The sequence below is a fragment of the Haemaphysalis longicornis genome, unplaced genomic scaffold (genome assembly GCF_048455015.1).
Source record: "Haemaphysalis longicornis isolate Haplotype H1 unplaced genomic scaffold, Haemaphysalis longicornis Haplotype H1 scaffold_5, whole genome shotgun sequence".
Taxonomy (NCBI): domain Eukaryota; kingdom Metazoa; phylum Arthropoda; class Arachnida; order Ixodida; family Ixodidae; genus Haemaphysalis; species Haemaphysalis longicornis.
The window spans coordinates 35,641,852-35,786,030 of NW_027526385.1; the positions used below are offsets into that span (position 1 = coordinate 35,641,852).

At 49.2% G+C, this 144,179-nt stretch overlaps 1 protein-coding gene and 1 non-coding gene across 2 annotated transcripts; one reads left to right on the top strand and one right to left on the bottom strand.

Moving 5' to 3' along the window:
• Positions 1-49,885: 49,885 nt before the first annotated feature.
• Positions 49,886-49,958, top strand: Trnat-ggu (transfer RNA threonine (anticodon GGU)). The gene has a single exon. It is a non-coding gene; the product is annotated as a tRNA-Thr (tRNA).
• A 6,059-nt stretch (positions 49,959-56,017) lies between these two features.
• LOC144139632 (plancitoxin-1-like) lies at positions 56,018-110,117 on the bottom strand. The gene is made up of 5 exons (XM_077671929.1): positions 110,109-110,117; positions 109,557-109,653; positions 107,758-107,922; positions 71,106-71,291; positions 56,018-56,139 (listed from the first exon to the last, which is right to left on the bottom strand). Exons 1-5 carry the CDS (start codon positions 110,115-110,117, stop codon positions 56,018-56,020), a joined length of 579 nt encoding a protein of 192 aa, XP_077528055.1.
• Between the last annotated feature and the right edge of the window lie 34,062 nt (positions 110,118-144,179).

Consider the following 144,179-nt stretch of genomic DNA (forward strand, 5'->3'; position numbering starts at 1 on the left):
TATATATATATATATAGATATAGGAAATGAGGGGCTCGTTGAAAATAACACAGAAATAAGGGTTGGCAGTCGAGAAAACCTCGGAAAGCAAAGGGGAGGATGTGGTAGATCATTGAAACAGATTAAGAATTTGGAAAGAAAGAAAGAAAGTGAAGAAAAAATGCCCGCCAGGTGGGATAGATAGATATATATATATCTATATATATATATATATATATATATATTTATACATATATATATATATATACATATATATACATATATATATACATACATATATATATACATATATACATATATATACATAAAGTTACATGATTTTGCTGTCGCAAACATTTGGAACACATTTCTTATATAGGTTTGCAGAAAACTGTGAGAAGGAGCGTAAAATGTCTCGGAAATGGAGAGTATGCATACAGTCGGGCTACGCCTATGTTACAACAACAACAAACCAAAAAAAGGGGGGAGCGAAAGAGAGAAAGGGATCGTTTTAAAAAAGCAGCGTTCAAGGTTGCACCATGACGGGTGAACGTATGCCGCGTGGGCTGCAAGTTCAGACAATGCGGGAAACTGGACAACCGCGGTTTCAAAAGAAAGGGAAGAGTATACAGTAGGGTATTCAGTGGCTGGGGAGACTGGTTGGGGCGGAAGCGAAGATGGGTGTGCCCCCGCGGATGAAGAGATTAGATACGGGGCACAAAAGAGCATTTCACAGAATCTAGCAACTGAACAGGAAATAGGTAGGGTCACAAAAGGTTAAACATGAATAGATCACAAAGAGTTAAACATTCTGAAGTGGTGGTGCGAACGAGACCTCCTTCCCCAGGACAAATGGCATTGCTGAGCCGCATTAGGCTAATAAAGCTGCTGTATTAGGAGAACTTATGCGAATTCTGATGGGAAACTCAAGGGTCGGAATAATGTACATAGTTATAAAATTATGAAGCTGCCATTTTTTAATCGAGGGATAAGCACGTTAGTTTTTTGTAACTTTCATAAATCCCAAGTGTGGCTGACCCCAACCTATAAATGAGATAAGATTCCCGAACCTCGCGGTCGTGGTGCGTTTTGAAGGCAGATTCTAAAGTTGTTGCTTTAAGATGTTCAAATGCATGCCCGGGACTGTTCACATGTTTGACAGGGGCAAATAAGGGCAGCTTTTCGCATGAGAGCGGTGATTATTGAACCGTATTCGGAAGGGCGTTTCAGTTTGGCCGATATATTGTTGCCAACAAACAGTGCACTCTAGAAGATATACGACATTAGCGGAGTCACAGTTAAAGTTACCTTTTATATTTACGTAGTAGTCTGAAGCCGTGCTGGTGGCGCGCTGTGTAGTGGTCATGTGTGGGTATTGTTTACATCGGGGTTTATTGCAGGGCATGGAGCCAGTAGTTCCCGGTCTATTGATACGAGAGTTAGTAAGAAAATCACGTAATTCTTATTACACCGGTGGACAACGCATGGTGGTTCGGGGAATATGCTTTTTAAGCGGTCACTTTGCATTACGATATTGTGATGTTTTTTTAGCACGGTTGACACTCTTGGAGCGGAGGATGAGTGGGTTAAAACTAAGTTAGTTTGCGGGTTCCCGTACGGGGATTTTTTCTTACAGATTACGTTGCGGTTTAATTGGTTGGTTCGCACAATCGCGTTGCTCGCACAATAGCGGTGGGCTTGGCTGTAAGGTATTGCTGCCATGCAGTGTCTGACATGGCTACTTCAGAAGTGCAAAATCTGCCGCGTGTCTGTCGGTTTTCTATACAGTTTAGTTTAAAGCCGACCTTGGAAGGTAGTAACGGTGACGTCCAGAAAGTTTACACTGTGATCCGAATAGGAATGAGCAAGGGAAATACTAGGATGGGCTAGGTTAAATGCCTCAATGAAGGTGAGGAACTCCGCCTCACGGTGTTGCCAGATCATGAATATGTCGTCAATATACCTTTTATAGTACATTCGGCTTTAAATTTTGGGTGTCAAGAAAGTTTGATCCGACGTGAGCCATAAAGATATTGGCGTAGTTAGGTCCGATTTGGGTTCCGATGGACCTTGCGCTGACTTGCACGTAATGAACTCCGTCGAACTCAAAATTGTTAAGTTCAAGAATAAGCCTAAGGAAGGTTTGGAGAGCAGAAGAATCGATAGGTTGGTCACACGATGACTGCTCATACGCAAGGAATACAGCGCCGATGCCATCTTCATGGGGGATGTTAGTATACAGTGACGCAACATTGAGGGTGACTAGAAGGCAGTTATCAGGAATTTCAATTTTTGAGATGTCTGAGGGAAAGTCATTGGTATCCTTAATGAAGGAGGGAAAGCTGGGCGGAATGTCACAAATGAGATTATCCACATAGCGCGAGAGGTTTCCGGTAACAGTGCCAATGCCAGAAACAATGGGGAACCCTGGGTTGTTCACCTTGTGAATCTTTGGGAGAAGATAGAATTTACCAGCTACTGGGCTTAAGGGGATCACGGAACGAGCCCTGGTTTTATTTATTGTTTTATTTTTAACAAGCTCAGCAAGTTTATCTTTGACAATTTGCTTATATTCTTGAGTGGGATCATTGGGTAGTGCTTTATAGAACGTCGATACTGATAGTTGCTTATTGGCCTCGTTAACATAGTCGGTTTTGTCAAAGATTACGATTATGCCTCCCTTGTCCGCAGGTTTATTAATTATGTCGGGACGGCTTGCGAGTTCCCCTAGGGCTTTCTTTTCGTTGGTAGTCATGTTGTGGTGGAAAGAAATTTGTGTTTGGTATGCTTTTCGCACATCGCGTTGGACTGCTTTGATACATGTCGAGGCAACTATCACGCTGTGTGGGAGGGGTCCAGTGCTTATAGCTAGGTAGGGTTCTGCGGGCTTCTTCTGTCGCGGGATGATCGTAGAAGTATTCTCGTAGCCTCGTGTTTCTGACGAAGTTATCTAAGTCCTTAAAAAGTTGAAATTCATCAAAACCACCAGTAGCCGGGCAAATGTTTGGGCCCTTTGACAAGACGTTCATCTGAGCTGGGGAGAGGGTTATACTTGAAATGTTCATTACATTCCCGGTAAGGTTTTCTTTTGTGACGGTAGACGAGGGAACATTATTAGTACAGGGGTTTAACTGAACTGTTTGGGGTGCTGTAGTCGAAGCATTTAGTGCAGTCGTAGAGACATTATCGGTCGTATTGTCAGAGTGGGGGCAGTTACTAGTGCCGGAGCTCGTTACGTTCTTACGCATGTGGCCAGTGTTAGAAATCTTATCTCGGTTAAACTTTTGGTGCTTTGTTCGAGATATGGCGGAGGCCGTATTAGATTCGTAGTTGCCTAAAAGGTTCAAATCTCTTTGCTTAGTTCCTGATTAAGTAGTTCCTCTTTCTTTCGGAGAGAATGGGCCGTAGTTTCGTAGTGATTGAGGAAAATTTCAGTTAATTGTAAAGACGTTTTATCGAGTACCTGTTTCCACTTATTCATGTTGGACGGGGAGAGTTCGGTAGTAGCAGGTTTTATTCTAATCCTAAGACCCCTGGGAGCGACCGCGGCAGTCAAGTACTGTGCAAGAGTGGAAACGTGCAATTCGGAACGTATGCGCTTTTCAGTGATTTTTCTTAGCTTTAAAAACTGTCTTGAAACGGGGAAGGAGGCCGCGTTACCTGTTCTTTTTGTTTTGTAGTCAGTTGCTGCTATGCTGATTCTTTCGAAGGTTGTAAGAGCATGTGTCACGGAGGGCTGGTTTTTGGACCCGCTCGGCGGGTCCAAAAAATACTCGCCACGTGGGATCCGAGCCCACGACCTCCAGAATACTGGTCTGGTGCTATAACCACTACGCTACCGGCGGGGCTATTATTCCCCTCCACTTTCTGGGTTATTTATGTCAATGTAATTTTTTCCTGTGCTTGGGGGTGGTAGCCAGCGCCACGCCGACTTCTCGGGGTGAAGGGGACCTTCTTTTTAACCCCCGGGCCGTGACTTGAGTGTCTACGACATGTCGAGAGTGGTCGACCAGCGTTGAACCCTCTTAAAGGGACCCAGAAAAGCCTTTTGTAAAAGTTACAAAAGGCTTGTATTGTCGCATAATACCAATATACCGATGCAATGCCGTTGGAATTATTCATCTACATTTAGTATTAGCTGCGCCAGAAGCAATTAAGTGCACCTCTCCACCTTGCCGATCGATTCCTCCTCCCTCTCTGCTTCTTTCAAAGCAGCTGGAAACACTGGGAATAGCCATGGGACATCGCGACGCTCGACTTCCGTTCTCCGCTAGCTACATTCCTGCGCCCAGGGACGCGTCAATCGCTGCAGACCCGTCTTTGCCTCGGGATCACGCCGAAAGGAGGAGAAGCAGCCGGAAGCCAATGGCAGGGAAGTTGCCAGCGACCGTTGATCGGTGGAATCAGGGGGGCCTCGCTGTTGTGTCAGGCGTGATCGTCGTTTCGTCAGCCGGTGTCGGCGTTGCGTCAGCCGCGGTCTGCTCTCTGCGGCGGCGCGCTCATCGGCTGAGAAAGGCGATCTTCAAAAATTGTTTACAAATGATCTGTACAACGTATAGGGCTCACACTTGGCTCAAAAATCCCCCGTTATGTGTTCTACCACCTAAAGGCATTTGATTGCCACCTTCACAATGGTTTTCTGGGTCCCATTAAGCTTCCTATGGCACCAAGACTGGCAGAACAGGGACCCTCGCTATGCACGTAGCGAATCAGAATAGAAAATGAGGGGCTCGTTGAAAATAAGACAGAAATAAAGTTTGGCAGCCAAGAAAACCTCTGAAAGCAAAAGGGAGGATATGGTAGGTCATTGAAAGAGATAATCAATTTGGAAAGAAAAAAACTGGAAAAAAATGCCCGCCAGGTTCGGATCCCACCTGGCGGGCATTTTCTCTCCACTTTCTTTCCAAATTCTTTATCTGTTTCAATGACCTGCCATATCCTCCCCTTGGTGTTCTGAGGTTTTCTTGACTGTCAAACTTGATTTCTGTCTTACATATATGTATATATAAATCTACATGTATATATATATCTATTTATATATATATATATTTATATATATATTCTTTTTGTCTTTCCAAATTCTTTATCTGTTTCAATGAACTACCACAACCTCCCCTTTGCTTTCCGTGGTTTTCTTGGCTGCCAACCCTTATTTCTGTGTTATTTCTAAGAGCCCCTCATTTCCTATTCTTATTCGCTACATGCATAGCGAGGGCCTTTGTTCTGGCAGTCTTGGTGCCATAGGGAGCGTAAGAGGGTTTAAAGGAGCCCTGAAGACAAAATACAAGTTGGGTTTATTAGAAAAACTGCTTAGTTCCGATAACAATGATACCAATATCATCGCAATCTTCGAACAAATAACGGAGATATTAAAGAAAGCGTGTGAAGCAGTCGCGACCCCCTAGCCAATTTCCCGCAACTTTTCTATGACGTCACGGAACCTTGTTTGTGTGATTGGCGGCCGACTAACTGACCTGTCGCGACGACACATGACTGGACGTCTGTAATGGGGCCTCTAGTTCCATTTGACCACATCACTTGAATGCTAACGTGCAGTTAACGCACTGAAAATTATGTTTTATTGTTAGCCCGTATGACGTCATTCTTGCTCATAACACGTCACTGTGGCGGAAAATTTGAAAGTTTTTAAATACTTCTTGCTTTTTTTTCGTTAAAAATCATCTTTTGGGGCTGTAATGGAGCTGAGTGAGATACTGAATTCTAGTTCTTTCAAATTACATAAAGTTGTATTTTCTCTTCATGGCACCTTTAACGCTGGTTGACCACTTTCGACATGTCGTAGACACTCGACTCAGGATGCAGGGATTAAAAAGAAGGTCCCCTTCACCCCGAGCAGTCAGAGTAGCGCTGGCTACCACCCCCAAGCATAGGAAAAAATTGCATTGACACAAATACCCAAGAAAGCGGTGGGGAAAATCTCTCCTCGGGTAGCGTAGTGGTTATCGCACCAGACCGGTATTCTGGAGGTCGTGGGTTCGGATCCCACCTGGCGGGCATTTTTTCTCCGCTTTCTTTCTTTCTTTCCAAATTCTTTATCTGTTTCAATGACCTACCACAACCTCCCCTTTGCTTTCCGAGGTTTTCTTGTCTGCCAACCCTTATTTCTGTGTTATTTCTACGAGCCCCTCATTTCCTATTTTGATTCGCTACATGCATAGCGAAGGCGTCTGTTCTGGCAGTCTTGGTGCCAGAGGGAGCTTAAGAGGGTTTAACGCTGGTTGACCACTCTCGACACGTCGTAGACAATCGAGTCACGACGCAGGGATTAAAAAGAAGGTCCCCTTCACCCCGAGAAGTCAAAGTGGCGCTGGCTACCACCCCCAAGCACAGGAAAAAATTACATTGACATCAATACCCAAGAAAGCGGGGGGGGGGGGGAAATCGCCCCGCCGGCAGCGTAGTGGTTACCGCAATGAGACCGGTATTCTGGAGGTCGTGGGTTCAGATCCCACCTGGCGGGGATTTTTTCTCCGCTTTCTTTCTCTCTTTCCAAATTCTTTATCTGTTTCAATGACCTACCACAACCTCCCCTTTGCTTTTCGAGGTTTTCTTGGCTGCCAACCCTTATTTCTGTGTTACTTCTACGAGCTTCTCATTTCGTATTCTGATTCGCTACATGCATAGCGAGGGCCTCTGTTTTGGCAGTCTTGGTGCCATAGGGAGCTTAAGAGGGTTTAACGGTGGTTGACCACTCTCGACATGTCGTAGACACTGGAGTCACGACGCCGTGAATTAAAAGAAGGTTTCCTTCACCCCAAAAAGTCAGAGTGGCGCTGGCTACCACATCCAAGCACAAGAAACAATTACATTGACATAAATACCCAAGAAAGCGGGGGCGAAAATCGCCCCGCCGGTAGCGTAGTGGTCATCGCACCAGAGCGGTAAACTGGATGTCGTGGGTTGGGATCCCACCTGGCGGGCATTTTTTCTCCGCTTTCTTTCTTTCTTTCCAAATTTTTTATCTGTTTCAATGACCTACCACAACCTCCCCTTTGCTTTCCGAGGTTTTCTTGTCTGCCAACCCTTATTTCTGTGTTATTTCTACGAGCCCCTCATTTCCTATTTTGATTCGCTACATGCATAGCGAAGGCGTCTGTTCTGGCAATCTTGGTGCCACAGGGAGCTTAAGGGGGTTTAACGGTGGTTGACCACTCTCGACATGTCGTAGACACTCGAGTCACGACGCGGTGAATAAAAAGAAGGTCCTCTTCACCCCGAGAAGTCAGAGTGGCGCTGGCTACCACCCTCAAGCACAGGAAAAAATTACATTGACATAAATACCCAAGAAAGCGGGGGCGAAAATTGCCCCGCCGGTAGCTTAGTGGTTTTCGCTCCAGAACGGTATTCTGGAGGTCGTAGGTACGGATCCCACCTGGCGGGCATTTTTTCTCCGCTTTCTTTCTTTCTTTCCAAATTCTTTATCTGTTTCAATGACCTACCACAACCTCCCCTTTGCTTCCCGAAGTTTTCTTGTCTGCCAACCCTTATTTATGTGTTATTTCTACGAGCCCCTCATTTCCTACTTTGATTCGCTACATGCATAGCGAAGGCGTCTGTTCTGGCAGTCTTGGTGCCACAGGGAGCTTAAGAGGGTTTAACGCTGGTTGACCACTCTCGAGATGTCGTAGACAATCGAGTCACGACGCAGGGATTAAAAAGAAGGTCCCCTTCACCCCGAGAATTTAGAGTGGCGCTGGCTACCACCCCCAAGCACAGGAAAAAGTTACATTGACATTAATACCCAAGAAAGCGGGGGGGGGGGGGAAATCGCCCCACCGGTAGCGTAGTGGTTACCACGACGAGACCGGTATTCTGGAGGTCGAGGGTTCAGATCCCACCTGGCGGAGATTTTTTCTCCGCTTTCTTTCTCTCTTTCCAAATTCTTTATCTGTTTCAATGACCTACCACAACCTCCCCTTTGCTTTCCGAGGTTTTCTTGGCTGCCAACCCTTATTTCTGTGTTTTTTCTACGAGCTTCTCATTTCATATTCTGATTCGCTACATGCTTAGCGAGGGCCTCTGTTCTGGCAGTCTTGGTGCCACAAGGAGTTTAAGGGGGTTTAACGGTGGTTGACCACTCTCGACATGTCGTAGACACTCGAGTCACGACGCGGTGATTAAAAAGAAGGTCCCCTTCACCCCGAGAAGTCAGAGTGGCGCTGGCTACCACCCTCAATCACAGGAAAAAATTACATTTACATAAATACCCAAAAAATCGGGGGCGAAAATCGCCCCGCTGGTAGCGTAGTGGTTTTCGCACCAGACCGGTATTCTGGAGGTCGTGGGTTGGGATCCCACCTGGCGGGCATTTTTTCTCCGCTTTCTTTCTTTCTTTCCAAATTCTTTATCTGTTTCAATGACCTACCACAACCTTCCGTTTCCTTTCCGAGGTTTTCTTGGCTGCCAGCCCTTATTTCTGTGTTATTTCTACGAGGCCCTCATTTCCTATTCTGATTCGCTACATGCATAGCGAGGGCCTCTGTTTTGGCAGTCTTGGTGCCATAGGGAGCTTAAGAGGGTTTAACGGTGGTTGACCACTCTCGACATGTCGTAGACACTGGAGTCACGACGCCGTGATTAAAAAGAAGGTTTCCTTCACCGCGAAAAGTCAGAGTGGCGCTGGCTACCACCCCCAAGCACAAGAAACAATTACATTGACATAAATACCCAATAAAGCGGGGGCGAAAATCGCCCCGCCGGTAGAGTAGTGGTCATCGCACCAGAGCGGTAAACTGGAAGTCGTGGGTTGGGATCCCACCTGGCGGGCATTTTTTCTCCGCTTTCTTTCTTTCTTTCCAAATTCTTTATCTGTATCAATGACCTACCACAACCTACCGTTTCCTTTCCGAGGTTTTCTTGGCTGCCAGCCCTTATTTCTGTGTTATTTCTACGAGGCCCTCATTTCCTATTCTGATTCGCTATATATATATATATATATATATATATAGATATATATTTATATATATATATGTGTGTGTGTGTGTGAAGGCGTGAAGAATTGCAAAGCGAAAGCTCAAAGCAAGGTCAGTGGCCAATTTACTACCAAACCAGGGATGACGAACACCGACTGTAAGTGTAGGAAAAAGCAGGGAGCTCACTCAGGTGGAGAATAAACATGGTGTCCTGAGAATAGGTCTTGTTCATTCCAAGTGGCAAAGCCGACGGAATATCAGGACCCGAGGCGACCCAGCTTCCGGACTTGCTCTCTCTCACGGCGATCCAGCCGTGAGGTCTGAAGGACTCCCGCGGCGTTGACGACGTGTCCCAAAAACTTGAGTTCCTCGTAAGTGAAGCCGCACTTTTCTGGCGTCAGCGTTAACCCCGAAGAGCGAATAGCCTCGAGTACAAACTCCAACCTTGCAAGGTGTTCATCGAAAGTTCGGGCGAATACCACAATGTCGTCAAGGTATACGAGGCAGCTGTGCTACTTGAGGCCAGGTAGCACAGTGTCCATGATTCTTTGGAACATTGCGGGCGCCGTGCACAGACCAAATGGCATCACCTTGAACTCGTATAGACCGTATAAATTTATAAATGCCGTATTTTTTCAGTCTCTCTCGTCCACTTCAATTTGCCAGTAGCCGGTCTTCAGATCCATCGATGAGAAGTATTTCGCGTGACAGAGGTGGTAGAGGGCGTGGTCGATTCGTGGCAGGGGGCACACATCTTTTTAGAAGCAAATTATCTCTTGCTCTCGGTGCCTTCGTCCGTTGACCGTCGACCGTCCATCTACCGGCCCAGGGAGACACCGGCAACAATGCCGCTCCAGGAGCCCTTTAAGGGGAAGCGTGCTCGTCTCGTTCCGACCCAGGAAGATAGATGCAACACTGTTGCTCCAGCATCTCATGGTCGGGGCTATGTTCCTCCCTTGTTGTGGAGCCGTCCCCACCCCCACTGCGCATCCTCGGGTCCTCTCGGGCCGGCCAGAAAGACACCGGTAACACTGTCGCTCCAGGATGCATTAAAGGGTAAGACACCACCGGGCCTACAGCAAGCCAAGCATGCGCAGTGGGGTTGTGAACGGCGCAACAACGACAAGGGAGGGACATAGTGCCATCGCATCTAATAAAATTACACCATCTTGCCGTAGGGGAACCCTGAGTAGTATGCGAAACAGCCATGGGATCAACGCAATTTCCCATTTCGTAGTTCCGGTAAGTGAAAAGTGTGGTAGTTACCATGGAAACCAAACTGTATATATAATGGTAGCTACGTACCTCAACCTAACGGAAACGACGAACTCAAAACTAATGGGCACTTGAATCGACCGCATGGCTGCTTTGCATACTACTTAGGGTTCCCGTACGGGAAGATGGGGCACTTTTTTTGGTGATTTTGTTCAGTCTTCAGTAGTCGACGCAGAACCTTAAAGTGCCGTCTTTTTTCTTGACTAGTACGACCGGCGCAGCCCACGGACTTTTCGATGGCTGTATTATGTCGTCGCTCGTCATGTCGTCTACTTGAGTCCGGATGGCTTCGCGCTCGTGTGAAGAGACGCGGTACGGTGACTGTCGGGTAGGTCGGGCTCCATCTTCGGTTATTATCCGGTGCTTCGCCTTAGGTGTCTGACGTAACTTAGAGTTCAACGAAAAACACTCGCTGTAGCGATGAATCAAAGCCAATAACTTGTTCTTTTCTTCTTGCAATAGCGCCAGATTCACGTCGAAAGGATGTGGAAGCTTGAAGGTTTCTTCGGGTGCGCGTTCGAAGTCTTCGACTGCGATCACGTCACTTGGTTGTTGCTTTTCTTCGAGCAACGCAATTGCAGCTCCCTTGTTTAAATGCTGGTACTCCACGGTGAAATTGGTGACGAAAACTTGAGATTGGCGTTGCTTAAAGCGCGCAGTGCCTCTTGCGGCGGAGACACCGTAGCCGAGGAGCAACCTTTGGTCACTCTCTACGATAGCGTCGACGTCAGGAAGAGCATATTCATAGTAGACGGTGATCATACAGCTTGCGCGGGGTGGCAGGGTGACATGACCATCGGCAATCCTTTCAGCAGCATGGTGTTGGGGGTTCGGTTCCCGCGTCATGGATTTTGGCAGGAAAAAAATTTAAGGACTTGGCCTGTATATCAATTATTGCACCGTTGTTTTAAAAAAAGTCAATTCCGTGAATTACGTCGCGGGAGAAGTTAGGCAAGATAACGAACGCGGCAGGGTACGTCGTGCAGTCTACGGTGACGCGGGATGTGCACGTTCCACTTGGCGTCACGAGGTGGCCTCCTGCTGTGCGTATGTGCGGACCGCCCCATCCGGTCATAACTTCCTTCACCTTAGACGCAAATGGTCCGCTCATTACTGAGTAGTCGGCTCTTGTGTCTACGAGGGCGACGACATCAATGCCGTCGATGGACACCTTGACGTCGGATTGCACCTTCTGCGAGTTCTGGGTGCGTCGGGATGCCGGATCTCGGTTTGTGCGTGTTGACGGTCCGGCCCTGTGCGTCGTCGTCAACTTCTCAGCGGCAGTCTCGGCCATGTCGGGTACGCGTCGCCGTCGGCGTGTTCGGGAGTCTCTTCACGGTTAGGTCGGGTCGTCTGGATGAAGGCATGCCGTGAATCAGTGTCTTCGGCCCGTCCTTGCGTCCTTGGAGGGTTTCCAGTTTTCGCTGTAGAACAACTTCACCTCCAGAAGTTGCTGCTTTTAGTTTCCCCCGCGTGGGCTGGGGGTGTTAATTCTAGATCGCGGGGGAGACGGCACGCGCTGTAACTTGGAAGAAGAGAAGAAAAAAGCACGGGGGTTTGTGCGCGCGCTCGTGCTTAATCGGAAGAAATAAAAGTTCAAAGTGTTCTGAACAGTAGCGCGGTGTCGGGTCTTCTCGAAATAATATTTCTGGTGCCGTGAAACCCGGGAGAAGACCAGCATGGTGTTCTGACCAATGGACAAGCTCCGCCGTCAGCGAGGCGCTCTCTGTGGAGCCGTCACGAGGCTGGTCAAGGCAGCCACCGAGCTCTACGAAAGCCCCTCGCCATCTCCGCACGACCTGCAAGAGGCCATTGACCAGCTGGCAAGTAATGAACGCTCACTAAAATAACTGGGTGACAAGATTGGGGAAGCACTCGAAGGCGATGAGTTCGACCGGGATATTGCCGACGTGATAGAATATCAAGAAAACGTATGTCGTGCGACCAGTCGGCGGCGCTTGGCCTTGAATGAGCTGCGGGCGCCCATAAAAGCTTCCGGCGGAGGAACTGCAGGGGAACCACCACCAGTTCAACCGCAGAGCGTTGAAGTCGAAGGCGTCCGCCCTGCAGCCTATCCGTCTCGCCGCACGCCGGCTTTTGTGGATTGACATCGCGGGCTGTCGTGCTGACGCTGCACATCCCCCACTTTTCTGGCGAGCCACACGAATGGTAGGGCTTTTGGCACCATTTTGAGGCGACCATTCATAACCACCCGGACCTACCCGACATAGGGAAATTTAAGTATTTAAGGTCTTACCTCAGCGGAGACGCAAAACGCGGCGTTGAATGGATTCGCCTAAACGACGCAAATTACCGTCAGGCGGTGAAGATCCTCACCGAACGGTTTGAACGCACGGAACGTCTCGTGGACGACCACGTAGATAGCCTACTCACCATCGCACAGATTGAATCGTCGACGCAATTGGCACGCCTCCGAGACCTGTAGGAGCAGGTACAATTCAGGACTGGCTGTCTAGAGAGCCTTGGCGTTCCAGCTTCCGAGTATGCGGTGATCCTGAACCGAGTCCTCAAGCGCTCGCTGCCAGAAGACATGGCAGTTCAACATCGCCAGCGCATGAAGGAGGCAGCCAGCGACGCCAACGCCGAGCTAACGCCGCGAGAGTAGCAAGTCAAGGCCATCATGGCGTTTTTAAAGGTGGAGGTGGAGACCAGGGAGGAGAGTCGGGCTTTGAACAACATTCTGAGTCGAAACGGTCGCCAGATCGACAGCCGGCGAGAAATGTATCTCCTCTTTTGCCGTCAGCCTTGGCATTGGCGGCTGGGTTTGAATCCAGTTCAACGGATCCGCCGCTGTGAGGACGACTGATGTGTTTTCTGTGTGATAGTCAGAGCCGCAAGGCAAAAGAATGCCGATCTGTCTTGACGGTCGAAGAGAAGCGACGGCGCCTTTCAAAGAACCGCGGCTGTTTTAGATGCGCGAGACAAGGGCACATGGCACGAAGCTGCAGCTCTAGCACGACACTCAAGTGCGATACTTGTTCGGGACCTCACATAACCGTCCTTTGTGACATTTGGGAGTGACACCTGCACGACTGCTGCTCGCCGTGATGGAGACACCTATCGTAAGCAACTTCCACAACGAGATCGTAAAGTGACGACAGCTCCTGCCAGAAGCACGTGCTCCTCGTCGGTGCTGCTCCAAACTGCCACAGTGTGGGCATCCGGTGACTGTGGTCGGCTGGTGTTGGTCCGGCTACTCTTCGATAATGGGAGCCAGCGAACCTTCGTCAGCAGTGACATGTGTCGTAAGCTGGCCCTGCCTGCTTCTGGAGTGGAGGACTTGGCCGTGTTTACTTTTGGCAGCTCGAACCGTCCGCGCTCGTACCAGTGGTGGTAGGTGGCGATCACCTTACGAAGCCGCTATAAATAGTGTCCAGTTACCCTCGATGCTCTTGAAGTGCCAGAGGTCTGCTCGGTAAAGGGTGCACCCGTGGAAACCAAAGCGGTAAAGCTGCTTCGCGACCGCACGTTACTCGTTGCCGCGAACTTGAAATAGGACAGACACAAACCGACTATATAACTACTGGTGACTCGTTAGCGGGCGCATTGGGCGCATCAAAGACTGCCTTTGCGCCATTCAGACAGTGTTTGGCTGGGTTCTCCAGGGTCGTTATTCAACTACCCACAACCCCCTGTGACTAGCAGCAGCACAAATGCTTTCTTTTTGGGTTGCGTTGATGGACCGGACGAACGTTACCAAATTATTGATCCCTCAGAAATGTGGAGGTTGGATGCCATAGGTATAACAGACGTGCCTGAGAAGTCTAAAGCTGAAGACCACGATGCGTTCGTGATGTTTCGGAGTGGGCTCTACAAGGAAGATAGTCGATATGTCGTGCCAGTTATGATCGAAACGCCAGGTGTTATGCCCAGCACTAACCGAGCTGCCGCGGAGAGCAGACCTCGGAGGCAGCAACAACGCTTTGAGCATCAGCCCAATTTTTAGAAGAGTGCGACGCAGTCATCAGCGAATACTTCAAGGAAGGTCACGCTGAGCGAGTGGTGCAACGGGATGTCCCCGGGGAAATAGTTTACTTCCTCATCACGCAGTTGTCAAACAGGATGCAGTAACGACTGAAGTTCGTGTGGTATTTGATGCTTCATCGAACGAGAAAGGCGAGCCATCCCTTAACTACATTCTGGACAAAGCAGTTAAGCTTGGTACCCAGCTGCTGCAGTTACTTTTGCAGTTCAGGTGCTAGCTTGTCGTAATGACTGCTTATATCCGAAAGGCCTTTCTACAGATATCAATTCGTCGATAGTATCGTGACGCTCTGCAGTTTCTGTGGATTGATCGGCTGCCAAGCAGCGAGCATCCCAGTCCAAACATAGTTGAATGGCGAATGACAAGGGTGCCGTTTGAGGCCTCGTCTAGCCTGTTTCTTTTGGCAGCTACCTTGCAGCATCATCTCGAAACGTGGAATGACCTGTATCCAGAAATAGCAGCTCGCCTTCAGCGATCTTTCTACGTCACCGACCTTGTCATCGGCACATCGTCGGAAAAGTAAGCCTTAGAGCTTTACGAGGCAGCTATCATCATTATCAGCGATGCCATCAAGGAACTTCGGAAGGGGTGCTCGAACTTCGGCGTACTGAATTACCGTTTCGTTGCGGACTCTCTTTCTATTCAGAACGTTGGAGAAAGCAAGCCAACTTCGAAGATTCTGGGGTGTACTGGGATCACATAACGGACGAAATAATACTGACAACTCATGTTGCGTCTTGCTACGTTTCGAAACAGCCTTACACCAAGCGAACTGTGCTACAAGCCTTTGCACGGCTCTTCGATCCTATAGGCTTGATAAGCCCTTTTCACGTCCGAGCTAGACTGGTCGTTCAACGTCTGTGGCCATACGACTGTGCATGGGACGATCCGTTACCACCAGACGTTGGAGAGCTGTGGAAAGCGTGGGTAACAGAGCTGCCCAATCTGTCTGCTCTGCGACTTCACAGGTGCGTTAGCTACCCAGAATCTCAGGGCTGTGCAAAATACGAGTTGCATTTTTTTGCTGACGGAAGCCCTCTAGCCTATGAAGTGGCTGTTTATGTCCGCCAACAACTCTCGGACGAAAGCTGTAGCACAAAGCGTCTTATGAGTAAAAGCCGTGTCGCGCCACTGAAGGCTGTTTTCGTTCCCCGACTGGAGCTACTAGCATGTATTCTCGCTTCGAGGTAGTGGACCTACATACGACAAGTTAAAGAGTTCGCAGATTGTCTTGCTTCATTCTGCACCGATTCAGCGATAGCGCTGTACTTTATTTTGGGGGACTCAAGTCGCTGGAAGACCTTCGTAAGAAATCGAGTAACGGACATTCAACAATTAACAAGAGGGTGTCCCTGGCAGCACTGCATGAGTGCTCACAATCCCGCTGACTTGCTTACACGTGGAGAGTCGGCTCTGGCTCTAACGTGAAAGATTTGGTGGACGGGACCACCGTGGTTAAGAATTCCTGAAGAGGACGGGCCTAATACAACTGTACCATTGGTGCCAACGAGCCACTTTTCCCCAGAACTTGCATACGTGTGCCCAGCTGGGGTCGCTCGAGGGCCGAAACTTCAGTCTGCCGGCCTGTTGACCTCGATCACTATAGTCCCCTCTCCAGGCTTCTGGGAGCTACAGCGTGGGTTATGAGGTTCCACCGTGATGCCACCCCAAGCAAGCCGTCAGTTTCTCGCCCGCCCCAAGCAACGTAAATAACGAGGCAGAACTGTACTGGTTGCGACTGTACTGAATGCGACTCGTTTCCTTCCGAGGTCGCTGCACGTCGTGGAGGCCAGCCACTTCCGTCGAACTCCAGGGTGCTCACTCTACAACCCGATATCGACGAGGACAGTCTACTTCGAGTGGGCTGTCGTCTACATGAACTAGTTAGCCTGGAGGAGCTGAAACATCCAGTCTTGTTACCTGATGATCCCCGATTCACCCAACTGTTGATCAATGCAACGCATGTTCGCCTTCTACACGCTAGGGGTTCAGACTACACTGGTCGACCTGCGTTCACGATTCTGGATTTTGAAGGGACGTCGCACTGTCCGAAATGTACTGACGTCTTGTCTACCGTGCCGCCGTAGGCGCCTTCCTGCCAGAGTCAGCACCTATGGCACCATTGCCAAGGGATCGCCTAGCAGAGACTTCACCCTTCGACGTCGTAGGCGTGGACTTCTGTGGGGCCCTCTGCTCATGCACTAGCCCCCATTCATCTACGAAGTGCATCACTGTGTTTTCTTGTGCAGTTACGCGTGCGGTGCACGTAGACCTAACCTCATATTTAAGCACACGAACCTTCCTTCTCGCATTCCGGCGCTTTACATCGAGACGCGGAATACCATCGACTGTGTATTCGGACAACGCCAGGACCTTCTAGTGCTGCGCCAGACAGCTTCGAGTGTTGTGTACACGAGAGATACAAGTTCATGCTAGCTCCAAGTGAATTGAGTGGAAATTTATTGCTGAGCGTGCGCCTTGGTGGGGCGGTTTTTGGGAACGCGTCATCCGTACCAAAAAAGACTCGCTTAAACTTTGTCCGGGACGCAGCTGTCTTGATTATGAAGAGTTGCTTACTGTGCTGTTGGAGTTTGAGGCGGCTGTAAACTGCCGTCCACTCATTCCAGTTAGCGATGACAATACCAAACTTAAGGTGCTCACACCTTCTAATTTCCTAATCGGAAAGCACGGGGTCAGTCTACGCTTGAAAACAGAGTGCATCATGCCAACGTCCACTGCACGCGATCTGCGCCGACGTGCTAAGAACAGAGAGGAAACAGTACGTCGACTATGGAGCAGGTGGAAGAAAGAATATCTGCTTCTTCTGCGATCAATGCACCACGGAACGTCAACGCTCCCGTCAAGACTCCACGTAGGGGAACTGGTCGTGGTTCAGGATAACAACGGGGCTTCACTGAGCTGGAAGATCGGCCGTGTGCTCCAGTCATTTCCGGGAATAGATGGCGTCCAGCGCTACCACGAGATTCTTCTACCTATCGACAGCGAATCCGATGCGCCGTTTAGCGGCCCTGCCTTTTGGAGTCAGCCGTGGCTGTGGGAGGATGTTGATTCTTGATCGCGGGGGAGACCGCGTGCGTGGTCACTTGGAAGAAGAGAAGAAAAAAAAAGGGGGGGGGGGTTTGTGCGCGCGCTTGTGCCTAATCAGAATAAATAAAAGATTAAGGTGTTCGGAACGGTAGCGCGGCGTCGGGTCTTTTCGACCTAACAGGAGGACCTTCCACGGGCAAAGTCAGCATTGCTACGGCGGTTCGGTGATTGGTACAGGTAGGGCGACGCCGAGCGGTTGAAACGGGCTGAACCACGGCTTGTTTGAGAGTGATACTCATCGACCTCACGTGGTCGTTGGCCAGGGAGAGGGCGAGGTGCGTCGACGGAGAATCCTCGCAAACCTAGCCTCTTGTAAGGGCAGTGGCGGTAGATGTGGTCGGCCTCTCTCAGTGGTAACACAGCGGGTGGTTATCGGCCGTTCGCCACACCTCGGTCTTCATTGGCGCCTGGTTTCGGGTTGCAGGGGGTCGGGTGGGCGACATTGGGCGGCGGTATGGCGGGGCCTCTTGGCGACGTGTTGGAAAAGGGTAGGGCAACGAACAGCCGCGGAGTAGGTCATAGCCTCTGGCTCGCGGGGTGCTTCGACCGGCATAGAAGTTGCCAAAGACTGCTGTACGTCTTCCCGGATCACGTCAGTCATGGAAGCGACTTGATGTTGTGGCGTCAGTGTCGGGAAAAGTTTTCGCAGCTCCTCCCTCACCACTGCACAGATGGTCTCGCGTAGTGAGATGGAGCTAATAGCGCCGGCACCAATCGTATCCGAAACCAGTGCATTGATTGGGCGCTCGTACTGCGTAGTTCGTATTTCAAGCGTCTTCTGCATCGCAGCCGCCTCAGACGCAAATTCGAACACAATCGTCGAGGGGTTGCGGACAAGGCATGCGAAGAACTCTTGCTTAACCCCTCGCATCAGCAACCTTATTTTCTTTTGTTCAGTCATTTCTTGCTCCGCACGGTGAAAACGTCCCTTCATCTCCTCAGCGAACACGATCACGCTTTTATTGGGTTGCCGCGTGCGTGTCTGCGGCGGCTGCTCGGCCCGTTTCATTCGAGAGCTCGTTCTTGAATAACTCCCAGATTGTCATCGAACATTCGTGGTTCTGGAACCAAATCGGTGCGGAGTCTTCAAGGTAGAAAAACACTTGCCTGAGTGTTTTGTCGTCATCCCATCGGTTAAACGTTCCGACCCTCTCAAGATGCTCCAGCCATTCCTCAGGATCTTCCGTAGGTGACCCAGGGAATGATGGTGATTCCCGTGGTTGCTGCAGAACTACGGGGGTACTCGATGCGTTGGTCATCGTGGATGCGTTGTTCATGGCACCGGTTGTGACGTCTTCCGCCTTCAATTTATCTGGCAGTAGTCCGAACTCGGGCGGGAGGCCTTGCAGTCGGCGGCTGGCTCTAGTTGGACTGGCTTGGTGGCTTCCAGAGGTCGTTGGTAGCATAAAGGGTGCGTACCCCACACCTCCACCAGATGTCACGTAGCCAAGGACGAAGCAGCTGTCTTGAAGAAAAAACAAGTTTATTGGAACGAACATGTGCTCCCCTAACAACTCAAGGAATGCTTAGGCGGCGAAGCAGCAGTCAACAAAGTGACGTGCGTAGATTGGTGTGGGCAATTAGAATGCCGCGACATCTGCTCAGTGGGAATTTATCACTCGGCGCGAGGGTTTCTGGAATAGTTGAATTGTATCCGGAACACTGTAGATCAACGACGATTATTCTAGGCTGTTCACATTCTTTCGGAACGCTCTCCCTATCAGAACAGATAACACATGCGGCACAGAAAGAAAAAAATTACGCCCAACTCCCCTCGCGGGAACCCTGGTATTATGCGACGCTAAAGGGGGTTCATTGTGCGTTTCCGTTGGGTCGATTACTCGAATGATATAAACAATCGTCGGGTAATGCGAGAGAGAGAGAGAAAGCACGTGTAGCGCGGACGACCGTCGACTGACAGACCGGCCGGAGCGCTGCACTCCGCTGATATGCGTAGCGCGCCCGAAGGAGAGGAGACCGCTAGAGAGAGGGCGCTGCACATGGGCAGAGCGCGGTTGCGCTGCGCGCAGCGCCGGCCACCGGCGGAATGAGAATGCGGTGCGCCACGCGCACACAGATGTTGGGCGAGGGTGTTCGCTATCGGAGAGAGGAGAGGGGTGAGCAGAGGAGAGACCCAGCTCTGCGGACGCGCACGACGACGACCCAGGAAGGACAGGGCCGCCGGCCGTGCCCTTACAAGAGGCTAGGGTTGGCGAGGATGCTCCTCTCCGCGTCGCATCCAAAAACAGAACGCGCGCCTCTCTTGGCACAAAGGCAACTGGATGACACAGTCCGGCGCAGCCAGGCCGCAAAAGCAAAACGCAACTAAACAACCCCAATGCATGGTTCGTGGCAATATGCGTTTGGTGCGATGACAACTACGCTAGCGGCGTTTTTTTAGTGTTTTCAAAACACACGTCAAGTCAAGAATAGATTGAAAACCGTCTGCCATGCTTTGGCAGATGGCAAAACTTAAAATAAACATAAAAATACACAGCACTTCCAAAACTGGCAGCCATTCGGGGTTAGGGGCTTGTAGCTTGTGGATCTCGTACAGCATGGTTATACGTTGTGCAAAGTACTTGCTCACAATGAGCGCTTCAGGATAAGCATGGCGTACAGCCATCGTCGACCTCCAAACGGCATGCAGGCCTAAGGCCATGATAAAATCGTACGGCACACTGTTATCACTTTGTACAGACAGAAACCGTATACCATCTGGTGAAACGGGCAGGCCTCTCTTTAACGTCCTTTGCAAGACATACCAGAAAAAAATGGTGTCCCAGCACTCCGTGTACACATGCTAAACTGTTTCTAGCTTTCCACATATTGTGCAATTTGTTGACCAGGGAACAAACAAACCTTTTTCTTCCATCCATGTTTTATTAGGGAGGGTGTTGGTGTGTAACCTAACGAAAAATGTTTCCACAGGCGCAGGGACAGCCGTTTTTTTTACACGAGATAAAACATCCTGACCAAGAACAGAGCTGTATAACGATCGATACAGGGGTAACGGGAACTACGCTACTGGCGTGGCTGTTTCCCCAGCACTTTCTCGGCTATTTATGTTAGGGTATTTTTTGTTTCCTGCCCCTGGGGGTGGTGGCGAGCGCCACTCGGACTACTCGGGGTGAAGGGGACTTTCTATTTAACCCCCGGGCCGTGAATCGAGTGTCTACGACATGTCGTCAGTGGTCGGCCAGCGTTGAACCCTCTTAAGCTCCTTTTGACACCAAGAGTGCCAGAACAGAGGCCCTCGCTAAGCATGTAGCGAATCAGAAAATGGGAAATGAGGGGCTCCGTGAAATATTACAGAAAATAAGGGTTGGCGGTCAAGAAAACATCGGAAAGCTAAGGGGAGGTTGTGGTGGGTCACAGAAAGAGATGAAGAATTTTTTGACTCGAAAAGAAAGTGGTGAAAAAATGCCCGCCGGGTGGGATTCGAACGCACGACCTCCAGAATACCGGTCTGGTGCGATAACCACTACGCTACCGGCGGGGCTGTTTCTCCAGCACTTTCTCGGGTATTTATGTTAAGGTAGTTTTTTGTTTTCTGCACTTGGGGGTGGTAGCCAGCGCCCCTCGGACTACTCGGGTTGAAGGGGACCTTCTTTTTAACCCCCGGGCCGTGACTCGAGTGTCTACGACATGTCGAGAGTGGTCGACCAGCGTTGAACCCTCTTAAGCTCCTTTTGGCCCCAAGACTGCCAGAACAGAGGCCCTCGCTAAGCATGTAGCGAATCACAAAATGGGAAATGAGGGGCTCCGTGAAATAATACAGAAAATAAGGGTTGGCAGTCAAGAAAACCTCGGAAAGCTAAGAGGAGGTTGTGGTGGGTCACAGAAAGAGATGAAGAATTTTTTCAGTATAAAAGAAAGTGGTGAAAAAATGCCCGCCGGGTGGGATCCGAACCAACGACCTCCAGAATACCGGTCTGGTGTGATAACCACTACGCTACCGGCGGGACTGTTTCCCCAGCACTTTCTCGGGTATTTATGTTAAGGTATTTTTTTTGGTTCCAGCACTTGGGGGTGGTAGCCAGCGCCACTCGGACTATACGGGGAGAAGGGGACCTTCTTTTCGAACACCAGCGCGTGACTCGAACGTCTACAGCCTGTCATGCGCGGGTAACTGGCGGGAAACCCTCTTATGCTACCTTGGCATCACGCCGGCATTCTACAACGCCAAAGAAGGCATAGGGGAATGGTTAGACTATTTTTTTACCGTTAGTGAAGTTATATATATTTATTAATTTAATTAGAAAGAAAGCAAGAAATAAAGAAAGAAAAACACGCGCCCAGAGTGGGGACCGAACCCACGCCTTTCGATTAGATCTCGAATTCCTACGAATTCGGCTATCTGGGCGACTGTGTTCTCCTTAACTTTCTGGGGCATTTATATTTACTACAACTGTATCTGACGCTCGAGGGTGGTAACGAGCGCCACTCAGGCTATACAGGGAGAAGGGGAACTTCCTTTTGAACCGCGGGGCGTGACTCGAACGTCTACAGCCTGTCATGCGCAGGTAACTGGCGGGAAACCCTCTTATGCTACCTTGGCATCAAGGCTCCCAGAACCGAGGCCCTCGCTAAGCTTTCGCAGGATAATATGATTTGGAAATGAGGGGCTCGTTAGAAAATACATAAAGAAATGCCGGCAGTGTACAACGCCAAAGAAGGCAGAGGGGAATGTATCAGAAACTGCAGGCCAGGCCCTCCATTTTTTATATTCGGGCGGCCGACATCACGGCCTCTCGGGCGGAGTCGGCCATTTTGCGCCTGGCTGAAGAATTCTGGGTCCCCCCTTCGGCTTTGTGCTCAATTCCTTTGTTTCGCCCTGCCAGCTCCGAGGACAATGCGAACTGCCGCATTCCAGCCCTGTCGTCGGAGGGTGACGTCAAGATCGCTGGCTTGGACGCGCGCTTGCGATCGTGGCGAATGGACGAGGGCCCCAGGAGGGGGAAAAGAGGAACAATGGGAAGACGTCAGAGCAGGACTTCAGCGGCCGGCGAAAGTTATTTAAGGGAGCGCACGTATTCGCTTGGGGCAGTCGGCTGGAGATTCATGAACGTGCTACGCGGGGAAGGGTCCGGGGTTGACGCGCTTAGTAGAAGTACATCGGTAGGCTCGCGACTGATCGGTCCACGCCTCGGCTCAGCGCTCGATTTCGCCCGTCGCCGCGAGTCCCATGGCCGACTAGCTTCTGCACCCCGGAGCCCCAAAACACGTGAGCGGCCGCCCGTCGAGGTCGGCTCCACCTCGTCGTCAGTTTCCGTCGGTGAACCGGCGTGTTCTCTTTGCCTCGTAGAGACTTTCTTTTACAACGCCCCTCCCGCCGTAATTTGTTTGTTGCCTCGGATTGAGATAACTGCCTCCTCCGGGTTTGTGTCTTGTCTGTAGTAGTGTGTTTCGAGGGTAATGATGATGGAGGGCATCTTGCTCGCCGTGTACAGCTTGCAGAGCTGCTAGATTTCTTTTATAGCAAGTGCTGTGTTGAGGTGTAACAAATGTTTGCCTCTAGAGTGGTATGCGGGTTGTGTACCTGTAGTATTTTTTTGGTATTTGCGGTGTCGAGGTTTAAACATGTGTTTGCCTCTAGAGTGTTTCGCGTGTCGAGTGCGGCTGTATAAGTTCGAGGTCGAAGGTTAAGGCGTAGGCCATGGTGGGTCGAGTGTCGTCATAGTGGCCACCCTGGAAATTTGGGTTTCTTTTCTTGTGTCACCACGTAGTTAGCGCTAGCCTCCCAGCGCGCGCGTGCCCTTAGTGTACGGCCTATAAGTGCCTGCGCGCACGAGGCCGATTTCAGTGTGAAGGTTTTTTTTTCTCTGCTTGTATCGGGCGTTGCCCTGTAGTCTTTTTGTTTTTGCAGTAAACCTATATAGTTCAAAACGTAGTCGAGCATCTCCGTTGTGAATTTCTTAACCCTGCAATCTAGGCACACGTGAAAACTCAGGGGCCGGCCACCCTGCTAAAATCCAAATAACTGTTGTCTCGCGTTTCTTCTTTGGTATTTGCAAGCGGACGCAATTGTCCGGAGGGGAGGAGTTTGTGACAGAATGGTTAGACTATTTTCTGACCGTTAGTGGTTTTATATATATGTGTATATTTATATATATATATATATATATATATATATATATATATATTATAATTTAAGTAGAAAAAAAGAAAGAAAAACACGCGCCCAGAGTGGGGACCGAACTTACGCCTTTCTATTAGATCTCGAATGACTTACCAATTCAGGTATCTGGGTTACTGTGTTCTCCTTACTTTCTAGGGTATATATATTTACTACAATTGTATCTGACGCTTGAGGGTGGTAGCCTGCGCCACTCAGACTATACGGGGAGAAGGGGTCCTTCTTTTCGAACCCCGGGGCGTGATTCGAACGTCTACAGCCTGTCATGAGCGGTTAACTGGCGGGAAACCCACTTATGCTACCTTGGCATCAAGGCTGCTAGAACCGAGGCCCTCGGTAAGCTTTCGCAGGATAATATGATTTGGAAATGAGGGGCTCGTTAGAAAATACAGAAAGAAATGCCGGCATTTCGTTCTGTACAAATATATATATATATATATATATATATTGCTCCTCGCCGTGACATTATCATTCTCATTAACATTACCCAATCCTCTTCCCTCGTGCATCATCATCATCGCTCTCGGTATGGTGTTCGGAACCCGCTGGATCGCCGAATAAACGTCCCGGTTCACCCGTTGCTCACGGGCCTTACAAGTGGTGGAGGTTGACCTCGGTCCCATCCTCAACGCCTTCCAAGCGCACCCCTGGAGCTCCGTTCCGGTCGGCGTTTGCCTTCAACACAGATGCAGCGTGAGGCCGGAAGCAGCCACGCTGGCGCCTCCACTCCTGCGCCTCTTGCATTTGCCGTCACCTGCCGCGAGCGCGACCCCCCGCATTTCGCAGGGCTCCGCGGTGAAGGCGTCGATGACTGGTTGGATGAGTATGCTCGGGTCAATGCTTCCAACCGTTGGGATGAATACTATACGACCATGCACCCTGGCCACCAGCCCTTCCCGGGTGACCGCCCCGTCTGCTATTATTGCATGATTCGCGGGCACATATCTCGTTTCTGTCACCGACGTTAGCAAGATGAACGGCATGGGTACGCACCGTTCGAACGCGACATTGGCTTTTCTTACGGGTCCCGACGTGGCACATACGGTTCGCCGCCGCGTCGCCCATCGCCGCCCCCAACCTCGTTCGGCCCGCCTCGGCCCGAGCGTCCATCACGGCGACGCTCACCCTCACCATATCGCCGCTCTCTGTCACCTCTTCGACCCGCGACTCGCTCCAATGACAACCAATCAGAAAACTAGCGCCTGCAGTTTCTGGAGGGAGAACTGCACTCGTCAAAAAGCCAAAAACACCTCCATTAGGACCATCAAATACATTGTCTGTGGAAGTTGAAGGTTTTTGTGTTGATGCACTTGTTGATACCGGAGGAAGTATATCAGTGATTAATGAAAAGTTGTGTTCGCGCCTCCGAAAAGTGACTACGCCGTATACTGGACCTTCGTTGTGCGGTGCTAATCGGGAGGTGCTCGAGCCATCCGGATACTGTACAATACGTGTTCTGATAGAGGGAATTCGGCACCATATTCAGTGCGCAGTGTTACCTAGCTTCTCCCATGAACTCATTCTGGGATGGGACTTTCTATCATGGGCATCCGCGGTCAACTCCTGCCGACACCCCGACATCGAGATCACGGCTACGGACTATACGGATGTTCCTGGCGTCAAGCAGCAGTGCTTCGTGGCAAGTGCCGATTGCGTCCTCAAACCTGGTACTGAGACCACAGTTTCCGTTCGCGGTGGCAACTGTCGTGATGGGGACGTGGTCATCTTTCGCTGTGCTCGGTTCCTCCCGACAGGCATCGTGATGGCCATCTGTCTTGTGCGCTTCTTCCGTGGGTCGGCCACACTCGTTGCCGCGAACGTTCCTTCTGAACCGATTCTCCTTCGTCAAGGCACCACTGTGGCTACCGCTGCTCACTCCGAAGCTGTCTGTGTTGTTCTCCTCTCCCCTATTTCCTCCGGCCCAAGTTTGCCCTCTAAACCGTTGAACCCGGCTCTATCTGCCGCAATCAGTTCTGATCTCTCCCCCACGCAAACTGGCACTTTACTAGACCTCCTGAACAAACACAAATCCTTATTTGATTCTAATTGTAATACGCTTGGCCAAACTTCCGTCGCAACGCACCGAATCGAAACAGATGGATCCCGTATTGTTTGCCGCCGTCCTTACCGTCTGTCTTCTTCCGAACGAAAAGTCATGAGTGAGCATGTCGCCGATATGCTTCAACGCAAAATTATCCGCCCATCAAACAGCCCGTGGTCGTCCCCCGTGGTCATCGTTAAGAAAAAAGACGGATCCGTTCGATTTTGTATCGATTACCGTGCACTCAATAGAATTACCCGAAAGGATGTATATCCGATGCCTCGCATCGATGATGCCCTGGACTGCCTACAAGGAGCGGAATAATTTTCCAGCCTTGACCTCCGCTCAGGTTATTGGCAAATTCCAATGAACGAGGCCGATAAAGAAAAGACAGCATTTGCCACCCCTGATGTAATATATGAATTTAATGTAATGCCTTTCGGACTATGTAACGCTGCTGCGACTTTCGAGAGAATGATCGACAACGTTCTTCGGAGCCTTAAATGGAGAACATGCCTGTGTTATTTGGACGACATCGTTATTTTTTCTTCAAGTTTCACTGAGCACTTGAAACGGCTAGATGAGGTTCTTACATGCCTCGCGAATGCGGGTATTCAGTTGAACACCAAGAAGTGCCGTTTCGCCACAAGAAGCATAAAGGTTCTAGGCCACGAAGTCAGCAATGAGGGGATTAAGCCCGACACAGACAAGATTGCTGCTGTCATCAATTTCCCACGGTCACAACAGCAAAAAGCCCTACGCAGCTTTCTTGGCCTAGAGTCTTACTTACACCGTTTCGTCAGCAACTTTGCTGCAGTTGCTTCGCCCCTCAACAAGCTGCTTCACTCCGGAACACCCTTTGTATGGTCAGACGACTGTGAGGAAGCTTTCCGACAACTCAAGCACGCGCTCACCTCAGGGCCGGTACTACGCCATTTTGATGAGTCTCGCCCTGTTATTCTGCACACGAATGCAGTGGCCACAGAATCGGTGCTGTGCTGCTGCAGCCTGGTGATCAACGCCGAGAAAGGGTTGTTTCTAACGCAAGTCGTACCCTAAGCACCGCCGAGAAAAACTACACAATCACCGAGCAAAATTGTCTCGCTGTGGTTTGGGCCGTTCAAAAATTTTGACCTTACCTTTACGGCCGCCACTTCACAGTAGTGACCGACCACCACGCTCTGTGCTGGTTGCAGACGCTGAAAAATTTATCAGGACGGCTCCGACGATGGGTTATTCGACTCCAAGAATATGACTACTGTCACATACAGGTCCGGAAAAAAGCACCAGGATGTGGATGCACTTTCTCGTTGCCCTCTGGGGTCGAACAAGACTTTCGCGTCATTACCCCTCAACACGGTCCTTCTCATCGCACCTGTCAATCGTGTAGAAGTTGAGGACCTCTCGGGCCTGCCTTCTGTTCAAAGGGCCGAAACATATTGACGTAGAATGATCGACCAGCTTACCGGATCATCACCTCCTCCAAACAGTAGGTCCCATCGACAGCTTCAACAATTGAAGTTTTTGGACGGCATCTTGTACCGTTCCACTCATCTCTCTTCTGGCCACCGATGGGTTCTCTTTTCGCCACGCTCCATCCGCGCGCAGATACTGGAAGCGCTGCACGACGATGCCACAGCCGGCCACCTAGGCTTCAGCAAAACCTACGAGCGAGTGCGCAGTCGTTTCTTTTGGCCCGGCCTGTCCACCTGCGTTGCCCGTTACATCGCCTCGTGCCCATCTTGTCAGCAGCGCAAGAGATCCACATCCCCGCCTGCCGGACTGTTGCATCCGCTTCCGTGTCCGTCTATGCCTTTCCAAACGGTTGGTATAGATCTCTACGGGCCTCTTCCTTGTACGGCTGCAGGATATCGGTGGATTGTGACAGCAGTTGACACCTAACACATTATGCGGAAACCGCGCCAATTTCCCTGGCTGCGCAGCAGAGGTCGCAGACTTCTTTCTGCGCGCAATACTCTTGCGCCATGGGGCTCCTCGTGTTCTTTTGAGTGATCGCGGCAGGGTTTTTCTGTCCAGTGTTGTTGAAGATGTACTTCGTGCTTCGAACACAGTCCACAGAATCACTTCCTCCTACCACCCGCAAACGAACGGCCTCACTGAAAGATTTCACCAGACACTCTCGGATATGCTTTCTATGTACATTCGACCTGATCACACCAACTGGGACACAATTCTTCCATTTGTTACGTTTGCTTATAATACTGCAGTTCAACGGACCACCGGCTACACTCCATATTTCCTCGTATTCGGCCGCGACAAATCGTTCATTCGGGACACCACATTTTTATCGGCTCCCGTGTCGACCTCAAGCCCCTCATCAGAACAGTTCCCCTCCCGTGTAAACTATTGCCGTCGAGTGGCTCGTCTGCAGACTGAAGCCAGCCAGCACGACCGCAAGGACCGCTACGACGCCAGCCACCGTACTGTTCGGTTCTGCCCTGGTGACGAGGTCTTACTTTGGACGCCCAGTCGAAGACCAGGAATATGTGAAAAATTCTTTCACCGTTTCACAGGCGCGTACACGGTTCTTGAAGAAACATCCCCTGTCAACTATCGTGTCACGCCTAGTCAAGCTCCCTTGGACCGTCGATACCGTGGCACAGAAATCGTGCACGTGTCACGGATGAAACCTTTTGTGCGCCGTACTTCATGAACATTGGCGGTCAGGCGCCCGCCTTCACTCGGAGGGGAAATTATTGTGAGCGCGTATGTCGGGCCACCACGGCCTGGACACTCTTAGGGACTGTTCATACACTCTAGGCAATCTCCCGCATTCCCTCCTAGCCGTGACAATGTCATTCCCATTAACATTACCCAATCCTCTTCCCTCGTGCATCATCATCATCGCTCTCGGTACGGTGTTCGGAACCCGCTGGATCGCCCAATAAACGTCCCGGTTCACCCGTTGCTCACGGGCATTACAATATATATATATATATATAAATATATATATATATATATATATATATATATATATATATATATATATATATATATATATATATATATATATATATATATATATATATATATATATATATATATATATATATATATATATATATAAATATATATATATATATATATATATATCATCCGTTTCTTTGACCCACCAACCCTAAGTGCAGGAAACAAAAATACCTTGACATAAATACCCAAGAAAGTGATAGGGAAACAGCCCCGCTGGTAGCGTAGTGGTTATCGCACCAGACCGGTATTCTGGACGTCTTGGGTTCGGATACCACTTGGCGGGCATTTTTTCGCCACTTTTTTTCTGAATAAAAGAATTATTCATCTGTTTGTTTGACCCACCACATCCTCTTCTTTGCTGTCCGAGGTTTTCTTGAGTGCCCACCCTTATTTTCTTTCTTATTTCACCGAGCTCTTCATTTCGCTTTTTCTAATTCGGTATATATATATATATATATATATATATATCAAGGTTGCAGTCGTCATTGCCAGTGCTATTCGGCTTTTTTCGAAATATTTAATAGGGCCGAATGACGTGTGCTTGTCACGTTTCTTATATATATATATATATATATATATATATATATATATATATAGAAATAAGGGTTGGCAGTCGAGAAAACCTCGGAAAGCAAAGGGGAGGATGTGGTAGATCATTGAAACAGATTAAGAATTTGGAAAGAAAGAAAGAAAGTGAAGAAAAAATGCCCGCCAGGTGGGATCCGAACCCACGACCTCCAGAATACCGGTCTGGTGCGATATATGTATATATGTATATATGTATATATATACATATGTATATATGTATATATTTATATATATATATAAATATGTATATGTATATATGTATATATTTTATATATATATATATATATATATATATATATATATATATATATATATATATATATATATATATATATATATATATATATATATATATGTTTTGAGGCAAAAAGAAAGTGGTGAAAAAATGCCCGCCGGGTGGGCATTTTTTCACCACTTTCTTTTTGACTCAAAAAATTCTTCATCTCTTTCTAGGACCTACCACAACCTCCCCTTTGCTTTGCGAGATTTTCTTGACTGCCAACCCTTATTTTCTGTCTGATTTCACAGAGCCCCTCATTTCCTGTTTTCTGATTATATATATATATATATATATATATATATATATATATATATATATATATATATATATATATATACAGGGTGTCCCAGCTAACATGCACCAAGATTTAAAAAAAGAGAAATTGTGTAACTCAAAGAAAACCTAGTGCATAATGTTTGCAGTACTGTGAAGAAGCGGAGAGTAATTTTTTCGTTATGGAGACTTAATTAATTGTAAATAATTATCGAACTCGAGAAATACTGTCCTAATCACCAAAGTGTCAAAGAGGCACTTGTAGGTAATTACGAGGGGCATCTAATTGCGCTATTTTCAGCGACGAACTAATTGCGTAATCATTTATTCTGACTGATAAAGGAAACCCGCGAAATATGAAAAATACCACGTGACGACGCTTACGCGCGCATTGTAAAGCAGCGTCCCCAAACAAAACTGATTGAAAGCAACTGCTTCGCGTGTTACCCGCACGAAGAGACAGCGCATCACCTTGATAATAGCATGCATGGAAGGAGCAGCAGCAGCAAGATTAGCGCGACGCGTGTGCAGATAAGGAACAAACTCGGTCGCGATTTCTTCTTTCTTTCTTTTGTCTGTTTCATTCTGGCTAACTCAGAGGCAGCCTGTTTGAGGGCGTTGCTTTACGGTGCGCGCGGACACGCCGTCACGTGGTATTTTTCATATTTCGCGGGTTTCCTTTATCAGTCAGAATAAATGTCTACGCAATTAGTTCATCGATGAAAATCCGACAGTTAGATGCCCCTCGTGGTTACCTACAAGTGCCTCATTCACACTTTAGTGATTAGGACAGTATTTCTCGAGTTAGATAAATAATTACAATTAGTTAATTAAGTCTCATTAAAGAAAAAATACTGTCCGCTTCTTCACAGTACTGCAAACATTATGCACCTGGTTTCTTTCGAGTTACGCCTTTACTCTTTTTTTAAATCTTGGTGCATGATAGCTGGGACACCCTGTATATATATATATATATATATAAATATATATATAGTGAGCTGAGTTTGTGTCTTGCTTTCTGCTAGAAGATATTTTCCCCAATCAGTAACAATCATCATCACCAGTAGCTTGGGGCTACCGCATCATCTGTCGTACATACTCATCATCACCGGCACAACCTCTTCTTCGGCTAATCATCATCGGCAGAAATGTTGAGTCGCCATCTTGGGTGTTCCCCGCCTGACGCCTAGGAATAAAGGAGCTGCGAAAGCAACGGTCCTGTCTCCTTCTATCTACGGCCTCACATGTGGTGAGGTGCAACTCGATCCCGAGCTGTCTCTCTCTTTCGACACCCCTGGAGTTCATTTCCGGTAGCCGCTTGCCCAATGTTCGTGTCGCAAGACACTCCGAGTGGCGCAGTCTCCGCACCTCTGCAATGCATCGTCGCTACTCCCCAGCGCGACCGCCCGACTTCGCTGGTCTTCGGGGCGAAGACGTGGAGGACTGGCTGGACAGCTACACACGCGCCAGCCATTTCAATAGGTGGGATGATCGCCTCAAATTATTCGACGTTGGCTTCTCTCTGAAGCAGATTGCCGAGACGTGGTATTTAAACCACAAACACGAATTTAACAACTGGGCTAGCTTCACCACGGAGGGGCGAAAGATTTTTGGCTCCCCTAAAGCCCGTAGTGACAACGCGAGGAGGAAACTGGAGGTGCGCGTGCAGCAAGCGAATGAGACGTACACCTCATACATCGAGGATGTTCTAGCGCTGTGTCGCCGCGTCGACAAAGATATGCCGGAGTCTGACCGTGTTCGTCACATTCCCAAAGGGATCGGCGAGTTCGCTTTCAACGCACTTGTTCTGCAGAACATTTCCACCGTAGGAGACGTAACATCCACCTGTCAGCGTATCGACGAACTTTAATTGATTCCTTCCGAAGGTACACGGCGTCTACCCCTTATCTCGGGAACGAAGACCTTAGTGCGATGCTTCGAGCTATAGTTCGCGAAGAAGTGTACGGCAACGTCTCTCTTTTTGCGCACAGTGTTCGCCAAGCCGCTACGGCTCCTGGCCTTCACGAGAGGGTTAAAGAGGAGCTTGCGGCTATGCCTGTGCTAGTGCTGCCTGTCCATCGAGTTGTTGTCCCATCAACACCGTCCTACTCAGATGTCGCTGGCCGGACCCCTCTGCCGTTGTTACCGATCATGACTCACCCTTCGTCTGGCTTTGTTTCGGGGATGCCTCACGCACCAAGCTCAAAGACCTACTTTCCACCAAGTCAGGATGCCTTCGCCAACCGGCCCGTGTGCTACTATTGTGGCATTCGAGTTCCCATCTCCCGCTTTTGTCGACGCCGCCAACGAGATGAACGACGTGGCTATGCTGCCTATGAGCGCGATAGCATACCCCCGAATTACTGCGGCTACCTGCGACGTGCGTACCCGTCGCCTCCACGCCGCTCCCCCCCTCCGCCTCTGTCTGACGACGTTCCTGGCACCTCCCATGCGCCACGACCCCGCTCGCCTTCACCAGGTCACCGTTCAGTTTCCCCTCTGCGTCCTGCGGGTTACGCCACCGACCACCACCAGAAAAACTAGTTATTGCAGTTTTGGAAGGGAACACTGCACCTCCTGCGAAGCTTACAAGTCCTCCAGAGCGTCCGTAGAACTTGCTGTCTGTTTTGGTTAAAGGTGTTTTTGTCGATGCCCTAATTGACACTGCTACGAGTGTTTCAGTGATAAGTGCAGAATTGTGTACTCGTCTATGCAAGGTACGAACACCCTACACGGGACCTTTTTTACATGGAGCGAATAGCAGTGTGATTAAGCCATCCGGACCATGCACAGAGCGGATTGTTGTGGGTTCTCTTTGGCATCATGTTCAGTGTGCGGTGCTATCCCCTGTCCTCATCATCTTATTTTGGGTTGGGAATTTCTGTCATCCGCATCCGCCGTCATTTGATGTGATCGCCATGAACTTCAACTCACTCATACAGAGCAGCTCAGCGGCATTTCTGAAGTACCACAGCTACACCTCACAGCGAGTGCAGATTGTGTTTTAAACCCTCGCCGCGAGACGCTGTTTTCTGTCTGCTCAAACCAAATTAGTGGCGGAGACGTGCTTATTGTTCCCTTTCCCGGTTTTCTGCCCAAAGGTGTCGTCATCCCGGCATGCTTCGTCCGCTTCGCACATAGATCAGCAAAGCTTCTGGCTACAAACACCACTTCCGAAGCCATATTGCTCCCCGCAGGCACTGCTATCGCTTCTGTTATGCCTGACGATACGCTCTCATTAGTTCTCCTGTGCTCCGTCTCTTCCGTTCCGACGCCTGAAAAATCTGAGCCAAGTATTTCAACACTCAAGGCTAGCATCAGCAAAGATCTCTCAGAAAGCGAAACTACACAGCTACTTCAGCTCCTGGAAAAAAAGGGACACAATTGACTGCCCTTCTAGCAAGCTGGGGCAGACGTCTGTGACAGCGCATCGGATCGAAACGGATGGGACCCACATCTTCCCCCGTCGCCCGTACCGCATGTCATCGTCCGAACGAAAAGTCATGGATGAAAATGTAGCGGGCATGCTGGAACGAAACATCATTCGGGCATCTTCCAGCCCGGGGTATTCCCCCGTGGTTTTGTTCCGCAAGAAGGATGGTTCCGTGCGGTTTTGCGTGGACTATCGAGCTTTGAATAAGATCAACAAGACGGATGTTTATCCAAGGCCGCGTATAGATGACGCGCTCGACTGTCTACAGGGGGCGGAACTTTTCTCCAGCGTAGACCGGCGATCTGGTTATTGGCAGATACCCATGCACAGGCCTGACAAAGAAAAGACAGCGTTTGATACTCCAGACGGCTTAAACAAGTTTAACGTGATGCCGTTTGGTTTATGCAACACCCCAGCCACATTTGACCGCATGACAGCCACATTTGACCGCATGGCCTTAAATAAGAGACGTGCTTTTGTTACCTGGATGACATTGTTATTTTCTCGTCGAATTTTTCTGAACATCTCCGGCGTCTGGACGAAGTTCTGACTAACCTAGCCAAAGCCGGCCTGACTCTGAACACCAAGAAGTGCCACTTCGCCCGCCAATCCATCAGTTCTCCGTCACATTGTCAGAAAAGATGGTGACGGCCTGACCCAGACAAAATTTCTGCTGTGGCCAATTTCCCACGAAATCAAGAGCAAAAATCTATTCGCAGTTTTCTTGGTTTGGCATCATATTTCCGCCGTTTCGTTCGCAATTTCACCACCCTGGCTTCACCCCTCAATCAGCTGCTGCATTCCGGTAACCCCTTTGTCTGGAGTGACGACTGCGTGAAGGCGTTTTAAAACCTAAAGCAAGCACTTACTTCCAGGCCGGCACTTTGCCATTTCGATGAGACGCAGCCCGTCCTTCTCATACTGATGCTGGCGGGCACAGAATTGGCGCTGTCTTGCTACAGCGCGATGCTCACTCGCGTGAACGAGCGGTTGTCTTGTCAAGCCGCTCTCTGACGTCCGCAGAAAAAAATTCCCCATCACAGAGCAAGAATGTCTGGCTGTTGTGTGGTCTGTACAAAAGTTCCGGCCATAACTTTACGGCCGATATTTCACAGTCGTTACAGATCACCATGCCGTGTGTTGGCGGTCTTTGGAAAATCTGTCAGGACGACTTGGGAGGTGAATTCCCGCTTGCAAGAATATGACTTCACGGCTATGTATAAGTCTGGTCGCAAGCAACTCGACGCGGACGCGCTTTCCCAGTGTCCACTGGTGAAGTCTCCAGATGAAGTTGCCCCACATTCTAATGTGCCACCTTTGCTCATTGCCCCAATCGATATTCCTATCAACGATACCCCGGCTTGGTTGCCCTTCAACACGCAGATAGTTCTTGTCCAACAATAATCGATCTGCTCACCGGCTCCACACGACCACCGAATAGCTGCCTACGTCGTCAGCTGCGCCAGTTCCAGCTTTTGGATGGCGCACTGTATCGCAGCAACCAACACACCGATGGAGCTAGATGGGTTCCGGTTGTCCCCGTTCCCTCCGTCCACGCATTTTGGAAGCGTGCACGATGACCCGACTGCAGGCCACCTCTGATCCCAGAGGACCTACCACCGTGTGCGAGCGCGCTTCTTTTGGCCAGGGCTTTCTACGAATGTCGCCAAATACGTCGCCTCTTGTGTGCCTTGTCAGAACCGGAAACGCTCCAGGTCATCCCCTGCCAGTCTACTACAGCCCCTTCCGTGTCCAGCAAGCCCGTTTGAAGTGGTCGGTATCGACCTTGCCTCCGACAGCGGCCGGTCATCGCTGGATAGTTACGGTCGTGGATCAACTGACTCGCTACGCCGAAACTACTCCACTTCCTTCAGCTAGCGCCACCGAGATCGCACACTCCTTCTTAAACTACATTTTGCTACGCCATGGAGCACCCCGCATTTTGCTAAGCGATCGAGGCAAGCCATTTCTGTCTCAAATTCTCGCCGACTTGCTTGGAGCTTCCAACACCTGTCACAAGATGACGTCCCGCTATCATCCCCAAACAAAAGGCCTCACAGAACCCTTCCATCGAACTCTCTCCGATATGATCTCTATGTATATTGTCGCGAAGACAAGAACGATGCAGTTGTCTTGAATGAGAAACACGTTTATTGGAGCGAACTTGTGCTCCCCTAACAACTCAAAAGAATACAGAGGCGGCGGAGCAGCGGTCAACAAAGTGACTTGCACAAGCGATTGTCGTCGAATCGAATGCTCCGGCGTCCGCACTGCAGGCATTTTATCTTTCGGCGCACGTGGTTCTCGAAACGTCGATTCACATCGAGAACATAGTAGATCCAAGAAGATTGTTCTGGGCTGTTCACGTTAGATCGGAATGCTCTCCCTATCACGACAGATAACACATGCGGCACAGAAAGAAAGAATGGAACACGCGCTTCCCTTGGCGCAGAGATAACACAGACTGGCGCAGCCGGGCGGTAAAAGCAAAACACAAATAAACAAACCCAATGTATGGTTCGCGGCATTACCCCCCTCTAAGAGTGCATCGACCCGATGGTAACACAAGCGACAGTCCGAAAATAAAAATAAAATTCGTTATCGTCCGTAGAAAGGTTTTAAGCGAACCACGTGAACGACTTCGGGCCGCGTGCGTCGTCGTGATGTTCCGGAATCACCATCGTGGATCACCTCGTAGGTAAGTTGGCCGACACGTCGTAGAATCTGGTAGGGTCCGAAATACCGTCGCAGGAGCTTCTCACTGAGTCCGCGTCGTCGGATGGGAGTCCAAACCCAAACACGATCCCCTGGTTGGTACTCGGCGTCTCGGCGTCGGAGGTTGTAGCGGCCCGCATCCACCAGCTGCTGGTCCGTTATACGAACTCGAGCGAGCTGGCGGGCCTCCTCCGCACGTTGAAGATATCCGTGGACGTCGGCGTTGAGGTCGTCGTCTTCTACGTGCGGAAGCATGGCGTCGAGCATCGTAGTTGGCCTTCTACCGTAGACAAGCTCGAACGGCGTCAGCTGCGTCGTCTCCTGGATAGCCGTGTTGTACGCAAACGTGACATACGGGAGCACTTCGTCCCAAGTCTTATGTTCAACGTCAACGTACATTGACAGCATATCTGCGATTGTATTGTTCAGACGTTCTGTTAGTCGGTTCGTTTGGGGGTGGTACGCCGTCGGTCTTCGGTGATCCGTGTTGCTGTAGCGTAATACTCCTTGCATCAGCTCCGCAGTAAATGCCGTTCCGCGGTCGGTGATTAGGACTTCCGGGGCTCCATGTCGCAGCACAACTTGGCTTATAAAGAACTTTGCCACTTCTTGTGCAGTCCCCCTCGGAAGAGCGGCGGTCTCTGCGTAGCGCGTCATGTAGTCTGTCGCTACGACAATCCACTTGTTCTGTGATCGTGACGTAGGGAACGGGCCTAAAAGGTCCATTCCAATCTGTTGAAATGGTCTCGATGGGACGGCGATCGGTTGCAGAAGTCCGGCGGGTCTTGTCAGCGGCGTTTTTCGTCGCTGGCAGTCACGGCAGCTCCGGACGTAGTGGGTGACGTCAGAGGTAAGGCCGGGCCAGTAGTACCTCGCCTTGATTTTTCCAATAGTGCGCGCTGTGCCGAGATGTCCGGAAGACGGGTCGTAGTGGCACGCTTCCAAAATTTCGTCACGAAGGTCCGCGAGGATGACGAGAAGGTAATTCGCTCTTGTTCCGGGGCTGAAATTCTTCTTCACGAGGACGGAGTTTCTCAGGCTGAATGCTGGTAAGCTGCGTTTGAAGGTCCTAGAAACGGCAACGTTGCATCCCTCGAGGTACTCGATTATGACGCGTAAGTCGGGGTCGGCACGCTGCTGGGCGGCTAGGTCGCTCTCCGTCACGATCCCGAAGAACGCGCTGTCTTCGTCAGCGTCTTGTGGTGGTGGGTCGACGGGGGCGCGGGACAGGCAGTCGGCGTCGGAGTGTTTCCTGCCGGATTTATAAACGACTGTAACGTCGAACTCCTGCAGGCGCAAGCTCCACCGCCTAAGACGGCCAGAGGGGTCCTTCAAATTGGCGAGCCAACACAGCGCATGGTGGTCTGTTACAACCTTGAATGGCCGTCCATACACGTATGGGCGAAATTTTGAAATCGCCCATATAATAGCCAGGCACTCTTTCTCAAAGGCAGAATAGTTTTCCTCCTCCTTCGACAGACCACGGCTGGCATAGGCGATTACCCTTTCGCAGCCGCTTTGGTTTTGGACAAGGACGGCACCCAAGCCTATATCACTGGCGTCCGTGTGCATTTCCGTTTCGGTATTTTCGTCGAAATGAGCGAGCACGGGCGGTCTTTGCAGGTGTTTTTGCAGCTCGCAGAATGCTTTTTCTTGGTCGTTTTCCCAGCTGAAAGGGGTGCTATCTTTCGTCAAGCGCGTGAGTGGCTCTGCAATGCGTGCGAAGTTTGCGACGAAGCGCCGGTAGTATGCGCACAGCCCGAGAAATCTTCGCACGCCCTTCTTGTCTTTCGGCCTTGGGAAGTTCGCAATGGCTGAAGTTTTTGCCGGGTCAGGTAGGACTCCCGCGGCGTTGATGACGTGGCCCAAGAACTTGAGTTCCCCGTATGCGAAACGGCACTTTTCAGGCTTCAGCGTCAACCCCGACGTACGAATGGCCTCGAGTACAGACTCAAACCTTGCAAGGTGTTCGTCGAAAGTCCGGGCGAATACCACTACGTCGTCGAGGTATACGAGGCAGGTGTGCCACTTAAGGCCAGCTAGCACAGTGTCCATGACTCTTTGAAACGTCGCTGGTGCTGTGCACAGCCCAAACGGCATCACCTTGAACTCGTATAGGCCTTCTGGGGTTATAAATGCAGTCTTCTCTCGGTCTCTCCCGTCCACTTCAATTTGCCAGTAGCCGGTCTTCAGGTCCATCGATGAGAAGTACTTCGCGTGGCAGAGGTGGTCGAGGGCGTCGTCGATTCGGGGGAGGGGGTACACGTCCTTTTTCGTGATTTTGTTCAGTCGCCGGTAGTCAACACAAAACCTTAATGTGCCGTCTTTTTTCTTTACGAGTACGACGGGCGCAGCCCAGGGGCTTTTCGAGGGCTGTATAATGTCGTCGCTGAGCATGTCGTCGACTTGAGTCCGGATGGCTTCCCGTTCGTGTGAAGAGACGCGGTACGGCGACTGTCGGGTGGGTCGGGCTCCATCTTCGGTTATTATTCGGTGCTTCGCTAGAGGGGTCTGACGTAGTTTTGCGCTCGACGAAAAACATTCGCTATAGCGACGCAGCAAAGCCAATAACTTGTTCCGTTGTTCTTGCGGTAGCGCCGGATTCACGTCGAAAGGCTGCGGGAGCTTGAAGGTTTCTACGGGTGTGCGTTCAAAGTCGGCGACCGCGATCACGTCACTTGCTTCTTGCGCTTCTTCGAGGAATGCAATTGCCGCGCCCTTGTTTAAATGCTGGTACTCCTCGGTGAAATTCGTAACCAAAATGTGGTATTGGTGTTCCTTGAAGCGCGCAATGCCTCTTGCGACCGACACACCACGGTTGAGAAGCACCTTTTGATCGGTGTCTACGATAGCGTCGACGTCAGGAGCAGCATCTTCACAGTAGACTGCGACCATCAAGCTTGCGCGGGGTGGCAGGGTGACATGATCATCGGCAATCCTTACAGCAGCACGTCGTTCGGGGTTCGGTTCCGGCGTCATGGAGTGATTGGGGGAAAAAGTTATTGACTTGGTCTGCAGATCGATTATTGCACCGTTGTCCATCAAAAAGTCCATTCCAAGAATTACGTCGCGGGAGCAGTTAGGCAGAATGACGAACGCCGCAGGGTACGTTGTGCCGTCTATGGTGACGCGCGATGTGCACGTTCCACTTGGCGTCACGAGGTGGCCTCCTGCTGTGCGTATGTGCGGACCGTCCCATCTGGTCATAACTTTCTTCAGTTTAGACGCAAATGGTCCGCTCAATACCGAATAGTCAGCTCCCGTGTCTACGACGGCGACTACATCAAAGCCGTCGATGGACACCTTGACGTCAGATGCAGTCTTCCTCGAGTTCCGGGTTCGTCGGGGCGTCGTATCTCTGCTTGTACGTGTTGACGGTCGGGCACTGTGCATCGTCGTTGTCGTCGTCTTCTCAACGGACGTCTCGGTCAGGTCGGGTACACGTCGCGCCGTGTAGCTGTCGTCGTGTTCAGGAGTCTCGTTAGGGCTAGGTCGGGTCGTCGGGTTGAGGGCATGTCGTGAATGATGGTCTTCAGCGAGTCGCTGCGTCGTTGGAGGGTTTTCATTTTTCCGCCGTTGTGCAACTTTACCTCCCGAAGTTGCTGCTTTTAGTTTCCCCCGCGTGGGCTGGGGGACCTTCCACGTGAGAAGTCAGCAGTGCTGCGGCGGTTCGGTGACTGATACGGGTAGGGCGACGGTGAACGGTTGAAGCGGGCTGGTCCTCGGTTGGTGTTGGAGAGGTATTCTTCGATCTCAGCAGGGCGCTGGCCGTATCGGGGGCGTGGGGCGTCGACGGAGAACCCTCGCAAACCGAGCCTCTTGTAGGGACAGCGACGGTAGATGTGGTCGGCCTCTCCGCAGTGGTAGCACAGCGGGCGATTATCGGCGTTCGCCACACGTCGGTCTTCCTTGGCGTCTGGTATTGGTCTACAAGGCGTCGGGCGGGTGGCATTGTACGGCGGTATGGCTCGGCCTCTTGACGACGGGTTGGAGCAGGGCGGGGTTGACGAACAGCCGAGGAGTAGGTCATGGCTTGTGGTTCGCGGGGTGCTTCCGATGGCGTAGAAGTTCCCAGTGCGTTTTGGACTTCTTCTCGGATTACGTCGGTCAGGGAAGCCACTTGAGGTTGCGGCGTCGTTGGAAAAAGCTTCCGAAGCTCCTCCGTGACCACTGCTCGGGTGGTCTCTCGCAATGTATCGGAGCTTCCATTTGCGGCACCGATGGTCTCCGAGAACAGCGCGTTGACAGGGCGGTCGTACTGCCTCGTTCGAATTTCTAGCGTCTTCTCCATCGCGGCCGCCTCAGACGCGAATTCCGCCACTGTCTTCGGAGGGTTACGGACCAGACAAGCAAAAAGCTCTTGCTTCACTCCTCGCATTAGAAACCTGAGCTTCTTTTCCTCGGTCATTTCAGGGTCCGCACGACGAAAAAGTCGCTTCATGTCCTCAACGAAAATCACGACTCCTTCGTTGGGGTGCTGCGTTCGAGTTTCAAGCAAAAGCGCAGCTCGCTCTTTTCTCACCACGGTAGTGAAAGTCTTAAGGAACTCCCTTTTGAATTGAGTCCAGTCGGTCAAAGAGCTCTCATGGTTCTCGAACCAAGTTCGAGCAGCATCTTCTAAGTAAAAGAAGACATGCCGGAAAGTTTCTTCGTCGTCCCACCTGTTGAATATGCGGACGCGCTCCAGCTTCTCCAACCATTCTTCGGGGTCTTCAGCGGGGGCTCCCCGGAACAATGGCGGTTCTCGGGGCTGCTGCAGGATGATTGGCGACGTTGTTTCTTGCACCATGGTGTTGGTTGCAGCGTTCCTTCTCTTGGCCCTTCTGGCAGAAGACCGAACTCGGGTAGCAATCCTTGCAGTCGGGGGCTTTCTCTGGTTGGACTGGCTTGGCGGCTTCGAGATGTCGTAGAGGGCATAAAGACTTAGTACCCAGCACCTCCACCAGATGTCGCGAAGACAAGAACGATGCAGTTGTCTTGAATGAGAAACACGTTTATTTGAGCGAACTTGTGCTCCCCTAACAACTCAAAAGAATACAGAGGCGGCGAAGCAGCGGTCAACAAAGTGACTTGCACAGGCGAGTGTCGTCGAGTCGAATGCTCCGGCGTCCGCACTGCAGGCATTTTATCTTTCGGCGCACGTGGTTCTCGAAACGTCGATTCACATCGAGAACATAGTAGATCCAAGAAGATTGTTCTGGGCTGTTCACGTTAGATCGGAATGCTCTCCCTATCACGACAGATAACACATGCGGCAAAGAAACAAAGAATGGAACACGCGCTTCCCTTGGCGCAGAGATAACACAGACCGGTGCAGCCGGGCGGTAAAAGCAAAACACAAATAAACAAACCCAATGTATGGTTCGCGGCAATATTCAACCTGATCATCGCAACTGGGACGCCATCATACCTCCTGTTACCTATGCTTACAATACCGCAATTCAGACCACAACCGGATACTCCCCTTACTACCTCGTATATGGCCATCACACTCCGCACACTCTGGATACCTGCTTCTTCGCCGCTCACGTGTCACCTTCTGCGACGTCTCCCGAACAATTTTATGCTGGCGTCCAACACTGCCGCCAACGTTCGCGCATGCACACTGAAGCGAGACAACAGGATCGAAAGCAGCGCTACGACGCTGTGCATCGCTCTCCTCAATTCTGACCCGGTGAGGAAGGCTTGGTGTGGACGCCTATTCGCGTTCCAGGCCTCTGCGAGAAGGTCTTGTACCATTTCCTTCGTCCCTACAAGGTTCTCGAGGCGACCTCTCCTGTAAACTTTCGCGTCACACCGGTTTGCCCAGGTTCCGAGCACCGCCATCGTGGCACCGACATATTTCAAGTTTCCCGGCTCAAGACCTTTAACGCGACAAACTCTGAAACGTGGCCAGGCGGCCGCTTCTTTCAACGACGGGGACAATAGTGTGAGCTGAGTTTGTGTCTTGCTTCCTGCTAGAAGATATTTGTCCCCATCAGTAACAATCATCATCACCGGTAGCTTGCGGCTACTGCATCAACTGCTGTACATACTCATCATCACCGGCACAATCTCTTCTTCGACTCATCATCATCAGCAGGGACGCTGAGTCGCCATCTTGGGTCTTCCCCGCCTGACGCCTCGGAATAAAGGAGCTGCGAAAGCAACGGTCCCGTTACCTATCTACGGCCTCACAATATATATATATATATAGAAAATAAGGGTTGGCAGTCAAGAAAACCTCGGAAAGCAAAGAGGAGGTTGTGGTGGGTCATAGAAAGAGATGAAGAATTTTTTGAGTCGAAAAGAAAGTGGTGAAAAAATGCCCGCCGGGTGGGATCTGAATACCGGTCTGGTGCGATAACCACTACGCTACCGGCGGGGCTGTTTCCCCAGCACTTTCTCGGGTATTTATGTTATTTTTGTTTCCGGCACTTGGGGGTGGTAGGTATATATATATATTATATATATATATATAGGTATAGGTATATATATATATATATATATATATATATATATATATATATATATATATATAGCGAATCAGAATAGGAAATGAGGGGCTCGTTGAAAATAACACAGAAATAAGGGTTGGCAGTCGAGAAAACCTCGGAAAGCAAAGGGGAGGATGTGGTAGATCATTGAAACAGGTTAAGAATTTGGAAAGAAAGAAAGAAAGTGAAGAAAAAATGCCCGCCAGGTGGGATCCGAACCCACGACCTCCAGAATACCGGTCTGGTGCGATAACCACTACGCTACCGGCGGGGCGATTTTCCCATTCACTTTCTGGGGTATTTATGTTAGGTATGTTTGTTTCCTGTGCTTGGGGGTGGTAGCCAGCGCCATTCGGACTAATCGGGGTGAAGGGGACCTTCTTTTCAACCCCCGGGTCGTGACTCGAGTGTCTACGACATGTCCAGAGTGGTCGACCAGCTTTGAACCCTCTTAAGCTCCCTTTGGCAACAAGACTGCCAGAACAGAGGCCCTCGCTATGCATGTAGCGAATCAGAATAGGAAATGAGGGGCTCGTTGAAAATAACACAGAAATAAGGGTTGGCAGTCGAGAAAACCTCGGAAAGCAAAGGGGAGGATGTGGTAGATCATTGAAACAGGTTAAGAATTTGGAAAGAAAGAAAGAAAGTGAAGAAAAAATGCCCGCCAGGTGGGATCCGAACCCACGACCTCCAGAATACCGGTCTGGTGCGATAACCACTACGCTACCGGCGGGGCGATTTTCCCATTCACTTTCTGGGGTATTTATGTTAGGTATGTTTGTTTCCTGTGCTTGGGGGTGGTAGCCAGCGCCATTCGGACTAATCGGGGTGAAGGGGACCTTCTTTTCAACCCCCGGGTCGTGACTCGAGTGTCTACGACATGTCCAGAGTGGTCGACCAGCTTTGAACCCTCTTAAGCTCCCTTTGGCAACAAGACTGCCAGAACAGAGGCCCTCGCTATGCATGTAGCGAATCAGAATAGGAAATGAGGGGCTCGTTGAAAATAACACAGAAATAAGGGTTGGCAGTCGAGAAAACCTCGGAAAGCAAAGGGGAGGATGTGGTAGATCATTGAAACAGGTTAAGAATTTGGAAAGAAAGAAAGAAAGTGAAGAAAAAATGCCCGCCAGGTGGGATCCGAACCCACGACCTCCAGAATACCGGTCTGGTGCGATAACCACTACGCTACCGGCGGGGCGATTTTCCCATTCACTTTCTGGGGTATTTATGTTAGGTATGTTTGTTTCCTGTGCTTGGGGGTGGTAGCCAGCGCCATTCGGACTAATCGGGGTGAAGGGGACCTTCTTTTCAACCCCCGGGTCGTGACTCGAGTGTCTACGACATGTCCAGAGTGGTCGACCAGCTTTGAACCCTCTTAAGCTCCCTTTGGCAACAAGACTGCCAGAACAGAGGCCCTCGCTATGCATGTAGCGAATCAGAATAGGAAATGAGGGGCTCGTTGAAAATAACACAGAAATAAGGGTTGGCAGTCGAGAAAACCTCGGAAAGCAAAGGGGAGGATGTGGTAGATCATTGAAACAGGTTAAGAATTTGGAAAGAAAGAAAGAAAGTGAAGAAAAAATGCCCGCCAGGTGGGATCCGAACCCACGACCTCCAGAATACCGGTCTGGTGCGATAACCACTACGCTACCGGCGGGGCGATTTTCCCATTCACTTTCTGGGGTATTTATGTTAGGTATGTTTGTTTCCTGTGCTTGGGGGTGGTAGCCAGCGCCATTCGGACTAATCGGGGTGAAGGGGACCTTCTTTTCAACCCCCGGGTCGTGACTCGAGTGTCTACGACATGTCCAGAGTGGTCGACCAGCTTTGAACCCTCTTAAGCTCCCTTTGGCAACAAGACTGCCAGAACAGAGGCCCTCGCTATGCATGTAGCGAATCAGAATAGGAAATGAGGGGCTCGTTGAAAATAACACAGAAATAAGGGTTGGCAGTCGAGAAAACCTCGGAAAGCAAAGGGGAGGATGTGGTAGATCATTGAAACAGGTTAAGAATTTGGAAAGAAAGAAAGAAAGTGAAGAAAAAATGCCCGCCAGGTGGGATCCGAACCCACGACCTCCAGAATACCGGTCTGGTGCGATAACCACTACGCTACCGGCGGGGCGATTTTCCCATTCACTTTCTGGGGTATTTATGTTAGGTATGTTTGTTTCCTGTGCTTGGGGGTGGTAGCCAGCGCCATTCGGACTAATCGGGGTGAAGGGGACCTTCTTTTCAACCCCCGGGTCGTGACTCGAGTGTCTACGACATGTCCAGAGTGGTCGACCAGCTTTGAACCCTCTTAAGCTCCCTTTGGCAACAAGACTGCCAGAACAGAGGCCCTCGCTATGCATGTAGCGAATCAGAATAGGAAATGAGGGGCTCGTTGAAAATAACACAGAAATAAGGGTTGGCAGTCGAGAAAACCTCGGAAAGCAAAGGGGAGGATGTGGTAGATCATTGAAACAGGTTAAGAATTTGGAAAGAAAGAAAGAAAGTGAAGAAAAAATGCCCGCCAGGTGGGATCCGAACCCACGACCTCCAGAATACCGGTCTGGTGCGATAACCACTACGCTACCGGCGGGGCGATTTTCCCATTCACTTTCTGGGGTATTTATGTTAGGTATGTTTGTTTCCTGTGCTTGGGGGTGGTAGCCAGCGCCATTCGGACTAATCGGGGTGAAGGGGACCTTCTTTTCAACCCCCGGGTCGTGACTCGAGTGTCTACGACATGTCCAGAGTGGTCGACCAGCTTTGAACCCTCTTAAGCTCCCTTTGGCAACAAGACTGCCAGAACAGAGGCCCTCGCTATGCATGTAGCGAATCAGAATAGGAAATGAGGGGCTCGTTGAAAATAACACAGAAATAAGGGTTGGCAGTCGAGAAAACCTCGGAAAGCAAAGGGGAGGATGTGGTAGATCATTGAAACAGGTTAAGAATTTGGAAAGAAAGAAAGAAAGTGAAGAAAAAATGCCCGCCAGGTGGGATCCGAACCCACGACCTCCAGAATACCGGTCTGGTGCGATAACCACTACGCTACCGGCGGGGCGATTTTCCCATTCACTTTCTGGGGTATTTATGTTAGGTATGTTTGTTTCCTGTGCTTGGGGGTGGTAGCCAGCGCCATTCGGACTAATCGGGGTGAAGGGGACCTTCTTTTCAACCCCCGGGTCGTGACTCGAGTGTCTACGACATGTCCAGAGTGGTCGACCAGCTTTGAACCCTCTTAAGCTCCCTTTGGCAACAAGACTGCCAGAACAGAGGCCCTCGCTATGCATGTAGCGAATCAGAATAGGAAATGAGGGGCTCGTTGAAAATAACACAGAAATAAGGGTTGGCAGTCGAGAAAACCTCGGAAAGCAAAGGGGAGGATGTGGTAGATCATTGAAACAGGTTAAGAATTTGGAAAGAAAGAAAGAAAGTGAAGAAAAAATGCCCGCCAGGTGGGATCCGAACCCACGACCTCCAGAATACCGGTCTGGTGCGATAACCACTACGCTACCGGCGGGGCGATTTTCCCATTCACTTTCTGGGGTATTTATGTTAGGTATGTTTGTTTCCTGTGCTTGGGGGTGGTAGCCAGCGCCATTCGGACTAATCGGGGTGAAGGGGACCTTCTTTTCAACCCCCGGGTCGTGACTCGAGTGTCTACGACATGTCCAGAGTGGTCGACCAGCTTTGAACCCTCTTAAGCTCCCTTTGGCAACAAGACTGCCAGAACAGAGGCCCTCGCTATGCATGTAGCGAATCAGAATAGGAAATGAGGGGCTCGTTGAAAATAACACAGAAATAAGGGTTGGCAGTCGAGAAAACCTCGGAAAGCAAAGGGGAGGATGTGGTAGATCATTGAAACAGGTTAAGAATTTGGAAAGAAAGAAAGAAAGTGAAGAAAAAATGCCCGCCAGGTGGGATCCGAACCCACGACCTCCAGAATACCGGTCTGGTGCGATAACCACTACGCTACCGGCGGGGCGATTTTCCCATTCACTTTCTGGGGTATTTATGTTAGGTATGTTTGTTTCCTGTGCTTGGGGGTGGTAGCCAGCGCCATTCGGACTAATCGGGGTGAAGGGGACCTTCTTTTCAACCCCCGGGTCGTGACTCGAGTGTCTACGACATGTCCAGAGTGGTCGACCAGCTTTGAACCCTCTTAAGCTCCCTTTGGCAACAAGACTGCCAGAACAGAGGCCCTCGCTATGCATGTAGCGAATCAGAATAGGAAATGAGGGGCTCGTTGAAAATAACACAGAAATAAGGGTTGGCAGTCGAGAAAACCTCGGAAAGCAAAGGGGAGGATGTGGTAGATCATTGAAACAGGTTAAGAATTTGGAAAGAAAGAAAGAAAGTGAAGAAAAAATGCCCGCCAGGTGGGATCCGAACCCACGACCTCCAGAATACCGGTCTGGTGCGATAACCACTACGCTACCGGCGGGGCGATTTTCCCATTCACTTTCTGGGGTATTTATGTTAGGTATGTTTGTTTCCTGTGCTTGGGGGTGGTAGCCAGCGCCATTCGGACTAATCGGGGTGAAGGGGACCTTCTTTTCAACCCCCGGGTCGTGACTCGAGTGTCTACGACATGTCCAGAGTGGTCGACCAGCTTTGAACCCTCTTAAGCTCCCTTTGGCAACAAGACTGCCAGAACAGAGGCCCTCGCTATGCATGTAGCGAATCAGAATAGGAAATGAGGGGCTCGTTGAAAATAACACAGAAATAAGGGTTGGCAGTCGAGAAAACCTCGGAAAGCAAAGGGGAGGATGTGCTAGATCATTGAAACAGGTTAAGAATTTGGAAAGAAAGAAAGAAAGTGAAGAAAAAATGCCCGCCAGGTGGGATCCGAACCCACGACCTCCAGAATACCGGTCTGGTGCGATAACCACTACGCTACCGGCGGGGCGATTTTCCCATTCACTTTCTGGGGTATTTATGTTAGGTATGTTTGTTTCCTGTGCTTGGGGGTGGTAGCCAGCGCCATTCGGACTAATCGGGGTGAAGGGGACCTTCTTTTCAACCCCCGGGTCGTGACTCGAGTGTCTACGACATGTCCAGAGTGGTCGACCAGCTTTGAACCCTCTTAAGCTCCCTTTGGCAACAAGACTGCCAGAACAGAGGCCCTCGCTATGCATGTAGCGAATCAGAATAGGAAATGAGGGGCTCGTTGAAAATAACACAGAAATAAGGGTTGGCAGTCGAGAAAACCTCGGAAAGCAAAGGGGAGGATGTGGTAGATCATTGAAACAGGTTAAGAATTTGGAAAGAAAGAAAGAAAGTGAAGAAAAAATGCCCGCCAGGTGGGATCCGAACCCACGACCTCCAGAATACCGGTCTGGTGCGATAACCACTACGCTACCGGCGGGGCGATTTTCCCATTCACTTTCTGGGGTATTTATGTTAGGTATGTTTGTTTCCTGTGCTTGGGGGTGGTAGCCAGCGCCATTCGGACTAATCGGGGTGAAGGGGACCTTCTTTTCAACCCCCGGGTCGTGACTCGAGTGTCTACGACATGTCCAGAGTGGTCGACCAGCTTTGAACCCTCTTAAGCTCCCTTTGGCAACAAGACTGCCAGAACAGAGGCCCTCGCTATGCATGTAGCGAATCAGAATAGGAAATGAGGGGCTCGTTGAAAATAACACAGAAATAAGGGTTGGCAGTCGAGAAAACCTCGGAAAGCAAAGGGGAGGATGTGGTAGATCATTGAAACAGGTTAAGAATTTGGAAAGAAAGAAAGAAAGTGAAGAAAAAATGCCCGCCAGGTGGGATCCGAACCCACGACCTCCAGAATACCGGTCTGGTGCGATAACCACTACGCTACCGGCGGGGCGATTTTCCCATTCACTTTCTGGGGTATTTATGTTAGGTATGTTTGTTTCCTGTGCTTGGGGGTGGTAGCCAGCGCCATTCGGACTAATCGGGGTGAAGGGGACCTTCTTTTCAACCCCCGGGTCGTGACTCGAGTGTCTACGACATGTCCAGAGTGGTCGACCAGCTTTGAACCCTCTTAAGCTCCCTTTGGCAACAAGACTGCCAGAACAGAGGCCCTCGCTATGCATGTAGCGAATCAGAATAGGAAATGAGGGGCTCGTTGAAAATAACACAGAAATAAGGGTTGGCAGTCGAGAAAACCTCGGAAAGCAAAGGGGAGGATGTGGTAGATCATTGAAACAGGTTAAGAATTTGGAAAGAAAGAAAGAAAGTGAAGAAAAAATGCCCGCCAGGTGGGATCCGAACCCACGACCTCCAGAATACCGGTCTGGTGCGATAACCACTACGCTACCGGCGGGGCGATTTTCCCATTCACTTTCTGGGGTATTTATGTTAGGTATGTTTGTTTCCTGTGCTTCACTTCACTTCTTCACTTTCTTTCTTTCTTTCCAAATTCTTAACCTGTTTCAATGATCTACCACATCCTCCCCTTTGCTTTCCGAGGTTTTCTCGACTGCCAACCCTTATTTCTGTGTTATTTTCAACGAGCCCCTCATTTCCTATTCTGATTCGCTACATGCATAGCGAGGGCCTCTGTTCTGGCAGTCTTGTTGCCAAAGGGAGCTTAAGAGGGTTCAAAGCTGGTCGACCACTCTGGACATGTCGTAGACACTCGAGTCACGACCCGGGGGTTGAAAAGAAGGTCCCCTTCACCCCGATTAGTCCGAATGGCGCTGGCTACCACCCCCAAGCACAGGAAACAAACATACCTAACATAAATACCCCAGAAAGTGAATGGGAAAATCGCCCCGCCGGTAGCGTAGTGGTTATCGCACCAGACCGGTATTCTGGAGGTCGTGGGTTCGGATCCCACCTGGCGGGCATTTTTTCTTCACTTTCTTTCTTTCTTTCCAAATTCTTAACCTGTTTCAATGATCTACCACATCCTCCCCTTTGCTTTCCGAGGTTTTCTCGACTGCCAACCCTTATTTCTGTGTTATTTTCAACGAGCCCCTCATTTCCTATTCTGATTCGCTACATGCATAGCGAGGGCCTCTGTTCTGGCAGTCTTGTTGCCAAAGGGAGCTTAAGAGGGTTCAAAGCTGGTCGACCACTCTGGACATGTCGTAGACACTCGAGTCACGACCCGGGGGTTGAAAAGAAGGTCCCCTTCACCCCGATTAGTCCGAATGGCGCTGGCTACCACCCCCAAGCACAGGAAACAAACATACCTAACATAAATACCCCAGAAAGTGAATGGGAAAATCGCCCCGCCGGTAGCGTAGTGGTTATCGCACCAGACCGGTATTCTGGAGGTCGTGGGTTCGGATCCCACCTGGCGGGCATTTTTTCTTCACTTTCTTTCTTTCCAAATTCTTAACCTGTTTCAATGATCTACCACATCCTCCCCTTTGCTTTCCGAGGTTTTCTCGACTGCCAACCCTTATTTCTGTGTTATTTTCAACGAGCCCCTCATTTCCTATTCTGATTCGCTACATGCATAGCGAGGGCCTCTGTTCTGGCAGTCTTGTTGCCAAAGGGAGCTTAAGAGGGTTCAAAGCTGGTCGACCACTCTGGACATGTCGTAGACACTCGAGTCACGACCCGGGGGTTGAAAAGAAGGTCCCCTTCACCCCGATTAGTCCGAATGGCGCTGGCTACCACCCCCAAGCACAGGAAACAAACATACCTAACATAAATACCCCAGAAAGTGAATGGGAAAATCGCCCCGCCGGTAGCGTAGTGGTTATCGCACCAGACTGGTATTCTGGAGGTCGTGGGTTCGGATCCCACCTGGCGGGCATTTTTTCTTCACTTTCTTTCTTTCTTTCCAAATTCTTAACCTGTTTCAATGATCTACCACATCCTCCCCTTTGCTTTCCGAGGTTTTCTCGACTGCCAACCCTTATTTCTGTGTTATATATATATATATATATATATATATATATATTATATATAGGTATATATATATATATATTATATATAGGTATATATATATATGTATATATATATATATATATATATATATATATATATATATATATATATAAATCTTATGGAAACTACGACTGCATTCTAGGACGTCATGTTTATTCTCCCTCAGAAAACCTGCTTATTCTTTCTTCTCTTCCAATGGCCCACCATCCTCTTCACTTTCCTGGTACCTTGGATACTAACCGCACTTGCTTTTTGTTGGAAAATCTTCGCTCCTTTAAACTCGGTCAAACTGCAAGCTTGCCCCCCACCAAACTGCTTCAGTGGGTCCATGGCTGTGGCTGGAGGGTCTACCCATGAACAGCTGAAAAGCCCGTTGTAAGTCTTCTGTCGGTGATTGTTTATTACAGCTTAGTTCCACTCTTTTTTTCTGCTTTGTGTCACGACTGCGCATTCTTGTGTTATCCAGAAAGTCAGGATGGCTCCCGGAATGTTTATTTCCTGCACTACCAAGTGGCGAGTCATGCTGTCCTTGCTTTCAGTCAGATTCTAGTAGGGTGGTACTGTTGCTCCTGTTATCCCGGTTGTTACAGTGTTCGACAACAGGCGCTGGACTATCGTCGTCCATCTGCTCTCATGATGGTGCTTCGATGCTTCTTCAGTTGGCCGGTCCTCGCGCTCAGTGCCGTCGGACAGAGCTAAAACCATGGCTTATTCTTCACCGGGGAGATTCAGAAACGCTGACAGAGAAGTTGCTCGCCGTATCGGTTGTTGTGATAACCACAAAGTGGTACGACCTGTCCTCCGTTAGTTTACTCTTGGGAATGGGCGTGAGAGTTAACACATCTGGCCTCTTCTGCGGTAACATTTGGATGCCTGCAGGGACACCGCCCTGTTGTTGGCGGCACTGCTCCTTATGTTGGAGATGGCGTTGAGCTGCGCGCAAATTTGCGTTATGACATTCCCGGTAGAGCTCTTCGTCGCCACCGCTGTTGGCGCTCTGGAACTCGTTTCCCTTCGTCGGATTTCGATGGTCTTCCAGTGGACTGAAGTAGCAAGACGGTAACGTACGGCTCTGCGGAAACACGCACTGCTTTGGTCCTGCACATGTCGAAGGTGGCTCGCCACCAAGGATGGCCTGCGTCCGCATGGAGGAAACCATCGAAATGTCACTGGCTTAGTATGGAGACTTTGAGAGCTCAGCCCCTTCTTCAGACGGGGTCGCAGCGCTGTTCAGGGTAGCAGTGCTGGTCCCGTCCTCAGCCTTTAACGACGCATTACTCGTCTGCGGCTTGGGTCCAGCAGACCATTCCGGGGACTGCGGAGAGGTTTGCAGGTAACGCTTCGGTGGTCGGCGGCCTGTCCTATTCTGCAAGGCTGGTGCCAGGTAGATGAACGCTTCACGACTCTCTTCGGATGGCTGCACCGTCAAGACTGCAGCATGACCGGGGTCGGCTAAGCGGTATGTGACCTCATCATCATCATCATCACCAGCCTATCTACGCCCACTGCAGGGCAAAGGCCTCTCCCATCATTCTCCAATTACCTCGGCCCTGTGCCAACTGGGACCAATTTATCCCCGCAAACTTCTTGATCTCATCTGCCCATCTAACTTTCTGCCGCCCCTTGCAACGCTTGCCTTCTCTAGGGATCCACTCTGTTACCCTTAATGACCAGCGGTTATCTTGCCTTCGCATTTCATGCCCTGCCCACGTCCATTTATTCTTCTTAATTTCTACTTATATGTCTTTAACACCAGTTTGCTCCCTGACCCACTCCGCTCTCTTCTTGTGTCTTATTGTTACACCTATCATTTTCCGCTCCATTGCCCGCTCAGTCGTTCTCAATTTAAGTTGAACCCTCTCAGTGAGCCTCCAAGTTTCTGCCCCGTAGGTGAGTACCGGTAAGATGCAGCTGTCATACACTTTCTTCTTCAGCGACAATGGTAGGCTGCTATTCATTATCTGAGAATGTCTGCCATACGCACCCCACCCCATTCTGGTCCTTCTAATTATCTCTGCCTCATGGTTGGGATCTGGGGTCACAACTTGGCCTAAGTAGATATATTGCTTACCACTTCCACTGCCTCGCCACCTATCTCAAACTGCCGTGCTGTCCCGAGGTTATTGATCATCACTTTAGTTTTCGGCATAATAATTTTCAGGCCCGCGGTTCTACTTTGTTCGCGCAGTGTGGAAAGCATGCTTTGCAATTCGTCCCCCGAGTTACTTAGCAAGGCAGCGTCATCAGCAAATCTGAGGTTACTGAGGCCTTCTCCATTAACCCTTACTCCCACCTGTTCCCAATCCAACGTTCTGAATACTTCTTGTAAGCATGCTGTAAATAACATTGGAGAGATTGTGTCTCCTTGTCTGACACCCTTCCTTATAGGTATTTTACTGCTCTCTCTATGGAGAATGATGTTAGCTGTAGACCCATGGTAGATATCCTCTATTATTCTTGGATAATGCTCATGTACCCCCTGGTTCCATAATGCCTGAATGACTGCTAAGGTTTCGACCGAGTGAAACGCTTTCTCATAATCTATGAAGGCTATATAGAGGGGTTCAGTACACTCAGCGCACTTCTCTATCACCTGATTGATCGTGTGAATATGGTCCATTGTTAAATAACCTTTACGGAACCCTGCTTGTTCTTTAGGTTGACTGAAATCTAAGGTTGCAGAGATTCGGTTAGCGATTACCTTGTAGACGACTGAAAGTAAGCTGATCGGCCTGTAATTTTTCAAGTCCTTCATGTCGCCTTTCTTATAGATTAGGATGATGTTCGCGTTCTTCCAAGATTCCGGTACCATTGCGGTCATCAGGCATTGCGTATACAGGTTTGCCAGTTTTTCAAGTACAATTTCTCCGCCATCCTTCAAGAGGTCTGCTGTTATCTGATCCTCACCAGGTGCTTTCCCCCCTTTCATTTCTTTCAAAGCCTTCCTTACTTCATCGGTCGTTACTGGTGGGATGTCTATCTCCTCTGAACTACTGTCTCGTTCGGCATTATCCTCTATGTCCCGGCTACTGTGCAGATCCCTATAAAGCTCCTCGGCCACTGTGACTATTTTATCCCTATTTGTGATGACATTGCCTTGCTTATCCTTAAGTGCACACATCTTATTTTTCACCACGCCAACACGTCTCTTCACTGCTTTCAGGCTACCTCCGTTCTTTACAGCGTATTCGATCCTCTCCATATTATACTTCCGTATGTCAGCTGTCTTACGCTTATTGATTAACTTCGAGAGCTCGGCTAGTTCTATTCTGTCAGCTGCGGTAGAGAGTATCATGGTTTGCAGTTTCCTGATTACATCTTTCGTCTCCTGTAAAAGTTTACAAGTATCCTGTCTAGCCTTAGTGCCCCCGACTTCTACTGCACACTCCGTGATAATGCGTGCAAGGTTGTCGCTGGCTTCCTGTGTCGTAATCTCGGCTTCCTCGTTAAGGGCGGAATATCGGTTCTGCAGCATGATCCTGAATTCTTTTACTTTACGTCTTACTGTTAGCTCATTTATCAGCTTCTTTCGTACTAGCTTGTTGCGGCCCATCCTCAAATCTAGCCTAATTCGAGATCTTACCATCCGGTGGTCACTACACCTTACCCTTCCGAGCCCTTCCACATCCTGCACGACGCCAGGGTTATCGCATAATATGAAGTCTATTTCATTTTTTGTGCTCCCCATTCGGGCTCCTCCAGGTCCACTTCCGACTCTCCAGTTTACAGAAGAAGGTATTTATTATGCGTAGGTTATTCCGTTCTGCAAACTCAACTAGTAGGTCCCCCCTGCTATTTCTACAGACCAGACAATAGTTCCCAACTGCCTTGTCTCCCGCCTGACTCTTGCCTACTTTAGCATTGAAGTCCCCGATAAATACTGTATACTGTGTTTTTACTTTAGATATTGCCGATTCCACATCTTCATAGAAGCGTTCCACTGCTTGGTCGTCATGGCTGGATGTGAGCTCGTAGCCCTTCACCACCTTGAGCTTGTACCTCTTATTGAGCCTAATTACAAGACCTGCTGCCCTTTCGTTAATGCTATAGTATTCGTCTATGTTGCCAGCTATGCTTTTATTGACTAGAAGTCCCACTCCCAGTTCTCTTCTGTCCTCTAGACCACGGTAACATAGGACGTATGCATTTTTCAGCACCGTAAAGGCTTCGCCTGCCCTCCTAGCCTCGCTAAACCCTTTTACATCCCATTTAATGCCCTCTAATTCCTCGAACAGCACCTCGAGACTTGCTTCGCTAGATAACGTTCGCGCGTTAAACGTTGCCAGGTTCAGATTTTATTGGCGGCCTGTCCGGATCCAGGGATTCTTAGCACCCTCTGCTGCGTCACAGGTCTGACCGCCGCCGTGGTCAGTTGCTTCGTAGCCGCTGGGGACTGAGGGCCGAGGGTTAATTGGCGTATTCATGGGAGGTTGTGGCCGTTACTACACCAGGGTGGCCAGTCCTGCTCTGGTGAGGGAGTGCATTACCGGCAATGGTCGCCGGGGTTAGGTCGCACCCCAAGCCCGTTTCTGCAATTCTAGCAATACGCGGATTTGTTTTAAGTGCGAATGCACTTTATAAGCGACCCTAAACCTTCCACCGCCGGCGGCGGCGGCGGCGGCGTCCGCAGTCCTCCTCTCCCTAGCAACGGCGTGGAGCGGAGAGGAGCGTCGGTAGCAACGGCGCAGTGACGTCACTCACCACGTGACGACACGCCCCTCACCACTCCTCGCGGCGCGACGGCGTGCGCGCGCGCGTCCCTCTCCCTTCCCCGCGCCGTGACGTCACACACTCCACCCCTCTCCCCGGCAGCTGCCGTGCGCCGCTGCGTGTCACTTTCCCTCCCCGCGCCGTGACGTCACGCACTCGCACCTCCTCTCCCCTCGCTCGGCTGCAGCTGCCGTGCGCCGCTGCGCGCGTCCCTCTCTCCTTGCGCTCGCCTCCTCTCTCAGCCACCTGGCTCGGTGCGCTCGGCGCGGCGTGCCCCCCTATATATGCAGCGATAAACTGCCAAACCTCCGTGGGTCGGCTCGCGCGCGCTCTCTCGCTACAGTCTCCTGCTCGCTCTGCTCCAGTTTAGACTGTTCGCTGGCTGGGCGCCTCTCAAGGCGATGTCAGAATTACTACGCCGTGTACTCTCGGCGCAAGAAATGCATTCGCACTTCCTCGAGATTCCCTTCGGGGAGGTGGGGGCAATTTTTTAATCCGGTGGGAATTGCCGGGCACCGGGGTTTCGAACCACGGTCCTTTTGCACGCGAGGCCGGTGTTCTACCTTTACGTCACCGCTGCCTCGCACCTACTGCCTCGCAAAAGGAGACACCAAAGAGAAGTCAAGGTCTGCAGCAGGCACAGCTTTTCATAGATTTAGGGATGATGTTTTCTCTAGGGCTGTGACGACGGGCACGCATATTGATGAAGCGAGCGTCATAGCTGGGATTCCAGTTACCGAATACAGCGATTAACGCTGCACTCAAGCTTTCCCATGAAGAATGGGACTTAACTTTGTAAAGACGCCATGCTCGCGGGGCGTCGCGTAGACGTTCTTGTGCAGATCACCACTTTCTGTTGTCGGGCCAAGCGTGGTCGTTGACAAGGGCGTGGAGTAGCTTTACCCAACAAACAGCATCGCCCTGATAACCTCGGAAGACCGGGACGGCCCTGGGTCCGGCGATGGAAACAGCTGCCACGGACCACGTATTTTGGGGTGGGCAGTGCAGTCGGCAAGCAGCCGGCTCACCTCTGTGAGAGCCTGGAGATCCGAAGAAGTGTGGCCGCAATGCGCGGCACTGGTTCACATCCGGAAAGGTTTTTACTCTCGGAGAAAAAACCACAGTACGCAGAAATCAGGGTGCGAACGGCAGAAACAGAGTGAGTATTGAAGATGTCGACCGCTGCGGTAGGCCACTCACGAGCATGGCTCGCCTAGGTGCTCGGCGTTATTGGCATTCGGCGTTCTGCTGCCAATTCGGCCCTAATGGTGAACTCGGGCAGCAGGGCTAGAAAGCGTGCCAGGCCTTCGCCGCTGCTGAGTGTGGTCCCTGCAGCTGGATCGCCCAAAGGGAGAGCAGGGGCGCTATTCCAGAAAGCCCGAGTTCTGCCTACTCCACACTTTCCAGCTGCTTGGGCTATGAAAGTAGAGATAGTTGAGAATTCCATACACCCCGATCGAAACCACCGAAATCGCGCGCAGCACGCCTGGCATATTCAGCACGCTTTATTGGGGCCTCGTACATTGACAAAGTACGGCTTGTGCTATCTTCTGAATGCAGCACCATTTTAAATGAATCTGCAATATTCATTTCCTAGCATAAACTAGATATCCCATTCCTACTCTGAAATACCCAGCTTGGCTTTTGGCCACACCCGGCGCGGTGGGGTCTGTTTTTTTCGGCGTTTTGTTCTTCCACAGAATTATGATTTTTACGTGAGTTGGGGGTAGTCCAAGCGCAGCTCTGCGTAAGCACAGACCACGTGCCCTGAGCGGAACGCGCCCTGCTCCCGACCATCAAATATGGTTTTTGTTTACGGCTGGCCTGAGTGTGCATGGCGGGCGCTTACAAGATATTTTCCCGTGTCAAGAGCGCTTTTGAGCATTGGCGAGTGCGTTTTGGACGTTCAAATTGTGTCATGTGTGATCGACTGTGTCTTCACGGTGTACGAAGAAGGCTCGCGTGGTAAAATCCTGTCGTCTTGACTTCTCGTATAGACTCGCACAATAGTGAACTACAGTTCGGGCGGAACACCCCCGCGACTGTAGCACCATGTGTGACGGTGGCCTAGGGACTTCATTTTTGGTTTGTGCTATTTCCTGTCGTTGCTAGCATGAATCAAATCACGATTTCATTGCCACGACGCTACGCCCACACAAAGTGGACGCCATGGGTATGTGTGGCTTCGGTTGTTAGGCCGCGCTCACTATTGGGCCGGGTGGTTTCGGATGACATTAGAACTCAGAGAAAACTCGGGCATGGTTTTGGACGGTCGAATTGAAGTCGGGACACCCTTCGACCGTCAACCGCTATCTGCGCAAGAGTATTAGTGTAGACGTATTTCGTAGACCTCGCCTTTTGAGGTGGTTTGACGGTCATGACTTCCGCAAGTTCCTAGCGCGCGTTTACAGTCAAATACGACTATAATGAACCCGGATAGAGCGAAGTTTGATATATATCGAACAACAACAAATCAGTTACGGAAATACATGCGAAACATATTTCTTGTAACGAAGCTCATATCTGATATATCGAACTCGGTGCGCCTAGCATGGCCGTCGAAATGCATGGTCTCGGTGCGGTCATTCAGATGTGTATTCGCCGCGACCACGGAGCAAGAGCCGCGACTGAGGCGTTGCGCCTCGCACGGGGCGACGGGATTTCCGAAACATTCTGTGACTTTTTCCGGCGCGTGGAACTCACGACGGAACTCGCCCAGTCAGCGAGTCTGGACTAAGACGGCAGTATCGGTGAACTGTGGGAAGGGCTCGGCAACCTTCCGATGCTGTGCCAAAAGAACCGTGCTTCGAGGATTTTGTTAGAGCTGATAACTACGTTTCCGTCACAGTCAGCCCCTCGGACTATGACACCGTCGCCGACGTCATCAACTGGTTGATAGGCCGCTGACTGCACTTGCTGCTTTTTCTTTGCACAGCTTGGCGCCTTACAATATATATTTATACACAGATACGCATATACATGCAAACACACACACACACACACACACACACATATATATATATATATATATATATATATCTATTTATACCTATATATATATTGCCGCGAACCATACATTGGGTTTGTTTATTTGTGTTTTGCTTTTACCGTCCGGCTGCGCCGGTCTGTGTTATCTCTGCGCCAAGGGAAGCGCGTGTTCCATTCTTTCTTTCTGTGCCGCATGTGTTATCTGTTGTGATAGGGAGAGCATTCCGATCTAACGTGAACAGCCCAGAATAATCTTCTTGGATCTACTATGTTCTCGATGCGAATCGACGTTTCGAGAACCACGCGCGCCAAAAGATAAAAAGCCTGCAGTGCGGACGCAGGGGCATTCGATTCGACGACACTCGCCTGTGCAAGTCACTTTGTTGACCGCTGCTCCGCCGCCTCTGTATTCTTTTGAGTTGTTAGGGGAGCACAAGTTCGCTCCAATAAACGTGTTTCTCATTCAAGACAACTGCATCGTCCTTGTCTTCGTGACAATATATATATATATATATATATATATATATATAGCGAATCAGAAAATGAGAAAGGAGGGGCTCGGTGCAAATAAGACAGAAAATAAGGTTTGGCAGTGAAGAAAACCCCGGAAAGAAAATGAGATGTTGTGTGGGTCATAGAAACAGATGAATAATTTTTGGAGAAAGTAAGAAAGTGGTGAAAAAATGCCCGCCGGGTAGGATCTGAACCCACGACCTCCAGAATACCGGTCTGGTGCGATAACCACTACACTTCCAATTGTGGAACACAAGAAACCTTAACATAAACACCCGAGAAAGTGGTGGGGAAATAGCCCCACCAGTAGCGTAGTGGTTATCGCACCAGACTAGTATTCTGGGGGTCGTGCTTCGGATCCCAACCGGCGGGCATTTTTTCACCACTTTCTTTCTTCCTCAAAAATTATTAAAGGGGCCCTGAAAGGCATTTGAGCACACTAAATGAACTAGCGCAACCGTTAGATCGGGTCGTCAACGTCCTCTGTGCCAAGTATTACAATTTTACGCGCAGCTGAAAGCTCACAATTTTGTTGCAAAATTTGTCGTTTTTTTCTCAGCCTTTCCTTCGTGTTTTTGGACGCCGCCATCTTCAAATGTCTACATCATCGATTCCCAGATGTTCGTCATGAGCTAGACATCCTGCTATTGGGCGGCTTTTTCACGCACTTCCGGCAAGGAGACGAGTCGTCTGCTCAGTGTCGGCTCGCCGGCTGATCTGCCAGCGGAGTTCCGGAGTGCTTGGGCATTTTACAACAAAGGAAACAAGTGTAAAACAAACGCTTAACCATTTGTATTGAATGCAACACGGCCATAACACGACATGGATATTCTCTTACCTGAGTACGTTCCATAAAGAAAGCGTTCAAGCCCCGTGGCACTTCTTTCGTGCAATTGCAGAGAACGCCCTGAGCCGAATGCCCGGGTTTGACGCATACATTTTATTCAACTTCAAAACAATCCAGAGATGCGTTTCTAACGAACAGAACGTCACAACATGCGTTGAAAGTCTGAACCACGATGGACAGAGGATGGGTTGCCTCCTGCCCGTCATAAATTCGGTACTCACCTCGCGCGCGGTTTGCGGGGACGAACAGCAAGAAACTTAACTCTGGCGCACAAGCCGATGGCTTTTAGCCACACACTGCACATACCCCATGCGAGGTTGAGTCGTACGTCGCTCGAGAAAGATTATCCAGACCATGGGAAGAACTATCCACCCGCAGAAGCACAACGTCGCATTTAATCGCGAGACAAAGGCGTCCACAACACACACACCATCGCCTCCTGTAATGCCAAACGCATCTCGCACTTCCCAATAGGAGTGGGTGGTACGCCTGCAGTGCCCACATGTCGCGAGGTGGGGCCCCAAGCTGAACTGGGATCACGGAACCGTAACTGACTTATGGAGCGGTTTGTGCCTTGTTGCCAAGGCAACCGATGTTTGAGATTGTCAAAGAAATAGCGCTCGCTCCAGCGCTACAAAGCTCAGAGCCGCGGCGGAGAATGTTTTGCCAATGTTGCCGCTCTCCACCACGCGTCGCCCCAAGCTGAACTGGTCACATGATTGAAGCGTTTTGTGCACGGCTTCTGTATCGGTTTAAAATGTCTTTTAAATGCAGACCATTTCACTAACTCACGATGTCACCCGCGTTGGCGTCCGTAGTCCGCACCGCACCCCTCCCTACTATATATAAAAAAAGAAATACTACCCGGCGCCAGGTTTCGATCCTTCGACCCTGCGGGCGGAACGCAATGTACAAAGTACTCTAAGCACTGCGCAACAAAGCCGACACAGAATGCGAGACTATGAACACGCCTTATATCGTTGACTCATTCAAATTACTGCTGACGAGCGCTCTCTCGTCAGCAGTTGCCACAAGTGCAACAACATTAACGCAAACTACTTAACGTCGTGCGCCCCCGGAAATGCTCTGCATTTGAACGTGCCCCTCGCGAGGGGGATGTTTCGATGCGTCTTCCTACTGGCCAGTACACTCGTCGCCATCTGTCGGATGTTGTGCGAACCCTTTGCGGCTGATGGCGCGCGATTTGAAACGACATTTGCATATGATCAAACTGAAAGGCACCCAAGAAATTTCACATGCCGCCGGCAGGAATTACCACCGCCGCAAAATAAGACCCGGCACCAGCGGGGCCACATCTGATACGGCGCTTTTTGGATAAACAGTGCGCGGTGCATCAAGGGAACGAGCGCACGACCCTCCCCGTGCGGCTGCGAGTTCGCCGCCGATAAAAAGTCATGTGCCGCCAGCAACGTACACCGCGAAAGGGCAAGGCCAGGCCGCCGGATACATGCGGCCAGATTTTTCGTTCGCTTTTCCAGCCTTGAGCGGAGTGCGTGCGGGATTCATGGTGTCAACAAAGCTTGCCCGTAGCAGACGACAGTCTGAGCAGCGGAATAGCGGAAGTACGTCACCGCTGCGGAGCGCAGCATCATGAGAAGCAAGGCTCGCGCGCCGTCAACAGCGGAGAGTAAGTCGAAAGGAGGAGGAAACTCGGAGCGACGATAACGCGCGGATTTTGATTTACGATTTATCGGCTAATACTCGTCGCTTTAACAAAATTCTTGCGGGAGGAGATTGCAAATACATTTCTTTATTTGGGAGCATGTACATCAATGCATTGGCGGAAGGTATTTCAGGAACCCTTTAATCTGTTTCTATGACCCACCACAACCTCCCCTTTGCTTTGCGAGGTTTTCTTGACTGCCAACCCTTTTGTCTGTCTTATTTTCACCAAACCCCTCTTTTACCATTTTCTGATTGGCTACATGCTTAGCGAGGGCCTCTTTTATGGAGACTGTTGGTGCCAAGGGTAGCTCAAGAGGATTCAACGTTGGTCGACCACTCTCGACAAGTCGTAGACACTCGAGTCACGGCCCTGGTGTTTAAAAGAAGGTCCCCTTCACCCCGAGTAGTCTGAGGGGCGCTGGCTACCACCCCCAAGTGCAGGAAACAAAATACCTTAACATAAATACCCGAGAAAGTGGTGGGGAAATAGCCCCGCCGGTAGCGTAGTGGTTATCGCACAAGACCGGTATTTAGGTTCAGTTGGAGTCGAGCTCGAGAAAGACAGGTTAAAACCTGTTCTAGTCGCTGAAGGTGCGTCCGAAAATCGGCAGAAAAAATGACAATGTCGTCTAAGTAGCACAAACAAATTTTCCACTTGAGTCGCCTCAGAATATTGTCCATCATGCGTTCGAATGTTGCCGGGGCATTACACAGCCCGAACGGTATAACTGTGAATTCATATAATCCATCAGGGGTGACAAATGCTGTCTTCGAGCGATCAGCGTCGGCCATAGGTACCTGCCAATATCCGGATCGCAAGTCAAGAGACGAGAAAAACTCTGCCCCCTGCAAGCTGTCCAGAGCGTCATCGATGCGTGGAAGCGGATAGACGTCTTTGCGCGTGATATTGTTGAGGCGACCGTAGTCCACGCAGAAGCGAATAAATCCATCCTTTTTTTTGACGAGCACGACAGGAGATGCCCACGGGCTGCTTGAGGGTCGAACAACTCCACGCTGAAGCATGTCGTCCACATGCTGCTCGATGGTGCGGCGCTCAGCTGGGGAAACGCGATAAGGCCGGTGCCGGAGGGGGGCATGGGTACCAGTGTCGATGGTGTGCTCGACTTTAGATGTGCGGCCAAGCGCGCTTTGGGACAAGTCGAATGACGATTGAAATCGTAGAAATAGCGCCAAACGTTGGGCTTGCTGGGTAGGGTGTAGACCGTCGTCAACAGAGGCAAGAAAAACATCAGTCGAAGGCTCCGCCCCATGCGCACATGGGCCAAGTCCGGCAACCTGAACCTGAGAAGTGCGGTCCGGAATGGCTATCACACGACCAGGATCTATGTATTCCAAGCTGCCAAGTGTTTCACCCTCCAGAAGGGCGCACGGCGCCGAAGACACGTTAGTGACGAACATGTTACCCGTTCCGGCGCTGAGAGTAAGGAGGGCAGACGGCAGGGGAAAACATTTGCGGCGGAGAAAAACGTCAGAGGGCGTAAACAGCGCCATGGCGTCAGTCGGGGATGCGCAGCGCACGGGCACACAAACAGAAGAATAGGGCGGGACGTCGGTGTCGGTTGCCATGACAAGTTTGGTTGGGGGGGCACTTTTGCTGTCATCAAATAGTGCGTCACAGAAAGAAAACTCAACTTCTGCGCGCGCACAGTCGATCACTGCGTTATGACGCGAAAGGAAGTCCCACCCTAATATGACGTCGTGAGAACACGCCGGTAGCAGAATGAGTTTAATGAAGTACAGCGCGTCCTGAATAACGACTCTAGCCGTGCAAACGGCCATTGGTTCAATATTGTGTGCGCTTGCGGTTAGGAGCGACAGTCCTTGAAGAGGCGTCGTGACTTTGTGCAATAAACGGCATACATCGGCTTTGATGACGGAAACAGCAGCTTCTGTGTCTACCAGGGCGACAGTGCGAAAACCTTCTATGGTAACGTCGATAACATTGGTAGGGGACGGGGGAGGGGGAGGCCTTGTACTTTTCGACGTCAGCGCAGTTCTTGCCTCGGGAACTGCGGTGACTAGTTTTCCGTGTCTTCGTGACCAGGACGACGTCGCATCGGAGAAAGCGAGCGACGGCGCGGGGAAGATGAACGACAGTCAGTAAATGTGGCGCGATCCGAAGAGTGAGGTTCAGTCGGGGAGCGAAGTGGCGCCTGGGCTTGAGCCGACGGCGGAAAACCGGCATGTGTAGCGTCCCATAATGACGGCGGACGGCGGCGGCAGTAGCGTGCGACGTGCCCAGGTACTCCACAAGCAAAGCAAATAGGACGATTATCCAGAGTACGCCACGGACCACCGGCCTTGGGATTAAACCGTGGAGGCGGAGGCACAGTTGGGATAGCTCGAGGTTGCACTGGAAACGTCGGCTGGTACGTCAGGGTTGACTGCGGCAATGGTCTCGCGGCGATGTTGGCGTATGTGACTGGCGTGGCAATCGGCACGTATTGCGGACAAGGCGGAAGTGCTTCGGCAACTTGATCTCGGATCACATGCTCAAGAGAAGGTCCTAGCGTCGATACAGGCTTTGCCGCGGCAGGTAGAAGAGACAACTGACGGGCCACATCCTCCCGCACGAAGTCTTTGATTTGCGAAAGCAACGAAGGATCTGCGTGCATCACTGACAAACTTGACACACAGTCATTCTGTACACTTAGAGATCGTTGAGTGAGGGCCCGTTGCCTCCGTAACTCATCGAAGCTTCGGCACATATTAATGACTTCGGTGACGGTGCGTAAGTCCCTCGACAAAAGCATTTGGAAGGCGTCGTCATCTATTCCTTTCAAGATGTGCTTGATCTTTTCAGCTTCTTGCATAGAGGGATCGACGCGCCTACACAGGTCGAGGAAGTCTTCAATGTAACTCGTGAAGTTTTCACCGACCTGCTGGGCTCGTAAGCGCAAGCGCTGCTCTGCTTGAAACTTGCGCACAGCTGGACGGCAGAAAACCGCAAGGAATTCGTCCTTAAACTCAGCCCATGTCTTAAGGCGACGCTGGTTATTCTTGGACCACACCTCAGCGACGCCGGGCAGGGGGAAGCTCACGTAAGTGAGTTTGAAAGCATTGTCCCACCGGGTGTACGCACTCTCCCGCTCAAAGGTTTCGAGCCAATCTTCCGCGTCGTTTTCGTCAGTGCCGTTGAAGTCTGGCGGGTCTCGCTCACGCACAGCAACAGAGCACATCATAGGCCGCGGCGGGGCGTAGCGGTTTGTTTGGCTTCGCTGGTCATCCTTTCGGGCAGCTTTCAGCTCCGGAGTTCCACGACTGGATCGTGACCCCGGCTCCTCCACCACTTGAAATGGGGGCGAGAGGTACGGGGATTGTTACCCCACACCTCCATCAAATGTTACGTGGCGGCAGAACTGATGAGGCGAGCCATGGTGAATGGTGATGAAGGATCTATTTACAGCTTATGTACATGACCGCCAAGCCAGAGCCCGCGCCAGCAACGTCGTTGTCGTCGTTATCGTCGTAGTCCTAATTGGGTCATGACCCCATTGTCCGCCTTTATGCGAGTTCCGTGACATGGCCCTCCGGTCAAGGGAGGCCGTCCCGGACGAAGCCGCGGCAGGATGAACTTGCGATGCAGATGAGGAATGCGATGAGAATGTACACGGAATAATCGCTCGCCGCCACGGATGCCGATGATGGTCTTGGGGATGCTGGACCCGCATCAGCGATGTCTTCAAGCGTGACAGCGCCGGCGGTTGTAGGAGCCACGTTACACGGAAGGGCTGGGGATACGACATTTGCGGCTTTTTCAAGAATTTCAGCCCCGGAACGGAAACGAATTATCTTATCATTAGCGCAGACCTTCCTGACGAAAGTTTGGAAGTGTGCCACGACGACCCGTCTTCCAGACATCTCGGAACAGCCCGCACAATTGGAAAAATCAAGGCGGAGTTCTGTTGGCCCCGCCTTACATCCAACGTCGCCCACTACGTCTGGAGATGCCGTGACTGCCAGCGATGATAAACGGCGTCGACGAAACCCGCCGGACTTCTGCAGGCGATCGCCGTCGCATCGACTCCCTTCCAACAGATTGGAATGGACCTTCTGGATCCGTTCCCTACATCCCGATTCGAGAACAAGTGTATTGTCGTAGCGACAGACTGCGTGACGCACTACGCAGACATCGCCGATCTTCCAAGAGGGACTGCACAAGAAGTCTCAAATTTCTTCATAGGCAAAGTTGTGCTGCGACATGGAGCCCCGGAAGTCCAAATCACGGACCGCGGATTGGCTTTTACTGCACAGCTGATGCAAGGAATATTCCGCTACAGCAAAACGGATCACCGAAGAATGACGGCGTACCACCCCCAAACAAACGGACTAACATAACGTCTGAGCAAGAGCATCGCAGATATGCTGTCAATGTACGTCGATGTTGAACATAAGCCTTGGGTCAAAGTACTCCCGTATGTCACGTTTGCGTACAACACGGCTACCAGGAAAGTACGCCGATGACAGCGCTTGAGCTTGTCTAGGGAAGACGGCCGACTACGATGCTTGACGCAATGCTTCCGCAATTAGAAGACGACGACCTCAACCCCGACGTCAAGGATACCTTCAGCGTTCGCAGGAGTCCTGCCACATCACTCGAGTTCGCACAACAGACCAGCAGCTGCTGGATTTCGGATGCTACAACCTCCGACGCCGAGACGCCGGGTACCACCCAGGGGATCGTGTGGGGGTTTGGAATATCATCCGATGACGTGGACGCAGTGAGAAGCTTCTCGGATGGTATTTCGGAACCTACCAGATTCTACGGCGTGTTTGCCAACTCACCTACAAAGTAATCCGCGATGATGATTCCGGTACATCACGACGACGCACGCGACCCGACGTCGTCCATGTGGTTCGCTTAGAGCCTTTCTACGCACGTTAACGGACGTTTATTGTTTATTTGTTCGGACTGTCGCTTATGTTAGCATCGGGTCGATGCACTCTTAGAAGGGGAGTAATGCGGCGAACCATGCGTTGGGTTTGGTTGTTGATGTTTTGTTTTTATTGCCCGGTCGCGCCCGGCTGTGTTATCTGTATCCCAAGCGAAGCGCGACTTCCATTCCTTATTTTTATGCCGCACGGGCTATCTTATTCAGATAAGCAGACTGTTTCGCCCTAACGTTTCTAGCCTAGAATATTCTTCTCTGATCTACAATATTCTGGATGTAAATCGACGGTTCCAGAAACACTCTCTCCGAAAGATAAAAAAATTGCCCCGCATTTCCCCGAGGGGGAGAATGTGAAAGTGCGAATGCACGGTTGTCGGCCCGCTTGCGGCGCTTGCGCTCGGCCCCCGCAGCCCACCGCCTCGCCGCCTTCTCTTCCATCGGGTTTGTAGTATCACGTGTACACCACGCAGTTATCAAGCCGCTATAACGCCGCTGAGTCGCCAACGCACGCCGCTGACGACGTAGTTTGAATGCGTTAAAGATATAAGGCGCGTTTCTAACACTGATATCAGCGTCGCGTCCGTGGCTTAGTCGGTAGAGTGTCGCGCTGCGGCCGCAAAGTCCTCGGATCGAAACCTGGCGCCGGATGCTGTTTTTTTTATATAGAGAGGAGGACTGCGGACGCCGCCGCCGCCGCCGCCGGCGGTGGAAGGTTTGGGGTCGCTTATAAAGTGCTTCGCACTTAAAAGCCTGCAGAGAAGACGCCGCCACATTCGACTCGCCGACGCTCGCTTGACCACGTAACTTTGTTGACTGCTGCTTCACCGGCTCTGTATTCTTTAACTTGTTTCGCTCCTCAAACATGTTTTTCCTTCAAGACAACTGCTTGAAGTTTGAACTGCTTGAACTGCTTCAAGACAACAATTGTCATTGGCCACATGACAATATCTAGCCCGACCTGTCTCGTTTTATTTTGTTGTATCTTCATTTTTTCCTAGTTCAAAGTTTAGGTTTTAAGCAAAGCTTTTTACCTCTACACCCCAAGGGTTCTTTCGCGACCGCTGGTGTTAACAGAAAACGGCAGCGAACAAATAAAATAATTTACTGGCACCGCAGGGAACCGAACCTGGAACTAATAGACTAACAAAGCAATAGCCCTTTGTCTTACCGATATAGCTACGAGCCCACGCGAAGACGGGGAAGACAGGTGGTGTGCTCACCAATCAAATCTACGGCTTTACCCCTCCATTCTCGCTAAATGCCACGTGAAAGCATCACGCGACCTCTCGCGCCGCTGTGCGGTTCGTCCACGGCCCTTCTAGCGGCCCTGGGCGAGCCTTGAGCATTTGCTAAGAGTTACAGAAATTAAAAGAAGCTCACACCAATTCATCGCATTTCACTTTTAATACGCCAATTTGCTAAAGGCTGTGGCCTCCAGTGTTCACGTACAATATCACAGCTCCTTGTCGCCCACCATAACGACAAATCAAGGAAGTCATTCAAATACTCATTCATGGCCAGGTCATTACTCCAAGTCCCAGCATAAAGATCCTGGGCCTACATCTCCAGGCCAACACCAAGAGTGACGTATCCTTGCAGCGTCTCAAACACACCATTAATCAAATCATACACATGATCAGGCGAGTTGCCACCAATAAGCGAGGGTTCATGGAATCCGGTACTTTTCGATTAATTCAAGCTTTTGTCCTCTCCAAAATTCTTTACTTCTACCCCCTGTCTTCTTCTCGGCAAGGTGGACATAGAGATTCTGTATATAATGATTAGAAACGCGGATGGGCAGGCAATTGGTGTTTAAATGAGTGCGTCCACAGAGAGGCTGCTTAGAACGGGGCTCTACAACATGGTGGAAAAGCTGATAGAAGGCCATCATTCTAACAAGAAGCTCCGACTCAAAACTACGGATGGTCGCCGCATGCTTCACCAGATTGGCTGGGCAGCACAGAATGTCACTCCGCTTGGTGTACTCCTGGACACTTGGCGACTAAAACTAAAGATGCTCTCTTTGCTTAGAAATGTGAACCCCTCACACAACAAGGGTCGCCGACAAGCATGAGCTCATCCACTCAACACCACTCTCGGTGGGGTTCATGCAGTTATCTACACAGACGCCTCCCAACATCGAGAACCATCCTTCTTGCATGTACCTCATGCAAGACCCAAGAAATGACGGCAGCAGAAGAGGCAGCCATCACCTTGGCTTTCACTCAACCAGGGGTAAGGAAGGTAGTCACCGATTCCTAGCAAACCTACCAGAATTGCCAGTCGGGTTAAGTGTCCCGACTTGCACTGCGTGTGCTAAAAAAACACTCCCACTCCCCAAACGGTTCCATTCAGCTTATCCGGACACCTGCTCACGCGCCCATGGAGGAGGGCAACGAATACGCCCACCAACAAGCTTGCGCTTTTACCTCCCGTGCTATGGGGCTGGACGAGGACAGTCAGCCGATTGTCACGTTCAAAGAGATAACCCATTATTATCGCCATCAGAGACAGAATCTACTTTTGCCTTACCCTGACCTTTCCAGAGGACAACAAACTACCCCACGGCTCATACAGTCCGGCTCCTTCCCACACCCGTTGCGTCTTTACTTAATGCACCCGAATCACTACGACGCTGAAGGTAAATTTTGCTCAGAAGTGTGAACACTCCGCCACATAATCGTGGTGTGTGACTTTAGCCCTAAGAACCCTACTTCCTTTCCGTCAACTACCCAACAAGAGCAGTGGGAGATGCTGCTGTCCAGCCCCTCTCTGCCTACTTAGCTTCAGCTGGTGGACAGAGCACAGGCGGAGCGGCCTGCATATGGGCTCCAGTGAAGAAGGAACCACACTCCTGGGCCACACTCCTGGGCCGCACTCTGGGCCGTTCAGAAATCTGAATAGAACCATTTCCTGCGTCTCCTCCGCTTTCCTCCTTCGCATCTGCCGCAAATCTCGTCGCCTCCGTCCGAAGCGCAGAGACGGAGAAGTAAGGTCGTCTAACACCTGCTTTGAGCTTCCTTTAAATTTATAAAAAAAGAGTTTCCACTCATCTGCCACACCAATACAACTTAGCCAACCACCGTTCACGCATCATGCATTGATTTAAACTTACCAAGAATATCTCATTGAAGTAATAAATGGTGTGGTTAAGTGCATTTCACTTCCCTTTGGTTTCATTATTTGTAGAGCGACGTGAGTGAATTTAATTGACATCGCCAGGGTAATCATTGTGGGTGCCGTTTACAGCTTTGCTTTCCAACCACAATTACAGGGTGGATTGGCGCGAATTTGTTTTCTTCAGTCCTTCAATTGTCCATGTGCCTGCCTAATGACTTTGTCAGTTAAGTATATTTGTTGCGCAGTTTTCAAATTTTTTTTGCCGGAGTAAGTTCAATTTCTTCTCTGGAACTGTTCATTTTTTTCATTTCGTCACAAAATTATTCTTTAAGCTTTTCCACCAAAATAAGAACTTATCCCGCAGAGTAGCCGGTATCTGCTTTTTTATCAAAAATAACTGACTAAGAAAACGTTGTGTGCATTGATATAGAATTCCTGCCAATAAAACTGCGCCCGTAGTGTGTATTTTTCCTTTGCCTTCCCCGTCCTTACTTCCCCCAGGGGTTAGTGGCGTCACGTTGTAATTGTATTTCGCTGACTGAAAGTTTAGTGTGCCTATATGACAACCGAGGGTTAATTGGTGTATTTATGGGAGGTACGCCTGAAAAAAAACGAAAATAATGAAAAAAAACGAAATAAATTAAACTAAACTAAAATAATAAAATCAACTAAACAAATAAACTAAAGTAATCCTCAAAAGCCTTGGGAGAGCACAGCTGTTTCAGATAGGTGGTGATGCACCGGGTGTGTAAGCGAATATATTTACTTAGGCAAAATAGTTACTCCTAATCCCAACAATGAAGCAGAGATAATTAGAAGTATAAAAATGGGGTGGAGTGCATTCAGCAGGCATTCTCAGATAATCAATGGTAGCCGGCCATTGTCCCTGACGAGAAAAGTGCATGACAGCCGCATCTTACGGTACTAACCTACGGGGCAGAAACTTCGAGGCTCACTAAAAGGGTTCGACTTAAACTCAGGACGACTCAAGGAGCAATAGAACGGAAGATGATAGGTGTGACATTAAGGCACAAGAACAGAGCGGAGTGGGTCAGGGAACAAACGCGTGTTAAGGACATATTACTAAAAATTACGAAAAAGAAATGGGTGGGGGGCATGTAATGTGAATGCAGGATAACCGTTGGTATTAAGGGTAACCGAGTGCATCCCTGCAAAAAGCAAGCATTTCATGGGGTGGCAGAAAGTTAGATTGGCAGATGCGATCTAGACGTTTGCGGGTATACATCGATCACAGCACGGTGCGGGGATATTTGGAGATCTATGGGAGAGTCCTTTGCTCTTCAGTGGGCGTAGACAGGCTGGTGATGATCATGACTAAAATATGACAACCAAAATTAGCTGTAAAGTTATGTAGATGATGATGTTGCGTATTGAAAAGTACATACCTATTGCGGCGATGTTGCAATCATATCAGTAGTTGAAACGTAAACATCTTGTTTAAGTATAGGGGCATGCAAAATATAATTATAGCAGTTAGAAAGCATTTTGGATCCAACACAAAATAGGCCGTAAGCCTGAACTGGGAAAGTTGCAACAATGATTAAGTCTATAGGTTGCGGAGAAAATAAAACCAAAGGCAGTAACGATGTTCATCTTCTTTCTGTAATCCCCCTCCTTGAGGCCATTGGTTTTGTGGTACCGGGGGTTCTTGCACCCGGCCGCGGTTCCACAGAAAGACACTGAGCCCCCTTAATCACACCTTTACTGGGAGTCCCGCTCCGCCAAGTTCCACTGCTCAGCCGATCCGGATGCGCACACCTCGCCCAGCCTAGTCCGCCATGTTCTAACCTCGCTCATCTCGAGCCACATCTTCATCCTCACCCGGCACATGACCATCCAGTAGGATTGTCCGCCGCCACTATTGCCGGGTTCCCACTGTTTCAATAAAGTGCTTTCCCCCTGTTATTCAACAAGCGTGCCGCACGTATACCCCAGAGCCTTGCAGTATCTTAGTTACGGCTATATGGTACCATTGGCTGTTATTCGTGGCAAAGGTTGTAGTAGTCTACGTGACACATAGTTTTGTAAGAAAAGGGGATAATTATTCGACCGTCCATTTTTGAGAGATTTCGCAACTAGTCTTTCTAAATATCTGGTAAATTTTAGAAGTAATGAAGGATTTTTGTGTAGAACTACCATTTGACCTACCATGCGGTTAAGTGTTCCGACGCACACGTAGCGAAGAAGGGGGCTATAAGAGATGGCCCACTTGCTGTGGTCTACCGTGTTTTTCACGACCACCGGCTCTTCCTCCCCTAGGTTGAAGGTTAGCTCCTCAATGTTGTCCACGAGGCGACCGTCGTTGATGTGACGTGGTACCTTCGTGCCTTTACCGTTGCGCCAAGTGGACACCATTAGATGGGACTGCAGCGTAGGAGCGACCACGCCCGAGTAGACATCTACGAATTCCGAAAAAATGAAAAAAAAACACACATGTAATGAACTTTTTCCGAAAGGCATGCATCATGTGAACAGCTTCGTAATGGTGGCGCTGGCATGGCGCTTGATGTATTCCATTTGATTCATTTGGGAGATGGATATTCCTATAACGAATCTGCTGCAATTCCTGATATAAAAATGAAAAACAGAATTAACCGTGTTTGATTGAGAACAAAATGCTGCTCAGAGTAATACAGCGCAACAAAAACAAAGACTAAAGCTAAGGCACACAGGACGAGCGCTCTTCCTGTGTGCTTTAGCATTAGTCTTGTTTTGTTGTTCTGTTGTATTAAGATGTATTAACAACTCGCACGATACTGCACTGTGCTTCTCCGGGATTCTCTACTGGTAGCACATTCAACGCTAGTCTGTTGGGTGATGTGCAAAAGTTGGCAGCTGAGATACCAAACTCTTAGAAAATATTCAGTATGAAGATTTTATAAAAAACAATATTTGTGTACTTACTACTTCTCTGATGGCAATGTTGGAGGTATCCGAGCGCTTTGAAAATGAATTCCGCAGTAATTCCTGCCACATGCATATGTGAATTTAACGCGCCCAATAACTATAGAGCAGCAAAATATCGTACTATGTTACCGTTGCCATTTAGCGTAATTTCGGGGATCAATTTTGGACTCTCGATTGACGAGATCGGCAACTGTCCAGCACATGTTTCACCATTGCCGCTGTACTGTAAAGGCCGTCGAAGTGTACCTTCGCTCCATGACTGCTGTTAACAGCATAGTTTCTCTCTGTTTGACGGCCCATTTCATGGGCGGTCCCCCTATGGAGGCAGGAGTCATTCACCTCGCACCAGCATCCTACACTGCTCGCAGCCTTTTTTCCTTGATACAGCCGACACCTGTAATCTTAATGTGCGTAATATATGTCTTTATGGCTGTTAAGTGCTGCACAGGACTGTGATGAACGTTGCATTTGTTTTCGATAGGCATCCAACATGGTTGCCCTGGCTTACGCTAATCCTTGTCGGCCTCAAAATGTCGACGTTTATATAATATTGTAAGGTATTCGGAGCCATTTTGACTGGTCGTGCAAACATCCTGCTGAAAGTTTAGCGATCCTAGTGTTGTGAACCGAAAGAAACCAGGCCGCAGGCTAGGGCGAAACTAGAAAACGCACTTCCACGTCCTGTTATTTTGTAATGATGACAGTGTGCACGCCCCCTTCTTCCTCCTCTACTTCCACAACATCCTCCCCCGGGCTCTTGACGATTTCCAGGGGATACAATTTTTGTACGGGACGCGTGAAGAGCCGTCCCGCCGAAAGTCGAACTTTGCATGCACGAACTGCGTTTTCACACCCAGGAAATGTCTGTTCTATTACTCCCGTTTTCCACAATCCTCTTGGGCCTCTTCCTTCTAGAAGAACGACGTCTTCAATCTTGAGAGGTGCAGAATTATTTTTGCGGACATGATGAAACGATGAAAGCTGAAGCACATACTCCTTCTCCCATCGCAGCTAAAATGTGTTCATCAGAGCCTGCCGATAATACCATTTTTTGGCTATGTCGGTAGCACGTTGTTCCAGGAGATCGAGTTGAACGGTGGGTAGAGCAGTCAGTCGTTTACCGATGAGAAAGTGAGCTGGGTTCAAAACTTCGGGCTCACCGAGGGAATTGTTCACAAAAGTAAGCGGACGGGAGTTAACTACCGCTTCAATTTCGCACAGGATGGTGTTCAATTGCTCTACATTCACTGAAGCTCTGCCGAGAGCAGTTCGCAGAGGCGCTTCATGCTGCCAACAAGTCTTTCCCAAAAACCTCCCCAACAGGGTGCAGCTTCTGCGTTGAACTTCCAAATTATCGCCTGTTTGGTGCAGAAGTCTTGAATTTCAGGAGAAGCGCAAACTCGGAAGAGTGATCGAAGCTCTCGGTTGGAGCTTCTAAAAGTATTGCCATTGTCGGAGTAGATGGTACTGGGCACTCCTCTTCGCGCTATATATCGCTTGAATGCCAAGATGCACGAGTCTGTCTTAAGACTGGAACCTTGCTCCAAGTGTATGGCTCTCGTCACGGCACAAGTTACCAAAAGAATATACATCTTTGTCACTCCGTCTTTAACCAGCAGTGGTCCATCAAAGTCAATACCGACGACGTTAAACGGACTTGACTTCCGAAGTCTGTCAGCTGGAACCGGTGGTGTAGAAGCAGAGCTTGGGGTCGCCTTGTATTTTCGGCGAGTTGGGCATTTATAAATGATGAATTTGATGCGCTGACGGGCTTTTGGTACCCAGAATCGTTCGCGAAGGTCTATCAGTCCCTGACCCCGCTGTGCAGGAGTCTGCGGTGAGTAGCAGTAATTATTAGGCCAGTCAAATGGCTCTTGGTAGGTAATATCGCCGGGTTTTTAGTTTCTTCGGTGACTTGAAAATTAGACAGTCGGCTTCGGGTGCGCATCAGGCCGTAGTCGTCAATGAACGGTTGAAGCGACATGATAGGCGAAGTTTTGCAAATCCTCGATGTTTTTGAATTGGCGAGTTCTTGTTTGTAGTGTTTCCCTTGCTCTTGTTTTATAAGAAACCTCTCCGCTTACTGGAGTTCTCGTGTAGTGAGCGGACCCTTGGGACGCTCACGTGTCCTGAAACAGAACCGTAATACCCATGACATTACTCTGATCAGCTTATGCAAGTCGCTAAATTTGTGAATATCTACGACGTCGGCTTCGATGCTTCGTGTGCAAAAGGTGAGTACGACGTGTACAGTGTTTGGCATAGAATAGTCGGGGTGAACGCTGAGAATATTCTCAGGCCATGCATTCGGAGTCAATCTCAGCCAGTCAGGACCTTTCCACCACAGGTGGTTTCCGAGTAGCTCTTCAGCCGAACAACCTCGCGTAATTAGATCGGCGGGTTTATTTGATCCAGGACAGTGTCTCCACTACGAGGGATCAGTCGTCCGACGAATTTTCGAAACTGGGTTAGTGACAAATTGTTCCAGCCTTTTGTTACCAGTTATCCATCCCAACAAGATTGACGAATCCGTCCAGTACCAAAAGGTTGTGGTGCATAGAAGACCTTCCTGTTCAAGTATTCACCCATTTTTGCGGCTACGAGAGTTCCCATAAGTTCGAATTTGGGCACGGTCAACTTTCGGATTGGTGCTACTCTCGACCTCGAAAACAAGGACGTAGTCTCTGATGATGTGGTGTTGCTCAAAAAACGAAGGTACGCCACGGCACCATAGGCCTGAGGTCTCGCATATGGGCCTGATTTAAAAGCATGTTTTATATTTTAGGTGAGATTAAAGTGACGAAGTAGCTGACTTGCATGCATTCATTGTTTGATCTGGAGCATGACAGTAAAAAAAGGGTAAGCACGTTGCTTTTGCTCTCTCATACACGTTCCTTTTGGCGCTTGAGTTCCCATGATTACAATTTTAACACACTTGAATTCTGTCTGCGTGACGGACTCAATTTCTCATCGAAATAAATTAAATTTGAGGAACTGAACTGTAACTTCATACGCATTCTCTAAAAGCTGAGACCCTTCTTGTTCTTGGAAAATAGAAATTGATGAGAGAACTGTTTTGTTAAAATATTTTCTTTGGCAAGAACCGGAATTTTATGCAACTAATACTTGTACATCCGCGGACGTCCGCTATCAGATGGCCACCGTTACATACAAGAAATACATTATATCAAGAGTACTGAACGGCAGCACAAACGTACCTTCCACATAGTTATTCGGTTTTGCGAAGCTGAAGTACCGGTGGCCGTCTACATCAATGAGCTCAGAAATCCTGACCCTCCCATCTGATTCAATATTTTCTTCTTTTAAGAGGTTGAATAGATAAACATGTCCCCTGAGTTCTCGTGGAGTCATAATTGGGTAAAAGTAAGGAAGCTGGTACCACAAGTCGGCCACTGAAAGAGTGAAGCAAAAAAGAGCATTAAATGGGAGACAAGCATTGTACTTCAGCTTTGGGACTTTTATACTGAAAACAGCAATTTATAGCACTCAAGAAATAAACCTGGTTCTACAAAGTGATCAATGCTAAAATGACAAGGTAGGCTCGGGTATAGTTCTTAGAAACACAAATGTGCAGCGACCCAAACTTCTTATGCTTTAGTAATGTAAAAAAACTCGTCATTGTCAAGAGAGCAGGCTTGGGCAGAGTGACGCAAAAATCTAAAAGCTGTTTTTGTTCGAGCCTAAAGAAGAGGGTGATTGCTTTGAGCATTGCACTAAGCGATGAGGATGGCACACAAGCCAAATTAGTTAAGCTCTATCTAAAACAAATGCGGTGACTACTGCGAACAAAGGATAAGCAAGGCGATAATACACTGGATAAACTCTAATGTTTAAGCTAAAAAATGTGGTTACTATCTCGAGCACACCAGTAAGCAACGCAAATACGACCATCCCAAAACTATATATCTACCCAGAAAAAAATATCATTACCACGAGCACGGCACTTAGCAACGTACCTGTAAGGCCAGCTAAACTTTGTATTAGTTTAAAAATGTGATTAATTTGTTGACGACACCACAAGCAATGCATAGGCAACATGCATAAAATGTTTAGGTTTTAGCTGAAGAATGTAAATATATCAAGAACAGTACACAGGTATAGTTATTCGAACCTAGATTAATCGGTTAGCTTTAGATGCAAAATTGTACTTGTGGTCTCAAGGATAAGACTAAGTAATGTGGATGCGAAACTGGGGAAAATATTTAGCACTTAGCGGGAAAATGGGGTTATTGTATTGAGAACAGCACTAAGCTACACGAATAAATACTCCGCCTTAATAGTTATATTTCATTTTAAAAATGTGGTTTCTATCTCCACCACAACACAACGTAACGCGGATGCAAAACTCACCAAATTGTTTAAGTATTAGCACAAATAAACAAATTTTATTACCTTAGACAACGCAAAATATTAGAAAATGCAAATCAAGATGCAAAGCAAGATGCGAAGCAAGGCAAAATAACACAGCAAAATTCACTGGTGCCCACACTACGAAGTTTTAGCTTTAAAGATGCGGTCATTACTTTCAACAAAGCACTAAACATCCCGGAGGCAAGAATGCGTGCACAATGAAGGTTTTAGCAGAACAATTGTGGTCATCATTCCTAGCATAGCACTGAGCAATGCGGATGCAAAACTACGTAATTAGTTAGGTAACGCCTGAAAGTATGCTTGATATCGCGAAGAAAAAACTCAAAAAGGCTATGTAACCATGGCTAAACTATGTAGGTCTCTGGTGGGAAATTGTGGTTATTATCTCGAATACCACAGTACACAATCTAGATGTCCACCTAGCCAAACTGTTATGCTTTAGTAGAGAAAAATGGTTATATCTCGATGCATGCTCTGAGCAAATCCTATGTAAAATTGGGCCAACTATGTAGATTTTTTCTTATAAAATTGTGGTTATTATGTCGAGCCCAGAACTAAGCAGCAAGTATGGCAAAACTACCTCGTTTTGGTATAGAAACATTGTTTCTTTTTTTTACTACGCACTGAGGAATGCGAATTGCATAATGGGCCAACTATTTAACACAAAGATGTGGTAATTTATGTAGGGCCCAGAGCTGGGCAACGTGGATTCGAATCTGCCCAAACTATTTTTACTTTAGTAGAACAAATATGCTCTATTATCGTAATAGATTTTTAAATAAACACTGAGAAATAAATCTTCGGGAACTTCAATTCTACAATAAGAACAAAAATTGAACAACCTTTTACATACTAAAATGGCTTTTTGGCAGCCAGAGCGAACCTTTCAGAGTAATCTTGAACCATGCCAAGGACAAGTGGAACGTGCCTGCTCAGTACATGGCGGAACGTCCGCTTAAGCGCGGCTTTCTTAGACCTTGGCGCCAGATTTCCCTCTAGTATATATTAGCATGAAACTCTATGGCTAGTGCGTCTCACGAAGAGACTGCGAACTTTGTACCAGGGAGCGAACGTACATCATTGTGGAGCGCATGCCACATTCTCACACTTTCACCATGCATCGCCGCGGAGGAGCGTCTCGTGCGGGCCCAGCATGCTGCCCTCGCCAGCCTCGTACCTTTGGAAAAGCGTCCCGCGCACCGGCTTCCTCTCACGATTTCCCAACAGTATCCTCCTTTGCTTTCTTTCACTTTTCGGTCTTCCCATAGTTCGTAACTGGCATCACCGCCACGAAACCACACGCACGGCTACCAAAGGGCAGCGCCTTGAAAAAACGAATATCTGAGGCCGCCGTACTTTCTGAGGGACAGCAGCCAGCTTTGTCGCGTAGTCCGCGGTCAAGTTGAGAGGGAATGATTTTGCGCGATTTCTCAACGCTCGTTGCTTCGGTGATAGCGAAGAAATTTGAATGGATTTTCGGCAGGCCCACGCTGGGACAATAGACTTTACTACAAAATACATTACGAGTAGTGCATGGTAAGTTCTGCAGGCCTTTTTAAGCGATATAGTAGCCAACGACAGTTCGGAACGCATGTACGTGCCCACTGTAACAAATGTTTGCTTGATTGGGGGTTTATTGAGCCGACGTTACACAAGCGATGAGGCGCAGCGAAGTGGAGGGATGCGGAATAATTTTGCCCACCTGGACATCTTTAACGTGCGCCGAAGTCTCGAATACACGGGCGTTTGTGCTTTTCGCCTACACAAGAAAAGCGGCCGCCGAGGCCGGGGATCGAACCCGCGTCCTCATGCTCAGCAGCACACTGCCTCAGCCACTGCGCCACCACGGCGGGTACTCTAACAAATGTTGAAACGATTCTTAAGTGATATGCCGACATATCTCAGACTCCCATTGCGAGTTCCAACACATGTAATCATGACGTCCGCACGGTGGCTGATAGAGGCCTTTTCTTTTCGCGCGATCTTTCAGCGAAATCTGTAAGCGTAAATGTGCCGCCCGATTCATTCTGTCAGCTTTTCAAACCGTGGGCCGAGTGAGTGGTTCATGAGGAGAATAATAAGGGACAGAAAAAAAATCAGCGAAAGTTGCACTCACGGGAAAGAATTGAACGGTGAAGCTGCTGCGGGTGAACGTTGCCGCACACAGTCAGGTTTCAATATCAGTGTTTACTTGCTTGGTTGCGGGGCTAGCAATCGTCACCATATGCATCCAAAAGGTCGTCGTCTACTTTGCGGTGACTGGTGGATGCCAAGTCATCATCAGCATTGTAGACTTCCACCAGCTCTTAGTCATCGACTCGAAGCAGCGGTGGCGGGATCTGCTAGTCGTCTCGAAAAGGATTGGTACACTCGAAGCCATGTCTCCAATTATCCTTAATGGCTTCTAGAAATTGCGGCGGCCGCAGTAGCCTCTCCCAAGCAGGGAGTGCACGTGCCAGCCGTTCCGAGAACACGAGGCACCTATGATGCGCTCCTTCAATTTTCTTGATCACGTCGTTATGGTACCCCATACCGAGCCAGAACCATCTGGATCGTCTCACTGAGTGTGTCAAGAACAAGGGAATACCACTTGACCCAAGGGTGCGTAATTTTTGGGACCTCTTAAGCATCGCTTAGTGTGAGCACCGCCGTGCTGGTGTGAACCCTATGGGTAGAACCCAGCGGACGAGGCGAGTAGGAGAGCGACGGGTGCCCCGAAGGCAACTGCCCCGGCACTGCCGCGCTGCAGACGCCAAGATATTGGAAGCATAGGTTCTCTCGGCGGGATTCAACCATTCTTCACCGACAACTGCTTGCCAGAACAAACCAAGCATCGAAGCAAGACAACATGGTTCCCCTATATCTGCGAGGGGAAGACGGCTGGCTTACACCAACTCGCAAAAAGACATCCGAGCAGGACAGATGCCACACCGTGATCATACGACCTCAGGACGGACTGATCTTTGCCCTTTATAGGGCAGCGGTCCTTGTGCTCGCGGTAAACAATGCAGCGGGCCTCACGCAGAATGAAGCAGACGCAACTGAGTTGGACTTCTTGCCTGCGCAGAATATCCTAGTGCTCATCACAAAAAAAACTGCGGCCAAGAAAATAGCGGCGCTCAAGAGCATATACATAGAAGGACCACCAAGGATGGTTGCAGCGTACAAATCACCTGAAAATTCATGCAAGGGGTGAGACATGGAATCGAACCAGGCACCGCGTCTGAAACACTGCAGAATACGTCCGAGCCCCATACACGGACATTCTAAGCGCCCGCATGATGGGATGTTCAGAAACGGCAATAATCCTTTTCAAAGGCACCTATGGTTCTTTATTACAACGCTCGGTACCGCTGAAAGCCCATCATCCTAAAGCCCAGTTCTGCACAAGATGCTTGGCTATAGGGCACAGAGCAGAAATCTGCCCTCAGGTAGACACCATACGCTGCAAGAAATGCGGTACCAAGTTCCAAACAAAAGATCAAGAGCACCCCTGCAAGACCGCGTGTGTCAACTGTGAAAGAAACCATCCCGCCGATGACCCAGCACGTCAGATCCGCAGGGCAGCTGACCGGGAAGCAGCTAAAGTCGCGTACAGAAGCAGAATATGGATTAGATAGCAACTGCAAAAAGATAACTTCAGACACGTCACTTTGAGTGCATCGCTACCCGAGAGCCGCAGTCAAGATCGGAGCCGCAGCCAGAGAAGGAAGAGGAGGCAAAGCCAGAGTAGCAACCAGGAGAGGAGCCAGAGCCGGATCAAGGAAGGGAGCCAGGACTGTAACCAGAGAATGAGCCCGAGCGGCTGCCGGGGCCACCATCGGGGACGCAGCTCGAGGCGGAGACGTCAGAATTGCGCCTGTGAATGCAACCGCGCCACGGCATGCGTGCGCCAGACATCCACCAGCCAAGGCAGAAATGACGAAGGCGGCCGAGCAGACGACGCCCCGGGAGAACAGGTGAGTCGGCCAAGTGCTCCCCCATGCTCACACTCATTAAAACGCTCCACATATGACACACCCACACATACAAGCGTACCTGAGCAGAGTAGGCCAATATGGCATACAAAAGCGTACAAACAGGCTCTACTTGGACAAGCCTCTCAACCAACGATAGCCGAAACCATGGCCGCTCCTCAAGAACAGGCACAAATTGAAACCAAACCACACAGGAGGAACAGCACCATGATGAAGGGAAACCCACCACTAAACGGATAAGAGATAAGGAACTACTGGAGGCAAAAATCCAGTAACTGGTAGACAGACTGTATCAGCAGAGAGTAGCCCTGGCTGACCTACAGGCAAATACGGAGGAGCACGAGCGGAAACTAGCCACCTTTTTTAACCTTAGAGTGGTCCACTGCAAAACGTGCTGAAGCCGAGGCCACAATGCAGACCACTCTCGGTGCATGGCAAGCAAAATCGAGCAGACTACAAAACAGCACCAGTCATATAGATGGGCCGTGTAAGCACATATCCAAGCGCATGCACCCCCACAAAACAGACAACAGCGCAAGCTCAGTTGGAGATCACCAGTGAACCTCAGCCGAAAGCAAGAATGACAATAGAGCAAGCTAAATCGGAGATCACCAGTGAACTACCCTGTGTCTCAGCCGAAAGCAAGAATGACAAACACCCGCCCGCACCCAAACAGCAAAGCATCTTAATCTGACAAAGGAATTGCAAAGGCTTCAGGAAGAAAAGAGGCTTCGTCACACATTACCTTGATTCCCTAGACGGAAGCCAGACATCATCCCCTTACAGGAAACGATGGGAACTCCACATATATCAGGTTACACGACCGACGCACCCCGAGTAGATGAAGGAAACCAAGTTAATATTGCCACGTTAACTATCAAGGCCCTCACAGCACATCAACACCAATTTTATGAGGAGAAAGGCGTGATGGCGAATATTGTCAACATGCTGCCACTAAATAAAAGACAGGAAGCGTTCCGGACAGCGAAAGTTCACAGCCCTCAGAGGGCATATCGGGCCACCTTTAAAAAGGACTTCGACTCTGCCACAGAAAAAGGAGTTACTAGCCTAATCGCCGGAGATCTAAATGCACCACACCCTAGATGGGGTTACCGTAAAACGTCTGCAAAAGGACGTAAACTGGAGACGCAAATTTATAACTCCGGCTACACCATCCTGAAGAAAGTACATGACATCACAAGAGACGGCAACTCCGTAGAACGGGATTGTAATCAGGACCTTACGCTTTATAAAGGGAAGCGGCCATGCCTATGGACAAACACCTGAAAGACGCCAAACAGCGACCATGCTATTCTAGCGACAGAAATAGACATTAACGGCCTTACGAAAGAACGCAGACAAGTCCGCATCACAAACTGGATAGAATTCAGAAAACAATTAAGTGAAGAACAACCTGAGGACAGGAATGCATGGCTCAGGCAACTCATGAACCGAATGAACAGAAACACCTGAAGTGTGCACACTGACGAAAGACACCCAGATATCGATGCGCACTTGGTTCACTTATGGGACGCAATGAGAGGTCTAGTGAAACGATGAAAAAATCAGAAACGCCACAGGAAGCTAAAACCAAAAATATCTAAACTCTCCAAGGAAGTCGAAGAGTATGCGGAAAATCTCACACAAAACAACTGGTACACACGAAACAACTGGTACAGTGTGAGAGTCTTAATGGCACACTAAGCACCAAACTTACCTGGGCGTTGCTCCGGAGTCTGATACAGCCCAACTAATTCAAGACCGACAAAGCGAAAGACATAACGGGTCTTCTAGCCAAGCAGAAAGGGAGCCCAGAACAATCTCTTTAGAAGCTAGGGGATTGGTATCCGCCCAAAACCGACAGCCAAATGTGCAAAGACCACGATGGGCCTCTAAACAGTCTCGAATACCTCAATGGACCCATCACCGTAGAATAAATAAAAGCAGCTCTTGACAAAATGAAGCGGAACACTACGCTGGGACCGGACGGGGTACCGTATAAACTCCTGCGATATGTCTCTGAAGAGGACTTTCAAAAGATGGCCACATTCATTAATAAAGTCGGGGATAGTGGTGAAGTGCCGATAGTATGAAAATCTGCCAAGGTAATACTAATACCAAAACAAGCCAAAAAGCTGGGCCAGGAAAATCTCAGACCGATTTCTTTGACCGCCTGCACAGGAAAACTAATAAAACAAGTAGTTTTGACACGGCTGGCGAAACTTCTTGAAGATACGGGAGCGTTCCGTCTAACTCTCATCGGCTACAGAAATACCATTTCTGCAAAGACTGTCTTCTACAACTCAAGGGGACATAATAGACAACCCCGGTATAGCCCAATTACGAGCTATTCTTCCGGTCTACGTGTCAAAAGCTTTCGATAACATATCGCATCACCTCATCCTGACAAACTTACAATCAACGGGATGTAGAGCAAATAGGGACTAAATTACAGCCGTTAGTCCTCGCGGGCAACCGTTCATCTTCAAGGGGAGTATCTGCGGCAGATTACGTGCTGTGTGCATAAATGCGGACTAACTGTTCGTCCCCGCCGATCTATAAGGAGTAACGGGAACACGAAATGTCGTTTCAAATCGCGCGCCATCAGCCGCAAAGGGTTCGTACAACATCCGAAAGATGGCGACTAGTGTACTGACCATTAGGAAGACGCATTGAAACATCCCCCTCGCGAGGGGCACGATCAAATGCAGAGCATTTCCGGGGGCGCACGACGTTAAGTAGTTTGCGTTACGTTAATGCTGTTGCACTTGTGGCAACTGCTGACGAGAGAGCGCTCGTCAACAGTAATTTGAATGAGTCAAGGATATAAGGCGCGTCCATAGCCTCCAATTCTGTGTTGGCTTTGTGGAGCGTGGTTAGAGCACAATGTACATTGCGTTCCGCCCGCAGGGTCGAGGGATCAAAACCTGGCGCCGGATAGTATTCCTTATTTTTATATAGTAGGGAGGGGTGCGGTGCGGACTACGGACGCCAACGCGGGTGACATCGTGAGTTACTGAAATGCTCTGCATTTAAAACATACAAATACGTGAGGAGCTTTCTAAGAGATCGGCGCATGACACGAACTCTCGGCTCCCTCGAATCGCAAGAAAGAAGTGCTGCAAACCGAGGCACGCCTCAGGGTTCGATAATTTCGCCATTTCTATTCAACATAGTGATGATGCATCTAACCAAAATGCTCAATACCATAGAAGATACGAAACATTCGATGTACGCAGATGACATCACGGTATGGATGAATAGAGGCTCACCGGGGCATATCGAAGAACAACTGCAAAAAGCAGCGCATGCAATCCAGGCTTACGCGTCAAAGGGAGGAATGACCTGTTCATCGGAAAAATCAGAGCTCCTGGTCGTCACCAAGCATAACAAAAATCAGTCTCAAGAACAACTGAAAGTCCACGTAAACGGCATGCTTGTCACGCAAAGACCTGATATTACGGTTCTGTAAATAACCATTCAGAACAATGGCAAAGCTAACCTAACAATTGCGAAACTCGTGAATCAGCGCAACCAAGGTATTCATATGCTGACTAGGATCACCAACAGACACAGCGGTCTTAGAGAAAAGGACGCTTTGAGAATCAAAGAGGCGCTAATTCATTCCAGATTAATGTACCATCTACCGTATCAAAGTCCAAGTAAAAGACCAAGTCCAAGTAAAAAGACCAAGTCCAAGTATCAAAAGACCAAGTCCAAGTATCAAAGTCCAAGTAAAACATAACTAAAAAACTAGAAATCGTTCTACGCAAAGCACACAAAGTTGCGCTAGGCGTTCCTGCCTACATGGCAACACAGGCGTTGGAAGACGCGGACACCACGAACACGCTCGAAGGATTGATCACTGCACACAAGATCAGCCAGCTTCAGCGACTTCGGGATTCCGATCAGGGCATTGAAGTTTTGACAAGTCTCGGGTAGTGAAGTGAGGGACGAACATCAGCGCAAGACGAAGCTCACTCCAAAGACCAGAGCAAGGATTAAAACAGCCCCCTTACCATCTAACAAGAGCGCCACAAGGCACAAGGACCGGAGAGCACTGCGCGCAAAGGCCCCCCTAAAAATTGTTGAAAGAAACAGTTTTGGATACTGGCATACTGTACACGGATGCCAGTTTCTCCAACAAAACTTGTGTCATAATCGTTGTCAGCAGGGGATTAGAGCTTGTCACAGCAGCCACCGAACAGAAACGGCAAAAATGTGCCGAATTTGAATGAAGAACAATAGCAAGAGCCATTGAAAGTTGCACACAGAGAGACTATGCAATAATCTTCAGCGACTCACAACCGGCGTTTCGCCAGCTGAACACAACTACGGCACATATAATAAAAAAGCGATACGGGGTAGCTCAACACTATTCAGGCTGCACTGGGTCCCTGGGCATGAATGCATTCCTGGAAATGAGCGCGGTAATGCTCTCGCCCGCGAACTCAACAGCCGGGCACCAGCGGATGGTCATCCGAGGGCAATGCCCTTCTCAGGCAGCTGCTACATTGACATAAGAGAAGCTCTTCGGGAGGCACGCCTTTCCCCACAGCGCTTTCCGGCACCTCACAGCACAATAACCCGACGGCACTCGGCCATACTCAGCTAAATACAGACCCGGACGCTTACAACTCCTTACACGATACAAAAATTCCGAAAAATAGAGGGTACCCCACAATGTCCCCAATGCGGGGCGTACCCGGACATGTATCACACACTTAGCGCATGCACCCACAATCCTGCTCTCCCGCCCATACCTCCCGTCACCTTTGCGAAGTGGGAGGAGTAGCTGGCTGACTCAACCACTGAAGGCCAGCGAGAGCTGACAGAACGGGCAGAGCTGGCCCTCAGCTCCATACCCGGAGCCTTGTACTAGGGGCAGCTTATTTTAATAAAGTTATCTCTCTCTCTCTCTCTCTCTCTCTCTCCCAAGCAGGTTGTCTTCACCTGCAGCATTAGCGCTAGATGTTGGCTGGAGCCACGGCGCGAGCCCACGACTAGGCGGTCGACGCGAGGCACGCGCTCAGGAGATCTCGCCACTTTCTCGGTCCTCATGGTTTCTGACAGTTTATTTTTTTCTGAAGCCACTGCATCTGCCGAGGACGCTCGGCGGTCGCATCGATGAACGCGCTCTGGAGCGCTCGGCCTTTTCTAGGTGTTTTAAAGACGATAGTCTTTCTTGGGCTACTTCAACACAGAAATTTTGGTCTGTCTGTATGTCTGTCCGTCTGTCTGTCTGTGACCCGATTCAGCCACCCGGCCAAACTAGAACAAGGCCTGCGCAATAGGGGACCGAGCAGTGCAAACGTACCTTCGCATGGGCTCCGTGTTTTTCCACCTCTCCCGGTGGAAATTTCCAATACAAGTGCCTTTCTGGTGTGGATACCCTTTCCTAAGGACCATCCGCACCACCGGACACCACACCCTGGACCACCTGTGTCTCCCTTAGTGAGTTCTCACCACTTTTGGACCAGTGCCAGCCGAGCGCCGCGCTAAGCCTAACGTCGAACGCCGGCCCGGCCACCGCCGGCGTGGTCGACCTCTGCGGCTCGCGGTCTCGGTGGAGGCTCGGAAATGGCCGCTGCCATGGATACGAGCGGTGAACCCCACCACCACGAAGAGGATTTAACGCTGCAAACGATCACTGTCCGATCTACCGGCCGCACCGTCGCCGCGGTGCGGGGAGAGACCCTCGAGACGGACGATACCGCCGGCTGGGTGCTGCCGCGACGACGCGCCGCCGCCAGGCAACAGGGACCGGCATCGCAAGCGTCGCCGACCGGTGAGTCTGCCGCCAAGGCCTCCTCAAATTCCACGACCGCCAGAACGCACTTTGCCAAGAGAGTCAACGCCATGCTAGCGAAGTCGGCACTCATGCCCGCGAGCCTACCGAGGAACGAGCACAAGATTATCGTCAGGCCGCGCGGCGGACTCCACGCCGGTCGCGTCAGGGCAACCGAACTCATGACGGCGATTATGGCAGCCACCGGAATTACGAGAGACGAGGCCCTACGAGACACCATTTGCCCGAACGTCCAGCAAAACATTATCGTCGTGAGCACGCCGTGCGAGGTCCGCGCGGCGAAATACGCACAGCTACAGGCGCTACGAGTGAGCGATCAGGAATACAAGGTCTACGCGTACCAAGCCGCCCCCGACGTCACCGCCAAGGGGGTGATACACGGCACAGCTAGGGAAGACACCCTAGAAGAGATCAGAGCCAACGTCGTCAACGAGTACAACCCGCTAGCGCTGGACGCACACCGCATCGGTAACTCCTCGGCGGTCATCGTCCTCTTTCAAGGCCTGAAGGGGCCGTCGACGGTCAAGTACGGCGCAGTATTATTGCGGTGTAGCCTGTGCAGACAACACCGCGAAGTGTGTACTACCTGCGGCAAGCTAGGACACCGAAGGGACGTGTGCCCGCAACCGCACGTACGAGTGTGCCTCGCGTGCGGCACGCGCGATCCAAGCGAGGGGCACGAGCTCGCGTGCAAACCGCACTGCAAGCTGTGCGGAGGGCCCCATTCAACCGGCGCACCGGGCTGCACGAATAAATTCAAGACCCCGTATGTGGTAAAGCGCCGGCAGTGGGAACGCAGGGAGAAGGCCCCCGAGAACGACGACCGCAGTTTCCCGCCATTAAACCCCGCGAGAGGACGCGGGCGCAGCCGCAGCCGCGGGGGGCGGAGCCGCAGTCGCGCGCGAAGCGACGCCAGCTGTTCCGCCGATCGAAGCGCAAGGGGGAGGAGCCGCAGCAGAAACGCGCCACGATCACGTGAGCGCGTGGCGTGGACTGCCGTAGTCAAAGAGACACCTGCTCGCCGCGCCCGCTCCAAAACGCCGCGGAGAGACGGCGAACATTCAGACGTCACGCCGCGAACGAGTCGCCAATCCCCACCTGAAAAGAGGATGAACGCGGTAATCGTGTCACTGCGAAACGAAAACGCGCAACTGCGACAGCAATTAGCCGACATCAACGAGAAGCTGCAAAGTCTCCTGGCCGCACAGCAGCAACAGCCGCAAGCACCGGCCCACTCAAAGGGGGAGCAGGGACGGGTCCCACTTCCCCCGTCGCTTACGCCGCGACACCGACCCCAACCGACGCCGCCAACACCGGCAAGCCCACAACCAACGGAGACGACCGTAAGCCTACCACTATCCTCCGAGACCGCCATGGAGGCCCAAGAAGACAAGGAATCTCCGCGAACAAGAGACGACGAGCAAGAGGCACGAACCCAAGGTGGAATAAGTGTTGCCGTCCGGTTACGACGCTGCACCGAAAGAATAGACCGCTTAGAGAAGAGAGTCGACGCTCTCGAGCATCGCATGAACGCCCGGTTCGCGGCAGTAGAGCGCCGCCTCGATGCGCTACAAGAGTTCCTATACAGGAAGCTAGGCCGCGATGACGACGTGGCAGTAGAAGACCGCAGCCCAACCGTCAACTCAAGGACATCGCCATGACCAGACAAGCCCGGACCAACTCGACGCTCACAATTTGGCAATGGAACGCCAACGGCTTCCAGTGCCGGAAAGCAACGCTACTACAAATCATCCAGGGCGCCGAGAGGCCCCCGGACATCATAATGGTGCAAGAGACGCACACGGAGGACGCCCCGTCCCTCACGGGTTACAGAGCACACGCAAGCCCCCCGAGTGCACGAGACTGCGGGAAGGGGGCGGCGCAGAGCGTCTGCACCTTCTTGAAGAAAGGGATCCCGTTTGTGAAGCACGAGGGCCTCCTCGGCCGCAGCGCACTGGAATACTGCGCAACCGAAGTGGTTCTAGGGAAGAAGAAGAAAGAGTCCATCCTCTTGGTGAATGTGTACAGCAGCCCCGCGCATCGCCAACAGAGATTCCGCACCATTCTGCACACGGCGCTGGCGACGGCGCCGAGGGACACGATCGCGATTTGCGGAGACTTTAACGCCCCCCACAAAGAGCTCGGGTACACCCGCACGACGCTGAAGGGCAAGGAGTTGCTAGACAAGGCGGCCGACGAGGGGTTCACCTTGCACACAGACCCCTCGTCCCCCACTCGCATCGGCACGTCGGTCACCAGAGACACGAGCCCGGACCTCGCGTTCGTCCGCGTCGCCAACTCGGTCAGAGGCGGAGCAAAGTGGCGGAACACGGGCCAGAACATGGGTAGCGACCACTTCGTAATAAAGATCGAGCTGCCGACGACCGCGCGACCCCGGGACGAGCGTCACCGCCAGCAAAAGATCACAGACTGGAACCTCTTCCGCGCGTGCGCCGAGGAGGAGTCTATGCAAGACATCGCGGACATCGAGAGCTGGACCGAAGACATCGTCCGCCTCATAACGGACGCAACGACGGAGCTCGAAACGGACGAGGAACACCCCGGCATAGACAGCCGCCTAGCAAACATGTTGGAGGCCCGGCAGTCGCTGCAGAAGAGATGAAGGGGAAGGAGAAACAATCACCGTCTCCGCAAGCGGATAGCCACGCTGGGACGCGAGATCGAGAAGTACAGCAGAGAACTCTGCACCCAGCGCTGGCACGCGGTGTGTAACGAAGCGGACGGCCAGCTCCACAAGGGCAGAACGTGGCGGTTGCTGCGTCACCTCCTGGACGAGACCGGCACCAAGGGCTACCAGCAGCATCGCCTCGCGCAAGTCGTGCACACGACCACCAAAGCGCTGGGAAGGGAAGAGACATGCAGGCGCATCGACGCGAAGTACCTCCCGAGCACCCCCAGCGGACACCACGGAGAGTACGCGGGCGCAGACAATCCCGTTCTCGACCGCGACATCGAGGAGTGGGAGGTCAGGGCCGTGCTGCATACCATCAACTGCAAGTCGGCGGCCGGGCCGGACCGGGTGACGAACAAGGCCCTGCGGAACCTCGGCGACGGGGCCATCGCGTCCCTGACGAGGTACTTCAACCGCTGCTGGCGAGCGGGAGCGCTGCCGCACCAGTGGAAGACAGCGAGAACAGTGCTGATACCGAAGCCGGGCAAGCCGCCCAACATCGAGAATCTGCGCCCGATATCCCTAACGTCGTGCGTGGGGAAGATTCTCGAACACGTGCTGAACAACAGATGGCAACGCTACCTCGAGACGGAAGGGCTCTACCCCGACACCATGTTGGGTTTCCGGGAGAGGCTCAGCACTCAAGACGCCATGATCCAGCTACAACACGACTTCCTGGACACGTCCGTCCGCACCCAAGACAACAGGGCCGTGCTGGGGCTGGACTTGCAGAGCGCGTTCGACGAAGTCAAGCATTCCGCCATCCTGGAACAGGTCGGCTGGCTCGGCCTGGGCAGAAGATCCTACAACTACATCCGAGACTTTCTCTCGGAGCGGACCGTCGAAATACACTTTTTGACCGTCTCCTCGACAACTGTATAGCCAGTCTTGTACATGTTGTCGCAATAAACTTTCAACTTTCAACACGCGGGAGACCTCCAGCTGCCGCCGAAGAAGCTCGGGAGCACGGGAACCCCTCAGGGCTCGGTGATATCGCCGCTGCTCTTCAACCTCGTGATGATCGGGGTGGCGCGCAGACTCTCGGGGATCCCACAGGTCCGCCACACCATCTACGCGGACGACATCACGCTGTGGGTCCCCGGGGGTAGCAACGGCCACATCGAAGACGCGCTGCAGACGGCGGTGGACGCCATCGAAGACCACCTCGATGGTAAGGGCCTGCGGTGCTCGCCGCAAAAGTCAGAGCTGCTGATCGTCCCGCCGCCGGGCAAGTACCGCAAGAGGGAGGCCGAGGACTCGGCGAACATCAGAATCAGAACGAGGGACGGCGCCGTCATCCCCAGGGTAGACACGCTCCGGGTCCTCGGCATGTACCTCGATGCCAGCAGAAGTAACAAGACCACGGTCGACCGCCTCGTCACCAAGATCGGCGCGGCGGCCAGACTCGTCCGACGTGTGGCGACGCGGCACAGCGGAATGAAGGAGGCCAGCCTCCTCCGACTGCTCCAATCTTTTGCGATGTGCCACGTCGCCTACGTCGGCGCGTTCCACTACTGGCTACGGCAGGAGCGGGACCGCATCAATGCAGCGATCCGCAAGGCTTACAAGACGGCCCTGGGCTTGATATGCAGCACCAGCACGGCCAGGCTACTCGAGCTGGGGGTGCACAACACCCTCGAGGAAATCAGCGAGGCCCAAACGACAGCGCAGCTCGAGCGCCTCGCCTCCACAAGAACGGGCAGGCGCATTGTGGAGCGCCTCGGGATGGGACCGAAGACCACGGACTCGCATCGGCACGAGACGACGCAGCTCCAGCCGGAGGTGATGCAGCGGCTCCGGATCCTCCCGCTACCCCGCAACGTCCACCCCGACCGCGGCCGCCGAGAAGCGAGGGTGCGCGCCCTCGCCGCGACGCACGCAAACGACACGGGCGCCCTGTACGTGGACGCCGCCCGGTACCCCGACAGACCCGACGCCTACGTCGCGGTGGCGGTCCGCGCCACCACGGGTGAAGTGTACAGCGCCTGCAGCGTCCGCGCCCCGTCCGCCCGCCAGGCGGAGGAGACGGCGATCGCAGTGGCGCTGACGGACCCGCGATGCACCACGGTGATCAGTGACTCGCGCTCGGCCATCGCGAACTACGCCAAGAACAACGTGTGTGAAAGTGCTGTGCGCGTTGTGAGGTGTCGTGCAGTGATCAGTGAAGCGGTGCCGGCCACCCACCTCCGGTGGTTTCCGGCGCACACGGAGATCAGAGACGTGGGCGGTGGTCTCCCAACCGCGCGGCGGCGGCGACGGCGAGTCCGGCCGGCGGCCACCGAGCTGCCGGCGGGGCCCGCCCTCCTCCTCCGAGCTCCGCGGCGAAAGACCACCGAGAAGACGACGACGACGACGACGGGTGGGACCCGGAGCCCCTCCTCACGTACGGGGAGGTGCTGGAGTGGTACCGGCTCGGCCGCCGCACCGCGCCACCGCCCCACCCGGGACTCACGCGTTCGCAGGCAGTGCTGTTACGCCAGTTACAGACACTATCGGTAATCACGCCGGCACTCGCACGCCACGTGTGCCCGGACGTCTATGTCAGTGATGTGTGCAGTGTATGTGAGCGTGAACGCGCAACTTTGGCCCACATCCTGTGGGACTGTGCAGTGCATCCTGTAGAAGCAGCCGAACTCTACGGCAGATTGCCGGACACCATCGTCAGGGCCACGAACTCACCGGACCTGACATCACAAACCTTCGCCGTCCAGCAGCTCGAGGCTGCTCTCGCCAGGCAGAGGCGGAGAGAGGCGCCGACAGGGAGGAAAGGGACGAGTTCCCGAGTACCTTTCGCGCGCCGCTCTCGCCGACGCCGGCGGGGCCTAGTCCCGAGGGCGACGTAAACGCGTCGGGGGGAGGAAGCGGCTCTGTGTAGCCCCGACCTCCCCTCTGCTGGCATTGAATAAAGTCTTTCTCTCTCTCTCTCTCTAGTCTTATATAGTCACAGCTAAAAGTGCCCGTCTAAGTCCGGTGTAATGTTCATAGTTGTCAATATTGGTGAAGAACAACAAAACATTACGCAAATATAAGACAACAAAGTAACACAGAAGTGATATTTGCAGCGTTCCTTTATAAAAAATCGTACATGTTAGATTTTTGCGAGAGTAAATATACGATAGATTTTTGCGAGAGTAAATACTCCATCAACTGCAGAAAAAAAAATCTCTCCGCCGTCGCCTGCTGTCGCCCGCGCCACTATAGCTTCTGGCGGCATTTTAAGAAATCAACCGGCAACAGTTACGAAAGGCTCCACTAGATAGATTCCACGCTCTGCTTGCAACGCACGTGGAGTAGAGAAACGCGGTTCTATAAACGTTGAAGCAGGGCGCCTTGATTCACGCGCGTCTTCGCCGTACGGTAGCGTTGGCATCGGGACACCCGGTTTAGAGCAGTACGCGGGAAATTTAAAATGATTTCCGCAAACCATTGGCGTCTTTACCTTGGGAGGAGCGCGACGCAAGAGGAACAACATGAGAGCTGAGCGGGAAAGCGAAGGGAGGCATTTACTTGACAAAAGTCGATAAGGACTATCGCCTTTTGACGACATTTGCAACGAAGGGAGCAGATACGCCGCCAATTTTTTCCTGCAGCGGCGAACTAACAGTTTGTAAAACTCCGTTGTCTAAACGGCGCAAAGCGCAGAAAGATGGCCGGCCCGTCACAAAGTGATGCTTGGGATGCGGTACTATCGCAGTAGAAGGCGCGCACAATCAGATGTTCTTGCAGACGTCCGAGAGAAGCGAGGAATAATGGAAATATCGGTAAGCAGACCGCTGGGGCAAGGCAAATACAAAGAAGAAACGAGGGGGAAAGGCTCAACGAATGAAAATGCGCTGTTTTGATTGGCAATTATTCCAATCATACTCAACGCTTTACCAAAATTCTTGAAGGAGGTGATTACCAGGACATTTATTTATCTGAAAATGCGAACACCCTTGTACCAGAAAAGCCTCATTCAGGGCCCCCTCCAGTTTTAGCTGAAGAAATATGTTGTTATCTCGAGAACAGCGCTAAGCAGCGCGGATGGCTACCTAGCCAAAGTAGTCAGTTTTAGAAGAAAGAAGGGATTAACATCAAAAGCAGGGCACCAAGCTATGCAAATTCAAAGCATTTTTTGCCCGAAAGCGGATCTGCACAGCTATTGCAGTTACAGCTAAATAAATGAGGTTGTTAGCTCGTGCCCAGGTGTAAGGCATGCGGGTAAATAACTTGCCTGAATATTGGTGTTCTTACTGAAAAAAAAATAAGGTATTACCCTGAGCGCAGTACTAAGCAATGCAGATGCAAAACTGGATGATCTACTAAATCTTTAGCAACCGTTGGGGTACTAGATTAACAAATGAGCGCATTATTTCAGGCACAGTAATAAGCAAGTCGGGTGCACCACCGGCCGAACTATTTCAGTTTTAGCTGCGCACATAGTGTCACTATCTCCAGCACAGCACTGAGTAATGCTGAGGCAACGCGTGATAAAATGTTAGGTTTAAGCTGAAAAAAATATGCTTATAACCTCGAGAATAGCAACTGGAACTGCGGATTCAATACTGGCCACATAAGATGTTTTAGCTCCAAAATTATGGTTAAAATCTTCAGCACACTACAAAACAATTCTGATTCTAACAAGGCCAAATTCGGTTCTAGCAGGAAACATGGCTGACGATTAGGATACTCCCTAATGCAGAATTCGAGCGCTGTTGTTTAGCTGTTTTTACTTTGCAAAATATGTCGGTGGGAAGAAGTTATGAGAAGCTGTATTTATGGTTAGAGACTACTTTTATTCTGCGCATTTTATCTCTTCTTAACAAAAACTGCTCTGGCAGTCCTTGATAGTCGTGAAGGTGGATTGTGGTGGGAGAAATATACGTATATATGTCCAACTTGTATGTGTGTATGTATGCCCAGGTCAGAAAGACGTCGTCTAGTTCGCGGCTTGGAGAAAACTATGGAGGTGTTACAAGAGAGCGCATCAATAAATTCACCCTATTAAAAAATAGGAAATTCCTGTTTGTCTTAATAGCTACATTAAAGCATCGCGCTAATAACATAGCACCCCGCACCTCTGGGTTCTGGTGTTGGCGGCGCTGAGCCTCTACACGGGTGGCTCCTTCGGATGCAGCAGCCAAATTGATCGCGTCATAGGTGACCTCACCCCGGCGTGCGCCTATGTGGCGTTACGTCGTACGGAAGATAAAGGCGGTCTCGGCCCACCACCCTCCTCCTAACACTTTCTGAGTTCTCTCCTTCTCCGGTTTCCTGCTCCGTGTCGTCTTCGGTGTCCTCGGTATCCTCTGTGGTGCCCTCGCCGTTTGTTCGGTTAATAGTTCTACTCCAACGCGAAATCAAGGGAGGGGGTGCTTAAGAGCTGGGCTCTAAAAATGCGGACGCGAAGCTGTCCAAACCATTGTTACCCATTCATGTTGCTGAGCGACCCCGACCACGACAAGGATGTTTTTGGCACTTCAAGGAAGAGTAGGGCCATGTCAGATTCCACCCTGCCTTGCTCTCTGCTGTAAATACTGTAAATAATCTAAGTACATCGTGTTCCCTTTTAGTTTGTCTTCGTAACATCTTTGGTGGAGTGTTCGGACTCTTTCACCTCTTGTGTGCCTATCCTGCATCGTTTCTCGCTGTTCTCAAGCCTCCAGTATAAGTGTCCAGCTCTACCAACCATTACAGAACTACGCAGCGCGAGCACCGTTGTGTGCCCACAATGCTGCGAGGCACTGACGCACTCCCGCCAGGGGCTGTTCCTCCTATCATCATCTCCCCGCCCCGTATGTTGTGCGGCACCGATACCACCGACGTTGACGACTGGCTGAAGATGAAGGAAAGCGTAAGCCTCCACAACTGCTGGGATTGATTGATTGATTACTGATTGACTGATTGATTCATTGATGGATTGATTCATTGATTGATTACGGAGTTTAACGTGCCGACGACACACCGGTGAAGAGACACGCTCTAGTGGAGTGCTCCGAATTAATTTTCACCACCTCGGGAGTTTCAACGTGCGGCGAAGTCTCAAACACACGGGGTTTTCGCTTTCCGCCTCCATGAAAAAAGTGGCCACCACGTCCGCTAATTGAAACGGCATCCTAGAGCTCAGCAGCACATCGCCATAGCCACAAAGCCACAGCGGCCGGTTACTGCAGGTGGCCGTCAAAAAAAAGCCGAGAGAGCTACAAAGCGTATGATCTTTCATTCAGCCTCTAATGCCCCTTTAACATCGCGCTTACTGTTTTAAAAGGAAGTTCACTCAGTAAATCAATCCATCGATACTTTGGGCTAAAACCGAGTGAGGGGTACCGTTTGCCTATTTTAGCAGCAGCATTGAATGATTCTGGTCGGTTTGGTCTCCTTGTTCATGAAATTTCCCGCCGTCTTTTACACTCCTCTTTTTTTCTTCCTTTCAGTGGCTGCACACTCCCCTTCAAATGTCCTAATAATGATTTAGGGGCTAAGAGTACCTGCCGATATGTCGTGCAAAGGGCGCGTCAGTGCAGGCTAAGGGCGAGCCGCGTTTGGATTTGGTCCCTCCCTACCAACCTCCGCTGTCGATCCAAGGAAGTTGCACAACAGTGACGAGGTCTTTCGTCCTCTGGCATGTCGGTCTAACGATGGAAGTAAAAAGCTTGTCCAAATGCCACAAATATCGCACACACAATACTTCCTAGGACACTAAAGCCCGTATTATGAGTCCCTCCTGCACTACATGTGCTCCCTCCACTCGGCTGAGGGGAGGATAGTGCAATGCTGATGCATGGGGAAATTGCTTTCAAGGATCTCCTCCACTGGAGGCTCGAGTGGAGGAAGGCCTCAGAATACCAGGGTAAGCCTGCTTGCATGTTTTAAAGGCGAAAGCCAGGAATTATCGACGACTCACTCACAGCTACATTGTGCTCGCGCTTCTTTCTTCGCTTTCATTTCTCCCCATTTTGACGCGAATTCATGCGGCAGCGTCGCCACAGTGAGAAGTATCCCCCGCGCGCATCTATTTTTCCCGTGTATTCATGTGTAGGTTTCACGGGGAACATTTGAAACGAATTTTTCTTGCCTTCTGCCAGGTTGCCGAGTTAACGCTGATTTGATGCTGACGCAAAGCGTGCCAACAAGTACCTTGCTGAAAATGCCAGTATGCTGAAAGACATAATTGATGTGGAATGCCTGAAGCTTGCTGAGCTACTGATTTTACAGCACGTTTCGCGTTGTAAAGTTTCCGATAGTTTTCCGCCAACAAAGTTACGTAGGCGGTTTTAAAATCCCCATTGGCATGACCTTTTGTTAGCAACCCAACATATAACCTCTGTTCTCGACCAGACACAATTCATCACTGCTTTGCAGATTGGAGATATGGTGTCCATTTCTAGGACATTTTACGGCGAACACTGAGAAAAGACACGGATATTACGCCTCTCTCAATCCGATTTTTGCAATTTTACAATCCTGGTGAGCCACCCTATGACATGTTTGTGCTGATTGGTCTGTATAGTCTGTGGCGACGTCTCTTGTGTGGTATGAATACTGAGCCACCAAGATAAACAAAGTCATAATTCTGAGGAACTGCGGCATTTGTCCATAGTGTATATAATTCGCTTGAACAACCACCTTACTGGTTGCGCCTTCTGAACGCTTGTATTTGCCTGAATTATGATGTATTAGTGCTTCTGCTAACTTCAATGTATTCTTTGGTTTTCTCGAATATGTAGTCCTCGTACGGGGACATCTGAGCGTATTCTCTCGTGTATAAAGAAAACAAACAGGGTTAATCTTATGAAAAGCGTAGTAGCCTCTTGCTGTTGCGACCCGGCTTCAAATACCATATGAACCCCTATGTTTTTTTAGTGATTTTCTGTTTGTATCGGCGACTATTTGGTACCCTTCGGGTAGAAGCCGACAACTAAAACAGTAACTTTTCGGGCTTGAGATTCCAGCGAGAAATGAGCTGAATGGTGAAATGCGGTCTGTGCTGCTTAAACTCACACTGAAAGCCTAATGAAATCTTGTTTTATCTCAAAGATCATATTTTTCGTATTTCGTTCTGCGTTTGTTTGACGAGCGACGATATATGTGCTTATAAATAAACAAGTAAAGCTTGCAATTGTTTCTCCTGTGTCCCTTTCATTTTTTATGTTACCAATGCGTCACAAAGGAAGGCACCGGTGCTGTCTATAGGCGCTCTGACGGTGGCAACGTAACGGCAGCTTTTACGTCTCCAAGCTATGGCCGACGCCGACAGCTTTCTTCGGGCAGAGGAGGCAGGCTTCGATTTTATGATTCTTCACCGACGGAATGTCAAATGCTCTTGAATGCTCTAGTGGCCGGCGTGCACCGCTATAGGGGGTTGCGAGCGAAGCGACAAGCGTCGTTTCTAATATGAAGCGCTGCGTCTCGGCCGGTGCGGTTCAAGATGGCGCCTTCACATTACCCTGTCCTCGCGATAGCAGCCGTCACACGTTATCTTCTCTCGCAAGATCCTAGCGTAAAATAAACTCCCATCACAGCAGCTTCGTTGAGTAGTGCTAGTTTCCCGTGCTTCTCCTGGGACAAACATGAGGGCAGCATGACGCATGCTCTACGGATTTTCAATAGCTGATCGCGGCGAAGAGAACAAGTTCCGATCTGTCAGCTAGTTGCAGACTCCGTATTGTAGCGCTCTGCCCTGTCCTATAAGGCAGTAGCACTCCGCCCTATGTCCTTTCTTGTCCGAGTTCTGTTAGCGCTGTACCCTTCATGAACCTATGCCGACACGCCAACCCGCCGTTCTTCTTAGTTGCAGGTGGTAAGTAGTGTACTTTTAACGGGCGATAAGGTACTAACCGGGCGCCGGCAGGTTTCACCGATAGCGAAATTTTAATACAGTGTTACTCCCCCTCCTTCCTCCTCGCGCGCGCGCGCGCCGAGAACGAGATTGGAAGAACAGGCGGCTCGCTTAAAGGGAAGGTGAAGAGGTTTTATAATTAAAAGAAAAGTTGACGAGCAGCAAGTAAACATTCAATAGTTCTTGTGTACGAAATATTTCTGCAATGCATGCAATAGAAGCGGCGCAATACGCAAACAAAAGTGGCCCGATGCCCCGCCCCCACCTCGGCACGCGATGCCCGAATACCGAAGAGCGGAGGTGAAAACCGGCAGGAAAACGCCTTACCTGGACTTGCGGCCGGATAGGCCGAGTCTGCCACGCTCTTTTCGCCGTATTTCCTGAAGAGCGTCGCCAAAGGAAGAATAGCACTTGTTTGTTGTTGTTGTTGTTGTTTTTTTGATAGCACTTATTTGTACAAGTTTTGTGTTCTAAAAGTATGTACGAATGCCAAACGAGGCATACGTTTCCACGCCGTATTCCTAAGCAGGATAATACCACTCCAGGATGTTTTATAACATACGGGAGCGGCAGCACAGGTGGCTGTGCTTGATGACAGGGAATATACTAGATTACGTTAGATACTTTGTAAAGCGCTCAAATGCGTTTTTCCTATTTTTTCTGTTTCTTTCTTGATGCGGTGGACATGAATGTTCACTTTAGATGCAAGATTTATTAAGGATGGTGAATACTGCTGTACTTTGGACGGGGATGTTTCGTTCAGTTCCAGAAAAAAAGTCACATTTGTTCATCAAATACCTGTTTCGTTAAACACGTTGGTTTTCTTTCCCCATGGGCTTAAAGCAGTGTTCAAAAATCTAATTTCGAACAGCGTTCAAAAACCCAAGCCGATAATGCTGCGTAGGCACAAGTTTGCTGCAGTCTTTTCAGAATAAACGCAAGTCAAGCAGTAAGACCCCACTCATCGAAGTGCAGCTAGCGATCGCGGAGGCGCCGTAGCACAGCTGCGCAAAAGGCGCTCGCGGGCTTGCGCGTGTGGGTGTGTGTATGGGGATGGGTAAGGGAGTGGGATGGGCGACAACAAACAAAGAAAATTCGGAAGCAGACTCCACTTGTTGGTTTATGCGTGCTTCGGCAACATATGTCTCGCATATACGTTCACAGCGCATGAACGCTATATTTTCGCGCAGTGAACCTACGTGCTTTTCGCTGGTACATTGTTTTTAGAACGCCACTTAATCTTGTGCATAAATGGTGTCGTATATACTAACAAATAGTTCAGGAAGCAACTAATATTAACATTAGGAATAGAAGGGAAGCATGGAAGGAATAGCACAGGAGAGGATGGGAGGATAACCAGAATACTGTCCGGTTGGCTACCCTACTCAGGGGGGAGGGGATACGGGAAATGAAAGGGAAAGAAAGGACAGTGGTACATAGTAATGGAGAAAATGAGAGAAAGAAAAGTAGAAAAAACACAAGGCTTGACCAGGCCACTAGAAAGGCGGTACAAACAACGCACACAACCAGAAAATGCACAAAACTAATACGGTCCACTGAGAAAATTGGCGAAATAAGGGCACTGCACTATAGTAATGTCCCTACAATCGTTCAGACAGGCCCGTGTCCTTCAAAAAGAGCAGTAAGGCTTTTATAGCCTTTTCCGCCTGTTACGGACAACGCCTATGACACAAAATTGTATGCGCTGTAAAGGGGTTGTCATCGAGTCGGCGAAGTGTGGTGGAAAGTTGTTGCCTCGGCGTTATGATGCGGTCATAATGGCACAGAAGGTGTTCAGTCGTCTCGTCGGTGTCGCACACATCACAAGCAGGGCTGTTGGCCATTGCAATGGTGTAGGAGTAAGCACCGGTGAAGGCAACACCTAGCCACCGGCGAAAGAGTAAGGTGACGTCCGAGCATGGCGCGTTATTAGGTAGGCGGCGCTGCAAATCTGGGTCGAGCGAGTAAAGACGAGTGTTTGAGAACTCAGGTGTATTCCACTTAGCGAGAGTGCCTGCCCGGGCTATGGACCGCCGCGATTTGGCTGCATCAGTGCGTGATAAAGGGATGCGGGTCAATCTTGCACTTGTGCGTGTGCCATGAGCCGCTCTATCCGCCTGTTCGTTCCCAGTAATGCCGCAGTGGATTGTGAGCCACTGGAAAACAATATCATGTCTATGCCTCACTAATGTGTCATATAAGCACCGGATTGCAGCCACAAGTTGTTCGTATGGGCCGCGGCGGAGGGCAGATTGGATGCACTGAAGAGCGGACCTCGAGTCGCATAGCACAACACATTTTTCTGGCGATTCCCGCTGGATGAATACAAGGGCCTCCCGAATAGCTGCCAATTCAGAAGCGGTTGACGTCGTCGAGTTTGAAAGCTTCAAATGAATTTTGGTCGACTTCTGTAGTATAATAACAGTGCCGGCAGAACTGGACGTGGTGACCGACCCATCCGTGTAGACATGGACCAGGTCTGTGTATGCCTCATGTAGAAAGAGTAGGGATAGCTGTTGAAGACCGCTAGGTGGAAGGTCCGCTTTCTTTTTTATTTCCGGGATGTTTAAGTGCAGTTGTGGCTGTGACAGGCACCAAAGTGGCGACGAGGGCCGAGACGGAGGTGCATAGCTCCATGGCAAGCTTCCACTGTGAGCAGCAACCACCTTACAAAAAGATGCCTGCGGTCGTGTTGAAGGCAGGGATGCAAGGTGGTCATGGGGCAACCGGGTGAGTTGCCTAATATGTGCCCTCAGTGTCTCCACTGTCATGTGGGTTGTGATCGGATGATCCCTTGCAACGCAAATTGTGGCCACAGTTGAGGCGCAACGCGGGAGACCGAGACATGTACGAAGACCCTGGGCCTGTATGGCCTGAATTGCCTGTAGGTTGGTTTTACATGTGTTGGTTAATATAGGCAGGCTGTAACGCAAAACACCGAGAAACAGGGCATCGTATAGGCGTAACATTGAGTGTACGGAGACACCCCACGTCTTTCCGGCCAGAAACTTGAATAGCTGGACCACTGCAGTTAGCCTTTGTTTCAGGTATGAAACTTGAGGAGTCCATGATAAATCCCGGTCCACGATAACTCCCAGAAAACGGTGACTTTTGACGTAAAAAATATATTGTCCATTTAAAGAAATCTTATACTGCGACATTTTTTTGTGGGTGAATGCAACCAGTGCACATTTCTCCTGAGATATTTCCAGGCCTTTTCGACGCAGGAACAAATATGTTAGTGTTGCGGCTTTCTGAAGTCGGGCACGAATCTGAGGGCGTGAAACTCCTGGTGCCCAAATGCAGATGTCATCAGCATAGATGGAGATGTGGATGTTGTTTGGTAATTCCGTAGTGAGACCTATCAACGTGAGGTTAAACAATGTAGGGCTAAGCACACTTCCTTGCGGGACTCCACGAGAAACAAAGTGCTGTGATGTTGGGCCATCTGAAGTCTCAACGAAAAAATATCTTCCTGATAGAAAGCTTTGAATCCATCTAAATGTCCGTCCACCGACTCCTGCATCTTGTAGGCCGCCCAGAACGGCGTCATGTATTAGATTATCGTACGCTCCTTTTATGTCTCGAAACAAAGCGGCTGACAAAAGTTTGACTGATTTGTTGTGCTGTACTGATATGACAAGGTCAATTACGTTGTCGATGGATGAACTTCCGCGTCGGAATCCAGCCATAGCATAGGGGTAAATTTTACGGTGCTGAAGGTATCATTCCAAACGACCAAAAACCATCCTTTCCATTAATTTTTCAATGCAGCTTGCAAGGGCTATAGGACGATATGATGCCGGGTCAAGGGGAGACTTGCCTGCTTTAAGAACTGGGACCATGCGGTTACCCTTCCAATCCTCAGGGACCAAACCACCTTGCCATGACTGCTTCAGCCCATACAAAAAAGTGTGACGGGCTTCTTAGCCGAGGTGACGCAGGGCGGCGTACGTCAACCCGTCTGGTCCTGGTGAAGATCTACTTCGGCACAGATGTAATGCCGCATCGAGCTCTTCCATTGAAAATGGGACGTCCACGCAGGAGTCGCGTGATACGGGGACGACGCGTATGCCCGCTTGGCTGGTCGAAGCTGGACCATTGGCGATTATTATGCAAGTCCTCCGCTACGTCGACCTCTCGGCGTTTCTGATGAAGCGCCAAAGCACTGAAAGGTCGACGCTGCTGTTTTGTGGTTCGAAGGCCCCTGACAGTGTTCCAGATGTGAGATAGAGGTTTCCGAGAATCAAGTTTCTCGCAGAACAATTTCCAGCGCTGTGCTTGTACTTGTACGATGCGACATTGAATTTTTTTCTGTGTACGTCGGGCCTCCCGAAGGTCATGAATAGACTTAGTGTGCCTGTATCTTCGTTCTGCACGACGACGAATAGCTGTGAGATGTTTTATCACTTCGTCAAATTCTGTCAGCTTTGGATGCACCCGGAAAAAACGCATGGAGTCTTGCGCAGTGCTGGTTACGGCACTTTGAAAAGTCGAGGAGAGCCCTCCGCAGCAGAAATCTTCCATGCGAGATTTAAACCTGTTCCAGTCCATTCGTCGAATGATTTTCCCAGGAAGAAAACCATCAAAGCCCTCGATCCTCAGGTATGTTGGAAGGTGGTCACTTCCACGGGTTTCCATGTCTGTGAACCATTGAATTGTGTCAATGAGACTTCATGAGACAAAAGCCAAATCCAGACAGCTACTATACGTCGTACCGCGAAGAAATGTTTGGCTGACATCGTTGACATAGCAAAGCTCATGATGGGACGCCAGTGAAACCAGTTTTTGACCTCAGGGATCATTTCTGTGGCTTCCCCAGAGCATAATATTGGCATTAAAGTCCCCCATAAGAACCCAAGGACCAGGGGTGTCTCTGATAATTTTGTTTAATCTGTTGGAATCGAAGCGTCCTGAAGGAGATAAACTCCTATGAGTGTGAACGAGACACCTTTCCTCTTCACTGTGAGGCAAATGTATTGGTTGCTGTCATGAGGTTCCACAGAATGGAGATCATATGTTAACCGTCGGACGAACACCACAAATTTACTAGAAGCATCACTAGCTGGTGACACGAATGCTTCATATCTAGAGAGCCTAAACGCGTCCGTGGCGTTCGGTTCACAGATGACAATGATAGGGCAATTGTTAATAAACACAAACTGTTTAAAGTCCGAAAAACGGGGCTTGAGGCCTCTTCCTTTCCATTGGAGTATGCTGGCGCGTTTGAGTTCATCCCGAAAGGATCCTGAATTAGAGGCCATGATGCTCCGAAAGGACATTAAACTGTGGTAGAAGCGTCCCAGTAAACCCCAAAATGACAGGTTCCAGGTTCAGCATGGTCTCCAGAATTCTTTTGAAGAAGCGTGGTGTCATGGAAGCAAGGTGGGACCAGAGGGCTGTAAAAAGGGCTCGTACAACTTTTGAATAGTCGCTTACGTTGACTTCCCTTGAAAGGGCACGACGCTTTCTTAAGGCGTTGGCGTACTGATCGCGTCCGGGTTGGACTGCAGGAGTGGCGCAGGAATCTCGTGGCTCTGGTTGTGCAACGCTGGCGCTAGGTTTCGTGCTTTTTGTCGCCTTTAAGGATTCCTCTGGAAGCAGGACCGGAAAACTGTCACTTTCTGGTGGCGGTGGAGGTGATTTGGGTCCCTCAATGAAAGCCTTCCTCCTGTGTAGTGTTTTAACGCGAAATGGGCACCCGCTCAAACTTGCAGGGTGATCGCCGCCGCAGTTGGCGCAGGCAAAGTTTTCCTTGCATTGCTGAAAGTTATGCGGGCCACCACACCGTTTGCAGCCTTGCTCTCCTTTGCAGAATTTCGCGACATGCCCAAAGCGTTGACACTTGAAGCAACGTGGAGGGGTATCCGTGTAATCGGCCGTTGCGTGCCTTGTAAACCGGAGGTTAATCATGTTCGGCCATTCAGTGTTTGGGGCGAACGACAACACTATGTCATTAGATGGGGTCGTTTTCCCGTTATCTCCTGAAGAGCCAGCCCGACGCATAATCCTTCTCACATGCAGTGCCCCTTGAGGCTTGAGATAGCTCAGAAGGTCCTCCTCCGTACCAATTGGGCACACCACTGATTCGGTCACATCGCTGCAAAGCATTCACATCGTTCTCCGTGGCTACGTCAAGAAGCAGGGCACGTTGAGCAGTGAATTTACTCCCAATCGGAGCCTTTCCCAGGAGGGACTGAAACTCTGAGAACCGGGTGATGGGGTTCATCTTCCCGAGTCGTAGAATAGAAATCCGCTATGCTGGTTGCCCAGTTCATAAATATTCTGACGGAACCCTCTAGCCGACGCAGCAGTGACTGCTTTGGGGTTCTCGGTCGTGTAAAGCGAATTCAAGCTCCAAGACAACCAACAGCACAGGAATTTGGAAAATAAACTTGAAGTAATGTGCGAACACTAAACTGCAACCTAAATTGCCGAAAATGCAGGCGCCGCTGCCGTGTGATCGTTTCCAATGCTTCCGACAAGCCGCGCGGCCGAACGGTGTCCTCCTTTGACGTCATGGCGGGCGCAACCAATCAGAGGCGTCAAGGACGAAGAGAGCGCGTCTTTTAAACGGGACCGCGTGTTTCGCAAGATAAATGCCGGTTGGACTCATATACGATCAAATTCAGTGTGCTATTCGGAGTTGCGCGCAAGAAACTATATAAACGTGTCTCGCACTTAATTTTCTTGCAAAGCGTTTGAGCTTCATTTTAATCTGGTGCTGTTCGTCTTGTCCTTTCGCCGATTCTCATGAATTCACTTTAGCCGCTTCGTACCAGGGATATTGCTTGCAGAATGTCGGGTTTTCACCGGCATAGGAAATTGACTTCGCTCATTGCGCTACCTCACCTTTCAAAACAAAACTGAAAGCGTGATGTTTGACTGAATAATGAGGGAAGCAGCCTTCCTCGCTGTGTATAACCGCTATAGTTCGTGCTTTTTAAGTGAGATGAGCTTACGGAAAGCTTTGATTTATATTTATTTCACATGCTCAACCCATTCAGAGAATGTTTATTCCATCGAAGCTGTTAGCCTCTTGTTGGTCGGAAAATGTCTTGTAAACAAAAACCCCTGCAGCACCCAGCAGCTCTTGCCCAAGGCGCCGATCGCATAAGTCAGGTTAGGTAGGATCCTGCATTTTCGCCAGAGAAGCCCAGCGCAACGTTTGTTTGCAATTATCCATACAGCACACAGCTCACTATGTGTAAAGAAATACCACAAAACAAGCATGGAATCTGGCGTCAGTAGAAATGGGAACCTGCCCCAATGTGTTCCAGGTAAAAATAAGGTTTGCAGCTGCTCTCGAAAATGGGTGGACGTTATCCCAGGGCGAGCGCCTGCCTCAAGCTTTGTTACCAGCGAATCCGAGTCCAAGCGACAAGCGCGCCTTCACTGCCGACACGATGCGGAACATCTCATACTATCCACCAGCATGTTCAGTGGTTTACAACAGCTTTGCTGGACATCCACATTCGCCGGCCGGGATTCTGGCCATTTTAAAGCAAAGCTTTCTAGATCTACCAGCCAACGGTTCTTTCGTGGTGTACGGGAGAACAAACTAACAAACTCCCAAGGCGGCAGAGGTGGTGGCGGGGGAGGGGGGCGGATGGTTTCACTCACGGAGCACACTGTAGATAGTACGGCGAATTTACCCAGAGTTCCTCGCGAGCAGGAGCTGCTCACCTCGGCGGTCGCGTCGGAGAACAGTTGGTCGGCTTTGTCGTCTTCTTTAAAGACGGTTGTTTTGGGACTGTTTTGGCACAGCTTCGCGTCCATTGCACGCTTCCTTCGCACGGCTTGATTAACTTGCTCGACAGCACCTCCTGGGTAACGCGGATCCGACCGAATTAAGTCGCCATACTGCAAAGATGCGCTGAGCATTGGTTTGCAGGGCGGGAAAATAAAATGAGAAAACACATACAGACATCTGGCCGCTGGAGAAACGCGATCTTTTGCGCAATGCTTGCCACGAATGGGACTCCGTTTTAAGTGCGATGCACTTCTTAAGCGACCCTGAACCTGCGTCCACCGGCGATGTCCGCGTAGCATACCCACGTGGGGGATTGGCCAGGAATCTCCTCGTCTTCCTTTGCAAGGGGGGGAGATGGGGATTGGCCAGGAATCTCCTCGTCTTCCTTGGCAACGGGGCGAGATGGGCGCGCGCTGCCTGGCCGCTGACATGGCACATACCCACGTGGGGGATTGGCCAGGAATTGGGCGTGAGAAGGGCTAATGCACCCGCTTAAAGGAGTACTGACACGAAATTTCAAAGCTGAGATCCGCTCTAGCAATCAATTGGCGATGTCCGCATTGCATACCCACGTGGGGGATTGGCCAGGAATCTCCTCGTCTTCCTTGGCAACGGGGGGAGATGGGCGCGCGCTGCCTGGCCGCTGACATGGCACATACCCACGTGGGGGATTGGCCAGGAATCGGGCGTGAGAAGGGCTAATGCACCCGCTTAAAGGAGTACTGACACAAAATTTCAAAGCTGAGATCCGCTCCAGCAATCAAGTACAACGACAACACAAATAGGTGTCTGTGAATAAATGCATCTTTCTTTCTTTGTAGTTGTGTGTGTGTGTGATCTCTCTTTCGCGAACATTACCGAACCGCGCAAATTCAACTCGTGCATTCGCACTTTCACATTCTTCCCCTCGGGGAAATGCGGGGAATTTTTCTTCATTGGTGAATACCAGTTCGCATGTGTTTTAAGAGGTGTCGCAAAAGGCGAAAGGAGCAACTGGCTCTGATAAACAGCGATTACAAGAGTTCCCTCAGCTTTCTCGCCATTCTCAAACTTGGTAGACTAACTAGTTTAAATCGATATAAATTGAATCACTAAGCTGACATGCCGAATTGTTTATTTGTCGGGGCTTGTGTCTGGCGGTTGCGCAGCCCTGAGCTAGCATATCAGGATGTCTATGTTCCGCAGTCTCAGCCTTCTGAAGACGCTCCTCTCTATTTTCTATCTGTCGACCCACGGCTGCGCTACAGCGATGGCGTCTACCACTCTAGCCCTGCCTTGGCCGACGCTGCTGCGTTATGGGTGCCCTCCCCCGCGAATTCCTGATAACGGCTGGCCGAATCTATGGTTTCGCTCTTTGTAGAGCCACGTGTGTGAATTCAAGGGATGTCGCATGGGCAATTCTTGTGGGTGTCATTTAAAGCTTAGCTTTCCATCCACCTTCTAAGCGTAGATTGGAGCCAATTATTTTTTGGTAAACATTATTAGATGCTTCTCCAAAGCGCTCTCACCGTTAACAACTTTTGTGGCGTCCTAATCCGCAGTACCAAAAAGCGTACGGGGCGACGTCGCCTATTTAAGCGTTTCTGGCATTTTCGGCCGTATTAAACAACGGCTGGTTGCGAGAATAATGCATTTAGATTCCGGGTACCGTCATCTACCTATATAGCCCAACTTGTTTCCATCGTTTCGTGTCCCTTTAACGAAGGCTGAAGTGAGTTTGAGGCCGACACTGCGATTCCGAGGAGGTGTAGAAATGCGGGTTTAATTGAAGGTCAAATCGAAGTCTGTAAGGATTTATGCCACCCTCTGGCCATAGACATTGATGCGAGACTTGCATCCCAAAGTTTGTGAAACTCATGAGCTCCATGTCGGATAGACAGATCCTGACACACATGCGCAATAAATCCTGTAAATGAAACGTGAGCAAGGCGAAATAAAAATTTTAATGGCGAAGTTGAAAGGGAAAAAAATTGATACAATGTTGTTAGTCACTCTTGCAAGGAAACCTTCGAGAGCCTATTTAAACAGGCAGTGTACCTATACCAGCGAGACAACGCCAAATGGATGTTTATACGTAGATTTCATTGCCTAACTAAGGTGACAATCTAAAAATATGGTATTCAAAATTATCCGGCGGCTTCTCGCGTTTTGTGATTAGAGGCTCTTTTGTTAACAGAGCCGGTGTAACTTTTCCAATTACCTCAGTTTCAGTTGATACAAAACATTAGCTCTTTTGGACCGTCTTTGTTTGGTTCGTGTTTCTGTGATAGCTAGTGATACCGGATAAAAACTGGTCCAGTAAAAAACACGAATTGTATGAACAAGGCGTCTGTATCAAGGTGAACGCCGGATTATTTGCTAAACCTTTTGCTCCTCGGCAGTAAACATAGTCAGGTTTTGGACGTTTAAAAATCAGTGAAAGAACGCAACAAGACTACCCAATTCAGACCAAACCTATCTCCAGGAAGGCTGATCGCTAGCTGCAAGCAAAGTCTAGAAAAATGATTTTCAACTCACCTATTTTTTTAAGCTGGTCTCGGCGAAATGTGACACAGAACACTGTTTGTCCTTTGGCTAATCCGCTTTCCGGGTATTCGTACTTTTTATATCGAGTATTAGTAGGAAATGTCGGAACACTGTGGATTATCCACACCACTTTTTTGTTGTCGTACATTAAGATACCTGCAACGGGAAAAGCAGGTCACCATGTTTAACGCAACACTTTCGGAGCCAAGGCTATCATAAATGGCATTCGCAGAGTATAGAGCAACTGTAGTTGGAAACGTATTGCCGTTCTAAGAAAACAACCAAGAGCAAGCACAATAATGTCAATGAGACTCAGGCGTAAAATATAGCCTACCCCTTGCAATGGCCGGGTCTTGCCGGCCATGGGCCTTCCCGAATAGCAAAAAGTGTTTGTTACCTCTGAAATGAGCGAAGGTTACCCAGCAAAGCAGTCTGTCCTCTCATAACCCCCAATTGTTTTCCGCATTTGTTGAGATGTACGACTGTATTTCCGATATATATTGTTTGATAACAAGGGTTCTGGCTTTCAACGAGAACACGGAAGTGCTTGCAAGTGTGAAATTGTCTTTCTTTGGTGGAATTCTTTCAATTAATACCGATTAGCCTCGCGTGCTTGAAACAGTGCCTGAAATTTCTAGAGAGGAACTTCATATTGCGCGAAATATTTTGTGGGAGCATACAATTTAAGCTGTGGTGGCATCAAACTGGGCGATCATAACTGCTTGATACTTCTTCACTATAAAATATTAGTCAAGGAAAATAGACTATTTGCCTGCTTCATTGCAAATGAAGACGAGAAATGAAAGTATTTCTGCCACCATTTCCCGTAGCCTCCTCCATCCTTACCACTTCACATGCTTCTCTCCTCTCTACCTCCTCTAATTTACCGGGCATTTGTACCCCTCGCTACTTATCGTAGGTCTTTCAAACCAACCTTTATACACACCTTTAATACTGCCTTATTTTCTCCCTTCCACCACTAGCCGTTGCCCTCTTTTCGTGTTTTCGTTCTACCTCATATTATTTATGTAATCTTGGTCATTTTCCCCAATATTGCTTCTTGCTTCTTTACTCCCTGTCTTTGATTTCCATCTGTGCCCTCCAACGATATCAACGCGCTCATCCTTCCCCTCTCCTTCCATCCATGCATACTCACCATCGTACACTACCATTCCTCTTCCTTCTACACTGCCTGCAGTGAAATTGCTGCTTCACTTACTATATCTCACCGCCGTCAACCCAATTCTCTTTTCTGTATTCCCTGCTCATTCTGTCCCACTGCCCCTACCGTTCTGCTCACACGAATATTCTGCCGTTCCCCGTACATTAGCCGTTCTTTTTATCCACCTGGTCTCCCCAATCCCTGTATAATTTCGTGTACCTTTCTCCTCTCATACCCCTCCACTTCGCCACTTCTCTTCCATCCCCTAATTCCCGAAACTACACTCTTCTGTACACTTCTCCCTCCGGTTAGCCTGTCTTTCATGCGACGCATTATCGATCCATTCGTGGTCACTAGTTTATCACCGGTAGGTCACGAGTAATTTGCGTGCCCTCACAATCACTGACCGAACGATTTCCAATTTGTCAGCCCCACTTCACTAAATAGGGACACTGATATCGCTATCTGGCTCAGTGGAGAGCCAACTAGCGGACCAACTACCCAGCCACATGCACAATGTGGAACATGCTTTCTTTGCAAGTCAAAAACTTCATTCGTTGATTACGGCGGCCCCATAGCGGCTACGATAATGTGACCGCTGCCGAGACTGGTAATGGGAGATATGCACCTTTTGTGTGTCCGTTCGTTTGTGAAGGTCGGCGTCCGTTTTTGTATTGGTATTCGCTTCTCTGCACCTGGTCATTGTAGAGTGCGTAGTACACATTCTGCAAACGTGAAAGAGGTCACCTTTACGACACCATTATTTCGCCTTACTTCTACCCTAAAATGTGGCGTAGTAAGTTATGCGGAGTACCGCGCAGTACGGGGTATGTAACGCTCTGCTTTCGCAAAAAATGCATAACTGCCTAAAGTAACAGATTGAATTGTTATAAAATTTTTACTTCAGATAATCGGTCGAACAAAATTTTGCAAACATTAAACAAATCGAAAAACAAAATGTACACGTTTCATGGAAATAGTGCGACGAATTGAAAAATAGGCTATTTACACAGCCCTCAATTTCGACAAAAATGCATATTACGTGGACGTAGCTCAATTAATCGTTATAGTAGCGTCATGGCAGATCATGGTTAAAAAGAAATTTGAAAAACCAAAAAAATAAATTAAAAGAAACATTAGGGTTTCACGAAAATATTACCATGAAATAAAAAATACCCACCTTATACATCTCAAAAAACTAAAGAATAAACTACAAAAGCCGAAAGAAATAGCGTGCGAAAAACAAATATTTATACAGTAATGAGCCGACCGTGCTACGCCCATCATTTCTTCAAAAATATGCAACTGGGGGAAGTAAGACATTTATTCTTTATAATAACGCAAATGAAAATTATTGGCTGGCCCGATCTTTGAAAAACCAATACATAGCAAAGGATAGCAAAAGGATAGGAAAAAACAAAAGAAAAATAGCCGGGGATCGGCCCCTTTAGTTCCAAATCTCGACGAAAGATGACAGCATCTAGTCTTGCGTCGACATTTGTACAGTTAATGCCTCCCTTCGCTTTCACGCTCACCTCTCATGCTGTTCCTCTCCGGTCGCGCTCCTCGCAAGGTAAATGTACTGGAGGCTTGCTCAAGTCAATTGAAATTCACCGTGCCCCACTGCTCCAATTCGGGTGCCTCGACGCCAGCGCTGTTGTACGGTGAAAACGCGCCTGAATCAAAGCACTCTAATCCAACGTTTATAGAACCACGTTGCCTAACCCCACGAACGTTCCAAGCGGAACGTAGAACCTATTTAGTGGAACCGTTTGTTGCTGTTGCTGTTTGATTTCCTAAATGCCGCCAGAAGCTATAGAAGTAAGGGCAACAACAGGTGAAGGCTTTCTGCAGCTGATGTAGTATTTCATTTAGCCTCACCAAAACCAAGCATCCGTCCTAAGCAAGGCTCTGAGCAGCGATCATAAGATAGTTATGTGCAAAGTGAGACTGAATATAAAAAAGGAAGAAAACTTGTGAAGAAATAGCCGATAAACAGTCCTGAAAACTATGAAAGAGAAGGAACTCCTTCTAAAACGTAACACAAAAGTGGTGACTATGACTGATTTATCAGAATAAGCCTAGCTGTCAAAAGCGATTAACAAAACTGAAACGAAGGACATTCGTGCTTGACATGGCAGTGATCGAGAAAACGCTGGAAACAGCAAGAAGCAGGAAACGTTGGAAATAGCACAAATATAAAGTGGCCGAAATGTTCTGCCCCAGGCTCTACGCCAGTGTGTTTGACCTGGAGAAACTAATATGAGTACAGGCTTAGCTCTAAAGTCCCCCTAGTACAAAAATACGAAGTAGAAAATGTCCTCGAGGGTAATAAAATAATAGCTGCAGGTGACGACAGCATAATCGTAGATAATTTACAGGAAGGAGCACATAAGCTTGCTGCACCATTTTTAGAATGCGTGAGGACTCTAAAGGTGCCCATAGCCTAGGTGAACGCCAACGTGATTCCGATTCACAAGAAGGACAATACCAAAGACCTTATAAACTACAGACAACTGTGCTTCAACTGTACTTGCAGTTGTTTAAAAGCTGCTTACCAAAGTTACAGTTAACCGAATAAGTAACAGCCTTGATTTCCATCAACCCAGGGAACAAAGTGGACGTAGAAAATTATAATAAATGGATCACATCCATGTCAGCATTCAAGTGATACAAAAATTTGCACAGTATAATAAACACTTTTACATGGCAATTATTGACTACGAAAAAGCGTTTGATTCTGTAAGAACTTCCTCAATGCTCGAATATTTAACGCCTCTGGGTACATGTACATAGGACTATTAAACGTCCTATATAAAGGCTGTACGTGTAGGATAACCCTTAACAAGGCAAGCGACCAATTCCCTATTTGTAAGGGGTGCGACAGGATGATACCATCACGGCAAGAGTATTCAGAGAATGTCTGGAGGGAGAATTCAAAAAGCTCGACTTAGAAAACACACAATTGCCGATAAGCGCGGAACACTTTAGTCATATGAGGTTTGAAGAAAACCAGTAAGAATAATTGCGGAACGAAATTTAAAAAGCAGGGCCTTGCTTATAAAAATAAAATAAGAATACGTTTATTGTAATTTAGAAGAAACACTACGAAAGCAGCCTGTTCAGCATATTTAAGAAATCGCTAAAACAATTACAAAATTATAGCTGCCTCGGTCACGTTGCCAGTGGTGATCCGTATCCCAATAAAGAAATATTGCACAGCATAGGCATAGACTGGGGTTAAAAAACGTTCATATAATAAAAGGTGAAATACCGACATTTATTAAAAGAATATATAAAACCAAAGCGTCCTGCCAAAAAGACATATGGAGCGGAAAGCTGGCGCCTTATGAAAACATGAAAGTAAATTTGAGACGGCTCAACAGGCCTTGGCATGAATAATGATCGGAGTAGCACTTAGGGACAGAAAACGAGCTTTTTTGATCGAGGAGAAAACTCTAAAATATAATATCATAGTTTAAAAAACACAAATAGACATGGGCTGGCCACGTAGACGAATGGTCAACGGGTGGACTACCACTGTTAAAGAGTGGATGCCTAGAGACTGGTCTGAAAGAAGGGGAAGTTGAATAGCTCGATGAAGAGAAGAAATAAGGAACTTGAAATGCAAAGAATGGAATCCAGCAGCTTAGGACCGGAGCGGTTGGAAGTCAGTGGGAAGGGTACTTCGTACTGCTCAGTACCTAGTCAGCCGTTCCTATCTTGTTTTAGAGCTTGATGTTTATTGAACAGATTTGTTTATTTCACCTAAACAGCAGTGCAGAAGGTTTGCTTTGTTTAAGGTAGTTAACATACTGATTTCCTCGGGCTGACTTGGAGTTCAGTAAATCACTCTGCTTGTCAGAGTCATTGAAGGTGGCTGTCGGCGACCAAGCACTGTTATTTAGAAATTGCAATAAACCAATGCAGTCATCAGCAACGAGTTCATAACTGCTGCTTCCTCGTGCGGAAACTCGGGGAATGGGATGAGGGGAAGATGCGTTATATGACGAAATGGGTAACGGTGACAAAGCATTTCTAACCGAATCAATTCACTCCTAGCCCAAGGTTGAGCAGATATGTTAAGCAGCAATTGCATCGCCAGCCTGGTATTTACACTTCGAATGGTCAGTGTCAAGCCACAAAACGTACTAATTTTAAGAAAAAAATTGAGGTAGCTTCGAACTAGTGGCCGGATGACAATGATGATCAGAGGCCTTCCCTACATGTAGGAATGCCGGTAGGCGGCAATCGACTTGCCTGTGTTATTCCACTTATGGGTCCTATCCTTAACAGAGCTAATTTGCCTCCTCCACCCTATCGCCCCGCTTCCCTCCTGTTTTAAGCGCCCATCGCCGGCCCGCCACCCCCTTCCCAGACTTGCACTTGCACACCTTTTTTTCCCCATGCTGCTCTAAATTCTCATCCGTTTCATTAGCAATTCCTACGTGCCTACGTCTTCACTACCTTTTCTCCACCACCATTCCAGCCGCCTCCTCGTCACCTCTATGGCACTCAGGTTGAAGCTCCCCCTCACAGCAACCGTAAATCCTCCTTCAACGTTGTTTTCTTTTGAAGTCTAATGTTGTTTCCTTCTCGTGATGCTGTGGGGAAATCCGGGTCAGGGTAAGGGAGTTATGTCTTCTGTCATTGGTGCAATGGGTAGACTTCAGGCCGGGTTGACAACAATTTGGGCGACTTGAAGGGAATAAAAGAACAACAGGAAACTGCTCACCGTGATATCCAAGACCTGACTAGAAGGGTTGTGAAGTTAGAAACAACCATTGCTTCACGCGGTAGTACAGACTCCACTAAGACGTAGGTGCCAGAAAACGCTCTCCGAGACGTAGAGGTTCAATTACAGAATATATCGGCCGGGTGTGAGGACGCTGAAACCATGCTTAGGTGGTCGAATATTCTCTTCGTTGGCTTAGGAGATGGTGAAAGAGAAAATTGGATGGCGTCCGAAAAAATAACATTGACGTCTGCTCTGAGCCCCTTGGTGTCTCACCTCACTGTGTTACGTTTGAGTGGGTGCATCGCCTTGGTAGATTCTCGTCCAATAAAACGAGACCTATAATAGCAAAACGGACAAACAGGTAATTTTGTCGGCTGCACAGAAGATCAATGATACGGATTTTCCGGTAGGGGAATGTTTTCGCTCCCTACGGGCAAGTCAGAAAAAAGCTTCTAGATTTGCGTGGCCCCTAAAAAAGCCATTCAATCTTTTTGTCAATAAGGTGCACATGGAAAAAGAAACCTACATCTATGACCGGGAAACCGATTCTGTAGTAGAATTGAAAAGATCGCTAAGAGAGAAGTGTCGGCAAGAGTGCACCCTACCCTCCACCGCTACGTCACCGTCCTGTCTCTGTGTAACACTTACTAACATACGCAGTTTATTGCCAAAAGGCCAATACCCATGTTCCTTTCAGAAGATAGTGATACAGATGCTGTGGTCTTAACAGAAACTTCGATCCACCATGGCGTGCGCCATAATTACATTTTTCAAGACTGAAACAGCTACACCTATCGCCGAGATAGTTTAGGAGATGGGGAGGCCGTATGCTGACAGGCAAGAAGAAGCCACTTTCTTCATTTTCTGTCCCTACAAACTCGTTCCTTGAGATAGACTGGGCAGCATGCATGACTATAACAAAAATAAACTGATTGGGGCTTGTTAACGCCCAACGGTGGCCGATTGCAATTTTTTGGTGAACCTTCGTCAGAGTGTTGAAATGGCGAAGCACAGATTCCTTCGGAGTCTGTGTATCGTCTCGGTGACCTTTCCTCAGATAGAGTGGGTCTCGGTGTTTGACAACTAAATTCGTTTACTTAACCTTACTTTGGACTTCAATTTGTTCCTGGTTGTTACGAGGCCACTTCAGAATCAAATACACTTGATCTGATCCTCACCTCTACATCCGAAACAGTTACAAGAATATCTTGCCTAGATGGCTTCAGTGATAAAAACTTACTCCAAATATCAATTCGCTTCCCCCTAGTTAATGTCTGTTCTGTTAAAAGAAATCCTGGCTTTATCAGGGCAAATTACGTAGAAATGACTTCTGATCTATAACATTTTCTTAAATCAGAAACTTCAGCCGTATTTTACTGACCACACAATCGACGAAAATTAGGAACTGTACACAACCTATATGACTACTTTGATTGATCTCTACATACGGTTAATAACAATCGCAAGCGACAAGACCAATCCCTGGTTTAATCGATCACTGCGTAGTGTTTGAAACATACAAAAGCGCTTGTATAGGGCAAAAGAACGCGGCTATAATCATGCGGTGTTTACAAAGTGAAATAATTCCTTGAAACTTATGCCATGGCAATACGCAATGCAAAAAAGTATTTCTCTAGTGACGTGCCCTTTCTTATACACCACATTCCCCGAAAGGTTTGGCGGACTGTTGCGCCTGACCATTAATCTTATCGCATTCCATTACACGATGCTAAACAAACCCCACTATCGCACGGCGAGTGTGCAGCTATGTCTATTTTTTCTCTTCTGTGTTTACCTTGGAAGACCGTTACAACAAACCATTTGTACCTGAACTGGACTGGCGCTTTATGGAACCAATTACCATTATAATTTATGGAATTTCATGTCTCATTGATAATGTAAAGGTATCTACATCTGCCAGTATATATAACATCAATTTAAAAGTACCGCAAACACTGAATTATTTTTGGAACATTTTTAAAGTGGTCCCTCTGTTTAAAAGCGGAAACAAGCACTCGCGCGATCATTGTCGTCCAATAGCCTTCACATGTATTTGCAAGATGCTTGAGCGCCTCATGCTCAAGCATGCGTCTCATGTTTTCCGTCACCTAGAATATAATAATTTTTCTTCTCTAACCAGTATGAATTCAGAGATTACGTTTCTTCTGGCACGCGATTATTGAAATTTTCGACGGACTTGCACTTCAACATGGACACCAACCAGCAAAATGACTGCATTTTCCTCAACGTCTCAACAGCCTATGATCGCGCAGCCCACTGTCGCATAATACAAAAATTATCAGCCCTTAAACTATAGTCACTATCTCTTATTTGTATCTGTAACTTCCTATCTCTACTCCAACTATCCACAGTGGTTAACAATTTCTCTTCCCCTGTTGTGTTGTAACTTCCGGTGTTCCTCAGCGTAGTGCTATGAGTCCCTTTTTATTTTTGAAGTATATTTGTGTTTTACCACGTAATATATCCGCCAGAAATCGATTTTTTGCAGATGATTGATAATATACCGCACCATCACGGACACCGAAGAACACAAAGCTGTCGAAAATGACCAACACTATTTGACATTGCTGTGAAATCTGGCTTATTTTGCTCAACATCTCAACTAGCAAGCTTGTATCATTCATTCACAAGTTTAACACTTCCAGCTTTAAAAATATCCTAAACAACCAGCCTGTCTCCCTAGCTGCATCATATAGGTACCTTGGCGTTCATCTCACACACAATCTTTCCTGGCCCTTGCACGTTACTACTGTTTGTGCCAAAGCCTCCAGAACCCTGAAGTACTGAAGGCGCAATTTAAAACACTGCCAGACAAATGTCCAGAAGCTTGCCTACCTAGCGTATTCCACCCTCTACTTGAGTTTGCTTCATCGGTCGGATCACCTTACCAAACGTGCTTAACTTTTATAATCAAAGAAATAAAAAAACAGTTCTGCATGTTTCATCTCTATAACATACAGCCGTCATCTTAGCCTAACTCAAATAAAGAATGATGATATTCTTTAAACCTTAGAAATGTTTAGTTCTCTTCATATCGTTTGTTTACATCCCAATTGTATAAACGGCTCTTGCGTTTCTCCAGTTCGCCTCGAAGCTCCCGTGCGCATGTCCAATAGGTTAAAAAATGTGCGGTGTTTATCTGCACTGCCCATAGCGTTAACAATATGCAATAATCTTCTCGGCTCAATGTTTTCAATCACGGACCATACATTATTCCGACACAAAGTATACCAGCATTAGTCATCATAAAAGTACATGTGCACATGTGTTTAGCCGCCTTTTTTGCCGTTTTTAAGGCTTGGCGCACTTCTTTATGCAGTGTATATTCTTTTTTTACCATTTTCTCGTGTACCGGCCCCATTTCCACAGCTTTGCACCAGAGACCATAATTGAAACTGTGGTACGCTTCTTGCATGTTACCTTTTTTTTATGTTGTATATTCAAATTGTACGGTTTTTTACCATGTTCCTTCTGTTCAATTAGGGCTTTTGCCTTTCTCGCTCCGCTTACTTAATGTCCCTACGGAACCTGTACAGTAAAGTGAATAAATCATGCCAAATCGGTCATATCACCCCGCATCGCTCGTATAGTGTGCTCCCGGCAGCAGCATTTACAGGTTATATCCTGTTACCTGTACATACCGTGTATGCCTGTGTACTCAGACACCCCGCACGTGCTTAAGAGAGCAATGCCCTGCTTCGAGTATTGCCATAGAAAATGTCCTTCCTATTTTCTAGTTTTTGCGTCCCAGAAATCTCCAGGGTTTTTTTTCGCTTCCACTATCTGTGTTTGATTCGTCGCCTCTGCTGCTTTGACCTGCTTTTTAGCTGTTGTGTATACGCCACTTTTCCTTTCCGACACTGTGTACTGCTTGGTCAACTGTATGGTCCTCCGTCTCCACCGTGTGTACATGCTCCTTATATACAGGTACTTAAACTATCTCGCGGTCCATTTTTCGCCAGCCATGTCATGAAGCCTTTCCAATTTTTATCTTGCTCTGCGCCTTCCTTGCCTCAAAGGACGACCAGCACATATCCGGCTTTACCGCTTCTTTTGTAGTCTTGCTATGGGCCTCTAAGGCCAGCCTGCCTACCTCTGTCATAATTAGCCCCAGGCCCGCTTGGATCTCTGGTTTCATGCACAGAACAGAATTTCACAAAGTAAATCTTAGCACCTTGACCCTATTCCAGACTCCTCTTGCCACCTTGTATTTGTTGTGGCCCCACAGTGCTGCATATTATATTATAGCCACATTTCGTCCTCGTTTCGTTTTAAGGTGGGCCACAAGCACATGGGTGTAATCTGCGCCGTCGTTAGGCCATGCTCATAAATACTTTTAATATTACTCCGCAGTATTTGTACTTGTTTCAGTGATGCCTATTTGTTCTTCGCGTTACAACTAAACCTCATGATTCTCAATTTTTTTGTGCTAAACGAAAGTTCTAGGTGCATCGCTTCTTCCCCGCATATACCCACAAGGCCCTGGATGCCTATCCTGTTGTCAAGCATAAAGAGTATGTCGTCTGCATACATTATTGCTGAGCTGGTTGATCCACCACCTTTCCCTTTTTTATGTATGATAAATTGAATCCCAGCCCACCGCACTTTAGCTTCTTTTAGAAACACGTAATCTAGTTCATGAACCCCATTGGAGAGAGGGGACATCCTCGTTTCTACCCTCTGCACGTTTATGCAAATCTTTTTTAGTGCTACCCCATCGGACACTCTTTGGATCTGGTTTTCCCGGTATTGTTAGCCGAGCAATTTAATAACATTTTCCTCCACTTCTTCGTCCTGCAGGATATTCCACAGCTGCTCCCTGTCTAGTTGTCATACGCCACTTAATGTCTTGAAAGGCTAACCACAAGGGTCAGTTTTGCCTCTTGGCCAACTCTATGTATTGGGCTACTACAAACACGTTGTCATCTAGCCTTCTGTCCTTTCGAAACCCCTGTTCAAACTTCCCTTAATACACCATTTTCTTGTACCCATTGCTCTGGCTCAAATTTCACTGCCATGAAAATTCCCGACCTGTACAGCACGGGTGTGATGGGGACTGGACTATACGAGGTAGGTTTAGTCTTGTCTCCTTCTTTGTTAAGATTAAGCTCGTAACTCTCGTTCGTCACGTGTCTGGCTTTACCTTCTTTTCTATCCCTGTGTTGAGGGCTTGTAGTAACTTTTGTAGCGTAAGTTACACTGGCCCGATTGAGCAATTTTGCGTGGACCTTGAAGGGCCGTGCTGCGCACGCTCGAGGAGCACTTGATTTAATTGGATTGAATTTGGATTAGACTGCAATGAATTGGATTGGATTGGAAAATAAAATATATTTTATTGCATTGGATTGGAAATCCAATCCAATTGGAATACGTGTGTACAGTATTTGGTCGGCACATTCGCCGGTCTGCGCATTACAGAGAGGTGACATCACAGCCATGGCAGACGCACTGGCGCCGGCTTTTGCCTAGCTGTGCGCCTTCCATTGCGCAGTACCAGAGTCTGACACTGCGCCGAAGCTGCTTGACAGCCGTTTCGCGTGGCTCCGGGAGAGACCTGCTGCGCATGCGCGAGGAGCAGTGCCTAGACTGGCTTGGACTGGACTGGACTCGATTGGATTGGAAATCGTTTTAGCAGCAGTAAGCATGATAATCAGCAAAACCGACAAAGCCAGGGAACCTAAGAATAGCCAGCTGAACCTTAGCCCACGCTACGTATATCCTGGCATAGCCGAGCTAAACTACTGCTAAATTTTCCTTGCTCGTTGGCACTAGTTGACTGATGAAATCCATCGGTATCCCATCCGTGCCCACAGCGGTATTTTTGGGGACATTTCCCTCTGCTTTTTCGCACTTGAGCTTGTCCACCTCCATCTCCTGGACTTCTGGACTCCCCGTGACGACATGGCTACGGTGCTGCGGGGCCGCTTGATCCACCTTATAGAATTTTTCAGTGATAATTCCATGTAGGTGTGCCAATGCCAGCTCTCCCTTGAGAATCTTCCATTATTTCTTTTCTGCAGTACCTCCTTCTATGGGTTTCTTGTGTTTTACTAATGTCCGCACTTTAATGTCTCTTGTAATGGCGCCACCCAATGCTCAGTGCCGCTTTTAGGTTCGCCTTCACTAACTGCGGCGCTTCCACGTTTCGTTGATTATAGTGTTTATGTGCCTATGACTTGTTTTAATTGCCTTTATTGCCCATGAATTACCAGAGAAATAGACGTGAATTTTGTTTCACGAACGAGCCTATATGCTGGTCGTACCAAACCCGCTAAAAAAAGCAGACTTTGAATTATGGCTCGGCCCACTATAAGTTGCTCAAGCACGGAATTGCGACGAATTAAGTCTGCTGGGGCCTTCTGGAATTGATGCGCACACAATGTAGCGGGAAGTGTGCAAGCGCGAGTGGCGCGTCTGACACAGGCGGGCGTCCTCTTTAACTGGTGGTGTTGTTGCAGAAAGGAGGTTTAAAGCTGGTGGGCCTTTTTCCAAGAGCAGATAATGCCAACCGCAACAAGCTGCGGCGCGCCGCTGTGCCGTAGGTGCGCCAGCTGGCGCACTACCTGAACTCAGTGTGCAAAAAGCATGGCGTAGGCGTACTGGCCACTGCACCTGGCAAGCCGATGGGAAACTGCCCCACTGTAAACAAAAATGTGCACTCAGCTTGCGCCAAAAAACATGGCACAAGGTTTGTCCCCTGCACAGAAGGGGTCATCTACCTCAACTTTGGGGTCCCTTGGCAAATGATACTTGGGACAGACGGGACGGTGCATACATTAAAGATTGAACGAGCACCGAGTAGTGGTGTCGTCGTCAGCGCCGGGGGGCCACCTGGCTGACCATCGTAAGCGGTGCCCTGGATACGTCCCAGTTTTTGATGACACATGTGTGTTAGGATATGGAAGTGAACAAACCAGTTTGGAAATTAACGAGGCATATCACATCTACGGGGACACCGAAAATTGTGTGAGAACGCCTTCGATTGCTCTCACAAGTAAGGAATTATACCTTTTATGAGGGCGCATGCGTGATACCTAATGTGGCCTGTGTGCGCTGTTGAGTAGATGTGGCGGCAAAGGGAGTTGTTTTATATTGTCTTTGAGTCACACACGCACGCGAAGTAAAATTTTTATTCAAAGTCTAGCGAGCATCCTGTGTGCTTCTAGTTCCTCGTCGTAGTCCTTTTTTCGTTAGTAAAGTGCAGTCAGTCACCAACTACACCCGCACAGGCTTCTTTCCTTGATCGAGCCGACAGATCAATGACATAAGGCAACGTACTCCGCAATAAATGGCCCGGGATGAAACGAGACATCTTTCACTATTGCTTATTCTGCCATATGAGTCAAACCATGAAGGCGCGTTGTGGATAGCCGCCTGTAAACATGAAACCAATTGACTGTGTGCATCATTGTCAGGTAGCCGCTTGCGATTTGAAAGGACTTTTGCCCGAGCGGGGCTCTACTTGCGTGGTGTCTCCGGCTGACGATGGGCGCATGAGCCCACTGGTTTTGGTCGGCGGAGAGGATGCACCCTCTAATGCAGGCTGCTCTCAGCCGGCTTATCGGTACAACCTTTGGAAGAGGTCACATCAGTGACCATCGCTAGCTAAACGGTGGGCGTTTTTCGCCGCTCGTGCAACGAACCATCACTTCTTTCTTTCTCACTCTGGCGACTCCCCTCCCCCAAAGCCTTCATCAGAAGGCTCGCGCGTGGCCCCAGCCCATTCAGGGTCGTCATTTACCACTCCTCTCCACCACGCTGTAAGCGCATGTTTCCTCTTTTTGTACTTGGACACGCCGCCAACCTCCGATTTGTGAGTTGATACGGGATAGAGTGATAAGAGAGGAGGTTCTGCTTTCCGGACCACCGATGCAGCTTCACGGGAGGGGGTGAGGTGGGGGACTGGGAAACACAGCCTGCTTGCGCATAGCCCGCAGAGATGCTTGGGCGTGCCTGATGTGAAATCTTTTTAGTGCCAGGGTGGTACACCTGTGGCCAGAACATGGACGGACCTGGGCAGAGTACTCGGGTAAGCTGGTGTGCTCGAGCATTGCCGTCCAAGTCGGTGTGGCCGGGGACCTATACCAGCGTAATCTTCTGAGGAGGATGGGCGCGAAGGGCGCCGTTGAGGGTGTCAGAGGTATGTGGGTGTGTGGTGTTTCGAGAACTACTTCGTAGCGCCTCCAGCGAGTCACTAAACACGAAAATTGAGGTGGCAGGGTGTTCGACTTTTGCAGCGTATTCGACGGCGGTGGCTATGGAGAATTCTTCCAGGGTTGTACAAGTTGGGGAGTTTTTGAAGTGGGCAATGGTGTCTACGGATCGGTTAAGCTATGAAGGGCGGTAGCACCATCTCTAGAAGTGGAGTCAAAACTGGCGTCCGTGAAGTAGATTGCCGCACCATTCTGTTTAAGCCAATTAGTGCGCCTGTTCAATGCTTTTGTGCGTTGTTGCCTGCGGACAAATTTGTGAGCAGGGTGCATGTGGCGAGGAATACGCTCAATTACTAAGTTTGGGAAGAATGACCTAGGAGGAGGTTCCGGAGGGATTGGGGGAAGGCTGTCTGTTGGGTAGTTTAAGAGGGTGAGAATCGTCCGACCTGAAGCCGAGAGCTTTAAGCGCTCGAGCTGGGCCTGGAGGTGAGATGCGATCAGTTCCTCGAGGGTATTGTGGATGCCTAGGGCTAAGACGCCTTGTGTGGAGGCATAATGAGGTATCCCCAATGCCAAACGGTACAGGGCACGGAGGGCTCCTTCAAGGCGGCTGGTCTGGGCAAGTGAGAGGTGGAGGTAGTGCACAGTGTACATAACGCGAGATGTCGCGAAAGAGTCAACAATGCGGAGAAGGTGAGGCTCTTTGAGGCCTTGTGTGGGGTTAGAAGTTTAGAAACGCGCTTGAAAGATGAGAGACCTGAGAGATCTGGGAGTGGAATATTTGTAGTTGAGGAACAGCAGATCTATTGCGTTTAAGGGTGAGGACCAAACTCTTTAGTGAATGCCCTTGTGGTATGGAGGCTGCGCCAATCGACAGCTGTAATAAAGAGCGATCCATGTCAGGGCCTTTTCTGTTAGACACTGCTAAAAGGCCAGATTTAGATGCTGATATGTGTAAGCCCGATGAAAGATGCATGGTCGAGAATGGTGTCGCAGGCCAATTGTAAGGTTTCCTCGATATGTGCCGGACTACCGAAGGTAATATCATCCGCGTATATGGAATGGTCGATGCCGGGGATCCTGGCTAGTCGCGGGAGGCAGTGATGACAGGGAAAGGTTATAAAGAGTGGGGGAGAGTATAGAGCCCTGAGGGGTCCCTGATGTGAGATAAAAAGGGGTAGCCTGTGAACCGGGAATCGAATAAGCGGCATTGCGGCTCGAGAGGAAACCTCGAATGTAATTGTACATGCAGCGGCCGCACCCCGTTGATGCCAATGTGTCGGGGATGGGGGCATCAGCAACGCGATCAAAGGCCTTTTCTAAGCAGAGGGCTAGAATATCCCGCCGTTGGGCGGAGCCCGAAATTTTGTACACAACGTTTTTGAGGCGTCGTAGCGTGTCTTGGGTGGAGAGGTTGGCTCGGAAGCCAGTCTGGTTGGGAGGCAAGGGAGCGTGATGTGTGAGATGCCACTCAAGACGAGTGAGAGCCGTACGCTCGAGTAGCTTCCCGACGCACGAGGTAAGCGAAATGGGTAGTAAGTTGATGGGCGTATGGGGCTTACCAGGTTTAGGAAGAAGAAGAATTCAGGTACGATGACGAAGATGAAGAGTGAAGACGCGGTCACATCAAGCTTCAGAATTTTCGCCTGGCACAGCGTTCCTGCCCTCTGGACGGTCGCCCAAGCTTGTCATCCGGTAACGAAAGTCGCCAGATGCGGCTTTCCACTCGCGTCAAGCATTCACGCAACTCGGAAGCGATCTTATGGTTCTAGCTCCACCGCTGTGGAGCTAGGCCTAACAGCTGCTACCGCTTCGGCCGCAGTGTTCGCAACCACCTGGATGGTGCAGTAGAAACTGCTTGCCCTCATAACGTGCCATGATGAGTGCACCTCCTGAAGACGACGGTGAACACCCATGGATAGAGGTCCACCACTCCGGACGTCCACGCCTGAACCTAAAGACGATAATCTTCTTCCCCAAAGAGATAAATCTATCCAAATGTGACACTTACGCCATCGCCTAACTAATTACCTCTTCCGCACAACTGACCGCAACTGAGATATCGCGCACCCTCGTGGAGATGCTCCCCGCCAACAACCTCATCAGCGCACGAACCCTTCGGGAATCTGCAGCACCAAAGCTACTGAGGCTCACTAGCCTGGCCCTCAATGATACGGTTGTCCACCTTCGGCCTTACGGGGTTCCTCCCGAAAATTCATGTTGCGGTGTCATTCATGGTGTGGCACAAAATACTGCCACGGAATCGCTGATGCGAGACCTTGTCCAAACCACGCCTTCCCGCATCCTGGCTGCTCTCCTGATGGGCGCTACGAAGTCGGCTCTCATCACCTTTGAAAGTACTTCTATGCCCCGCTACATCATTTACCGCAGCGGCCGCCACCGATGTTACCCGCATCGGCCAAAGGCACAGTTATGTACCCGCTGCCAAACACTAGGCCACCGGGAGGACGTTTGCCCCTTTCCACACACCACGCGGCCCTGTCCTGCGTGCTCCTTGGACATCACCAACTTGACCCCAACGAGGACACATGACTGCGCACCGAGGTGCCGCCTTTGTATGGGATCTCACGCCAGCCCCTCCACATACTGCCCCTCCCGCCAGCAAGCCGATGCTTGCATGGCCCAGCAAGCCAAGGAACGCCTCCAGGCCCTCCGTACAAAGCACACTTTAGCCCACCGATACCGTTCGCTCTCCGAAATACGTCAACAATCCTCATTCAAAGGAAGAAAAAACTTAGCTCCGCCGCCACCACCCCTTCCCAAGCACAATGGTCATGTCCAATGGCCGAAGCTCTCGCCGCCAAGCAAGCCAGGGACACAAGCGACATCGCAACACACCAATGTGAGCAATTCAAGTCCTCCCGCTTTCCCTCAAGGAGCACCGACCAAACTTTCGTCATCCCCGATCACTGAATCACCCGTCTACCATGCAGCTACTGCCACTTGCTGCATCACTGTCCCTGCGAAAGCCCCCGAAACAGTAGCCGATTTATTTCCATTGCTAGTGGAGCTCATCCAGGCTGTTAACGCCCTAGGAGAGCGCCTGAAACGAGGGGAAGACGCCCAATGTCGCAAGACTGGAAAACGACCCGCGCCTCATCACGACTCCAGCCTCGATCTACAGCCCCTTAACTTGGACGCCGACTCCGGCAGCACTGAAAAACGCCCCGCCCATCTGCACAGCCCCACCGCCGAAACTGAGGATGTCGACATCAGCTCCGACGAATTCGACTAATGGGCAAGCATCCATCTCTCCCTCCCCAACCTTTGTTATCTCAGTGTGGCAATGGAACTGTCGGGGTCTCAAACGGAAACTCTCTTCTCTTAGAACATTTATTCAAACTCGCCCTACCACTCCGGACGTAATTCTCTTACAAGGGGTTTTGCACCTGCCATGAATCCCTGGCTATGCGGTTTATCACACAGGGAACTCCACGGATCCTACCTCACTCTGCCTTATCACTTTTATAGCCTCTCACCTTCCATTTACTCCGCTTGTCGACCCCCTCCTATCCTCCCCAGATTTTATGGCCCACGGGGTAGTCATTCAATTCCCTACACTTATCGCACCCATGCAACTCGTTAATGTATACCACCGCCGAAGCAAGAAAGTTCCGCCCGTAGATTCACTGTTCCCCAGATGCACTCGTCTGACACGACCACGTCTAATCCTGGGGGACCTCAATTGCCCCACCCCCTTGGGGTTACCCTCGAATCGGGATTGGTGGCCGTGCTCTAGCGGAAATAGTAAAGCGCAAGTCGTACTCCCTCATCAGAGACCCTGATGTTCCCACACGCCTGCCTTGGCCACACTGCTTCCCGAGATACAACTCCGGACGCAGCTTTCTCCATAGGCCCAGGCTGCCCAACATGGTCACACACGCATGAGTTCCTTGGCAGTGACCATGCCATCTTGGAAATCACGTGATCATCCACTCTTCTACGCCACCGAGAGCATAGGCCTACAAAATTAACAGATAAGCATGCAGTCAGACAGGCCTCTTTTCCCCCTTTAGACACCGCGGACCCAGATTCTTGGCTTCAACAAATACAGGATCTTTGTCAGCAACACAGTAAATGCGTATACCCGAACACGGAGCCGCCCTACATCGACACCCATCTCCTGCACCTCTGGGATGCCTGTTGTTCTCTTCTTAGGTGTTGCCGCCGCCAGAAACACAATGAGAAACTGCACCTCCGTATAAATACCTTGACCCAGGAGGCCCAAACGTCTGCTGATGAACTTGTTCGCTCCAACTGGTAGAATCTCGGTGAGCTCCAACTGGTAGAATCTCGGTGATTAACTTAACCCACAAATGCATACTAAACCTGCTTGGCGCCTCTTCCATGTTCTTATTAACCCATCCTGCCCTTTTCAACCAATCTCTCGTATTCTTCTCAACACTGGGGCTTCTCCTACAGAACTCGCTAATGATCTGCGACTCCTCCACTCCACTGCCAGTTCAGATAGCCCACCGCCCGCTCTTCCAATTCACACATTTCCACCATCTCCTCTGGATACTCCCTTTACGTTAACTGAACTACTCAATGCTCTGGACCGTCTACGACGAGATACTGGACCGGGTGAGGATGGTATGCAATATAGGCTCCTACGAAACTTCCTAGATGAGGGTATTTAAGATCTTATCCGCCTTTTCAATGGCATATGGGAAACTGGCCTAATTCCAGAAGCTTGCAAACATTCCATTATCGAAGAGACCCTTAATCAAGGAGCCTCTACGAACTCCAGCATGCCCAAGCTGCCAGTCTCTCCTGTTCTGTCCCAAAATCAGAATTACTTAAATTACCTCCTTCGCGATCCCGGTCCACCTCCCTACACGGTGCAGCTCAACCAATCCTGGTCTCGCTCAATGGCACCATTATTCCCCATGACACACAAGTGCGCATCCTCGAATTTATCATACACTCAACTCACAGCAGCACTGGCACTATCGCCCAGCTTCGCACTTACACCAAGCAGATCATTAGTCTCATTAAACGGATCACAACCAGTAAAAATGGCCTTGTTGAATCTGAGCGCCTTCGCCTCCTTCAGAGCTTCCTCATTTCTCGCTTCTGATACCACCTACCGTACGCAACCCTCCCCTCACTTAGAAGCAGTCATTGGGGGCTCCTTTAAGACGTGCCTATCGTGCACCGCTTCTCTGGCCTACACCCACCCCTACCGAACGACTTCTAGCCTTACGTATGCAACACACGGCGACCGAGCTACTCGAAGCGCACAGCACTGCCCAAATCACTCGCCTATCTGAAACGCCCACCGGCCGCTGCATTCTTCAACAGTCGCATCTCAACCCACCCATTCTACTCGATTTAATGGCTACATTCCCTCTCTCAATCCGCTCCAGCATCCATATCAAACCCCTTCCTCGCAATATGAATTCCACATGCTACGTTCGTAGCCGTTTAGACCGTGCCCGGGATCATCTCAGACGCTACCCCTTTCGTCGAACGTCCTATATGTAAGTAGACGCGGCTGAGTATCCGAGCAAGGCCGCTTTTGCCATTGCGGTCATAGCAGCACCTGGCGCCGACCCGCAAGCTTCAGGCACGGTGCTGACCTCGACTTCAGTCACCACGGAGGAGGCTGCAATAGCCCTTGGTCTTACCCAAGCACCCACCCCGCTCGTTATATTATCAGATTCGCAACCCGCCATCCAAAATTATATCAAGGGCACCATTTCATCACTGGCATTCAAAATTCTTCACACTCGAGCCCCTTCCGAACCCGTGACTTTGCTGCGGACCCCAGCCCACACCGGCATAGCCCACCACCAAGCCCGAGCTTTGAAACCCCGGGCAAACGCTTCTTTTACACCTCAGCACGGCGTTCATGAGATGTCCCATTCGGTACCGCTCACATACCGGGACATCACCCAACATTACCGCCTCCTTCGCGGACAACTTTCCCCTCTCCAACTCCCCCTCACAGTAGAGGCTGCCCACATGTGGCGCCTTCTTCAGGCGCACTCCTTTGCTCACTGCACTCTATTAGTGCATATGCACCCTCACCTGTTTTACTCTCCCAACTGTCCTTTGTGAGACCCACCGGACATACTCTATCACTCGCTCTGCAAATGTTCGCGCCACAACCTCCCCCCTCTACCCTCCCCCACCCTCTGGGAACAGGCTCTGGGGTTCTGGGTCCGTGACCGCCAGGAACGGGTTACCGGTCGGGCCCTCGACATCGCGCCGGCCCTTTGGGGCACCGCCACTCTCCCACCCTAAAGCCAGAGTTCCAAAAAAAGTGGATTCTCTCTCTCTTTTCTTTTGGTTCGGCTTCTAAGAGTGCGCAAGTTACGTTGCGTTGTTTGTGTTATCGTGTTCTATTTTATGACTGTTGAGGACGCAAGATGTATCATATCCTTATCAGTCTATGTAACTGTTTGGTGCGTTCATTTTAACGCACAGGTTGAAGTAGTGTTGACCCTGTTGAACCATATTTTCTAGCGTGGACGTAATTTTTCTTCCTTACTTTTCAGCGTTTTGTCATCGTTGGAGTGTTCGCCTTGCTGAGAGTGTAATGTGTTGCTTCTTTCTGTGTATACTGTAAAATAGTGTCCTTTTTCTCTGTGTTTTGGGGTTATTGCTTGGTACAGGAACCCTCTTTAGTCTATGAATTTATAGGACGAAGTATGTTCTATGGTTCTTTTTTATTTACTTCTGAAAGATGAGCACGGCTAGCTTACTTTTGGAGTTGCTCTTTTTGAGGATTACAGTGTTGGCCAGAGAGCGAAGGAGGGGAAGTGGGAGCTCGGTCGTTCGAGGGGAGGGTCTTCGAAGACAGCTCCGTGCTCTTTGCGAGCGGAGTTCGAGAAGTAATGGGTTTGTTTTTAACGTTTCCGATACCGGCGGGGCACGGTTCCTGGGTTTTTTCCGACTGGGTACCGCCATGAGCATTGCGTGGCCTGTGCCTGGGCAGAAAATTTGGGAAAGCAAGGCAGACGATCGGGAACCGTATATTCAATGCAAACCAGTAGCTTGCTTCTTTCTGCAAAATGGTTGTTTGGTGGAGGCTAGAATGTGGGGAAGAGAGTGGTGGCGAGGACAATTGGCCTCGGTGGCACTGAACACTCTGACATGCGTGTTGTGAGGATGTTTGTGCATGCGTTTGGTGTGTGCGTCTGCCCGCTACAGTCAACCCAACAAAGCATTCCCGGAGTGCTCTCTGCGTCGTCAAGTGTGGCAGCCATCATGGGGTGTCTCGTCTGTGCGGTGGGATGTCCATTGGCAGATGCATCGACGCTTAGAGAAGGAGGTGCTGTTGTGTTTCTTGAACCTGGTGCGGCACTGAACAGCTGCGCTGACTCGGGAGGTCAATGGCAGCTGCCACATGCACATCGCCTTCAACAGGCCAATACCGAGCCGCGGAAGATGTGCCTTCTACAGATACGGGCAATGTTGTGTCTCACCCTGTGTAATCGGCACAAGGGCTCAACGGCTGTCGTCAGAATGCTGGTTCCTTCACGCTGACTGGTAGCGACCAGCACTGCCGCTCGTCGCTGCTTGGCGGGCACCCATCGAATGCCACGCGACGTCTGCGCCTCAGAAGCGCCATCAAAGTCCTCATATCTGCCGGCGGACTGCTCAACCCCTCCTGGCTGGTACCCCTTTCGTCATGAGCCGTCACTGGCTTCAGAAGATGGCCGCTGCCGCCTTGCCATTGGGACGCGGGTTCACACTGACTGCTCGCCCCTGTGTTTTGCAACGGGGAGCTGCTATCTCGACGCAACGGTGAGCTCGTTCCGCCACTGCGACCCAATATACAGGCTTCTTAACCACAGCGGTTGTTTCACCAAGATTCTATAGCGCTCCTAACCGTCGAACATTGCGCTGGCCCCCCGAAACAGATTCTTTCGAATTTTTTTAGGTAATAATATAATCGCGGTAGCTTGACGTGGTTTGTATCGCGACTCTGTGTTCGGTCTTGTTCACATTTTCTTATAACTTTTATTCTGTGTTCTTTATTCTTTGTTATCATAGGTAGCCTAGTATCGTCCCGCATGCATGTATTATAATAATAATAATATTATTATTAGTAGTAGTATTATTATTATTAATATTAGAATATCAATAGAATGTAGCAACTCTGTCTCACTACTAAAGGTTTATTTGTCTCTTGTCCGCCCTGTTTTAGAATATACCTCTGTTGTTTGGAACGGCAAGGGCCAGCCGAACAGTAATATAATTGACAAAGTGCAAAATAAATTCATATCTATTTACAATGTTTCTCCCGCTACAGTGGCAATGGTTCATATTTTTTTATTTCTCATCCTCTCCAATGTTGAAAGTCAAGACGAACCAAAGCCCACCTAAATTTGCGTAGCGTGAGCTACATTGGCCGAGGTTGAGCAGTTTCGCATGGCTCCTGGAGAGCCGTGCGGCGCATGCGCGAGGAGCAGCTACGTCTCACGGCGTACAGCTGGCGGGCTGCAACCGCCGCCTCCGTGACTGAATTGCATTCGATTAAATTGAATTGGAATGGAATGTATCGGATTGGAATAAATGGCATTGTATCGGATTGGAAATCATTTTAGCAGTAGTAAGTATTATAATCAGCTAACCCTAGACAACCAGGGAACCTAATAATAGCCAGCTGAACCTTAGCTCACGCTACGTGCATCCTGGCACAGCCGAGCTAAGCCACTGCTAAGTTTTTTTTATTTAAACTTGTTCACGGGATTACTTCTTGTTACGAGTGGCGCACTCGCGCACTCGCTTCCTTCAGTCCACGCCCGAGAATTTTTGTGCGCTATGTGGACGACTGTTTCTGTGTGGTTCGACGCAGCGCCTTGGCTTCGTTCAGTGCGCATCTGAACAGTAAAGAAAAGGCCATGCAATTCACAGTAGAGACTGAGGTCGACCATAGACTCCCATTTTTGGACGTGCTTGTCAGCCAATGCGGTGGAACGCTCTCGTTTAATGTGTACAGAAAGGATACGCACACTGGCCGATACCTAAACTTTCGGTCCGTTCACCCTGACGCTCACAAAAGGTATGTTGCTGCCTCGCTCTTCAGCCGTGCGAACCGCTTTTGTACGAAAGCAGAAGACCGTTTCACTGACCTCGACAGGGTACGAAACGATCTCTCGGCAAGCGGCTATCCCCGGGCGTTCTTGAATGGGGTGGAACGCCGCCTGTCCGATCCTGCCGGACCGGCTGATCCCCGACCAAGAAAGCGTGCTGCCATTCCCTACGTCCCTGGTGTAAGCGAAGCCTTGTCCCGCGTGCTGCGTAGTTATGACGTTGAGGAGGCACACGTGCCTGCGTGTAAGCTGCGGAACGCACTCGTGGGCGGTAAGGACAGGCTTCCAAGAGAATCGTTTCCTGGCGTAGTCTACAAGATTTCCTGCGCAGATTGCGATTTCGCTTACATAGGTGAATCGGGTAACTTCAAACAGAGATTACGGCAGCACCAGAACGATGTAAAAAACAAGCGTGTGGCGTCGAATGCTCTTGCCGAGCACGTGGGTGCAACGGGCCATGGGATTGATTGGGATAATTCCACCATCATCGGCCAAGAAAGGAACTTCACATCGCGGCTCTATCTCGAGTCTCTGGAAATACAGACGACACGTCATACACTTAATCGAAATGAAGGATCCCTCCCCCCGTCGTACACTCGCTGCCTACGTCACGTGCTCAAGAAAAATAAGCGAGCATGAACTTTTATTCGCCTCATTGTGAACAAGGGTTCAGTAACGAAGCCGAAACGTCTTGTTGTTGTTTGAAAGTTTTTTAAGTTTCTTTTGGTCGGTGTCTCCGCTTCTACTCCAACATGTTTCCCGACCAGACGGGTTTCCGTCAAACCCTCGACTTCAATGTAAACATTAGAGTGCAGTCGAAAATTACCCGGAGGTCTTCTATATTTCGTACCCGTAACACATGTAATCGACGCTGCTCGTTCTACCGCCTTCAAGAAACATACAATGTCTACTCCCATAATATTGACCTTTTTTTACGACCCTTCGTTCTTACATGTGCGACCTTCTGACTTGGTTCCGTCCGATTCTAATTCTATTATCATCACCCTAATTTCGTTTTTCTTCCTGGTGTTTATGTTACTGTTCCTACTCATTGTCGTTTGTATTGTCGTATTTTTATGACAGTGTTTTGTTGTTTCGTGATTGTTGCAAGTTTACTGTGACGAAAGTATTGATTTTGTTGGATTGCCTTTAGTTTCTTCGTTATAGTTTTTTTTCACTTGTATTTGATTGTTTTTCTCACATTTGGACGTATTTGTGTGTCGTCGTTTGTGTTTTTCTTAAGTTCGCCAGAACAAAAGGCTACGGCTGTACCTGGGTACTATACTAAACAGATTTATAGATTTGAAGATTGATGGATTATAATAAAAGATGGTGACCTTGCTGGGCACCTTCTTATTCCAAGATGGCGCCCAGCAATGTTGCATGCGTTTTGTACTCCTGTGTTTATTACAGAAAATAGAAATTTCTTCGTTGCGGTGAGTGGAAAAAACGTGCTCAGAGAAAATTCATAACATTGCCGGATGTCGAAGTCCAGTTAGGTCAGGTGCGCGCACCCGCCGCGGTGGCTCAGTGGCTAAGGCGTTGCGCTGCTGAGCACGAGGTCGCGGGTTCGATTCCCGGCAGCGGCGGCTGCTTTTCTGATGGAGGCGGAAAGCAAAAACGACCGTGTGTACGAGATTTCGGCGCACGACAAAGATCCCCAGGTGATCAAAATTAATCCGAAGCCCTCCACTACGGCACGCCTCATCGCCTGCGTTGCGTCGGCGCGTTAAACCCTACAATCAAAAATCAAAGTCAGGTGGGCGGCTCTTCGTTTGCAACGCGTAAAACAGTGCATCGTCGCCGGCTAGCCCTAACAACGACCACGGCATTTCTTAGGGAGTCGCTGCGTCACCGGCGGTGCTTTCGTCCATCCCTTGTCTCGCAACCGCCGCCACCCAGCCCGTTGACCTTGGCTCCGAGCATGTTTCCCTGAAAAATGTTAGATAAATACGACACAACTTGTGAACAAATGCAGATGCCTGGCATTGGTTCACTAGTTGCGCCGTATTTGTGTAACATTTTTTCTGGCCTCTTCCGACGGCAGGTCACCGATATGCTTGGTGAAGACAGAGTGCGCGTGATGTACCGGTATGTGAACGATGTTTTAGTTTTGTGCTGGCAGAGCCCAACAGCGGACCAAGAAGAATGTGTGGAAAAGGTTTTGGGCGCGCTCAGAGGCGCATGGCCAGCGCTCACTTTCACTCACGAGATGGCAGTCGAACAAATACAAAGGTTTCTAGACCTAATACAGCACTTCAGGCCCGATCTTAGGTGCTGGAGATAGGCACCGCAGGAAGGGAAGGGTTTTCAGCAACAATGCTGCAACAAAGAACGGTCCATCAGGACACTTGACCATGCACTAACGAGATTGCGCCAAATGTGAAGTGGTCTTCCATGGCGTAGTTACAATGCATGAAACAGTGATAGGCTTGAGCGCGAAAGTATCAAAGCGATGAAGATTGAAGAGGACGTTTACGATTGTGTCAGTATTGCGTCGGTTGCGTTATCCGAGAAAGAAAAATTATTTCTTGCTACTGTTGGCCTGCACGTGGCACCCCTGCCGGCGGACTCGGCTATGTCGGTCGGTTTCGGATATCCTGCTTGGGTTCGTCGCAATGACAGGAGTCAGTGGAATCAGGTGACAGGAATCAGATCCTACGCTGAGGTCGGGTGGTCGGGTGTCAATGTCAACGCGGAACTTGGCGATGCGGTTGAAGTTGGAAGGTTTATCGAGATCGAGCAACTATGACTTTCTTTGGTTGGGGGACGTAACGCACCCTTGTAATCCAGCGTGAGAGGAGGCCAGCGAGTGAAGTTGCGAAGTAGCGCGTGATGCCAGCGTACAGTCGTTTGTAGTTGGCAGTACCGATTTTAATAGTCGGGAAACCACTACGAGGCCGGGGGACTGGCGACCCCTTGTAACCGCAAGCTTGGAGGGGATAGCGACCTGATCGCAGAGTGTGGGAGGGTGTGACTCACTCCTGTAACCAAACGTCATTGGTAGCTAGATGTGGTAGTCCATATGGGGCCGGGGGGGGGGGGTCGCTCCCCTTTTAACCTTGCTGCGAGGGGCCCATAGACTGATCCTCTCTAGCTTAGGAAGTAGGCGAGTCTCGTCATCCACAGTCGCAGGGACCTGCTACCACCAGCTACTTGATGTCCCGCACAGAGAAAACGAGGAAAGGGGAGGTTAGTACACCGACCGTGGAAATTCTCCTGGCTTAGTAACGGCGCCCGGACCGATCTCCTCTGCCGTGCGCGGCGGCAAAGCCCGAAGACTCTTCTTCCATTGAGCGACAGAGTAAGCATAACGCCCCAGGACTGTGGGGACCTTGTGAACGTGGAGTTCAGTTTACCTTCGCATACAAACTTCCGGTGTCCGCCGGCCGTGAAAAGCAGGTGTTGCAAGTGCCCGTGTTTAGTGGAAAGCTTCACTGGTGATTCGTTGGAACTTGGTGCGGGGTTGTCGATTGAGGACGTTAGTACGCATCGGCCGCAGAGCTGAGGGTCGGAAGGGCATGTGAGCTCACTGACTCCCATATATACCGATTGAAACCAGTTAGTTTAGTAAGTTTGAAATTGCAAGAAAGCTGAGCGAACTTTTATAATCGCTATTTATCAGGGGCAGTTGCTACTTTCGCCTTTTCTAATGTCTTTTAAAACACAACCGAATAGACATTGGCCGTTTTAGAAAACGGAGCAGTGGCGAGCAGTGCGCGAAAGGTAGCGTTTCTCTAGCGGCCAGATGTCTGTATGTTGTTTGTACATTTTGTTTTCCTCCCCTGGAAATCAATCCCTAACGTATGTTTCCCGTACGACCACTTAATTCCATCGGGTGCGGGTTACCCTGGAGGTGCTGTCGAATACGTTAATCAAGCCGTGCGAAGGCAGCGTGCAGTGGACGCGAAGCTGTGCCAAAAGAGGCCCAGAAACAACCGTCGATAAAGCACACGACAAAGCCGTAGCACCGACGCCGCCACCGGCAAGCAGGCACTTCCGCACAAAGAACGCTGGGTAAATTCACAGTGCCATCTACAGTGCGCTCTATGAGTAAACCCTCCCCCTACCCTCCGCAGCCGCCTCATCCGCGATGGGAGTTTGCTGACCCGCACGCCACGAAAGAACCCTCTGCTGGTAGAGCTGGAATGCTTTGTTTTAAAAAAAAGGTTAAAATTGTTAAAGCATGAAAACATGTTGTTGGGACCGGCACCGTATATTTCTTTAAAGCTGGGGATTTTCGCCAGTTATTACGTTTTAGCTTGAGTGCATCCAACTCACACCTTCTACTTTTCTTAGCGCTTGTTCCGATATAGAGGCTCCTTTTAACGCTTGTTCAGGCACGCATACGTGTATTCGCCAGTGATAGTGAAATTAGGTGAAGGTGCGTTTATACGGTGTGTTTCTAGTTCAAGCATCCGCCTGCCTTACCGGGTAACGTCCTGGTGCGCTCAGGGGTAAAACAGTACGTCCCAGCGCACTTTTTCTGTCGGTAATTTTTCTCGGTGACAGTGTCCAATACGGTGCAGATGTCTTCGGGGGGGGAGTCGATGTGGGATCCAGATGTTTCGGGGCGGATTCAACGTAGAGATATTCTGCTGTCCCCGGAAGCTTGTACATGAAAAACCTGTTGGCATCCCAGCACACACATTTCTGTAAATACTAAAAAACACTGCTTAAGGCATTACGCGTATATGATATGGACATCATTCCATATGAAGAAGATAAAATTTTACGAACAATGGTAGCGTCTGCTGGATTTGCAATAGCCTTACGACTAACTTCGGAAAAAGGGCACTACAAGCTTTGTGTTTAGGGAGACTACTTATCTATTATTGCACCTTTTTTAGCTAACTAGTAACGTGAAACACACCATATTGTGGCTGTGTGTTACAATACTCCCTACTTTATTTCTCTATGGACTGCCACCTTTGCTCAGGGATTTGACCAATATTAAGTTCTGAAGTCTTGTTTTCTTGATCGAAGCCTTTTGTTTTAGACATATCAGTTTAAAGGAGCCTCGTTTCGTTGAGCTTTCCTTAAAGTAGTGCCTATCCTAAAACTTTTTAAGGTCTTCGTTACATTGACCTATAAAAACCACATAAACTTGCATTACTTTACCAAGCTTTTTGGTGGTACATAATAAAGTTGGTTGAAGTTGAAGTTGAGTTTATTTCGCTAATTATACAATATATTTTCTTGCCTTCCCGCAGAAGCACGCGAAGGAGCTTGTATGCGGACGGGGCAGCCCAGTGGTCACACAAACCTCAATCACCCAATCGTCTTATAACAATAGACAGAAAGCAAATGACAGTGCAATTGAATAACAAAACTGTGCATGAACTGTGCACATAAAAATAAAAATAAAAATAAGAGCAGTAAAGCACTTACATAACGAAGAAAAAGCACTTACATAACTAAGCATATAGGAGAAGTGAATGACTAATAGCATGATTTTCATGAGTGTCAATCAAGAAGAGAACACACATAAAAGAACAGGTAATTCTATACACCACAGTTGAAATAACATTACAGAGTGACAATACACACTAATCTATGTTTGATTCCACCCAATCATTTATACGTTTTTCCAGTTTGCTAGCTGAAGCCACTGAAGAGTCTGTAAGAAATTTATTAAAATATAAAGGTACATAGAAGGCTCGTGTTCTCTTACCATACCCTGTGTATACTCTAGCTCTGATAAAAGGTTCTATATGACGGAGGGCCCGGGTTTTCTTGTTCTTTATTTTGTATTTATCTAAAAAAAAATGTGTTTTGTGAGCAATGTAGCCACCAGAAGTTTTTGCACTGTCATCATAGAGTGACTACACAGTATGTCTCCAATGGCTGCCGTACTGCATGTTGATCTATATACAACGTTTCTTGCTATTTTACGAATAATGATATTTAAAATATTTATTTTTTCTCTTTTGAAGCCCACCCATAAATTGTTATCCCGTACCTCAATATCGATTCACCCAAAGATTTGTACAGCATCTTTCGTAGACGGACATCACAAACCGTTCTTAATTTATAAATAACACCGCTAACTGCTCTTAGTTTTCGAGCAACGTGCTCGATATGATGGATAAATGAAAATTTGTCATCGAGGAAAAGACCTAAATATTTTACTTTCGTGAGGTAATTGAGGGATTGGCATGTACAATTGTTGCAAGGGTATTCATGAAGAAACAGTTGAAATGACGAATCAATTTTTGTGTATGGGCTGTGAAAACAGGTTAATTGCGTTTTATCATGATTAATAAAAATAAAGTTACTGTGAAACCATGTAATTAATTTAGAGATATCTTCTTGCATTAATTTTATTCCAGGCATTTAACTCTCACTAACCAATAAAAGTGCCGTGTCATCTGCGGACTGGAATATTTTGGTGTGTAAAGATAACTGAGCCAAATCGTTTGTGTAAAAATTAAACAATAAAGGTCCTAAAATTGATCTTTGTGGGACACCATACTTCAATGGTAACAAGTCACTATTAGTGTCATTAATTTTTACCATCTGATATCGTTCCTGGAAATAGCTTAAAAATAGTTTTGCATATACCCCGCGAAAGCCTGAACAAGATAACTTATTTATTAGCACAGTATGGTCTATTGTATCGAATGCCTTTTGCAAATCTAAAAAAAGACCGACTACAACTTTATTATTATCTATTCCCTCATTTACATAGTCTGAAAGGTCTTCAAGTAGTGTGGTTGTACTTTTACCCTCGCGAAATCCGTATTGGGTATTTGATAGAAGCTTGTACTTTTCACTAAATGAAGTCATTCTTTTATAAATATTTTTTTCCAGCAAACACGACACGGCAGGTAATATTGCAATGGGTCTATAATTATCATACCGTTGCTTCAGCCCACCTTTGTAGGTAGGTCTTATTAAGGAAACTTTCATTTGTGATGGAATGACCCCCGTACTTAAAATGCTTGACAAACAGTAATGAAGTAACTTCTTTAATTTTTGAAAACTGATAAAAATATCCCTAACGCGGCTCCGATCGTGTCCTGCAGATCTTGTCAAGGACAAAGTTCTCAGTGCGGAAAATATTTCCAGCTCAGTTAAATCATACGTGTATGCTGACTGCATGTTAGATTGCACAGTTGAATTCGAAACCGGTACTGGTGAATTTCTACTTCGCAATTTAACAGCGGCATTAGCGAAACACTTATTGAAATTATTTGCTAACGTATAACTTTCAATGCCCTGAAAGTTGGTTGTAATAGTCTCGTCGATACTACTCTTTTTGTTCTCCCGCTTAATGAGTTTACTATGTTCCAGGTTTTCCTCGGGTCTTTCCTACATTTATTTATTTCATTTTTGTAGTACCAATTTTTTGCCATTCGTAACTTAGCGGTCGGCTTATTTCTCAACTGCCTTAATTCTTCTTTTAAAGACAGGTTAGATTGGTCTTTCTTACACCGATGCCACAGTCGCTCCTTTAGGAAACTTAGTTCCATTATTTCATTGTTTATCCAAGGCTTTTCAACCTTCCGTCTTTTCAAGGTAATTTTTTAGTGCACTCTTGGTATATTTCCTGAAGCTTACCTATAAATTGATCATAAGTCAAAGAATGGTGATTCTGAATGAGAGAATCCCAATCAAAGTCATTAACTAGCTCATCTATTTTTCTATTATCAAGTACGTATTTAGGTCCCGCTTGCATTCTGTCCAAACTGCAATGCCCATGACGAAGAATAGAAATAGTTACGAAGTAATGATCCGCAACTTTCTGGGTTATATTTCCGGAAATCACATTCATGTCTGGAATACGAACATTTATATGATCAATGCAGGAACGCGTAATACCGGTCACATATGGTTCTTCTCGAGTAAATCCCATAATTTGGTGTTCGAAGCCATATCCAGATGTGATTGTTAAGTAGTCAGGAACGCAAAATTTGGTTGGTGAAAGTATATCAATGTTGAAGTCCCCCACAAGTATTACATTATCATGTTTATCAAGTTTCTGTAACGTATCGTCCAGTTCATCAAGACAAACTTTAATATCTTTAGCAGGAGGCCTATACACCGCTAAGATAACAAACAATACCTCCTTGCCTTGAGCAGTAATCATCATTGTCTCCGCTTCTAAGAACGAAAGTTCCTTCACTTCGCACAACGAAGAACTTTTAACATAAACCAATACACCGCCTCCCCTCCTGCCGTCCCGGCACAATGAAAACTGTTGTAATCCGGGAATTTGATATAGCTTTGCAGCTTCAGTATCTACATTAACCTCAGTAAGAACAATCACATCCAAGTTTGTAATACATTTTCTTAGGTACAGTTCGAGAAGATCCCAATACGTTTGTAAGCTTCTAACATTTGCATGAATAAGGCCTAAAACTTGAACTTTTTTCTCATCTTCTAAGTGCTTTTCGTAGTATGACTGCCATTCGTCGAACGATTCAAAAACTTGGGTCATGTTAGTTTATATATTTTAGATGGTCCAACCTCGCAATTCTTATAGAAGGTGCACCCTCCTGTTTCCTCACGAAAACCTTACCGTTCCTCACCCAAGTAAATTCATACGGTTTCTCTTTCGCTTGTTTTTTTACCAGCCAAAACAGTGTTTTGCAGTGAGCGGTCAGGTTTTCGTTGATATAGATGCTATCCTCCATCAACGCACGTCGTTTTTGAAGCCACGTGTCCCTTATCGTTGTACTTGCGAATCTTACAAGTATTGGAGGGACCATCCCTTCTTTAGCCTTAATGCGGTGAATAGCTTCCACATGCTCATCCAAAGGTTCAGTCAGCTCAAGTCGTTGCGCCAACAACCGAAGTGTGTTTCTCAAGTTCTCCTTTGGAATTTGTGGCACACCATGTATTTCAATGTTCCTTCTTCGCGAATACTCTTCTAAATCTTGTACGGCATACTTTACTTCTTCCAGCTCGGATTGCTGCTTTACAAGAGCCGTCTCCATGGAAAGGCTTTTTTCCTGTAAACCCTTTAGGTCATCATTATAGCCCTTGATGGTCAGCAGTACACTGTCGTACTGAGCAGACATGTGCTCTACCGAGCTTTCTATTGCCGTCATCTTTTCCCGTTGTTCTTTTAGTTCCCTTAACACATCGTCGTGTTTCTTTGTTTGAATCTCGTTTGTCTTTTCTAGTTTATCTAGCCGGTTTATCACATCAGTCATTTTTGTTGACAATGACATAACACACGCCAGAACATCTTTCAGAGAGGGCTCATTCTGCCGACGACCATCGTCAGTGTTGTGTGAACGACTTTCGCTCTGCGTCCTTACGGGCCTTGAGGTGCCTGCCAAACAGGTAGGGCACGTCCAAGAATCGATATCTTTCTTTTCCAATTTCTTGAAGGCCTCAAGAAAATGATTTCAAGAAAGTGATTTCGGAAATTCTACTGTGCGCTCACCAAGAGTTATCTATACAGATATAACACGTCGTTGAAAACCCTACACGAACCTTAAAAACAGAGGGCTCATACCATAAAATTTGATGTTTGTTTTCTAATCATGCTCGTGGTGAGTGCCGCAAAAAAAACTTAGCGCGCAAAGTGCATGCATCCTAGTGAAATGGTAAAGACATTTCGCTTACCAGGTGACGTCGCTGCCGTAATCGTTTTTGCATGAAATAGGAGCGGTGCGTCCGGACACCAAAAGAGTAACTGCACAGCAGAAAACTGCGAAAACTTCCAAAAGTCTGACCATCCCTCTATGCGGATGTCTGACAAATATTGGCTCAGCAGTCTTTTTCTCCTTTTATGAACGGTAAATTGCAACCCGCGTCTAACAAATACGCCCAAAAAATAGGGTATTGCTGGAGAGTTATATAGGCTTCTAAGAGGAATTTGGTTGTTGTCCGAGCACTTTTTATGATAGCTTTGCTTCAATTATTCGCACCGATAAAGCCCTGGTTCAAGGTAGTTTTTCATAGAGTAGGCGTCATAGGCCCGCGAATCCAAACCACAAATTATTATCCTTGTTCTTATCGTATGTGCATAGTATATTTTTGCAAAAGAGTTGATAGTACAGAGATTGAATAGAAACACTGCTAAAAAAGTAATGAACAGAAGAAAGTGAATCAGTACACTTGGCGCAGACTTGAAACCTATATTTATTTGAGTAGAGAAATGAACTAACCAAAAGAAAATACATCATACGTACGTGGAAAAAAACCAGGGAAGGAAAGAAAAGGCATGATAGAACGCCACACAAGAAAAAGGGCATGTCACACAGGGCATGTGCGTTTCTTTTCGCCATAACAAGACACAGCAAAGGCCACCAAAATCAAAAGACTGAAATTCATATTCAAGGGAACAAGAGGTCAAGAAACGCGATCTTCGCGCTCACTCGATGTAAACAAGTGGTCAGCGACAGCGTTTAATTTTAAATCTTCGACAAAAACAGGTGGGGTTTAAGAGTCCCAAAAATATTGCAGTTTAAAAAGAGAGAAAGAGAATGGGCACTGGCAAAGGCGGTATGGCAGAGCAGGAAGCCCTTACGGTACACAAGAGGGCCCGGACGCGCGAGAATAAATTGTCATGACAAGGCGAAAAAGTCCTACCGTGTGGGTAGTGATTTTGCAGCCAGTGACCTAGTGGTGGTGCGGCGATGCTATCACGATTTGTGCAAGAGAGAAGGCTGAAGCAGCGTGTCCGATTTCTCGAACGGCAACTATAAGAAACCAGTAGGACGTTCAATCTGATTGTCTGACCATTGCGGTGTCTGTACTTAGCTAGGCTTCTAAATGCTTTCAGGAAACGTATTACGCGAACATTTCCGTGCTCAACTTAATTCCACCCAATGCGCGAGCTTTTCTGGTCCACGCAGTTTATTTCACAGGCGTACGAAGAACAGCCAGCCTTGGTCCGTCCCTTCATGAGAGGGGGCGTAGAAAAAGTCGGCCGCGTATCTGCTGACTTCGTTGCAAAATGTTGATAAAAGACGATAGTCGTCTGGCGCCCCTACCAAGTTAACGCTTCCCTTCTCTTTCTCTCTCACCTTTCATTCTGTTCCTCTACCGTCTCGCTCCTCCCAAAATAAACGCACTAGAGGTTAGCTCTAGTCAATTTAAATTTACCGCGTTCCACGGCATGACGCCGGGTACGTCGCAGCGCTGCTTTATGGCGGAGGTGCCCCTGAATCGAGGCACCCTACTCCACGTGCGTTTCAAGTGAACGTGGAATCTAGGTAGTGGAGTGTTTAGTTACTGCTTCTGTTTGATTTCTAAAATGAAGTTAGGTAAGCCATAAGAGATCGCTTTTGTATAGCTTTGGACGTATTTTTATTAAAGCAACCATCCGCGTACTTTTTGCAAAGAAACAACGCCAATATCTGATATTGGCCTGAAAAAGCCCGAAAAACAAGACACAGACATAACCTTTCTAAAACGCCAATAATTTCTCAAATAAATTCTCACATGAATAGTTTTTTGTGCGTACCCTTAACGAATGGAACTCCCTCCCCTTTGAGGTTTTACAATCAAGAAACTTCTTACAAGAACTGGAAAACTAGTTACCTCATGAATTAGAATAATCTAAACCTAGGCTTGTGACCACTTGTACGTTATGAGAAAATTTACCAGCTGTTTTGTTATATTAGTTCTGTGTTTTTGGGGCAAGGCGTTTTGCCCCACTGCTATTTATTGTGTTGTGCTTATGTCGCGGTTGTGCTAAGTCAAGTATTTCTAAATTTTTGTGACATGTTATAGGTAGCATCCTGTTCATGCGTTCTTTCAATTCTTGCTCTGTACTGCCCTCCCTGCATGGGCCAGCATCTTGGCCTGCAGTATGAATAAATGAATGAATATTCATGTCTTGCCTCAGATATGCGTGATATTTTGTGTTGTCCCAACTATGTTGAAAAGTATGAGCATTGCCACCGGACTGAACGTTTAGATATGGCTGTTGGTTGATAAACCTATTGTTCAGCCCGTCCTCTATCTTACCCCAGGCGGCTGAATTGAGGGGCTGAGCACGAGTATGCGGGTTTCACTGCAGGCCGCTTTTGCGATGGAGGCGAAAAGCAAATACGCCAGTGTACGAGATTCCGGCGCACGTTAAAGATCCCCCGGTGGTCCAAATTACTCCGCAGCCCTCCACTACGGCGTGCCTCATCGCCTGCGTTGCGTCGGCGCGTTAAACACTAACATCAATCAACCAATCAATCTGAATCGAGGGACAGACAGACAGACAGACAGACAGAGAGACAGACAGACAGAAAGGCAGACAGACAGGCAGGCAGGCAGGCAGGCCGACAGATAGACGGACAGACGGACAGACGGACAGACAGACAGACAGACAGACAGACAGAAAGACAGACAGACAGACGGAGGACTGACGGTCGGACGGACAGACAGACAGACAGACAGACAGACAGACCAAACGTTTCGCGCTAAGTAGTCCTAACACTACTATCGTGTTTAGAAAACTGTTTCTGCGTCTATGCCACGGGATGGTTACGTAATTGGTTGGCACATCCAGATGCACAGCAGGGACGCTGCACTGGAGAAACCGAAAGATTGTCGACTACGTGCGTGAGGTACAAAACGGTACACAAAACGGTGGCACAAAAGTGACAAAGCAGAAGTTTCCAGTGAAATTTCCCCTGCCCTAAATTAGTCCTTTTCGGTTCGTCTGGTGGATTATATACCTATATTCTATTGCGGAATTCTTGTCAATTGTCTTGGCACTACGAAAGCTTGACATATCGATATCGTCTCCCGTCGTAATTACAGATTCCCTATTCGTCGGCTTATCCCTTCCTTCTCCTAAAGGCTCACCTCTTCTACGGACGTTTCTATCACTTCTGCCACCTCACATTACTGAAGTTTACCTTGTTTGGGTCCCTGGGCATGCGGAATCACCTTTAATGAAACCGTCGATTCACTGGCAAGGGTAGCAGTCTCCGAGCCTGTTGTCGATGTCATTGAGACAACGCCTTTATTAACCACCGCAAGGTTCCGCAGATTGTTAAAGCTGCAAGGGCAGCACGAATCATTCTTATGGTCGGTCAGAGATTTTGTCTACTAAAATTCTCCTGGAAACCAAATTGGTGCCCTTCACGTGACCTGGAGGTGATTGTAACGAGCCTTCGATGTCGTGTGCCCCAGTTGAATAGATACCTCCACAGGTGCCGCCTGGCGCAATCTGCGATGTGCAGTTACTGTATTGCAGAAGAGTCTGTCGACCATTTTTTTGCCCTGTAGACGATTTTCAATCCTCAGGCGTCAGCTCCTTGAGGTGCCACTTTATAGCCTGGGATTGGCATTATCAGTGCCGACACTGT

Excerpts from the sequence above, each read along its gene's own strand:
- LOC144139632 (XM_077671929.1), bottom strand. Across the intron at positions 107,923-109,556 it reads AACGAACGGACACACAAAAG|GTATCTTAATGTACGACAAC; the intron begins GTGCATATCTCC and ends TTCCCGTTGCAG. Across the intron at positions 71,292-107,757 it reads AGACCAGCTTAAAAAAATAG|ATGTCTACTCGGGCGTGGTC; the intron begins GTGAGTTGAAAA and ends CGGAATTCGTAG.